Source organism: Schistocerca cancellata, chromosome 2 (genome assembly GCF_023864275.1).
Source record: "Schistocerca cancellata isolate TAMUIC-IGC-003103 chromosome 2, iqSchCanc2.1, whole genome shotgun sequence".
In the NCBI taxonomy this organism is placed as follows: domain Eukaryota; kingdom Metazoa; phylum Arthropoda; class Insecta; order Orthoptera; family Acrididae; genus Schistocerca; species Schistocerca cancellata.
In genome coordinates, this window is record NC_064627.1 from 289,987,358 (window position 1) to 290,131,536 (window position 144,179).

General features: G+C 42.4%; 1 protein-coding gene and 1 non-coding gene across 2 annotated transcripts; both read right to left on the reverse strand.

Annotated features, from left to right (window-relative positions):
• Nucleotides 1-10,937: 10,937 nt before the first annotated feature.
• Nucleotides 10,938-117,108, reverse strand: LOC126153472 (probable glutamate receptor). The gene is made up of 7 exons (XM_049916074.1): nucleotides 117,052-117,108; nucleotides 98,516-98,815; nucleotides 65,047-65,291; nucleotides 61,777-62,000; nucleotides 46,163-46,389; nucleotides 32,896-33,149; nucleotides 10,938-11,169 (listed from the first exon to the last, which is right to left on the reverse strand). The coding sequence occupies exons 1-7, from the start codon at nucleotides 117,106-117,108 to the stop codon at nucleotides 10,938-10,940; spliced, it is 1,539 nt and encodes a 512-aa protein (XP_049772031.1).
• On the reverse strand, nucleotides 97,743-97,819 carry Trnat-ugu (transfer RNA threonine (anticodon UGU)). The gene has a single exon. It is a non-coding gene; the product is annotated as a tRNA-Thr (tRNA).
• Nucleotides 117,109-144,179: the final 27,071 nt, after the last annotated feature.

The window sequence follows — 144,179 nt, forward strand, 5'->3', positions numbered from 1 at the left end:
ACACACACACACAGAAGTGTAAATTGTGTACGTGTTCATAGTAACTATTTACACGATATAATTCCAAAAGTCTCTGTGACAGTTACATTCATTGAATTGTAGGCTAAATATTGGGCAATTTAATATTTTGTAAAAACGACTATTTTTATTAATGTGACTTAGGATTCTGAACTGAAAAAAGATTGAACATGGATTATAAGTGTAACAGATACATAAAGAATTTGTTAATTCACACTTCATCACAATCTTTTGCATTGCAGAAATATTTCTCTGAAGCCATCCTTTACAGAATTCTTAAAAGAAATGCGGACTGTGTGTAACGTGTCCACACTAAACACACACAAACATAAAAGCTGATTGTATTTCTTTTGTCTTAAGTACACGGTGTACATAAAGTCCGGGAACACTTTCAATTATTTATTCTACAAGAACTAAACGTTGTACAGATGTCATACATATTGTATTTTGAAGAGAAACTCTGAAAGTTTTTTTTTTTTTTTTACAAACATTAGATATGCGAACCATGAGTGATCCGGCAGACGTCAATATGGTTATCGAATTCTTGCCATAACCGTCCCAGAATGGCATCGTCGACTGTGGCAGTCGCTTCCCGTATTCTCTCCCGGAGCTCTGCTACATCACATGGTAGAGGCGGTACGTACACCAGATCTTTAATGTGTCCCCACAGAAAAAAATCAATTCACAAGAAGTGAAATCTGGTGATTGGGGAGGCCATTTCATGGACTCCAACAAACAGAAAGCTCGGTCCGCACCTGAATTCACCATGTTTGCGAGTATCGGCAAATTACCAAACTACGCTGCGGCGGTTTACATGAAAAAAAACTTTCAGGGTTTCTCTTCAAAATTACATATGTATGATATATGTACAATGTTTGATTCTTGTGCAATAAATAATTGAAAATGTTCCCCGACTTTATGTACACCCTGTATTTTCACAAAAGATTTTGCTAAACCTGTTTCAGGTAATTTTCGCCTCCTATAAAAATTGTAATTTTTAGTGTGTTTTCTTTTACTTAAATTTCTTGAAGTAGAACTGTGAAGATATACCTCAAAGAACTTAGTATTGTAAAACTTTTGTATAATTTCATCCTGATTATGATCTATGAGAGGGAAATACTGATGACATGTAAGGGCCCAGCAATTTAGAGCCTGTGCCAGAGCAGAAGGTGAGTACCAGTCTGTCTGTCGTGATCTGAGAAGGCAATCTGTTGTCATCTTCGTATGGAGTTAGAAGTGAACAATTTTCAGTCTGCAGTTCCATTCGTACCGCATGAGTTATAAGCGTACAGTGGAAGGCTGAGCACTGCTATGAGATAATAATTTTTGCTAAAAATATAGTCTGTAATAGTCTTCACATGAGTGCAGTGTGTAGCGTGCCTCAGAAAAGACTTGGCTAAAGTGTGCTGTGTGGTAAGAATGGTATTAGAGCAGATGAAACGTAGATGACTCCGGCTCTACACACCAATAACCAGGCTCAACAGGTTAATATGCATCACATACACCTGGTTGCACATCAAGGGAAGAACGTGATAAAGGATATGAGTTGTGTAATATGGAGCCATATTTACTAGGAAGTGCCATAGGAGCACATGATATGTCGACTAGGACCGTTAAAGACAAGATCCACTCATTGTATAAATTCATCTTAAAATATATGTGGGAAGGGGGAACAGCTTCCTATCTTACATGCAAAACCGTTACAGATAGTGGTTACTGACACTTGTGGAGCACTGCCTAGAGGTGGAAGAGAAGTGATTTTTGTGGTATATTTGTACGATATTTTTCCGAAGTGTGTAGGCTATATACGACTCGTACTGCTACAAGCAGATCCATCAACTGAAAAATTCAAAATGATTGTATGCATATTTTTGGTCATTCTGAAGATGTTCTTTCAGAAAATAACAGTACTTTCGTTAGTAACAAATGCAAGAACTCCTGCAAGAACGTTGTATTAGGCAAATATTAATATCGAACTATCACGTTGGAGCCAACCTTGCAGCAAATGTATTTTGAGAGCTAAACGGGTTCATCAAGTACAGTCCCTGGTACCATCATTTCAGTCGGTTTGAACAAATGATGAATAACGTATCTCATACTTCCACAAACTGCTGGACCAACCTGACTATAATGAGTGATGTTCACTTATTCTTAAGCTTCCACATAATGAATCAGCAGTGGAGGAAAAATTTGGTAAGCTGTAATTATACTTACTGATGAAGTAAAGCAACATAAGCAGTATTTTGGCAGTAAGCTAGGAACTGCGCATACATGTCAGCTGGGTGAAAATTACCCGTATTCATTGTCCCAGGACTTCATTGCCAAATGAACACGATAAGAAATAACGAGTAATGTATAGATCGTAATCAGCAACAGTCTGAAAAGCTTGTAATGGTGTTGCAGTGTATGTTGTGCTGAGAAATGATTGTTAAGAAAATGCCATACGTTGCTCCATTTCCAAGCTAATTGGCATTGCAGTTGACCAAGCAGACCATTCAAGCGGACCATCAGTGACGGTATTGCCAAACCTGTTCTTCATTTGGTTTCCTAAAACCGTACAAGAGAGTGATACAAAAAAATGGACATGGGACGATAGTAAGGATCAAAAGAAAGCCGAGGGCTGAGCAGTCTCGTGCGCCGCCAAGCATAATTTCGATTTGGTAACTTTTATGTAGATGCAGAAATGGAGATTTAATTACAGTTAACGTCGTAAGTTCCAGATTCACTCACCTGAGCAAACACTTAGTTCTGCGCATCATGTGACAGTGCAAAAACAGTTAATCTGCCTCTCTTTGTCAAAATTTGAATTCAGCCCAATGTCAGCACCTTGTTGACAATAGGATACTGTGAAACTAGCAGTGTTAACTGCAAAAACCATTGGAGCTTTTGTGGAGGCGGCGACAGACCTCAGACAATTGATTGCTGTGAACTGGAAGAGATATGTGTAACTTTTCCTACTTCTTGAGTGACAAATGGGAACCAAAGATTAACTGAACAAAGTAACTTCCAGGGAATAGCATATGCCTTCCTCTGTGTATCGAGAATATTGAGTTTACTACATATATACACTCCTGGAAATGGAAAAAAGAACACATTGACACCGGTGTGTCAGACCCACCATACTTGCTCCGGACACTGCGAGAGGGCTGCACAAGCAATGATCACACGCACGGCACAGCGGACACACCAGGAACCGCGATGTTGGCCGTCGAATGGCGCTAGCTGCGCAGCATTTGTGCACCGCCGCCGTCAGTGTCAGCCAGTTTGCCGTGGCATACGGAGCTCCATCGCAGTCTTTAACACTGGTAGCATGCCGCGACAGCGTGGACGTGAACCGTATGTGCAGTTGACGGACTTTGAGCGAGGGCGTATAGTGGGCATGCGGGAGGCCGGGTGGACGTACCGCCGAATTGCTCAACACGTGGGGCGTGAGGTCTCCACAGTACATCGATGTTGTCGCCAGTGGTCGGCGGAAGGTGACCGTGCCCGTCGACCTGGGACCGGACCGCAGCGACGCACGGATGCACGCCAAGACCGTAGGATCCTACGCAGTGCCGTAGGGGACCGCACCGCCACTTCCCAGCAAATTAGGGACACTGTTGCTCCTGGGGTATCGGCGAGGACCATTCGCAACCGTCTCCATGAAGCTGGGCTACGGTCCCGCACACCGTTAGGCCGTCTTCCGCTCACGCCCCAACATCGTGCAGCCCGCCTCCAGTGGTGTCGCGACAGGCGTGAATGGAGGGACGAATGGAGACGTGTCGTCTTCAGCGATGAGAGTCGCTTCTGCCTTGGTGCCAATGATGGTCGTATGCGTGTTTGGCGCCGTGCAGGTGAGCGCCACAATCAGGACTGCATACCACCGAGGCACACAGGGCCAACACCCGGCATCATGGTGTGGGGAGCGATCTCCTACACTGGCCGTACACCACTGGTGATCGTCGAGGGGACACTGAATAGTGCACGGTACATCCAAACCGTCATCGAACCCATCGTTCTACCATTCCTAGACCGGCAAGGGAACTTGCTGTTCCAACAGGACAATGCACGTCCGCATGTATCCCGTGCCACCCAACGTGCTCTAGAAGGTGTAAGTCAACTACCCTGGCCAGCAAGATCTCCGGATCTGTCCCCTATTGAGCATGTTTGGGACTGGATGAAGCGTCGTCTCACGCGGTCTGCACGTCCAGCACGAACGCTGGTCCAACTGAGGCGCCAGGTGGAAATGGCATGGCAAGCCGTTCCACAGGACTACATCCAGCATCTCTACGATCGTCTCCATGGGAGAATAGCAGCCTGCATTGCTGCGAAAGGTGGATATACACTGTACTAGTGCCGACATTGTGCATGCTCTGTTGCCTGTGTCTATGTGCCTGTGGTTCTGTCAGTGTGATCATGCGATGTATCTGACCCCAGGAATTTGTCAATAAAGTTTCCCCTTCCTGGGACAATGAATTCACGGTGTTCTTATTTCAATTTCCAGGAGTGTATATAGCATCAGAAATGGTAGAGAATTTTCCCACAAAAGAAAAAAGTTTGTGTTAGAATCTCAGTCTGGTACATAGTTTTAATGTGGCAGGAAAACTGATACTCTCATTTGACGGACTGCTAGCTTGCCTCCCACTGTCTGCAAACATATATAAGAACAACGGTAAAATAAGTGAGATACCGGATTCAAGCGTCCGGCTTTGCTGGCTTCCTGTGGACCATGTCCAGGTGTCAGGACATGTGCGAACACAGTATGTATACAAGGCTAACAATCGGCATAAAAAAAACCTTGAATGTCAATATGAAGGTTGCCTATAGACGCAGAAACAGAATGGTATAGTGATTATGTGGATGAAAATGAATATCCTTTCAGTTATCAATTCTGCCTGGTACATTGTACCTATAAAGGCTTCGCACATAGTTTTTATTTGTGTAAATCCACAAAATTTCCTCTAGGATAACTGACACAATATGAAGACAGTTACGAAGAGTGAATTTTAGTTTATTGTATTTCCTCTATTTTTTTAATAATCAGGTAACTGCAAGACAGTAAAATCACAGAGACGTTCGTTTACAGTTGTTGTCGGTTCTGATGTAAACACATAGGAACTGGCGGACTTGTTTGGTGATTTAAACAGTGACAAACTATGTAATGACTCCATTTGTAGTCCTTCAGACGAGTCCTGTCATCATTACGAGCAGAGTAGTATCCATCAAGTATTGCGATATGTATTTGTATGATTTTGACTTAACTAATCGCTGATACAAGTGGGTGTTATTATCATTCTAAAGATAATATTAAATCGTTAATGCGAATGTGTCACCTAGTCTTTGCCTGAGGTGATGCGAATTTTTCCCTCTGTCTGTAGTCATTTTTCGGGTCTGGGGGTTCAAAGGAACAGGATTCGAAATTTGACTGTTCCCGTGATTGGGCTCAATAAAGCATTAATACATGTAAATTGTGCTGCACTACTGGCTTGAGGACCAAGTCTTTCATATATTGTGATGTTATATCAGATTGCAAATTATACAGGGTAACTGCATCTTTCTTGATTACTTATTTGTAGTAAGCCATAGATCACTCATCGTTAATCATTCAGTTTTTGTGTTTAAGTTCTTTTTGTGTGACAAATAGAATTAAGGAGCCATCCCTCTTTGTTATGGTCCAAGCCAATGCGAGAGAGCAGTTAAACGAGGCACAAGTATTCTCGACCTCGCAGAACATTGGGATTGTTGTAAAGAAAGTGCTGGCAACACAGTACAGATACAAAAAAAATTTTAATTTGAATGAATATATTGCATTTATCCATTTTTCTCCAATTTCATATTCTTTATTTTACTATTCTTTATTATTATAATATAAAGTATTTTATTTAAGTCAAATTCATGGGACGCTACAATGCTTCAGTTTTTGCAGGCAGTGATAACTTTATCGTAGAAAAGAATTAAAAACACACATTAATCACCAAGTGCATAGTTAAAAACTGCTTTATATATATTTGACAAAAATAAGGCCAAAATCTTCGATTGAGGCTAATAATACATTTTCAGTGCCAAAAATATTAAAGTTAACCTATTTTGAAAATCGAAGAGATAGAACACATGTGTCCCACGACCTTAATTAGGGGCATGTTTCCATGTCGTCTTATTATTTCTGAAGTTAAATTTCTATTTATAGAGTGATTCTAACAGATGACAAATATGTGTAAAAGTATAACAAATCAGTACCAAGATATATTTGTTCTCATGACAGTGAAAAACATGAGATGTCGCACAGAAATTGTTGACATGCAACTTCAAAATATCACATACGAAAAGTTCCTACATTCTATGAAGTTTTCTGGCGCATGTAAGTATAACTAAACACAAGTGACTTACAAGCCAGATTAATTACTGAGAAGTGCAGTCAATTATGTTTCAAAACTGTCTGTGATTTATAAGGAAAAACAGTCAGTTGCTTTAGATATTCCTGGAGAGAGGAAACGGTGATTTGATCCGATTTTTGTGAAACAGATGCACTGTCTCAACTATAAACACACATCGCCCCATCTGATCACTTAAGGCCTTCTACATCTACATCTACATCTACATCTATACTCCGCGAGCCACCTTACGGTGTGTGGCGGAGGGTACTTATTGTACCACTATCTGATCCCCCCTTCCCTGTTCCATTCACGAATTGTGCGTGGGAAGAACGACTGCTTGTAAGTCTCCGTATTTGCTCTAATTTCTCGGATCTTTTCGTTGTGATCATTACGCGAGATATATGTGGGCGGTAGTAATATGTTGCCCATCTCTTCCCGGAATGTGCTCTCTCGTAATTTCGATAATAAACCTCTCCGTATTGCGTAACGCCTTTCTTGAAGTGTCCGCCACTGGAGCTTGTTCAGCATCTCCGTAACGCTCTCGCGCTGACTAAATGTCCCCATGACGAATCGCGCTGCTTTTCGCTGGATCATGTCTATCTCTTCTATTAATCCAACCTGGTAAGGGTCCCATACTGATGAGCAATACTCAAGAATCGGACGAACAAGCGTTTTGTAAGCTACTTCTTTCGTCGATGAGTCACATTTTCTTAGAATTCTTCCTATGAATCTCAACCTGGCGCCTGCTTTTCCCACTATTTGTTTTATGTGATCATTCCACTTCAGATCGCTCCGGATAGTAACTCCTAAGTATTTTACGGTCGTTACCGCTTCCAATGATTTACCACCTATGGCATAATCGTACTGGAATGGATTTCTGCCCCTATGTATGCGCATTATATTACATTTATCTACGTTTAGGGAAAGCTGCCAGCTGTCGCACCATGCATTAATCCTCTGCAGGTCTTCCTGGAGTACGTACGAGTCTTCTGATGTTGCTACTTTCTTGTAGACAACCGTGTCATCTGCAAATAGCCTCACGGAGCTACCGATGTTGTCAACTAAGTCATTTATGTATATTGTAAACAATAAAGGTCCTATCACGCTTCCTTGCGGTACTCCCGAAATTACCTCTACATCTGCAGATTTTGAACCGTTAAGAATGACATGTTGTGTTCTTTCTTCTAGGAAATCCTGAATCCAATCACAAACCTGGTCCGATATTCCGTAAGCTCGTATTTTTTTCATTAAACGTAAGTGCGGAACCGTATCAAATGCCTTCCTGAAGTCCAGGAATACGGCATCAATCTGCTCGCCAGTGTCTACGGCACTGTGAATTTCTTGGGCAAATAGGGCGAGCTGAGTTTCACATGATCTCTGTTTGCGGAATCCATGTTGGTTATGATGAAGGAGATTTGTATTATCTAAGAACGTCATAATACGAGAACACAAAACATGTTCCATTATTCTACAACAGATTGACGTAAGCGAAATAGGCCTATAATTATTCGCATCTGATTTATGACCCTTCTTGAAAATGGGAACGACCTGCGCTTTCTTCCAGTCGCTAGGTACTTTACGTTCTTCCAGCGATCTACGATAAATTGCTGATAGAAAGGGGGCAAGTTCTTTAGCATAATCACTGTAGAATCTTAAGGGTATCTCGTCTGGTCCGGATGCTTTTCCGCTACTAAGTGATAGCAGTTGTTTTTCAATTCCGATATCGTTTATTTCAATATTTTCCATTTTGGCGTCCGTGCGACGGCTGAAGTCAGGGACCGTGTTACGATTTTCCGCAGTGAAACAGTTTCGGAACACTGAATTCAGTATTTCTGCCTTTCTTCGGTCGTCCTCTGTTTCGGTGCCATCGTGGTCAACGAGTGACTGAATAGTGGATTTAGATCCGCTTACCGATTTTACATATGACCAAAACTTTTTAGGGTTCTTGTTTAGATTGTTTGCCAATGTTTTATGTTCGAATTCGTTGAATGCTTCTCTCATTGCTCTCTTTACGCTCTTTTTCGCTTCGTTCAGCTTTTCCTTATCAGCTATGATTCGACTACTCTTAAACCTATGATGAAGCTTTCTTTGTTTCCGTAGTACCTTTCGTACATGATTGTTATACCACGGTGGATCTTTCCCCTCGCTTTGGACCTTAGTCGGTACGAACTTATCTAAGGCGTACTGGACGATGTTTCTGAATTTTTTCCATTTTTGTTCCACATCCTCTTCCTCAGAAATGAACGTTTGATGGTGGTCACTCAGATATTCTGCGATTTGTGCCCTATCACTCTTGTTAAGCAAATATATTTTCCTTCCTTTCTTGGCATTTCTTATTACACTTGTAGTCATTGATGCAACCACTGACTTATGATCACTGATACCCTCTTCTACATTCACGGAGTCGAAAAGTTCCGGTCTATTTGTTGCTATGAGGTCTAAAACGTTAGCTTCACGAGTTGGTTCTCTAACTATCTGCTCGAAGTAATTCTCGGACAAGGCAGTCAGGATAATGTCACAAGAGTCTCTGTCCCTGGCTCCAGTTCTGATTGTGTGACTATCCCATTCTATACCTGGTAGATTGAAGTCTCCCCCTATTACAATAGTATGATCACGAAACTTCTTCACGACGTTCTGCAGGTTCTCTCTGAGGCGCTCAACTACTACGGTTGCTGATGCAGGTGGTCTATAGAAGCATCCGACTATCATATCTGACCCACCTTTGATACTTAGCTTAACCCAGATTATTTCACATTCGCATTCGCTAATAACTTCACTGGATATTATTGAATTCTTTACTGCTATAAATACTCCTCCACCATTGGCGTTTATCCTATCCTTGCGGTATATATTCCATTCTGTGTCTAGGATTTCGTTACTGTTCACTTCCGGTTTTAACCAACTTTCCGTTCCTAATACTATATGCGCACTATTTCCTTCAATAAGAGATACTAATTCAGGAACCTTGCCCTGGATACTCCTGCAGTTTACCAATATTACGTTAACTTTTCCTGTTTTTGGTCTCTGAGGACGGACGTTCTTTATCAACGATGATAATGTCCTCTCTGGTAAGCCGTCAGGTATTTTATCGTTTCGCCCAAGGGGGGGTCCCTCTAACCTAAAAAACCCCCGTGTGCACGCCACACGTACTCTGCTACCCTAGTAGCTGCTTCCGGTGTGTAGTGCACGCCTGACCTGTCTAGGGGGGCCCTACAGTTCTCCACCCAATAACGGAGGTCGATGAATTTGCAACCATTATAGTCGCAGAGTCGTCTGAGCCTCTGGTTTAGACCCTCCACACGGCTCCAAACCAGAGGACCGCGATCGACTCTGGGCACTATGCTGCAGATATTAAGCTCAGCTTGCACTCCGCGTGCGATGCTGGTTGTCTTCACCAAATCAGCCAGCCGCCGGAAGGAACCAAGGATGGCCTCAGAACCCAAGCGGCAGGCGTCATTCGTTCCGACATGTGCTACTATCTGCAGCCGGTCACACCCAGTGCGTTCAATAGCTGCCGGAAGGGCCTCCTCCACATTACGGACGAGACCCCCCGGCAAGCACACCGAGTGCACACTGGCATTCTTCCCCGACCTACCCGCTATTTTCCTGAGGGGCTCCATAACCCGCCTAACGTTGGAGCTCCCTATAACTAATAGGCCCGCCCTCTGTGACTGTCGGGACCTTGCCGGAGAATCGGCCACTGGCCCAACAGGCGAGGCATCCTGTGGTGGCTCGGAAACGATGTCATCACCACTAGGAAGCACCCCGTACCTGTTGGAAAGGGGTAAGGCAGCTGCCACGCGGCCAGATCCCACCTTCGCCTTTCGGCCAGGCACGCGCGAGCCCACCACTGTCCGCCATTCACCCTGGAGTGATGGCTGACCGGTAAGATGCTCACTGCCGGAAGACGCAGCGACATCAGGGGTTCCATGTGATTCCAAGGCCACCGAAGTAGGCATAGGTCTCACCACAGTTGCCCCAACGCCACTACGAGCCGACGCCTGCGCCTCGAGCTCGATGAGCCTAACAGACAAAGCCTCCACCTGCCCCCGAAGAGTGGCCAATTCTCCTTGCGTCCGCTCACAACAACCACAGTCCCTACACATGACTATGTTTACCCTAACCTATACGGTGACAAATTCCCAAGATAATCTTCTGATGAGCTACTCTGATAATCAAGCAACACTCACTGAAATACGAGACGCGAAAACTACGCTAGGTTTTCCCAGAAAAACTATTTAAAAGCTAAGCGCAGCAAATAAGTACAAAAACGCTTTATGCATTCACCCCACGATCCATCTTACTTACCTCAAATTTCTAAAAGTACCTCGCTACATAATGGGATAAGACAGATATGGGATATAGACATCCCAAAGCTACAACCTGTGTATTACTTAGGTGGGACATATGTGTCCTCTCAGCTACGAAAGGTTTAAGAGACATCTGACTTTTTCGCTGTTTGAAGCACTAGTCTCTCAAATTGTCAGATAGTAAGAAATATGACAGCAATGAGCGTCATTAGACTGCAGCAACTGCTGCAATGGGCAGCACTTCACATGCGCAGTTCTAGTCAGTGCTCGTGGCGGCGTCGCTCAGAACGGGCCTGTTGCAGAATTTCCTCTCGAGCAGCAGAAAGCACAGTGACAGCAGCGCCATGGCTACCAAGACGGCGAGAGCAGGAACCACTCTCTGGATGGTCACCGGCTTGAGAGACTCCCGCATCTCCTGACCATCGCGCAGCATCCAGTATTTCCAATAGATGCGGTGAATCAGCCCTTCACTCCGCATCTCCAGCAGGCTGTAAACCATCACACTGCATTACTTCACATGAAAAACAGCACAACAACCGCCTCTGCAAGACACAAATGGAATGACACAATCTGTATACAAAAATTGACCATGTTTTCACATATTTCATGTACCTTACAAAATATTTATGGGACCTGACAGTTACTGCGTTTTCATGGAATTCCAAGTTCGGTTTTCCATAAACTGTTTTGCACTACCACGTCTGGTTGGTAATGTAAGCATTGCAGAGATCGACATTAGAAATGCGGATTTTGTCTTCAGGATTCAACTCACACAATTAATACTCGCCCCATCTGAGAGCCTTAACTCATCTTGATCGTGATTGGGTCATCAGATACAATACCTGCTTTCCAAAATTTCGTTTCATGAGCACAGAGTGATATTGTGTGAAGTAATGGAAAAAATAATACTTTAATGACTTTGAACTTATTCACAGCTTTATTAGATGGAAAAAGGTACGTGAATGATGATACATTTACTCAATTTCCAAAATGTAAGTCACTGACAATAACCTTATATTCTACACAGTTGTCAAATTTGGTTCAAATGGCTCTAAGCACTATGGGACGTAACACCTGAGGTCATCAGTCCCCTAGACTCAGAATTACTTAAACTTAGCTAACCTAAGGACATCACACACATCCATGCCCGAGCAGGATTCGAACCTGCGACCGTAGCAGCGGTGCGATTCCGGACTGAAGCACCTAGAACCGCTCGGTCACATCGGCCGACTTGTCAAATTTGTTAACTGCAGAAACTATCTGTAAAACCAAAGGCTTTCGTGCATACCCAATGGCTAGTGATAAGTTTTCGCTGAAACTGGTTGGGGGAATAATGATTTATGTCTCTCATTTGGAAGTTTTCTGCGCACTCTGAATCTCCGATAACAGTGGATTACAATAATCTGGAAGTTTTCTAGACATTTTTTGTCTCCAACTTTGATGGAGTACATTCCATCAGTGTTCACTTTCTATTTTTTCCACACAATACCTACATGGGTGCAATAAAAATTTGTCACACATCTTAAATTGCATGGATAAATTCAAAAAAAAATGAACGATCTCCTTCTGCTTACTGTAATGAAACTACGCTCTCTCTCTCTATTGAAAACTAGCGATCTGCCCCAGCTTTGAAGGATGAAACTAAGTATCAACAGCCGGACGACCTATCTAGGGTAGCGGTAATTTTATTTATAGGCCATTGAGTAGAGTTGTGATTAATGTTCCAGTATGAGCTATGGCCACATACCGACCACCCTACGCCAGCGCCATTATGGAGCCAGCTACATTTTCTGTGTGACCTTTTCCCGCATTTCCCAACGTAACGTCACTAAGAAACGACCTCTTCCACACAACATCGATAGAATACACTCTCTGCCAAGCAAAATTGGTAAGAAACATCCTCTAACATGTAGCATTAGTACAAAGTACGCTTTACCAAGTGACTTTTTTAGAAAGCACCTTCTGCCCCGCAACATTGGTACTAAACACCTTCTCCCACACAATACTTGTCTGGAGCACTCTCTGCAACGTAACCTCGCTATGAAGCACCCTGTACCATGCAACTTTCGTACAAAGCACCCACTGTCACTCAAAATCGATAGGGTGCAGCCTCTGTCACACAGCATTGATAAGAAACACGCTCTGCCAAGTAACATACGTTATAAAACGCCCTCTGTCATGTAACATACGTTATAAAACACTCTCTGCCACGTATCATTGGTACAAACAACCCTCTACCATGCAACGTCAGTAGGGTGCACCCTCTGTCATGCAGCATTGACACGAAGTACCCCCTACTACGCAATATCAGTGGAATACCCCCCCTGTGCGACGTTGGTCGGAAGGATCCTATCATAAAGCATCTGTACAAAACACGCTCTGCCACATAAGACTGGTATGAGGTACCCTCCGCCACGCAAAATGGATAGGAAACAATTTTTGCGACACTACATCGGTACTACTTCGTACATCGGTACGAAGCACCTTGTGCCAAGCAACATTGATGCAAAGTACACAACTGACCATTAAAATTGCTACACCAAGAAGAAATGCAGATGATAAACGGGTATTGATTGGGCAACTATATCCTACTAGAACTGGCATGTGATTACATTTTCACGCAATTTGGGTGCATAGATCCTGAGAAATCAGTACCCAGAACAACCACCTCTGGCCGTAATAACGGCCTTCATACGCCTGGACATTGAGTCAAACTGAGCCTGGATGGCGTGCACAGGTACAGCTGACCATGCAGCTTCAACACGATACCACAGTTCCTCACAGTAGTGACTGACGTATTGTGACAAGCCAGTTGCCCGGCCACCATTGACCAGACGTTTTCAATTGGTGAGAGATCTGGAGAATGTGCTGGCAAGGGCAGCAGTCGAACATTTTCTGCATCCAGAAAGGCCCATACAGGGCCTGCGACATGCGGTCGTGCATTATCCTGCTGAAATGTAGGGTTTCGCAGGGATCGAATGAAAGGTAGAGCCACGGGTCGTAACATATCTGAAATGTAACGTCCACTGTTCAAAGTGCCGTCAGTGCGAACAAGAGGTGACGGAGACGTGTAACCGATGGCACCCCATACTACCACGCCGGGTGATACGCCAGTATGGCGATGACGAATACACGCTTCCAGTGTGCGTTCGCCACGAGGGGTCGCCAAACACGGATGCGACCATCATGATGCTGTTAACATAACCTGGATTCATCCGAAAAAATGACGTTTTGCCATTCGTGCACCCAGGTTCGTCGTTGAGTACACCATCGCAGGCGCTCCTCTCTGTGATGCAGCGTCAAGGGTAACCGCAGCCATGGTCTCCGAGCTGATAGTCCATGCTGCTGCAAACGTCGTCGAACTGTTCGTGCAAATGGTTGTTGTCTTGCAAACGTCCCCATCTATTGACTCAGGGATCGAGACATGGCTGCACGATCCGTTACAGCCATGTGGATAAGATGCCTGTCATCTCGACTGCTAGTGATACGAGGCCGATGGGATCCAGCACGGCGTTCCGTATTACCCTTCTGAACCCACCGATTCCATAATCTGGTAACAGTCATTGGATCTCGACCAACGCAAGCAGCAATGTCGCGATACGGTAAACCGCAATTGCGATAGTTTACAATCCGACCTTTATCAAAGTCGGAAACGTGATGGTACGCATTTCTCCTCCTTAGACGAGGCATCACAACAACGTTCCACCAGGCAACACCGGTCAATTGCTGTTTGTGTATGAGAAATCGGTTGGAAACTGTCCTCATGTCAGCACGTTGTAGGTGTCGCCACCGGCATCAACCTTGTGTGAATTCTCTGAAAAGCTTATCATTTGAGTATTACAGCATCTTCTTCCTGTCGGTTAAATTTCGCGTCTGTAGCACGTCATCTTCGTGGAGTAGCAATTTTAATGGCCAGTAGTGTATCATTCGCAATGTAAGTTTGGTACAAAGCACCCTCTGCCAGATAAAGTTGATACCTGTCCTGCAGCATTGCCGGGCTGTTCGAGCTCCTGCAATTCCAAGGAATTTTGCCTCTCACTGATGACATCGTTTTTACAGTGGAGGGGACTTTACTTTTTCATAGTTCACCAAATTTGCACAGTATATTTACAAAACAAAAACATTTCTCGTAAATCAGTCTACGTATTAGTAGCTCCTGAGATTAGGCCATATGGGGATTTTAAATCTATATATATTTACAGAAAGAAGATACACGACAAGAATGTACCACTACTTTTAACCCACTTCATTGTGCTACTGGAATCGGAACCATTGAATTACAGATACCATTCATAGAAAGCAACTGCCATCGGAAATTGACATTTGATCAGGCCAGTGAAATGAAATCAACGCTAAAATGTAAAGACAACAGCAAAAATCGTTTCCGTTATTTGAGTTTTGTCTTTCACATGTTGTGTCATATGTCGAAATGGTATCTATATACTGTACATGCACATTGCAAAATAACCTGCCATCTACACTGAAGCGCCAAAGAATCTGATATAGGCACGCGAATTCAAATACAGAGATATGTAAACAGGCAGAATACGGCGCTGCGGTCTGCAAAGCCTATATAAGACAAAAAGTGGCTGGCGCAGTTATTAGATCGGTTACTGCTGCTACAATGGCAGTTTATCAAGATTCAAGTGAGTTTCAACTTGGTATTGTAATCAGCGCACGAACGATTGGACGCAGCATCTCCCAGGTAGCGATGAAGTGGGGATTTTCCTGCACGACCATTTCACGAGTGTACCGTGAATATCATGAATCCGGTAAAACATCAAATCTCCGTCATCGCTGCGGCCGGAAAAAGGTCCTGCAAGAACGGCGCCAACGGCAACTAAAGAGAATCGTTCAACTTGACAGAAGTGCAACACTTCCGCAAATCGCTGCAGATTTTAATGCTGGAGATCAACAAGTGTCAGCGTGAGCACCATTCAACGAAACATCATCGTATGCGCTTTCGGGGCTGAAGTTCCACTTGTGCACCTTTCATGACTGTACGACACAAAGATTTATGCCTCATCTAGATCAAAAAATGGTTCAAATGGCTCTGAGCACTATGGGACTTAACTTCTAAGGTCATCAGTCCCCTAGAACTTAGAACTACTTAAACCTAACTAACCTAAGGACATCACACACATCCATGCCCGAGGCAGGATTCGAACCTGCGACCGTAGCGGCCGCGCGGTTCCAGACTGTAGCGCCTTTAACCGCTTGGCCACCACGGCCGGCCCTCATCTAGATCCGTCAACACCAACATTGAGCTGTTGATGACTGGAAACATGTTGCCTGATCGGACCAGACTCGTTTCAGATTATATCGAGCGGATGGACGTGTACGGATATGAAGACAAGCTCATGCATCTTTGGACCCTGCATGTCAACAGGCGACTATTCAAGCTGGTGGAGGCTCTGTAATGGTGTGGGCTGTGTACAGTTGGAGTGGTATGGGACCCCTGATACGTCTAGATACGACTCTGACAGGTGACACGTACGTAAGCATTCTGCCTGGTCACCTGTATCCATTCATGTCCATTTTGCATTCCGACGAACTTGGGCAATTCCAACAGGACAATGCGAGACACCACAATCCAGAATTGTTACAGAGTGGCTGGCCACCAAACTGCCCAGGCCACCAAACTGCCCAGACATGAACATTATTGAGCATATCTGGGATGCCTGGCAGTGTGCTGAGATCTCCACCCCCTCGTATTCTTATGAGATTATGGACAGCCCTGCAGGAATCATGGTGTCATTTCCCTCCAGGACTACCTGAGACATTCGTCAAGTCCATGCCAAGTTGTGTTGCGGCACTTCTGCGTGCTCGCGGAGACCCTACTCGATATTAGGCAGGTGTACCAGTTTGTCTGGCTCTTCAGTGTATAACAAAAGCGAGTAATTTTGCCCGACTTGATATTTATTTAGTTCATGAGTACTTAACAGTTTGATTGCATTATAGTAATAACAAAACCAAATTTCATTTCTCACGTAAATAATTTGTGAGAAATGTTAAATAAGAGTGAGGATTCAAATATGATCAGTAGCCCACATCCAGTGCACTGTAGAGTCTTTACGGAACTGAACTACCACGTATCAAACGTCATATCTCCCAAACTATGTGTCGTAGAATGATATAATGTTGCAGATACATTCAATGATATATGTAGATATGGTCTCAAGAACGTGTTGCGGATATAGTTAGTGGTAAAGAAGTAATAAACCAAAACTTCATACCGAAATCTTACTTTATGAACATCGAAAATATAATAAAAAGTAAACTTTGTTCCTTTCATTATTTCATGGAAAAAGTTACGAAAAGGTATTAAGTTATGTCTAATGTTCGTGGGAATCAGTAAGTGCACTCATTTTCAAATACTGAACGAATAAAATCTGGATAATTTGCACTCCGTACGTTACGTTGCGTCAAGCCATATGCATAGATTGTGACTCATATTTGTCTTACTGGGTTAACCTTTAACATAAGGCTATCTCTTAATGAGCAGATTATGACAGCTTTTTATATTTTTAAATTCGGGCGATAATTGTATGAAACATCGAAAATAAAGATTTTGCTGCCTCTTAAAGGCGTTAGATATTGTAACGCCCGATTTATTTGACATAGCACTTTCTTGGGAGGAGATGCTCTACTGAAGCTATTACGCCAGGAGTAGTACATAACGAGGTATATGCACACAAAAGTATTAATATTTTTAATAGGGATAATGAATCTTCGTTACAGGCATTGTAATCTGTTTCACTGAGGTACTGACAGGCTTCTTGTGGCAGTGACAGGAACTACAACCCGGTCTGCTACAGAGGCCACGGTTTCTGGCAGGTAATAAAGAAACCTGTCGCTGTAAGAAGTGAGAGAACCAAAGCAGGACCTGCACCCGAATATCATACGAGGGTTATTCGGAAAGTAAGGTCCACCAGTCGCGAAATGGAAACTACAGTGACAATCTGATGAAGCTTTGCGCCGATGTGTTCGGAAGTGTCTCTAGTATGCCTGTCGATCGCATCACGTCACTCCTTTCAATTCTGAACGCACAGTCAGCACTTAAAAAGGACTAGAAAATAGTGTCTCTCGCCAAGTATGGGTGGCTGCTGAGAAATTTCACATGATTTCAAGCAACTGTCGTGCATTTCCTTCTTCATGACAATTCTCGGCCGCACATGGCAGGTGCAATGAGGACACTCTTGCAGCGTTTTCGGTGGCAAGTTTTTGATCACCTGCTATACAGCCCGAACTTGGCTCCTTCTGTCTTTCATCTTCGCTCACTCAACCCGCTGGCTGTGAAGACAACATTTTGGCACAGAAAAACGAGCTGTAGACCAGTGTGGTAAACTGACAGAAAGTACAGGCAGCTGTCTTGCGTTGTGCAGTTAGACCTACCTAGAAGTTAGTGGTTGTCTATCGTCTAACGTCTGGAGAAGACGTGCATCCAGAGAGAGTCGCACTTCTGCAGCATTTTTGCTATAACCTACAGCAAAAAACAACACTTCATCTATACAGAGCTGGAGTGAGTAGCAGTTGAGTAGAGTAATTTCACTAGTTTAATACTGGATGAGACAGAGTAGACATATCGCGACTGAAGTGGAAAAGCTAAACTTGTTTGGTAGCTTAAAATGGTACCTTTTATTAGAAATAATTTATTTAATATTATTTTGTAGGGCAGGTACGAGGTAAATGCAATAGACAGAAGCATAAACAGAATTTCTGTTTTTCTTAGAATGTAACACCACGAGTGTAAGTGAAACAAGTAATGAATGTGTTATTTGTTTATTGTAGAAAAGATGAATTTTCAATAAGTAGATAGCAACCCTGAACATTTTGTCAGTAAATTCCTAAGCAATGTGGGCTATTGTTATATTTTAGGCTTATTCTGATAGTTTGATTTAAAATAAAAGAAGGTAGTGTTTAACGTTATTAACATTATGAGGAAAAAATATTTAAGAATAGAATTAAATTTGCCTACTATAATCTGGTTCAGTTGAAAAGGAAACAGAGGAGTAGAAAGATAAACTTAAATACCTAAGTAGTCGTTTTTTGTATGCAGAATAATTGTTTGTTAATGAACTGCAAGATAGCAGTTCATAAAAATTTAAACTCTGGGAAATATTTCACGTTCTTTCAGCAGAATAGTTTCACTTAAATATCGGCAATAACTGCTACGAAAAGATTAGTCGGATGCAGTTTGCTATCAGACTGCGTGGATTTCCTTTTAAAAATTTGTTACGAACAGAAAAATAAAGTCAGATGAGTATCTATGGTGTGGTATTTTAATGACAAGAAAACAGCTATTTGAAATAATGTTACCAGTCAACACAATATTGTAACGACAGTTTAATACGCGTATAATTGCGTGCTATACATACACCATTGATGAAAGAAAATCTAGCCAGCAATCTTTAATAGGGGTGACCAGCAATTAGTTCTCCTGACTTGTTTCTGTAACTTATCCGTGAAATATTATAGTAGTAGTGATATGTTGCTTTGTCGAGCAGGCACTTGCCTACTAAATTCACAAAAGTTTAGCCCCAATGATGTTTGATTTAACGTTGCGCTCTAAAAATACAAACAGTAAAAAAAGAATCCAACAATTGGTACCCTGCAGCTGGATACTTGCACAGTGCACCGTACACCGTTTAAACCAGTATCTCAGTAAGTTAACGTCAGTATTGTTAACTTGAGAAGAAAACATAGCAAGGAGCCAACAGCCATCTGGTGAGCGGATAGTATTATTGTTGATTCTGGCGCCTTGGTGATGGGTTCTACATCTGCATCCAACCGTCAAGCGAGGGAAATAGAATTGCTCCACAAATTTTGAATCCGAGAGAAACCGAATCCATACCTAACACCTCCTCAATGGAGGAAGTGCCTGAACACACATTATAATTAAAGTGAAAACTTAACAGTTACATCTGTGCCAGGTAAAAGCCTGGACGCTTCATTTAGGGTGTTACATTGAAAGACATAACTCTTTTCCCAAAAAATATTGCCGGTTGGAGCATGTATTATTTTCCAAAGTCATAATTCTGAGGCAAGATTTTGTTGTAAAAATGTCTGTACTTATATTTTCATTTAGTAAACTCATTTGAATTTATTTTACTGTACCTGTTCAATGCACAGCATTAACGCCACTATTTTTTCAATGAAATTAAATGTGGGATGATACTGCTAATATGTATGCTGGTGTGTATATGACTCATTGTTCATGTTTATGTTCCTCGTCATGAAAGACAGTACTATAATCCACATTTTATGGTACTCTTTAATTTTCCGTTCCAAATTTTTTGCATTTATCGGTCTATCATATGAGTTAACCGTAATAGTTCTTACTTTATTTGAGACCATATGACTTATGTTGCTACGAGCTCACGTAATCTGGAGTTGTGGTTAGCGTTGCTGGCTGGTGAGCTGCAGGTCACTAGTTCAAGTCAGATCAAGAGCAAATTTCTTTTATTTAGTATTTTCTGTGACCCCAGGTTAACGCCTGAGCCGCAGCCACCAACCATTCATACGTATATCGTGGGTTACAAAAGCTCTGGCCTCCTAACGACACTGCCTCTGGAGATCGAACGAAAACAATCCCCAGTCAACACAAACACACCAAGAGTACACAGAGCAGGCGAAAGAACTTGCCCCGCTTCTAACAGCCGTGCACCGCAAGTCTCTAGAGGAACGGAAGGTTCCAAATGATTGGAAAAGAGCGCAGGTAGTTCCAGTTTTCAAGAAGGGTCGTCGAGCAGATGCGCAAAATTATAGGCCTATATCACTGACATCGATCTGTTGTAGAATTTTAGAACGTTTTTTGCTCGTGTATCATCTCGTTTCTGGAAACCCAGAATCTACTCTGTAGGAATCAACATGGATTCCGGAAACAGCGATCGTGTGAGACCCAACTCGCTTTTTCTAATAATTTCCGGGTATGCAGCCGGATCCCGTCGACATTCTGCCAGAATTCTGGCAGAATGTCGACGGGATCCGGCTGCATACCCGGAAATTATTAGAAGAAGAAATACGCCGGGAAAATTTCAGAAGTCCCAACTCGCTTTATTTATTCATGAGACCCAGAAAATATTAGATACAGGCTCCCAGGTAGATGCCATTTTCCTTGACTTCCGGAAGGCTTTCGATACAGTTCCGCACTGTCGCTTGATAAACAAAGTAAGAGCCTACGGAATATCAGACCAGCTATGTGGCTGGACTGAAGAGTTTTTAGCAAACAGAACACAGCATTTTGTTCTCAATGGAGAGACGTTTACAGACGTTAAAGTAACCTCTGGCGTTCCACAGGGGAGTGTTATGGGACCATTGTTTTCCACAATACATACACTCCTGGAAATGGAAAAAAGAACACATTGACACCGGTGTGTCAGACCCACCATACTTGCCCCGGACACTGCGAGAGGGCTGTACAAGCAATGATCACACGCACGGCACAGCGGACACACCAGGAACCGCGGTGTTGGCCGTCGAATGGCGCTAGCTGCGCAGCATTTGTGCACCGCCGCCGTCAGTGTCAGCCAGTTTGCCGTGGCATACGGAGCTCCATCGCAGTCTTTAACACTGGTAGCATGCCGCGACAGCGTGGACGTGAACCGTATGTGCAGTTGACGGACTTTGAGCGAGGGCGTATAGTGGGCATGCGGGAGGCCGGGTGGACGTACCGCCGAATTGCTCAACACGTGGGGCGTGAGGTCTCCACAGTACATCGATGTTGTCGCCAGTGGTCGGCGGAAGGTGCACGTGCCCGTCGACCTGGGACCGGACCACAGCGACGCACGGATGCACGCCAAGACCGTAGGATCCTACGCAGTGCCGTAGGGGACCGCACCGCCACTTCCCAGCAAATTAGGGACACTGTTGCTCCTGGGGTATCGGCGAGGACCATTCGCAACCGTCTCCATGAAGCTGGGCTACGGTCCCGCACACCGTTAGGCCGTCTTCCGCTCACGCCCCAACATCGTGCAGCCCGCCTCCAGTGGTGTCGCGACAGGCGTGAATGGAGGGACGAATGGAGACGTGTCGTCTTCAGCGATGAGAGTCGCTTCTGCCTTGGTGCCAATGATGGTCGTATGCGTGTTTGGCGCCGTGCAGGTGAGCGCCACAATCAGGACTGCATACCACCGAGGCACACAGGGCCAACACCCGGCATCATGGTGTGGGGAGCGATCTCCTACACTGGCCGTACACCACTGGTGATCGTCGAGGGGACACTGAATAGTGCACGGTACATCCAAACCGTCATCGAACCCGTCGTTCTACCATTCCTAGACCGGCAAGGGAACTTACTGTTCCAACAGAACAATGCACGTCCGCATGTATCCCGTGCCACCCAACGTGCTCTAGAAGGTGTAAGTCAACTACCCTGGCCAGCAAGATCTCCGGATCTGTCCCCCATTGAGCATGTTTGGGACTGGATGAAGCGTCGTCTCACGCGGTCTGCACGTCCAGCACGAACGCTGGTCCAACTGAGGCGCCAGGTGGAAATGGCATGGCAAGCCGTTCCACAGGACTACATCCAGCATCTCTACGATCGTCTCCATGGGAGAATAGCAGCCTGCATTGCTGCGAAAGGTGGATATACACTGTACTAGTGCCGACATTGTGCATGCTCTGTTGCCTGTGTCTATGTGCTTGTGGTTCTGTCAGTGTGATCATGTGATGTATCTGACCCCAGGAATGTGTCAATAAAGTTTCCCCTTCCTGGGACAATGAATTCACGGTGTTCTTATTTCAATTTCCAGGAGTGTATAAATGACCTAGTAGATAGTGTCGGAAGTTCCATGCGGCTTTTCGCGGATGATGGTGTAGTATACAGAGAAGTTGCAGCATTAGAAAACTGCAGGAAGATCTGCAGCGGATAGGCACTTGGTGCAGGGAGTGGCAGCTGACCCTTAACATAGACAAATGTAACGTATTGCGAATACATAGAAAGAAGAATCCTTTATTGTATGATTATATGATAGCGGAACAAACACTGGTAGCAGTTACTTCTGTAAAATATCTGAGAGTATGCGTACGGAAAGATTTGAAGTGGAATGATCATATAAAATTAATTGTTGGTAAGGCGGGTGTCAGGTTGAGATTCATTGGGAGAGTCCTTAGAAAATGTAGTCCATCAACAAAGAAGGTGGCTTACAAAACACTCGTTCGACCTATACTTGAGTATTTCTCATCAGTGTGGGATCCGTACCAGGTCGGGTTGACAGAGGAGATAGAAAAGATCCAAAGAAGAGCGGCGCGTTTCGTCACAGGGTTATTGGTTATTTGGTAACCGTGATAGCGTTACGGAGATGTTTAGCAAACTCAAGTGGCAGAGTCTGCAAGAGAGGCGCTCTGCATCGCGGTGTAGCTTGCTCGCCAGGTTTCGAGAGGGTGCGTTTCTGGATGAGGTATCGAATATATTGCTTCCTCCTACTTATACCCCCCGAGGAGATCACGAATATAAAATTAAAGAGATTCGAGCGCGCACGGAGGCTTTCCGGCAGTTGTTCTTCCCGCGTTCAATACGCGACAGGAACAGGAGAGGGAAGTAATGACAGTGACACGTAAAGTGCCCTCCTTCACACAATGTTGGGTGGCTTGCGGAGTATAAATGTAGATGTACATGTAGATGTTTTCAGCCTAACCTTCGGCAGCCGCCACAGTATCGTGTGGCATCAGCCTCGCCGACAGATGCGTAAGCGTCGCTGCAGACAACGGCACTACCTCGCTTCTGCGAGTCAGCTGGCTCTGGATTGCAAAACCTGTGTCCTTCCGCCAGGAGAGTATTTAGGTCGTCACCCAGCCACTCTGCAGTAGAAATATTGCGGGGCCATATTTCTGGAGGTCACCATGGCATTTGACAGTGTACGGCACAGGGGGCTCTTGTGCAAACAGACCTTGCCATCGAGAGAGATCGTATGTTCTGCTCCTGGCGAGCTATCTGCAGAACCGGAGTTTGGTCGATAAAATGGCACTTTTACTTGGCGGACACAGCCCCACAATGGTTCAAGTAAGACGAAGGGAAGCTCGACAGCTGATACAAATCCCGGGCCGAACTAAAGAAGACATTTGGTGACAATCAGCAGCAAGTCTGCTTAGTGGAATAATTGTTGAATAACAAGGCCCAGCGTCATTGTCAGAACACTCTCTTATACACCGAACAAGAAGGAAGTTGAAACTTCCTGGCAGATTAAAACTGGGTGCCGGACCGAGACTCGAACTCGGGACCTTTGCCTTTCGCGAGCAAGTGCTCTACCATCTGAGCTACCCAAGCACGACTCACGCCCCGTCCTCACAACTTCATTACTGTCAGTACCTCGCCTCCTACCTTCCAAGCTTTATAGAAACTCTCCTGTGAACCTTGCAGAACTAGCACTCCTGAAAGAAAGGATATTGCGGAGACATGACTTAGCCACAGCCTGAGGGATGTTTCCGGGATGAGATTTTCACTCTGCAGCGGAGTGTACGCTGATATGAAACTTCCTGGCAGATTAAAACTGCGTGCCGGACCGAGACTCGAACTCGGGACCTTTGCCTTTCGCGGGCAAGTGCTCTACCATCTGAGCTACCCAAGCACGACTCACGCACCCTCCTCACAATTTCACTCCTGGCAATATCTCGCCTCCTACGTTCCAATCTTTACAGAAGCTCTCCTGCCGTCCCGAGTTCGAGTCTCCGTCCGGCACACAGTTTTAATCTGCCAGAAAGTTTCATATGAGCGCACACTCCGCTGCAGAGTGAAAATCTCATTCAAGAAGAAAGTTTTTCGCGACGACATTCTTGTATAAAATATTCTCGGATTTGTTGCCAAGGCTAAAGCCTCGAGCTTTCGACGAGAACCACCATCCTCATTGTCAGGAAGACCTGACTGTCTCGGCCGCTGCTGTGGTGGCCTTGTATAGTCCACGGACAACTTCTGTCTGCTCGGCAGTTACGTCGCGCAACACCTTACACTGTTGTCATAACTGGCGACCGATGGTATCTGAAGCTGAGTGTTGCACCAAGGCTTCAATGTTGCATTTCTACATGAAATTCTTACAAAGGAGAAAATTCTTTATTTCGACGTCTAGTGACTGGACATTCGTCACGATGCAAACATCCCTAGAATTCATGGTGTATGAATGCCATAAAATTCAATTTTTTAAATCCGGTTCACGATCCTGCGAAAACTTAAGAGAGACGTCAATGACAGAAAGTATCTGTGACAAAGAGCATCCTACGATTTATCCATTAAGTAGGAAAATACTATCTTTACAAAATGAGCTACATTCATAGTAGAACTGAAATATATGTCATTTAAAACAGTTGAAATAAGAGAAAACTTACACTTTTCTTCGAAATTAAAGGAGCAAACGGAAATTTTGCAAGGTTGCGTTTATCGTGTCACAAAACATTATAAACAGGTGACAGAAAACTAGAAATACAGAACGTAAACAACTGCAACATGCATAACCGCAGACAAAAATGTTCGTTTTTTTTCCAACTTAACGGAATTGCACACACATTCTGACAACTGGTCAATGTGCTCAGTATAGGGCGTGATCAACTCTGGCACCAATACAGGCCTGACAACGACGGGACATGCTGTGAATGATGTCATCATCTCATGTTGAAGCAATAAAGCCCATTCTTCCTGCGGAGCTACCCATAAGTCTTGGAGAGTGGTGCTCTACGGATTTCAAATCGGGAGAGCGAGCAGCAGGCCACGCCATGCGAGGAATATCTTCTTTTTCCAAAAAAACATCAACTACCCGTGCTTTATGACGCCGACCATTATCGTCCATCAATATGATGCCGGGGCCCACAGCATTTCATGGGGTGTTCGAGTGGTCAACATAATCCCTGCCAACATTGGGGATCCTCCTCGATATCGGTCTCTTTCCACAATTTTAGGGTGCCGAAATCGTGTTCCTTGTGTCCTCCAGATGCTAATCCGTCTAGAATCACTCTCCAGACCAAATCGGGACTCATCTGTGAAAAAACATTGGCCCACCGTTCGGCCGTCCAGGTTGTATGTGAGGCTCAACTCTAGACGTTCCCGTCTATGAAGACACGCCAGTGGTAAACAGACAGCAGGTCTCCAGCATTAAAGGCCACTCTTCCGAAGCCTTCTGTACACAGTTTGCCTCGGTACAATACGTCCAAGGCAGTCTGCGAGGTCAGATGCCAGTTCCTATGCAGTCTTAAGGAGGTACCGTCCTACCCTTACAGCCAAATAACGGTACACTCTTTCTGACGTCACACCTGGGCGGCCCTGTCCTGGTCTCCGGGATAGAGTTTCGGTCTCTACAAACCGTTGCCTCATCCGAGAAGCAACAGAACCATTCACAGTAAGCCATCGTGACACATCAGTTTGCGACTCTCCCGCTTCCGTTCTTGCTACGGCCCACCACAGCAGAGAGTCTGTAGCCGTCTGCTCTGCGCCGTCTGTGACTGTGTACAGAGCGACTGTGGATTTGGGACTACCCTGCAAAGACTACCCCGCTTGATAAGTGCCCTGATGTCATTGCTGGCGTGATTGTCCGTTGATCGGAATGCAATCTCCCGTGCAGAACACGATCGTAACGACATCTGTTGACAGTTTGTATGATTACATCGTGAATTAGACACAGATCGGGGAAATAGCGGTTTGTTGCTGTAGTTGGCAGTCACCAGGTGGCTGAAATCTGCGATCTCCATCAAGAGATCTCTTTCTACGGAAAGCATTGCCAAGGTAGGCAGTCTTCCTGACTCAAAGTGTTGCATAAAAATGATTTTATTCTTTTCATAGTTGAAAAGCACTTCTCTTACCTTTCTGCTTCGATTGGCATTGTGGGAATGCTCTCTTAAACTGTCGTTTGTTTTGCACAGTAGCGAAAACTGTTATGCGTCATTCTAGTCTAAAACAAGCTAGAACTAATCGAAAAAATGAGAAAATTCTGCACCTTGTACATTATTAATGCTATTCATTTTCAGTCGCACTCCACAACTTATAAACTATGTGACGAGCCACTTCCCACCGACCAAAATGTATCAGATACAGCAATGCTTAGAAAACTGCGGTATCAAGAACCAAAACATTCAATTATCTTGAAACAGCACAGCATCTACACTCAAGGTTCTTCAAAATAAATTCGCACATGTAACATACATCAACAGTACAGCCGTAGTAACGCCAAAAACGCAGTATGCTAGTCAGTTTCCCAAATGCCACAATGTTAGCATTAAATCTAAACTCTATTTACGTTTGGCAAAAATATAAATGCAGTTATGCTGACGAGAAATCTTTTCCACCGATTTTCTACCCTTACAACAAATTTGTGAATGAAACTAAATTGTTAGAAGTCCTCTTGAAATATCAATGTTAGCAATATTGTGGATGGCGGAATGGCACATCTTTTAGGTTTGGATAGCAAATTAAAGTTTCACCAGCAGAGGAAGCTCAGGGAAGTGTGCTCCGTCGAGTGATACTAACTAACGGGGCATATGGAACTGTATCAGAGAGTTTGCAAGTCGACTGTATCACCTCCTGACGTCACTGGCGAACATGCTACTTGGTGCTAGGGGCAGGCCACGTTTCATCCCTCCTCGAAGAACAATGGGTCGCATTGTTCGCCAGCGAGTTGAGGTAGGTGTGCAAACTCCCTGAGTTTGCTTCGAGCCTGGCAGCGGTTTTCGATCCGTTGTAAGAATGTTGTACATCGAAAGGCAGTTGATTGTAACAACTCAGTATGCCTGCTGAGTGAGACACAAACATTACTTTTTGTCTGCTTGTGAGGCTGTGTTCTGCAGTTGCCGTTTTCTCAAGTTCTCGATTTTTAATGATGTGGTATTGTTCTGCACAGCAATCGGACACGATACGAAAGAACTGACTGAATCACAGGGAATATTAAAAATCCCAGGCATATGAGGCCGAGACTGTCACTAACCAGGTGCATCGTCTCGTTTATATTCTTAGGTGGTCAGAAAATAGGTCTTATTCCTAGTCTTCCCAGGACTATGCTCGTTATGCTAGATGTAACACCACAGAACGGAAGAACCACCATCGGTGCCTCATCACATGATTTTCCATCTTTTTCACGTTTGCGTTTCTTGGAGGGCGCTGACTTTTTGTACCACGTGAACTCTAGAAATCTTTCGGAATACATGCTACAGGTGATGAATTTCAGAATTAAGATGGTCCCCGTCGGAAACAGTTCAGCCCTGCACATCACTGCGTTTAAATCTACTTTCTTCTCCACTGGATGGCGGAAATGCTCCACGCTGAGATACCGAGTGGTTATACTTAAAGTGCAGCTGCTTAAGGAGGCTCAGTATAGGCTGAAGTATCGTATTGCAGTAACATGCTAAAGCGTTAACGTGGGGCCGATTTACGCTGGAAAAAAATTAGTTCAAATTTTGGCCCCTAGGTGCAAATCTGGCGTTTTACAGCATCTCGTCGACGTCTATGGTACTAATATTCAACATATTGTGTAAGCGGTGGTTAATAATAAAATCACTGTTATGCCTTTCTCCCTTGTTTGACCTTTACTACCCACATTCCATTCCTTATCCATTACCTGTTGGAAACTTCTGTACGTCTTTCTTGCACTCACAGTGGCCAGATTTACACCTGGTGGCCGAAATTGCAACTCATTTTTTCCCGCGTAAATTGGTTCCGCATCAACGCATTAGCATATTTACCAAGGTTCCCTGATATACGATAATTGCATCCCACATTGCACTTCTATTAGCAGCTGCACTTAAATTACAACCACCCGGTGTAAGTCAGTGTGAGTCGGCTTAAGGCACAGAGGGTGACCGAGACGCCTATCTGACTTTCATTGTACCAAAACATCTAAAAATAGTGGCATTATTTCTCTGTGAGTACAAATAGCACAGAAGCCAACAAATATCTCATACTTGATGAAAACAGTCGCAGAATACTGTTAAAGAATGTCAAAACAACAGAGGAATTCAACGAGTGGTGCGGCGCACCGAGGAACCACACTAGAAAAGAGTGGGATGAAAGAGGTGTGACTGCTCTGGAATGTGGTTCCTGTGGCAGTTACGGAAGTCCTCGCCTCTCTCATACACCAGGTTGTGAGAGAAGAGAAACAGTAGTTATTGCAACCAGAAGCGTAGGACCAACTCGGCAAATAATAGCAGTCATGACTGTCGACTCAGTACGTCAAGAGGTAATAGAGAATGTTGAGTAAGAGAGGCATTAGTCTTTGGCGCCAATCTCCGCCGCCAGTCCAACGTGCCATGAATGGTGGACGCCGCGGTTGGGGGTTGGGTTGTTTTGGGGAAGAGACCAAACTGCGAGGTCATCGGTCTCATCGGATTAGGGAAGGATGGGGAAGGAAGTCGGCCGTGCCCTTTCAAAGGAACCATTCCGGCATTTGCCTGGAGCGATGAAGGGAAATTACAAAAAACCTAGCCGCGCGGGATTAGCCGAGCGGTCTTAGGCGCTGCAGTCATGGACTGTGCGGCTGGTCCCGGCGGAGGTTCGAGTCCTCCCTCGGGCATGGGTGTGTGTGTTTGTCCTTAGGGTAAATTAGGTTAAGTAGTGTGTAAGCTTAGGGACTGATGACCTTAGCAGTTCAATCCCATAAGATTTCACAAACATCTGAACATTTTGAACGAAAAACCTAAATTAGGATGCTCGGACGCGGGATTGAACCGCCGTCGTCCCGAATACGAGTCCAGTATGCTATCCACTGTGCCACCTCGCTCAGTGACGAACGCCGCCAACTCAGACGTATACCAGAGCTGTCAAATGACAACCCAATTTCTTAGAAGCAACCAGTTCCTCTGCCAAGTATAAATCCATGCAGAATAACATTTGTGGGACAGAGAACAACCCATCGGTATGTTACCATTGTGGACGCCCTGAACATTTGCACTGCTGCAGAGAAAGAAAGTCACTTTTCGACGACTATTATGGCGCAAAAGTCACGCATCACTAGAGTCCTATTCCGCCGACCAACTTCAGATAACTGTAGTCGACCAGTTGTCGAAGCCCGTCGCCGTACCCATGACAAAGCTGCTCCTCAACACGCTGTAGTCGGATCCCGCTGCCGTACAGAGGTACCAGTGTCGTGCACGACTTCGTACTCAACGGTAAGCAGAGGGGGGCTATAGCGTGATGTGGCAACTGTCTTCATAGAAAAGTTGGACAGGAGCAGAACTGATTAGTCAACAACTTGTCACAGTAAACAGAAGATTTACTTAACTTGCATTTCTCCAAGTGTAGGAAGATTCGTTACAAATAACACAACAAGAAACAGAGTCCAGCTGATACATTAGCAAGAAAGATATGTTTCTCTGAACTAAAGCACGAACGATGGTTCAAAATGGTTCAGATGGCTCTGAGCACTATGGGACTTAACATCTGAGGTCATCAGTCCCCTAGACCTTAGAACTACTTAAACCTAACTAACCCAAGGACATCGCACACATCCATGGCCGAGGCAAGATTCGAACCTGCGACCGTAGTGGTCGCGCGGTTCCAGACTGAAGCGCCTAGAACCGCTCGGCCACCTCGGCCGGCGCACTAACGATGGTGTCAGACCCACAAACAGGCGGCGTCTGCGTAGCATCACGCAGCGAAGACGCTCTGATCGCAAGTGGGGCTGTGTGTCTGCCGACGGCCATTCTATGTGGCAGCTGCAGAGAGACCGTTTGTGGTCTGAGCTAGTGGAGGTGTGGTTCAGCGGGCATGTTCCACTGGGTCCCCCAGATCCCATACGACTTCTACCAGTGTCTGACAGAAACTTGCATTGCCAGCTTTGACACCCATAGTGTGGTATCAATATGTGGTACCACAGCCAGCCTTTCGCTTGGTTTCCTGTTTGAGGATAACTAGCCACTGTGACCATCTATAGATGTGAGGCCGCTTCAGCTGAAATAATCCATGCGTCATTTACCAAGGAGTCAAAAATTTCATCGATGTCATCATTGACAGCCAATCTGTCCAGATGCTAGCCAATTCAGGGGCTTCCTTTCCTGTATAAAGGAATGCTTCTCTCTCTCTCTCTCTCTCTCTCTCTCTCTCTCTCTCTCTCTCTCCTGACTTGCGGGGTCTGCTGGTTAAATAGATGTGGCATTTTAATGTTAAGGCGTGGCCGGATGTCCTTCCTGTCGCCACCCCATACCCCCTGGGAAGGAATTAGTGTACCCCAACTGTCTGCATCTAGTGTAATCCATGGAATAGTGTGAATGTGTTCAGATGTCTGCGAGCTGTATAACTGAGGCGGAACGTGGGGACCAGCCCAGTATTCACCTAGCAGGATGTGGAAAACCGCCTAAAAACCACATCCAGGCTGGCCGGCACACTGGCCCTCGTCGTTAATCCGCCGGCGGATTCGATCCGAGGCCAGCGCGTCTACCCGAGTCCAGTAAGCAGCGCGTCATCGTTCTAGGCTACCCTGGCTGGTCATATAAAGGAACGCTTATCATCACCAACTAAGGAAGACTATCTTCCGTTATATGAAAGCGATAGTGCTCAAGGTCCCAAATGGGAAATACTTTCAACAGACAGGTATGTGTATTGCAAGGATGACTATCAACGACAGAACACAGCCCTTCGGATTTGTCGTTTTAATAGAATTTACTCATAACGTTATTCTTGGATGGAACTTCTTGCGGGCATCACTAGCAGTCAATGATTTCAACAACAGTCTTTTCTGTATGCAAATGGATCCACAGCCGCTGTGAATTTCTTGAGGAAAGTGATTTTCATGCTCAGGCTGTTTTTATTTTTGAAATGATCACTTTGTCTCATGACTTAGGTATTAACTATCTTCGTCACTTGTGCGTTTATTACCCACATTGTGGTAAAAGAACTATAAGCGTATAGCACATTAAATTCAACACATCTGCGTGGAGGAAGCAACATTTGATGGCTTCCTTAATAACAGTATCTTGTAACCATGGTATTTATGGGCAAAACTATCTCAGAAGTGAGGTACGCATTCCGAAAAATTATGCTGTGGAATTTGCTTTATTCTGTTTAGTGTTTCTATGTGGTCATGCAAAGACAGAAGATAAAATAAACAGCAAAATACAGAAACAGACGACACACAACCAGGAAACATGCACACAGACAGATACAACACAACACACAATAATCCAGTAGACCGTAAGCAAAAAATGGCACATAGTGACACACAACACCAGTCACAACTAGGGTAGAAAACATAATGAAGAGACAACGACGCAACATACTGTACCATACCGAACTAATACTGTGATACAGATCATACTTGGTAGACAAACCACTTACAATAATAAACATAGCCAGTATGGTATCTGCAAATTAATTTGTAATTACAGGAAATCGGTTCACAGCTACGAATGCGGGAATCCTCCAACTGTAGAATGTAACGATGACACCGAAAACTTATTCTGGAGCCGGATTCGACACCAGATTTTCCCGCTTATCGCGAGCGATCGCCTCAACCATTCCGGCTATCCATGCACGCTTCACAGCCAGGCTCAAACTTCATTGTATATGTGTCATAAAACTGCTCTCGAACACTTACTGTAATTCTCATACAGGGGAAAGTCGTTAGCCTGGTATCGGCGGATAAATACTGTATTGCAGTGCCTGTGTTGGTAAAAAGTGTGATAGAAGGGCATGCATGCAGTATCGTAATTTTTCATGTCTATCAGTTTGCGTATGTGGGACAAACACGTAGGAATTTTAGAACCAGGTATACGGTGTACCTCAGAGCATTAAAAAGTAATAGCCCCCAACCAGCCGCTGATCATCTAATAGCACAAACGCAAAGAACATATAAAATGATTGAGAAATTCATAAGGCTAGTAACAGCTTGTACCATAAATTATCACATCCAAAAATGAGGAAAGAAAGTACTAAACGAATATACAACTGTTTACGTAACACCTTCTCCACACAGCCTATGGTTGCCCACTATATTAATTTGCGTGGACGATTTGTTATTGTCAATGACAATGAGTCCACTACTTGAGTTCAAAAAGGAAACTGATATCTGATCGGCCAGTATCCCTGAACAGGCCTACACTAAAAAATGTCATTATTCTTTGGAATAATACACTGGTTTGGAAAGGGGCTTTTGCAGCCGGGTGAGGGCTGGATTTGAAGTTATAATTTCTTCAAAATATTTAAAAGTAGAAGTTAAAGAATGTAATACGTAGAAAAATGAATTAACATTTGAATATGATGTGAAACTGAAGTGACTTATAGATTGTAACGTGTTAAAAAAAATACTTACTGGTAATTAATCAGTTCCCGATAAGGGCTTCTTTTCCTGAGCGCGATAGCCGCCTGAATATTTATGTGCTCCTGAGTGCTTAATGTAGGACATTTTGCACGCCTCTTGTATCCTCTGTAGACAACGTCTGTTATCATTGCTGCATTTTTATGCGGGCTGCATAGTCTATCAAACAATTCCTTGTTGCCTACTGGAATCTTTTCTTTCTCGACGTGCTTCTCGTATACCGACGAGAGAACTGCGTCACTAGCATTCTGTATTGAAATAAATTAAAGAATGTTATCAACGGAAATAGAACTCAAAAATTTAACTCAGTTTCAGAAAATATTAGTGTCACTATTGATCTCTCTTAAATGGTTCAGATGGCTCTAAGCACTATAGGACTTAATATCTGAGGTCATCAGTCCCCTAGACTTAGAACTACTTAAAACTAATTAACCTAAGGGCATCACACACATCCATGCCTCAGGCAGGATTCGAACCTGCGACCGTAGGAGCCGAGTGGTTCCGGACTGAAGCGCCTAGAACCGCTCGGCCACCGCGGCCGGCCACTGATCTCTATACCAAAAAATTGGTCTTTCATAGTCTGAAAAAGATAGCAATAATAAAAGGCATGCCCAGTCGAAAAGAAGACCTCCACAGTAGTGGCATTCTGCGTAATCCCAGTCAATGAATGTGTCGACACACTGCGTGTATGGTATTGGCGCACAAGCAGGGTTAACAATTTCAAAGAAATATGTTTCCGGAGAATTGTTTCGGCAGTTCCTTGCATGATGGATTCCCCCTGACCCTTGCCCCCTCCTCCCCCCCCCCTCCGCCATGACCACAAAGGACGATCATCTAATTTCTTTGCAGAATCGAACATGCTCCACCAATTTTGAAAAAAATGGAAGAGGTGTACTGAGAACAAGGCGGGACGTGTAAACATCAAGGGTATACCATGCCTTGTGCTGGCACAGGCTGTCACCACCAGTGCCATGATTTCGGTTGTGGAGGAGTTCATACGGACGAATCGCTGGATTACCACACGTGATATAGCTGTTAACTGTCCATAAGCAAAGGATCTCTGTATCACATAAACCACGAGAAGCTTCGTTATGGCAAAGGTAGTGCACAGTGGGTAGCCCAGAATCTTTCGGAGAATCAGAAGACGGCGAGAATGGGTGTTTGACTGACTCATGTGCTGAGATACGCGGAGCCAGGGATGGATTTCATTACTCAGATTGTGGCATGTCATAAAATACTATGTCGCCACTTCAGCTCTACCTCCAAATGGATCTACATGGGGTGTCACATCCCGCCTCCTTTTGTACAAGAAATGGCCACTCTGCCCCGAAGTCTGGGATAGTAAAGCTCAGTTTCTTTTTCGACCAATAAGGGCGTCTCTCATCGATTGGCTTCCATGGGGTGCAAAAGGTAATGCGGATCACTGAAACACATTTTCGAGGCTGAAATAGGCTGTCATGAAGATAGGCCATCACGAATAAGCGCAGGGAAAACTCTCGAATGCAGCACAACGCTAGACCACTTGTGACCAAGAATGACCTCGAGCACCTTCAGAAATTTCGATGGGTGGTCTTGGAACATCCTCCTTACAGCCCCCAAATATCCCTGTTTGACTCACAAATTTTCAGCACCATCAAACGATCTCTGTGACGTCAGCGGTCCACACGTGACCAGGAAGTGCATGACACCAAGGAAAACTGGATATGTCAGCAACCCAGGAGTTTCTACACTAAAGTCATCTACTCTCTTCCTACGCTGTGAGATCGGTGTATCAGTGTCAATGACAATTACTTATAGCTGAATTATTTCACATGAACTGTAGTTATAACACTCTTATTAATATTTTTTACATATAACTGTAATCTCCTTTTCGTTTGGGCACATCTTTTATTCTACAACAAATAACACACTTAGCTGTACGTATATCACTGACTATAACAATATACATATCATTGTAAAGGGTAACTTAATTCCAGTTTAAGTCTTTTGACTGGTTTAATGCCATATACCATGTCTTTAGAACTTCTTATCTGTATGTCATCTACAGAAAGTAACTTAGCTAGCACGTTCTGTATACTTTTAATCTGTGTTTTCCCCTCCGCTCCCCTAGCGAGAGTAAAAGAATACAGATTTTAGAAACTCAGTGGACATTAAAGCAAAAAATGAAGAGATGATATGCAATATTCAGTCTGCTGGAGAGGAGGTCGGGTATAAGGGCTGTCTGTTGTGGGGAGTAAGCGTTGGGAGTGATATTAACATATGGCACCTCATTCCCAGGAGAAGAAGCGGATTGCTCGAACAAGTGCCAATATATTTAACATCTGACAGGTGATCGAATAGCTCACACATTGTAATTGATTTTGTAAAAGAACTAATAATATTTTCTTTTCGCCTTATATTACCCAAATTTAAAGCCTTGTTCTAATTTGGTATTTGGTTTTAAGCAGTAATGCCCAACATGTTTGCTGTTAGCATTGAATGAGTGTATGAGACAGAAAACAATGTGGAGTACAAAGATATCGTGTGATGAAAGAGAAAATAATTTAGACCCTGCTGCAGAAGATAACCTCATTTTGGAGACGTGTTTTAGGGACCTGGACATTATCACCTGCAGTTTTTACTAGTATTTTGAAATGTAATAACTCAAAAACTATAATAGATACTGGAATGAAACCAAATAATTAGTATATTGTACCTCCATGTGAAGAAAATTTAAATACTGTAGAACACATATTGCACTGAATATTCATTTTTATCTTATGCGTTAAGTTACACGTAATTTTTATTTTATGTACACTGTACTTCCAGGCTATTTCTAACAAAAGGTCAAAATAAATTTTGTTCTTTTAATTATTAACTTGCTGAAACAGTAAACCATGAATATTTAGCAATTTGTTGTTCTGTGTATTTTTCAAAAAATGTTTTTCACTTAATAATTGAAAAACATGTGACATGCACAAGCTTAAAATAATTAATACATTGTTTAATAACATGATTCGCTGTGCAAGCAAGCGCTATAATATTATTCATGTATCATTTTGTTTTTGTAGCTTTAATAATGAATAAGATAATGATACCAAAGTATGCAAAAATATTGATTACAGGAAACTGAAACTAAAGATTCGCAAGTCATTTTCTTCTCAATGATAACATGTCAAAACATTCTAGCTTAATGATCTTGTTCATTCTGAATGCCGTTTTCATCTTCCTTAGTTTTCTTTCGTTTATTTGTTATTCTGGTCTCCTTTGTTATGCTGTCAGCAGCTTTTTCAGTTTCAGCGACACATTTCCTGTTCACTCGTAGCAGCCCACTTTTCTTATTGTCCCCATGTTTGATGCCTAGTCTGGTCATTGTCTTTATCTGCTTTTTAAAATTTGGAAATTTGTGGTAAGTTCCTATAGGACCAAACTGCTGAGGTCATTGGTCCCTAGGCCTACACACTACTTAATCTAACTTCAACTAACGTACGCTAAGGACAACACACGCGCCCATGCCCGAAGGAGGACTCGAACCTCCGACTGGGGGAGCCGCGTGAACCGTGGCAAGGCGCCCAAAACCACGCTGCGATCATGCAGAACTAACACTCCTGAGAGAAAGGATATTGTGGATACATGGCTTAGCCACAGCCTGGGGGATGTTTCCAGAATTAGATTTTCACTCTGCAGCGGAGTGTGCGCTGATATGAAACTTCCTGGCAGTTTAAAACTGTGTGTAGGAGAGCTTCTGTAAAGTTTGGAAGGTAGGAGACGAGATACTGGCAGAAGTAAAGCTGTGAGGACGGGGCGTGAGTCCTGCTTGGGTAGCTCAGTCGGTAGAGCACTTGCCCGCGAAAGGCAAAGGTCCCGGGTTCGAGTCTCAGTCCGGCACACAGTTTTAATCTGCCAGGAAGTTTCGTAATCTTCAGGCTACTGGAGAAGGCGATGTTCATCTTCGAGTTACTTGTGACGACAACAATAAACAGATCACTGCTAATGATGTTGCGTATGTTCCAAGCCTTGCTTACAACCTACTGTCGGTTAGTCAGATGACAAGACGTGGATTGTGTGTATTGTTTGACAATGTGCCGTGCGGTGTATACAATAAAAGTGATGTAATTGTTTCTGGAACACCAGTAGCAACTGCAACTCGGATAAATGGTATGTATCGATTAGATGAAGTGCATCATTACGCGAATGTTGTAGAAATTGACAGTTATGAATTGTGGCGTCGAAGACTGGGACATTTTAATCGTGTAAGCATGCATTTATTAAAAGAAAAAATGGCTGATGGACTGAACTGGACGAACGTCACTTTAGATCCGTGTATTCCCTGCATAAAATGTAAACAGTCTCGACAACCTTTTCCTAAAACATCAAATAGAAGAGCAAAAGATCTACTTGACATTGTGTATTCTGATGTTTGTGGACCAATGAGCTTGGCTTCGTGAGGAGGCTCACGATATCTTCTCACTTTTACGGATGATCTGTCAAGAAAATATTTTGGTTATATGCTAAAATCAACAACAGACGTCTGTGACACATTCATCGAATTCAAAGCACGAGTAGAAAATGAAACTGGTCGAAAAATCAAAATACTTCGAACAGACAACGGAAAAGAGTTTGACAATCGGTGCATGAAGTTATTTTTAAAGACAATGGAATTCAACATGAAACAACTCGTTAGTCGCCAGAACGGAATGGTGTTGCAGAACGCTTAAATCGGACACTCATTGAAAAAGCAAGATCAGTGTTAACAGATGCAGGTCTAAGTAGAAAATTTTAGGCTGAAGCTGTAAACACAGCAATTTATTTGAAGAATCGATCTTCAACAAAAGCTGTTAAGTATTTCACTCCTGAGGAATTGCGGAGTGGTCGAGCATTTGTACATATACCAAAAGAAAAAAGGACGACATTAGAAGACAAATCTAAGGAACTTATCTTTGTTGGATATTGCGAAGATTCTAAAGCATATCGTGTGATTGATCCAAATTCACCAAATACGATTGTGAAAGCCCGTGATGTGCAATTCATCGAAAACTCAAAGTGCACTTGTGGAAACAGTATTCCAAACAGTAACCCAATTGACGATAATCGTATGGACAGTCGTCAACTAGCGCCAGCACCTAACATCATTGAAGAGGCAACTGAACTGACACAACCTGCTGAAGTTGACAGAAATGTAGTTTATCTTGAATTAGCACAAAGTGACACTGAGAAAACAGTAAATAGCAACGTACATAGTCATATGGAAGTTGCGCAGCCAGAAATGCAACCAGAATTTAGAAAATCATCACGTGAAAGAAAACCAAATACTAAATATTTTAATGATGATTTTGCTTGTCTTGCTTGTATCTCTGAACCAAATTCGTATGAAGGAGATGACTGTGAAAAATGGAAGGAAGCCTTAGATAATGAATATAAATCTTTACTTGAAAATGAAACATGGATTTTGGCTGATTTACCACCAGGCAGGAAGGTAATTAATTCGAAATGGATGTTCAAGGTGAAAGAATCGTCAAATGGTGAATTTGAATGTTATAAGGCTCGTTTGTAGCGAAAGGTTATTCCCAAATATCAGAAATAGACTTTGATGAAACGTTCTCGCCTGTTGTTCGTCATTCTTCATCTCGCATCCTGTTAGCTTTATCAGCTGAATTTGATCTTGACATTGAACACGTGGATGTTCAAACTGCATTCCTATATGGTGATCTCGATGAAGAAGTTTACATTCGTCAACGTGAAGGCTACGTGAAGACGGGGGAGGAGATGAAGGTATGCAAGCTGAAGAAGGCAATTTATGGTCTAAAACAGACGTCACGCGTTTGGAATATGAAATTAGATGTGACATTACATAAAATGAACCTAAAGAAGTCAGAATATGATTCTTGCATTTACTTCAGAATTGAGAAACAAAATCTACTCATTATAGCTGTTTATGTAGACGACTTGATCATTTTCTCTAACAGAAATAACAGGTGGAAGAAAGAATTGAAGAAAGGATTAATGAATCACTTTAAGATGAGAGAGCTTGGTGAATTTAGTTGGTGTCTTGGCACGAGAATATAACGAAACAGAAAACAAGGGACGATTAGTATTGATCAAAGCAAATATGCAGCAAACATATTCAAGAAATTTGGTATGGAAGATGTAATCCGGTTGCATATCCATTTGAACCTGGTTCAAAGCTGCAAAAATGTGAAAATAATTTGACAGATGAGGGAAACCTTGTGTTACATCGCATTCCTTATCAGCAAGCCGTACCATCACTACTGTATTTAGCTCAAAGCACAAGACCAGACATTGCATACGCTGTGGAGTTCTAAGCAGATTCAATTCTAATTATCGGTAAAATCCACTGGGAAGCGGTCAAACGAATTATGCGATACATTAAAGGCACAGCCAAAGTAGGACTAACTTTCCGGAAAAGTGGAACAACTGAAATTGAAGGATTCTGTGGTGCAGATTATGCATTAGACCTTCATCAGCGGCTATCAACGACCGGCTATATCTTCAAGTTAGCTGGGACAGCAGTTTCCTGGACTTCAAACCGACAACAAACCATCGCTCTATCAACTACAGAAGCTGAGTATATGGCTCAATTGGCAGCAGCGCTAGAAGCGATGTACCTTCAAGGATTGCTTCTTGAATTGTGTGTTACGCATAGTGAAAAACCAGTAAGTGTAAGCTGTGACAATAGAGGTGTCATTGCACTGAGTCACAGTGGTTTGCATCACGCTCGAACAAAACACATTGACGTGAGGCACAACTATACTCGTGATTTAATTAAAACAGGAAGATTCAGTGTGAAACCTGTAAATACCGATAAGCAGCAAGCTGATTTTTTGATAAAGGCACTGCCTAAATGTAAACATCAGTGGTGCTGTCAAGCTGTGGGACTTTCAGAGTTCACGAATTGACATTTCGATAAATTGTGGGGGTGTTGGGAGCATTCATATTTTACTCTTTGATGTGTTATATGTATGATAGTTTGTTTTCTCCTAGATCTTCGTTATGTACATCGCTGAATAAATGGTCTCTAAAAATGTGTGTTCGTGGCAATATGGTGTATTGCGTATTTGATTAAAAGGTCAACTTTATAATCTCACAGAGGACTAATTAGAGTCAATATCTCATAACATCACTGTTCATAGTACAATCGACATGTTCTTTAAGGATATTAAACAAACGAGTTGCTATGGAAACAGCGGCGCCAAAAGTGAATAACTAAACATTGTAGGTAATGTTTCGTGTCTGACATTAGTGGGACAACTTGGCATTCACGTGCCGAATCTGATTTAGAAAGGCACTTAAACACGAAAATGATTGGGTATTATACATAAACTATACATTTTTAGAACCAGAAAGAATCACAAAATTTTATTAAATAAAAAAATCCATATCTTGCGCCCACATGACGTCCAGATCCCTTTAATGAAAACTGACACGTAATTATTGACAAAAATAATGGTATAATTTTGAGATTGTTCAGAAGAAAAATCAAGTATTCAGACTGGCTTAAGTAACTACAAATATGAGTGAAAGCTGTGTAAAGTTCTGAATTAGAATTACATGAAGGAAATTGTGTCCATGGTTGCTAAAACCGCAAAATTTTACAATTTGTGCAGTTGAATAATTCCTTCTGAAAAGAATCCACTGACGTAGTTTCTTATCTGAGATTACTAAATTCTAGGGTCTAGTTTAGCAGGGGATACAAACCGTCGGCTTTAACCAATGACGTCAGAATTCGCCAGAGAGCATATATTACAAAGATGAAAGAGCTGAGAAGAATATTCAGAAACAAAGGAATGCGAGGGAGAAAAGCTGTGCTTCACATACATAAGGGCCAGTAGTATTTTCACATTAACAATATCGGGTATTTATATCTTAGTATTTCTCCGCAAAATACAATGGAAAGAAATGAATGAAATACATTACTAGCAAGGAATACATCACGTTACATGTATGTCAGTTGTATCTCGAAACTCTTTCGAACTATATTGCTTAAGTGCAGTACGAGATACAAGTTTAGAGTACGTAGATTTCTTAGTTTTAAGTAGCATTTCTGTCCTGTTGTTCATTTGAACTATGTATCGCCTGTTTCACTAAAGCGTAAATAAAACACCCGATACAAATTAAAAGCTCATTCGAAGTGTGTTGCCAAAGTACAGTACGGAATACGAGTGGGTCGTAAGTCGATTTCTTCGTTTTCACTAACATTACTGTTGTGTTCTTCCTTGAACGATGTATCCTCCGCTTCAGTAAACCCTAAATGAAACACGGCATACAAATTTTAGTTGTGTCGGGGGTTTCACAAGTACACATTCGAAAATGTCGTACTGATACTAGTGCTGGAAAACGAAACAAGATCGACAGCTGTCAAATTTCTGTTACGTACTTCACAACACGAAAGTACACATATTGGTGGAATAAAACAGCGAAATGTGGCAAAATAGTGAAATACAGGGAAAGAAGCAAATGGAAAAGTGAACTTACCACATGAAAATATCGAGGAATAACGGAAGCTCGCCTAGACAGAGTAACGAAAATCACATACCCACACTCACAACAAACACATTACGAAACCTCTCTCTCTCTCTCTCTCTCTCACACACACACACACACTCATTCACCAACCCCACTTCCCTGCCCCCCCCCCTCCACCCTCTCCGAAATTAACTGAGATGTTAGGGACGGCACATTTTGCCAACGTGTTTAATAAAACATTTAAACAGGCAATATGTCCGGAGAATACTTTGTCTCCACGAATACTCATCTAGGTGGCTTTGAAGAGTCGAAATCTGACGTTTCCCTTTCCCTATAAGAGATTTTACCGCTGACCAGTACCCCTCTATGCCGTTAGTGCAGGCGCCTGGCGATAGAGATCTAAATTCAATGTTGTGGTTTACTACTAGATGTTGATAACCCCTATCCCCTAAATCCCTATATGAAGAAAACCCGTCTGAAATAACAATAGAACCCTCTGGAACCTGATCTTCAATTAACCTAACGAAAACTTCCTTACTTCTATTTGGTACTACTCTGAACACTACATCGTCACAATGCTGATCTGAAACTACTGCCCCCCCCCCCCCACACCCATAATCACACCGGAAGTTCCCCCTATTGTACTTCCTTTTCCCAAAATGCGATACGTCAATTTCAACCATAACACCTGCCGCCCCCTCCCCCCCCCCCCAACGGCCCCCTATATTTCATATATTCTCCATAAACTTCCCTACAAAACGAGTACCAGTCTACTACCGTACGCTTACTCACACGACATTCATGCACACAGAGCCACACAGGATATCTTAAACACCAACAGTATGTGATTTTCATTGTGTCTCTCAGGGCGAGCTTAGATTTCTCGAACCACGTTCCCCTTCCTAATAGATCGCCATAACCGGTCTCTGCTGCACCTCCATACAAATAAGTCGTGAGTACGGCGACTTTATACACTGGCGAGGCGCATATGTTCGCCGCACTCACGACATCGGACGTATTCAGCAATGAGACCACACATTTGCTAGAAGCAAATTGTGGTCAACATGTCTTCGCCCATGGATTCTCTTAAATCGTCAAGATTCATTGGGATAGACAAATCCATTCCTATAAACGAAAATAAGACACTAAAAATTGTACTACAATAAAAAACTAATACTCCAAATTACTTCAATATCATTACGAAAAATATTAAGTACCGTCTGAATAAGAAACAAACAATTAACTTAATTAAATCACACGATTAATAATGTAACGAATACCAAGCGATCGCTTTTAGATTCACATTCAATTATTTTAATGATAGCGGTTATTGGAACACAGAACTATTTTATTATCTATGCGTCGAAGTGAAGACATTACTATCTATGACTAAGGTCAAAGCCGACGGGTTGTATCCTCTGCTTCACTAGACACAAATTCTACAACGCCATGAGGTAGCTCGAATGAAAGAGTAAATTTTGAAGATTATTCAAGCAATGGTGCTCTCAGAGAGTCGTCCTTAGATCATAAAAACTTTTCTGCTCTAAGCTTGCTGTACTGGTCATCGTTTCAAAGATCGTAGAACAGCACTTTCAATATTCCAGAAAGAGACAGCTTCTGCTATGCTGCATTCTGTGAAATAAACATAGAGCAGGAATATCTATGGAGTGATCATTCGCATGCGTAGAACGGGTTTTTTGCCGGCAACATACGAGTCCAACTATCATGTGAATAATGAGTGTTTCAAGGTTTGTCCGCTAGAGCACTGCTGATTTTGAATTTTCTCTAGTATAGACAGATAGCGCCCAAAAATGTCTCATAGTTTGTTCATCCGATTTATTAGTATCTTAACAACTTGCATTCGATACCTGGGATGAACTTGGCTTATAGTTTTTAATAGATAAATGTAAGAGAATTTCGCTTGTTTGAGACAACTCTCGCAGCTCAGACGTTGCGTAAGGAAACTGCTTTGTAATAGAAGAACAGATAGACACAGCAATTTTTTTTAGGTTTTGTGTTGCATTTGAATATCGGAAGAACGACATATTACATAAATTGTTAAAATTTTGTGCTGTTTCTTTAATTGACACTTTATTACTTCGTTATATGTCTACCATGGCGAGTTCGTTTCGGCATTTTCAAGTAAACCTGCAACGATGATACAATTTCTTTTGTAAAAATGTCCGATAAAAGTATGTTGCTTACATCTGTAGTATAATATAGAATTTATGGCTTTCATATATATTTATGCTTACTTGTTTTGCGTCTCAGATGTTTTGAAGTACCAAATATTACATATTGCATCCTTGAGTATCTTTTTGATTACCTTCCCGTGCTATCAGCCGCGTTTATAATAGCATTTATATAGCACTTATATCTGTTTGACTGTTTTCTCCAGCAATGCTTATACGGTTACAGTGAATTTTATTAAAGTAATGTCAGTAATATAAGTATACTAGAAAGATAATATAACTATAATTTTTCGTTTCTCATACAAAGATATTTCTGTTGAGTATTTTATTGGCTTTTACATACCGTGAATAATTTAAAATTTATCCTTTTTCTTTTAGGATGTCAATAAAGTTTTCTAGATTTTTTTCTTTAGTACTGTTTGTTCATTTAGAATTTCGTTTCGGTATGCATCTGTGTAGATGTGAATTTCCAGTTCTTCAAGAATATTCAGTTACGTCCTTTGTGTACCCCATTTAGAATTTTTGTTGCAATTTTTTTGCTTTGTCTTTTTGGTTTCGTAGGTGCATGTAAAATGTAGAGAGACTGCACTCAATTCTTGATATTTGGCCAATGTATGGTGTAATGACGTAGGTTGGTTTATTTTTGACTCCTTCCTCTCTTTTTAGTGTTATTTCTGTATCAATGTTGCGTGTTTTTAGCTGTGTACTGTTCATATAGCCTGAGCGCCATTGTGGGGCTGAAAGCATTCTGCTGTGCTATGCATTGCAATGTTTTTATTCCCTTTTGTATAGCATGAGTGTTAAGTGGTGAATTTGTGATTCTGTTAATCATTGATCTGAATGATGCATATTCATGAGAATTTGGATGACAGGAGTGTTCATTTATGACAATGTCTGTTGTGTTGAGTTTCCTATATCTTTCACAGCTGTGGTAGTTGTTATTGCAACTTATCGTTATATCAGGAAACTTCATTGACCTTTTTTGTTCTAACTCCATTGTAAATTTTATTTGAGGATGCCGGCTGTTTAATTGTTGATGACTGTCTTGTATGTCATTGTCATCACCTTCTACCATCTACATATCTATGACAGTAAGTAACTGTGTTTAAAAGGTGCAAATTCGAACTGAATAGTTTCTTTTCTAGTGTATTAATAAATATATCTACAGTTGCGCTGGCAGTTCAGTTGTCTTCTGCTACTACATCAGTTTACTTGTAAATTTTATTTTCGCTTTTAAAATAATTTTGTAGTGGAATCAGTTCTAATAATTTTAATATTTTGTGTGACTCAATGGTAGGTACCATCCCATAGTGTATCAGGTTCCTCTTTATAATTTCTGTTGTTTCTGTTACTGGTATATTTGTGTATAGGTTGGTTATATCAAACAAACTTTTCTTCCTGGGGAATTTTTATGTCTTTCATACTGTGAACTAATATCCTACAGTTTTCTATAATGTAAAAATAGTTTGATCAGCAGCATATTCAGTTTTTTGCTGAGAAAACAAGTAGGGCTGTCAGTGTAATAGATAATTGAATAGATTGGAATTCTCTGTGAATTTGTGTGTAGGGGTGGGATTTGGGAATACATAATAATTATTTTCTCAATCTATTAATATTGCATTACATTTTTTTATTGTTTGTCTAGCTTTTGCCTTAAATCCGTTAGAGGGAGTGTGTTATACAGTTGTGATTCTATTACCTTTAACATGAAATTCATGTTTCATATTTCATTCTGTAATATATCGGTAACTCACCACAACACAATTTACCATAAACGAACACTCATGTCCTCCAAATTCACATTCTACACAAATAATTTCTAAAAAGACTTCCAAATATCTAATATTTATGTTCTGTGATAGTAAATTTCTCTTATTCTGAAACACTTTTCTTCATATTAACAGTCTGTACTTTGTGATCCCTGTGTATTCGCTATCATCAGTTTTTTTTCTTTTTTTTTTAGTTGCATAAATAACCAAATTCATCTACTACTACTAGACCTTCATTTACTAATCAAATTCGTTATCTTCACCAGATTTCATTCGACTACGTTCAATTACCCTATTATTACTTTTGTTAATGTTCATCTTATAACCCCTTTGTATGATACCAATCTCTCTTCTCAACTTATCTTCCAAGTACTTTACAATATCATCGATAAACAACAAAGATTTATTTCTTATCCCTAAACGCTAACGCCCTTTCCATCTCCTTCCTTGGTTTCCTTTAGCGCATGTTCAGCGTTCAGGTTGACTAACATGGCAGATTAGAAACAACCTTGTCTTACTCCCTTCTCCGCTACACCTTCTCCTTTTCCCCTTTCATGTCATTAGACTCTCATAACTGCATTCTAATTGCTGCATAAATTTTAGGAATCTCATTGCTAACTGTATTTATTCCTGTTACCTTCAGAATTTCTAAGAGAGTATTCCAGTCATTTACATTTATGTAATCATAATTATATGTTTATTGCCATGTATGTGATTCGTGCTACAAAGTTCTCTTCAGCCAAATTTTTCCCTATTGGTGTTCTAGTTTTGACAAATTAGTGTATCATAGGCCATACAAAAATGAATGACAAGCATATATATTGGGACCATACTGACAGCGAAAAGGGCCATCTCTCCAGAGGCGTACAACAGCAGCAGTTTGTAGGATCCATCCCTCAGTAGGCCCTGCAGGTCTGTGAAGGGCATCTTCAGCCGGTGGGTGGCCAGGGAGGCGGTGAGGGTGCCGCAATAGGCAGTGTAAATCACCATCGCAGACATCGACGCCACCAGCAGAGAAGTCCGCACGCTGTCACGCCACTTCGTGTCACTATCCCCGCCACAACCTGTCACCCCATTGACAACCATAAGCAGTGTGAAGGCAAGCATAAAATGTTTTAAGGAGATATGCTAGGACGTGAGGCTTCCTGTTCAGTGTTATAGTTTACTGAGTAATCATATTACTGTGTTAATTTAGTACAAAACTATGATAGCTAAGATCAAATGGCTATGATAGGTTCATGCATGGGAAGCAATTGGTGTTTCATGTGAGACTCCCACAAATATAGCTCCTTCTTGGTCCATTCTGTATACTAAAGATGAGCTGAGAGATCGAAGCAGTCATTGCGCAATTCTCTCGTAAATTAGACTGTGGCAGGCATTTCTGTACCCTACTGGTGTGGGATTCATTGTGGGGAAACTTTTTGTCGGAATTCACGTAATTAACTGGTTGTTGTTGTTGTCTTCAGTCCTGAGACTGGTTTGATGCAGGTCTCCATGCTACTCTATCCTGTGCAAGCTTCTTCATCTCCCAGTACCTACTGCAACCTCCATCCTTCTGAATCTGTTTAGTGCATCCATCTCGTGGTCTCCCTCTACGATTCTTACCCTCCACGCTGCCCTCCAGTACTAAATTGGTGATCCCTTGATGCCTCAGAATATGCCCTACCAAACGATCCCTTCTTCTAGTTAAGTTGTGCCACAAATTTCTCTTCTCTCCAATTCTATTCAATACCTCCTCATTAGTTATGTGATCTACCCAACTAATCTTCAGCATTCTTCTGTAGCACCACATTTCGAAACTTCTATCCCCTTCTTGTCTAAACTATTTATCGTCCATATTTCACTTCCATACATGGTTACAGTCCATACAATTACATTAAGAAACGACTTCTTGACACTTAAATCTATACTCGATGTTAACAAATTTCTCTTCCTCAGAAACGCTTTCCTTCCCATTTCCAGTCTACATTTTATATCCTCTCTACTTCGACCATCATAAGTTATTTTGCTCCCCAAATAGAAAACTCCTTTACTACTTTAAGCGTCTCATTTCCTAATCTAATTCCCGCAGCATCACCCAATTTAATTAATTCCATTATTCTCGTTTTGCTTTTGTTTATGTTCGTCTTATATCCTACTTTCAAGACACTGTCCATTCCGTTCAGCTGCTCTTCCAGGTCCTTTGCTGTCTCTGACACAATTATAATGTCATCGGCGAAACTCAAAGTTTTTATTTCTTCTCCATGTATTTTAATTCCTATTCCGAATTCTTTTTCTGTTTCCTTTACTGCTTGCTCAATATACAGATTGAATAGCATTGTGGAGAGGCTACTACCCTGTCTCGCTCCCTTCCCAACCACTACTTCCCTCACATGCCCCTCGACTATTACAACTGCCATCAGGTTTCTGTACAAACTGTAAATAGCCTTTCGCTCCCTGTATTTTACCCCTCCCACCTTTAGAATTTGAAAGAAAATATTCCAGTCAATACTGTCAAAAGCTTTCTCTAAATCTACAAATGCTAGAAACGTAGGTTTGCCTTTCCTTAATCTATTTTCTAAGATAAGTAATAGGGTCAGTATTGCCTCACGTGTTCCAACATTCCTACGGAATCCAAACTAATCTTCCCCGAGGTCGGCTTCTACCATTTTTTCCAATCGTCTGTAAAGAATCGGTGCTAGTATTTTGCAGCCATGGCTTATTAAACTGATAGTTCGGTAGTCTTCACATCTGTCAACACCTGTTTTCTTTAGGATTGGAATTATTATATTCTTCTTGAAGTCTGAGGTTATTTCGCCTGTCTCATACATCTTGCTCATCATATCGTAGAGTTTTGTTAGGCATGGCTCTCCCAAGGCTGTCAGTAGTTCTAATGGAATGTTGTCTACTCCTGGGGCCTTGTTTCCGCTTAGGTCTTTCAGTTCTCTGACAAACTCTTCACGCAGTATCATATCTCCTATTTCATCTTCATGTACATTCTCTTCCATTTCTATAATATTGTCTTCAAGAACATTGTATAGACCCTCTATATACTCCTTCCACCTTTCTGCTTTCCCTTCTTTGCTTAGAACTGGGTTTCCATCTGAGCTCTTGATATTCATACCAGTGGTTCTCTTTTCTCCAAAGGTCCCTTTAATTTTCCTGTAGGCAGTATCTATCTTACCCCTAGTGATATGTGCCTCTACATCCTTACATTTGTCCTCTAGCCATCCCTGCTTTGCCATTTTGCACTTCCTGTCGATCTCATTTTTGAGACGTTTGTATTCCTTTTTACCTGCTTCATTTACTGCATTTTTATATTTTCTCCTTTCATCAATTAAATTCAGTATCTCTTCTGTTACCCAAGGATTTCTATTCGCCCTCTTCTACCTTCACTATTTCGTCTCTCAAAGCTACCCATTCTTCTTCTACCGTATTTCTTTCCCCCATTCTTTTCAATCGTTCCCTAATGCTCTCCATGAAGCTCTCTACAACCTCTGGTTCTTTCAGTTTATCCAGGTCCCATCTCTTTAAATTCTCACCTTTTTGCAATTTCTTCAGTTTTAATCTACAGCTCATGAGCAATTGATTGTGGTCAGAGTCCACATCCGCCCCTGGGAATGTCTTACAATTTAAAACCTGGTTCCTGAATCTCTGCCTTACAATTATATAATCTATCTGATACCTTCTAGTGTCTCTAGGCTTCTTCCATTTATACAACCTTCTATCATGATTCTTGAACCAAGTGTTAGCTGTGATTACGTTATGCTCTGTGCAAAATTCTTCCAGGCAGCTTCATCTATCATTTCTTCCCTCCAATCCATATTCACCTACTACGTTTCCTTCTCTCCCTTTTCCTACTATCGAATTCCAGTCACCCATGACTATCAAATTTTCGCCTACCTTCACTAACTGAATAATTTCTTTTATCTCATCATACATTTCATCAATCTCTTCGTCATCTGTGGAGCTAGTTGGCATATAAATTTGTATTACTATGGTAGGCGTGGGCTTCGTATCTATCTTGGCCACAATAATGCTTTCACTATGCTGTTTGTGGTTGCTTACCCACATTCCTATTTTCCTATTCGTTATTAAACCTACTCCTGCATTACCGATATTTGATTTTATATTTATAACCTTGTACTCACCTGACAAGAGGTCTTGTTCCTCCTGCCACCGAACTTCACTAATTGCCACTATATCTAACTGTAACCTATCCATTTCCCTTTTTAAGTTTTCTAACCTACCTGCCCAATTAAGGGATCCCACATTCCACGCTCCGATCTGTAGAACGCCAGTTTTATCTCTCCTGATAACCACGTCCTCCTGAGTATTCCCCGTCCGGAGATCCGAATGGGGGACTGTTTTACCTCCGGAATATTTTACCGAAGAGGACGCCATCATCCTTCAACCATACATTAAAGCTTCATGCTCTCGGGAAAAATTACGGCTGTAGTTTCCCCTTGCTTACAGCCGTTCGCAGTACCAGCACAGCAAGGCCGTTTTGGCTAGTGTTACAAGGCCAAATCAGTCAATCATCCAGACTGTTGCCCCTGCAACTACTGAAAAGGCTGCTGCCCCTCTTCAGGAACCAAACGTTTGTCTGGCTTCTCAACAGATACCCCTCCGTTGTGGTTGCACCTACTACAGCTATCTGCATTGCTGAGGTACGCAATCCTCCCCACCAATGGCAAGGTCCATGGTTCATGGGGGGAATTAATTGGTAGACTTTCTTAAACTAAGCTGATCTGCATTCTTGAAAAGCAGGCAACACCCGCAAAGTCTTCATTATAGAATTTCTGTGCTGGGATAATAATCGTTAGGTTTCCCTTAAGTTAGTGGAATCTTGGCTGAATTCTAGAACATAAATAATGTGAATAAGTTATTCAGCCTGTGGCAGTACCGGACGAGGACATCCAATTACGAGGTGCATTCAAGTTATAATAACTCCTGGTATTTTTTTCCCAAGACTGGAAAACAAATAAAAATATGGGGTTTATTATTATGCGTGGCAGAGTTGGCAGCACTGTACAGCACATGGAACTCTAGTGGCAGCGGTGAGAGTGAGAATTGTTTTGAAACTTAAAATGGGAACGTTTTATTACAAGTACAGCGTGAAATCTTTCGGTTTTTCCATTTGCATGGAAATTCATCGTCAGTTGAGTGACACATGGATTGGTGTTATCCTGACTGTCTTTAATGTGATGATGATGATGATGATGATGATTAGTTTGGGAGGCGCTCAACTGTGTGTTCTTCTGGGCCCATACAAAGACCCAATTTTTACACAGTCCAATTTTTAACTCAATCCAATCTAGCAACAACAATGATGATGATGATGATGATGAAATGATGAGGAAATCACAAACATCCAGTCCCCAGGCAGAGAAAATCCCCAATCCAGCCAGGAATCGAACCCAGGGCTTCTTTATCCAGTAACAGCAACACTAGCCACTAGAGTCTTTAGTGTGCGTTGGTGGATGGGACAGTTTGGAGAATGCAGAACTTCATGTGATAACCAACTAGTCTGATAATGTGATTAAGAGAGTGAAGGAAATTTCTTTGAAGGACCATCGAGTGAGTATGGAACATATCACTTCACAAGTTAGTATTTATGTGGATCTGTGCAAACAACCACGAAGAACTTGCGATGTGTCCTCCTGGTGGCTGCTATGAATGGTGATGGATGACCACAAGACTGCATGCATGGCCTGTTTCCAGACAATATTGACGTGTGATAATGGAGTGAATGGGACTTTCTTTTCATTGATTGAGATATGGATACCGTTTTGCAATCGCGAAACGAAACGCCAGTCAGCTCAATGGAAGTGTTCACATTCTCTGGCAACAAAAAAATTCGGGTAAGCAACAGTACTAAAAACATTATCGTGGTCGTGTTCTCGGCCAACGATGGCGTAATCCTTACTCAGCGCATTCCAAAGAGCACTGGGTGACATGTGCATCTTACAAAGACGTTTTGAAGAATAGGAACCTTCCAGCTTTGCAAGAAAATGGCCAGAAAAGACGACACGTGTGCTCTTTCTGCAATGGAAGGCACCAGTGCATCTGGCGAACGCGACGGTGCAGTTTCTTCGTAGCAACAACTTTGGAATTATTTCTCACGCTCTCTATTTCGTCTGACCTGGCTCCTAGCGACTTTTGGATATTTCCAACGACGAAAGATACTCTGTGTGATCGTACAAACACTAGTAGTGCCACGGAAGTTACTTCGAGAACTGACGCAAGTTTCACAGTTTTCGTGTTTTAGTTTGAGAGAAAGAGAATCGGAGGGTTATAACTTGAATGTATCTCATAAATTAAAAAAGGGGAATTACCATTGAGAGTATCTGTTAATGAGGCAAATACCAATCAACTGACAACTGCTGCCTGCATTGATTGTCGTAACAGTCTAATGCTGGCAACTGGCTAGCGTACCACAGGCCAATTTCTCCCTACCATAATACACGGTAGGTTTTGATGTGATGTGATGATTATAACTTTAAGATTTTTCTCTTATTTTTCTGTGTCACCTAGCAAGCTTTTTAAGTGTTGTCTGTCCTTGAAGCCTATATGCCCTGCGACTTTGCTATGTAATTTTTTTCTGTACAGCTCTTGGCTTTTCCAGTAGTTGAATATAATTATTAATTTCTTCGTAGTTTTTATATATTTTCCACTTTTTCAAGTTTTTATTTGGTATTCTGGTTTTACAGTCCGGCATGTAGAGATAAATGTACACCCTGTTGTCCGCTATATGTGGCCAGAGTTTATCATCTCATAGCATAGTTTTACTATATTACATTCTTTTCGGCTTTAGTTAGATTCATATTCTTGATATAGTCTTTGAAATTTTATTGTGACAAGATAAGTGAAGTTAGTGTATACAAGCATCAACAACCGATTCCTGTTCGTTTGTACACTTTATGTAATGTGTTTTAGATGTTGTCCAGAAATGTCTATGCTTGGTACTGGAGCACTAAATTTTAAATAGACATCACTGTATTAACACAACACGAGAACAGTTTATCTCTTCGTGTATCAAACGGGAATGATAATATTCTTATACAAGTATAAGGTCTGTCTTGCTAAAAAGTAGTCAAGATAACCTCTGACACACCATAAACGAAAAATTTTGCACTTCAATATTATTTTTTAAGAAAAAATATTTTCATAGAGAAACATGATGATAGCTGATTAGTAATAGCTGACTTTTTGTAAAATTCTTATTACTAGATTATGTTTAAAGAAAATTAACCAACAAGAACAAAATTCCATTTCATGTATAGGATTTTCATTTTCCATTTCCTTAAATCCTTATGTGTACAGGCATTTGTAAAAATTATTCACGCAATTTGCTTCAGTTAATTTTCTCAATTCTAAAGGTGGCAGGGATAAAATACAGGGAGCGAAAGGCTATTTACAATTTTTACAGAAACCATATGGCAGTTATAAGAGTCGAGGGACATGAAAGGGAAGCAGTGGTTGGGAAGGGAGTAAGACAGGATTGTAGCCTCTCCCCAATGTTATTCAATCTGTATATTGAGCAAGCAATAAAGGAAACAAAAGAAAAATTCGGAGTAGGTATTAAAATCCATGGAGAAGAAATAAAAACTTTGAGGTTCGCCGATGACATTGTAATTCTGTCAGAGACAGCAAAGGACTTGGAAGAGCAGTTGAATGGAATGGACAGTGTCTTGAAAGGAGGATATAAGATGAACATCAACAAAAGCAAAACGAGGATAATGGAATGTAGTCGAATTAAATCGGGTGATGCTGAGGGAATTAGATTAGGAAATGAGACACTTAAAGTAGTAAAGTAGTTTTGCTATTTGGGGAGCAAAATAACTGATGATGGTCGAAGTAGAGAGGATATAAAATGTAGACTGGCAATGGCAAGGAAAGCGTTTCTGAAGAAGAGAAATTTGTTAACATCGAGTATAGATTTAAGTGTCAGGAAGTTGTTTCTGAAAGTATTTGTATGGAGTGTAGCCATGTATGGAAGTGAAACATGGACGATAAATAGTTTGGACAAGACGAGAATAGAAGCTTTCGAAATGTGGTGCTACAGAAGAATGCTGAAGATTAGATGGGTAGACCACATAACTAATGAGGAAGTATTGAATAGGATTGGGGAGAAGAGAAGTTTGTGGCACAACTTGACCAGAAGAAGGGATCGGTTGGTAGGACATGTTCTGAGGCATCAAGGGATCACCAATTTAGAATTGGAGGGCAGCATGGAGGGTAAAATTCGTAGAGGGAGACCAAGAGATGAATACACTAAGCAGATTCAGAAGGATGTAGGTTGCAGTAGGTACTGGGAGATGAAGCAGCTTGCACAGGATAGAGTAGCATGGAGTGCTGCATCAAACCAGTCTCAGGACTGAAGACCACAACAACAACAATTTTCTCAAGAGCATTTAATATGATACATATCAGTATGTCTCACTTCCTCCATATATGATTATTATGTAAATTTTTAGTTTTTCATAACTTTAAGTTTCATAAAGAAATATTTTCCACTTACTTTTTTTAGAGTATCTTTATCGAATATCTAAATATCTAATATTATGATATCCAACTGATAGATAATTTAAATTCCTTTCACATTTTGTATCAATAACCTGCAAATAAAATGTTTAGTATTCATTATTACTTACGAGTTTAACGACAGAGACTGTAAAATGGTCCATTTATTTGTGAAGGTATTGTTCCAAATGTTCCTATTCAAAAGCTCAGCCACCAAATATAAATATAAATGTTGTACAAAAATAGGAAATTAGTCAATTACATTATTTATATCTGGAGAGAAGATATGCCTCTGTAGTGTAACCTTTTAAAGTTTTATCAAACAATTTATGTTTCTTACTATTTTTAACTTTATTTATTAAAAAGTTCAGAACATAATTCCATAAGTCTGGTAATTCTGTAAGGAATAATGATTGATTACAAGTAATTCTTAATTCTTATAACATCTCAATGTTACACACACACACACACACACACACACACACACAAATATATATATATATATATATATATATATATATATATATATATATATATATATATATAGGTGTTCTAAATGTAGCATATCGATTTTGGTCCAAAGTATGCCAGAGTGGAAGTCAGTTGCAAAAGAGCCAGCTGCAAACAGGCAAGAGTGTTATGTGTTGCGAAGCAAAATGTGGCTGGCAACATTGTGACGTTGAGCCAACTTGGTGCATTATAGCAACAGCTGCCGCTGCAATATGCTAGCAGAAGGATGGAAGTGTTTAGAGTATATGCCTTAAATATGGAGTATATGCCTTAAATCCTAAACGAACATAGACTGGATCATATAAGTACTCAGTCATTCACGTACAAAAATATTCTCGTCTCTGTATCATAGTCTACACTATGAGTTCTTAAACTCTGGAGCGGCATCCTGAAATGGAGTATTGGGTCCGCTGTTCGACCATGGTATAAGGCAGCCTGCCTTGAGTTACGAAAGCAGCATAAAGCTGCCTGCTAACTGGAGGGAGGTCACAGCCACAGAATTGTCAGCTGCGCAGTTGTGCTATCATCATGGTCACAGTCGGAGATATTGCTGACAGAGGCATTCGAGTCATGCCAAGCTCACTCCTGCTCTTTGTACTATCAGCAATGCCGGACATCTATTGTTTCGCATGAGAGTCAACTGGACACCTCCATCAAACTGTTCCTGATGAACTATGGCCAAGGGCTGGAATAAATAGTTGATTAAGAAAATCTACTGTTGTCCTGAGATCTCATTTCACTCTTCATGTGTGGGAGTCCATGGTTCATCTAACACTGGTGTCAGATCATTGATGTCACCACCTTAGTGTGACATCTGAACCTTCAACCTAAGGTAGACTGAGGCCAAAAATTTTACGTTGTGTTTTGGCCACGTAGAAAAGATTTGATGGTGGTGCATTTTGCAAACTAGATTTTGTTTCAAATAGAGAACCAGTGGATTTGTCTATTTTTAGAGGTAATGGAAGTCACGATTGGTTAGTGCCTGTTAGATATGCACAGTGTAACCTTGATGGCCACACAGCGCAATGTACAGAACCAGCTCGAGTAAAATGTTGTACATGAAATAACTGAGGGCATAAGGCTAGTCAGTGCCAGGACTCGAGATGGCTCAGATTTAGACGTTAGAATTAAATTAATATATTTTGTTTCCTTGTCTTGTGAATGTTAGTTCTCAAAATGAATGTTGTCAGGGGCAAAGCTTCGACAGAAACAGAGATGCAGGTATGTCAGAGCCGGTAGCACTAAGAATGTTGTTAGAAAAGGTAGCACAACAAACATTGGATAATACAGAACTGTGTGGGTTGGTAGAATCACAGTTATCACTTTGGGGTGTAGATTTGTCAGTCGCTAGTTTAATTGCTCCTTTACTGGTAAGGCAATGAGGATGGGCAGGCCTTTGTGAGAGTCCTTGGAAATCTGGCTGAAATGGGAGGTTGGTCTGATAAAGACTTATTGAGTGCTGAAAAACAGAGACTAAGTGTTGAAAGTAAAACGTAACTACTTTATATAGAAGGTCTTAAGGGAGCCACAATATTTGAAGAATTTAAAGAATGGTTAATGCGCAGATACACTATATACTGCCAGACACTATAGGGAACAGTTAGGGGTAGTAGCTGTTGCGGCCACATGTAGTAAGCGTTGCTTCACGCAGTGAAGAATCGCAAAACGGAAGCAGCCGTCGACCGAGGCATTGCAAAGTAAGCGTGGCACAGATAGCCTTGCTGACAGAAGCAGTCTGCCAACCGGCTGACGCAAGGACGCACACAGACCGAGCGCCGAGCGAAGCCTGGAGAGTGCTGAGCAAGGGAAGTGAGGCCACCACGCTAAGTTATGCTGCAATATACCGTGCAAGTAATAACGAGAAGCTACCATCGAGGGTAAAAAACGTCCTCCTGCCAGATATAAATAGTGGAGCGCAGGCAGCAATGGACAGAAGCCATTAGGAAGCAGTTCGGATCTGAGGACGGACGTGGTCCATGTCCAAATGTTCAATCTTCGTAGGTGACGATTCTGGAAGTCTGTTCCAGCTCGCAGGAGTCATCCGTTCGCCGCCAGATGTCAGCTTCAGCTCTGGAGGTCGGCCCGGGTTCGGTCGGCACCATGACTAACTAACTACAGCGAAAACTTCCAGCAGGGCCGGCCGCTGCACGGTGTTGGTCACAGGCGCCGCTGGGGACTGACGCCGGACTTCACGGCAACCCGGCCACGCCGCGTGGTCCGTCCATTACGGGAGCTTGTGGACATCGTGACTGATGGCTTCCCATCCGCTGGTGCAGCAGGCGTCGGCAGCTGACCTCACGGCGACGCGGCTGCCGAGCGGTGACGAGTTCACCTCAACCACAGGGCATCCTGACTTCAGCGGAGCACCGGTGGCCTGAGGCTCCGAGTGCGATCGGCGGCGCGCATTGCGCGCATTGTCGGAGAATCTACTCAGCAGCAGCCAGGCGGAGGGATCCGCAGGGCTGGGCAGCGACGACGAGGGAGAAATTGTAAAGAAAGTTCAATAAATAATTGTTAAACACCACGCCGTCTCAGTCTTTGGCGCAGCCACTGTGTCTGCTGCTAACAAGTACTGCAGAAGTCGTAACAAGTGGCCATCTGACGTAACATAGCTAAGAGGAATACGGAAACTGTGGAACAATTTGCCGATAGGATAAGGAAAATTAATGGAAGTGCTTATGACTTAGGACAGAATGCTACAGTCAATGCTGCGTACAGGGCACTCCGGTTGATGTTTTTTAAGAGGGTTGCATGTGGAAACGTCAAGGCGTGTACAGACAGGGGGTCCGAAGGACCTGCGCACAACAGTGTAGTTAATTATAGAGTGCGAGGAGATATATTTGTTGACTGGAATGCAAGTCCAGCAGTTTCTGTAGGTAATATAAAATTTTTCAGGTGTGGATGAATGGTACATGTAAGGAGGTAGTGTCTCGAGCCTCAGGGTGATGTGAATAAAGTAAGAGGAAGTAACAGTTTTAGAAGTAGAGGACTGGGAAGAATAAGGTATTAAACGCCAATGGGACCCCAGATCCTCTTCTAGTCATTCCCAGTAAGATTGGATGCTACAAAAACTTATGTAAAGGTGGACTGTGCTATAAGAGGAATAGTAGGAAAAAAGAGATGCCGGATGTTATTGCACACAGGGGTGCATGTGTTTGTCGCCAGTAGTGAACTGGTGAAATGCAAGCAATGGTACTGAGTGTATGGAGCAGGTGGTCAAGACGTCACACCTTTAGGATCAGTGGACATAGACTTTTGCCTGGATACGGTTCAGTTTAAACCATTTGAAGAGATTGTGTCACACGTGAGTGGGGGTCACGACATGATTCTAGGATCAGATTTCTTATGTCAGCATTGTGTCGTAATCGATTTTCGGCAACATAGGGTGAAACTTGATAAAAAATATGTTAGGTGAAGCCACTGCATGTGTAGCGATGTAGGGAGTCTGTTGCGAAAGACGAGCCAATTAAACTACAAACGGTCACATGAAGAATTTATTCGCACGACTGTGTACCTAAGGGTACTGGGAAATCACTTTGGATCAATGTTGAGTCTAGCTTTCCGGGAGGAGACATCTAAATGCAAAGACAATAATAGACACCATTTGTCAAACATCACAGGAACCTTGGATCATTTAGGGAATCCAAATATTTTCAGCAATAGATTTGAAGACTGGTTATCACCAGATAGAGGTTGCATCACACTATCGACACAAAAGAGCGTTTTTCGGACCATTCGGATTTAAAAATGCAACTGCAACGTTTCAGGGATTGTTGGATGGAGTACTCAAAGGTTTAAAACCACGGCAATGCTCAGTGCATTTGGATGGCACAGTCATGTATGGGAGTGATATGGAACAGCATAAGCAACGATTGAGGGAAGTACTCCTATGGTTACAAGCAGCGAAGTTAACACTGAGTGTAGAAAATTCTAATTTTGTCATGGAAGAGGTGGCTCACCTGGGCCATATCATAAGTTAGGATGAGGTTAAGACAGACCGAAGATTAATTAGAGCTGTATGTGAAATTCATGTCCCAGAATCTGTAAAGGAGTTGCAGTCTTTCTTAGGAATCGCGAACTATTACCGCCGGTTAGTAAAAGGATTTGCGAATATTGCCAGACATTTGGCATAGTTGTTAAAAAAAAAGGTACTAAATTTGGCGCGGTGGGCTGTAAGACTAAGTGAATTTGATTTCGAAGTCACACAAAAACCTTGGAAGAAGCACGGTAATGCGTATAGCATAAGGAATAGGAAATGGCATAGAGAGAGGATGACTAATGTAAACAGTATTTTAAGTAGTCACAGTTGTGTATGTAGGACGAGCTGCTATTCAGAGAAACCAAGTTGGGACTGTTGGTAGTGGCACCATTGAAGCCAAGGAATAGAGGATCACAATTAGCGGGTCATGGAGGTTGCAGATCTACCAGCAGAAGAATAGCAGAAAGGTATTGGTGGAGGAATGGGCAGACGGACGTAGGGCAGTACGTTCAGAATTGCATAGAGTGCGCATAGAGAGCGGATTTGTGCCGAACAAGAGTTTCACTGCACAGGTTACCTGAAGCATTTGCATCATTCGAATTTCTGGGGACTGACGTTTTAGGTACATTCAGTAAAACACTTAAACGATATAAGTACGTACTCATAAACAAAGAACATTTTTAAAGAAACAGGCAGCAGCAGTGGCACAATCACTTGTGAATAACTGGGTACTGAACTTTGCACTGCCTGAAACAATAGGAACAGACCAGGGAACGAACTTCATGTCAGCTCTGTTCAAGGAATTTTGTAAGTTATTGAATGTGAAGAAGTTAAGGGCGAGTCCTTTCCATCTACAGCAAATGGAAGAATTGAAAGGGTGTATAGGACAATCGGGAATACGTTTGGATACTACGGTGACCTACATCACACAAATTGGGATACCTATATAAAGTACATCTTCTCCACCTACAACTCAAGGCAGCATGTGAATACAGGATATCGCCATTTGGAGTAGTATATGGTCGTAAAATGCAGTCGCTGTTCGACATATTGAAAACGAAGAAAGGGAAAACTGAAGAGTTTGTTAAGGAATTTTCAGAGTGATTATGGAAACTTGGAATAGTGTACAGAGGGCAAATACACGAGCTCTGAAGAAACAGGAAGAAGCAGAGCGCCATACGGCACGAATGACACAGGGTAAGTTTGGTCAGTGTGTGATGCTGTCAACTTTGATTACGCCGAAGGGAAAGACAAAGAAGTTTTTTGCAAAGTATCAGGGGTCATACCAAATGGGAGACACTATGTCACCAGTAAGTGTCAAGGTGCCGTTGCCGATGAGAACGACAGTTGTACATGTAGGGCGGTTGAAATCTTTTCAAGGGAGTCCGAAAGGTTTCCAGGGAAAGGAGATGCGGATCATAAAAGGAGAATGAGAAGAAAGGTATCGGAAGATAAGTTGTGAATGAATGGGAAGATAAACAAGAGGTTGTGAATCAATCTGAAGATAAACAAGAGGTTGTGAATGAAACGATAAAGGGCAACCCGTATGGATTATGGCCTAGGAGCTAGTCATTTAATATTTTTTAAGGTTAGGTGTAGATTTAGGTGTAGATTTAGTTAATTAGTAAAAGCAGCTGCGGAGCAGCAATGATTTTAAGGGGGAGGAAAGTAATAGACATTCCTGCCTGTAGGTGAGCGGAGCAGGCGAGATCATGCGGTTCACAGCGGGACTACTGATCTTCGTTGTGGTGGAAACGTTACAGAACCAACACCTGGAAGCCAAAGTGTTGTAGGAAGGCGTAGTGATCACCAGTGTAATCGCTGGGTGATGCAGGTAGTATTCAACGCACAGGAGATGCATAGCGAAGTGAGAAGATTGGAGGAAGCGTTCGACAAATTCAATCAGAGAACGGAAGGGCACTGGATGCTCAAAAGAAGTGCCAGGGTATGTGAGAGAGTACATAGTGCGTACGAGAAATTAAGGAGTTAGACGACCCAGATACTGGTGGTCATTGCACACATGCAAAGAAACAGGACTTGGATCGACGCTGGAGATCGCCTTATGGAAACAATGCTTGCCACTGTTGATGAAGAAAACATTCAAACGGTAAACTACACCGTAGGAGGGGTTAATCAGTAGAGAAAAGGGGAAAGAGCCGTGAGTGATTGGCAAACTATGCAAGTACGCATATTAAAAGTTTAGAGAAGGCCATATTGACTAACACACGACTACTACAACTGGATGGAGAAGTAATGTGGTACGCTAGAGCTGCAGAAGAGGCAGTTAATCAGAATGTCAGGGAACAAGAAACCGAAGTAGAACTCTTAGGTAGGGAAGTAGTAATGACAAAATGGTTGCAGTGTGTAGAAGTTAGTGTTTGGGAAGCATTAGGGAAAGTAACAAAATTACTGGAGGCTATGCAGCAGGGTGCAAGAGGTCAACTGGGGATAAACCTATTGTCGCCTGAGCGAGGAAAGAACAGAGGGAACTACCGCCGGAGCGGCGGTTGGTTTTAGAACCTGAGCACAAATACTTATCTTTTTATTTCAAGGTAGCCAAAGTAAATGTCAGAACTAATGGAGCGAAAGTTTACATTTCGTTTTCTATACCAGTAGCAGGAAAACAAGGACGTTAAGAGTGCCACACAGTTCACACGCATCCTGTCAAGTGGGGGATATTGAATAAACTTGTAAGAGTGAAAACGCGACGACTATTATTAATTAAAAAAGACGAGGAAAAATGTGTAGAAATGGAAGAAACAAAGTTACAAAATTCCACAACGGGGGAATCACTGTCTGTCCAAATATGGTAATAAGAGAGCGGCAGGATTCCTGCATAGTGAAATTGCTAATAGGTCGAAGGGAGATAAGAGAACGCAACAAAGCAGTGATCGAACTGGAATTGTGCTTTCAGCAGGTAGATGCGCAATGGTTGTACTCTACCTTTGACAAGACAGCAGTAGTGGCTAGTTGTTTCGAGCAGGAGAAGCTAGCGTCAGCAAACAGGCATGAATTAATCGGGAGTGGTTTGTTATCAAATGGAACAGCGTGTGAGATAATGGAACCTACATCGCTAACAGCAGTATTTGAGTGACATCACGCTTGGCCCCGCTTCTTGCGCTGTCAGCAATGCCGGGCGTGCATGGTTTCACAAGAGAGGCAACTGGACGCCGTCACCAAGCTGTTCCTGATGTGCTGTAGCCAAGGGCCGGAATATACAAGTTAACTGAACAAATCTACAGTCGCCCTGACGTCTCATTTTATTCTACATGGGTGCCAATCCATGGGTCATCTAACATAAATGTGAATTCATGTGTTTGCTTATCTACTATTTTGTTTATTCGACTCAAATATTAATTTAAACCTATTTATACATAATCCAATTGAACTGATTCCTTTCATGAAACGTAACTCTAGCCACAATTTTCGAATAAAATACGTAATAGACGACTTGTACCTTTCATGAGGAATATTCCTGCGACGTGTAAGATATCACTGTATGTCTGGTTGTAGCCGTCATGACATCCCAAACCTCTGTTGTATCTCCTTTGAATTCTGAGGACAGCCCAGATGATGGGTACGACGGTGATGGTGCACAGCCAGAGACGTCTGTCAAAGGGCCGTAAAAAGTTATCCCATGTTAACTCCTCCTCCTTCGGCTCCTCAAGGAATAGGATCAGCCTACAACCACAATATAAGAATCATAATATCAGTTCTTGTAAACTACAGAATGAAAATTTATTTCTGAGATAAAAAGATAAATTCATTTGCTTTCAGCTTATGCATCTTATTGTTGTTGTTCTGATAGTCTCCAGGCTGAAGACTGGTTAGATGGAGCTCTCCATGTTGTATCCTGTGCTAGCTTCTACATCTTTGAAAAACTACTGCATACTACATCCTTCCGAAACTGCTTACTGTATTCATCTCTTGGTCTCCCTTTACGATTTTTACCGCGCACGCTTCCCTCCAGTACTAAATTGTTGATCTCTAGGTATCTCATAATTTGTGTTTATCAACCGATCCCTTCTTTTGCCAGGTTGTGTCACAGTTTTCTTTTCTCCCCGGTTTTGGTCAATACCTCCTCATTAGTTACGTGATCTACCCCTTTAATCTTCAGTATTAGTTTGCAGCACCACATTTCAAAAGCTTCTATTCTCTTCTTATCTAAATGTTCATCGTCTATGTTTCACTTCCATGTATGGTTATATTCCAGACAAATACCTTCAGAAAAGACTTCTCAACACTTATGCCCATATAAGATGTTAACAAATTTCTTTCCTTCACGAACACTTTTCTTGCAATTGCAAGTCTAAACTTAATACCCTCTCTGCTTCCGCTATCATCCGTTATTTTGCTCCCCAAATAGCAAAACTCATCTACTACTTTAAGTGTCTCATTTCCTAATCTAATTCACTCAACATCACCTGATAAAATTCTGCTACACTCCGTTATCATTGTTTTGCTTTTGTTGATGTTCATCTTACGTCCTCCTTTCAAGACGCTGTCCACTCCGTTCAACTGCTCTTCCAAGTTTTTTGCTGTCTCCGACAGAATTATAATGTCATCTCCAGACTTCAAAGTTTTTATTTCTTCTCCCTGGACTTTAATCCCTACTTCTAATTGTTCTCTGTTTCCTTTACTGCTTGCTCAATGTACAGATTGAATAACGTCGGAGATAGGCTACAATCCTGTCTCACAGCCATCTCAACCACTGCTTCCCTTTCATGACCCTTGACTTTTATTACTGCCGTCTGGTTTCTATACAAGTTCTTAAGAGTCTTTCGCTCCCTGCATTTTACCCCTGATACCTTCACAATTTGAAAGAGAGCATTCCAGTCAACATTATCAAAACCTTTCTCTAAGCCTAAAAATGCTATAAGTACTGCTTCGCGTGTTCCTTCATTTGCAACCGTAACTTATTAAACTCATACTTAGGTAACATTCACACCGGTCAGCACCTGCTTTCTGTGGAACTGGAATTATTATATTCTTCTTGAAGTCTTAGGGTATTTCGTCCATCTCATACGTCTTTCTCACCAGATGGAAGAGTTTAGTCAGGGCTGGCGCTCTCAAGGCTGTCAGTACTGTCAGTACTTCAGACGGAATGTCACCAACTCCTGCGGCCTTTTTCCGACTTAGCTCTTTCAGTGCTATGTCAAATCCTTGTCGCAGATCATATTTACCACCTTATCTCAATCTATGTCCTCTTGCATTTCTATTACATTGCCTTCAAATTCATCTCCCTTACATAGTCCCTGCATATACTCCTTCCATGTTTGCTTAGGACTGGTTTTCCATCTAAGCTCCTGATATTCACACAGCTCCTTCTCTTTTCTCCAAAAGTCCCTTTAATTTTCCTGTGGGCGGTATTTGTCTTTCTCCTAGTGAAGTATCCTTCTAAATCCTTACATTTTTTGTTTATCTATTCCTGCTTAGCCATTTTGCACTTCTTCTCAATCTCATTTTTTGGTTGAATTTTTATATTTTCTCATTTCATCGATTAAATTCAATATCTCCAGCGTTATCCAAGGATTTCAACTAGGGCTTGTCTTTTTACCTATTTGATCCTGTGCTTCCTTCACTGTTTGATGTCTTAAAGCTTCCCATTCGTCTTCTACTGTATTTCTTTCCCCTGTTCTAGTCAGCCGTTGCCTAATGATACATCTGAACCTGTCAAGAACCTTAGGTTCTTACAACTTTCCAGGTCCCATCTCCTTAATTTCCTATCTTTTTGAAATTTCTTCATTTTTAATCTACAGTTCATAACCAATAAACTGTGGTCAGAGTCCACATCTGTCCCCGGAAATGTCTTACAATTTAAAATATGGTTCCATAGTCTTTGTCTTACTATTATGTAATCAATCTGAAATCTTCCAATGTCTTCTTTCATGGGTCTTAAACCATGTGTTAGCGATGATTAAATTATTTTGTGTTCAAAATTCCGCCAGGCGGCTTCCTCATTCATTCCTTTCCCCTAGTTCACATTCACCTACCATTTTCCCTCTCTTTCTTTTGATACTATGGAATTCCAGTCCCCCTTCACAATTAAATTTTCATATCCCTTAACTATGTAAATATTTTTTTTTATCTCATCATACATTTTTTTCAATCTGTTAATCGCCGCGGAGCTAGTTGGCATATAAACTTGTACTACTGTGGTTGGTGTGGACTTCGAGTATGTCTTATACACTTGTGAAAATTGTATTATCAAAAACCACGTCCGAAATGAATCGAAACTTGCAAAACACTGACGATAACTCTGTAGCATCCATTATTCTGTGCTGTGGTCACATCCTGTGGCCCTGAGTACGGAAATTTGCTATCTAGTGGTTCCACACATGAATCAGACTGTCTGAGGAGCATACTCTGTACGATCTAAAAGTCACACATACGCTTTTCCTAGAGACTGATCACCATGACCTGTCCAAACATCTCATATTGTAGCTGTACACATAAACGAAACATAATAGTACTTGGCTTTACAATTCCTTTTAGTTTTAGTTTCATTCATTGAGATCGTTATTAATGCTGATCCTCCTAGTGAACAAAGGCAGCATGTCATTACTATGTACTATTAATCGTTTATTGTTAGAAGGCTATATTGGACATCCCCAGTGTTTGCATTCAGTTGGGTCTTTTTGTTTTAAGTGTTGGAGTTTTCATGAACGTTTGTGTATGACTTCCGTATGAGAAGGGAAGCTTCTCAGTTTAACCAGGGATGACTTACCTCGAGAAGGTGAGTGGCAGCGAGAAGTCTACAGCACTCTGACGCTCCGGCGTTACCATTATGAGCGCTAACCCGACGTCTAGATGGCCTTTTACCAGTTGCCCCAGGAGGCCTTCCCAAGTGCCGTTCACAAGCCGGTTGCCGAAGAGCTCGTTGCCTTCGAAACTGTACCTGTCCGCAACAGACAAACTCGATGAACCGTAGACGCTCGATGCTGTTGCTCTCAGTACCTCTTTACAAGTTCTCTAGTGCACAACATGAATACATCGATACACCGAGTTGCGCAGACTGCCTAAACTATATACTCCCCCACCTTGCTGATGCATGTTGCACGGAACCAAAGGCAGTTCTATATCTATGGGCGAAAGCGCATACAATGTTGCACTGATCCTTTCGACAGAAGCTGCTGCTTTTGCTCAGACATGTGCCTTCAAGCGATGACGTTTGCAGATATGCATTTCGTAGTTCCCACGGCACCCTAACAAAGTAGGTAAGTCGAGAAAGAAGGTATAATATAACAACTTATCACAAAAAACACGTGTGTGTTTTAACTGACAATATAAATTGAAGCAATGTCTTTTTTATATGAGAAGTAAAGAGCATCGCAACAGCAAAAACGTGATACAGCATGAAACGATATAGGTTCTACATAAAAAAGAATGTGGGCCGCAGGTAACAGAGGAGGAAATTCAAAAGAAAATTAGAACTCTGAGTTCACAGTACTGCACTGATGCCGCGAAGAGAAATGGTGCACACAATGATGATGTTTACGTACGAAAAGTGTAGGAAAATTTTCGCTACTCGACAGGGCCTCCATGTAAAACGAGTGATGGTAGGACAATGAAATTTTGTCGAAATATTTGTAAGAACATGCGGAAGAGGAACAAGCATTAAAATTTGTTTCTTTAAAACACATTTTAATTTCCACACGAGAGGGCTGCACTTGTTAATTATGTACCACGTTTACCTTCCAAGTTTAAATGTTGCTCAATGTGCATCCATGACAGCTCTGAATGTGCTAGAGATACTTTTTCACAACTGTTTGCAGCACTTTTCGAATGGTGTTCCATGGAACGTTCAGCAGTCGTGGCAGAAGTCGATTACTGCTTGAAGACCGCACATTACGTCAAGCATTCTCAGCCATGGCAACAGTGATTTCTGCAACTAATGGCTGTCGTCTTCTACCAGGAGCAGTTCCCAGATCCCAGTTAATTCGAACTTCCGAATCATGTTCTTCGGCCCTGGTGCAGAAAGAGAACCTCTCAGTATTCCTTTCATGAGTCGATAGCAGCAGCACCATTGCTGTTGTTTTGATAAATCAGCTTTAAGAGTAAAGGCGTGTTCACCTTTTACAGACTTATATTGACTGTCTACAAATGTAATGCACAATGACACTTGTGTTTCAACTCAACGTCATGGTAGCAGTACCAGCACCTAACAGCAATTAATGACATTAGCATTGCTAACAGCACAAATCCTGCAGCGCAAAATCTGGGTATCATTCCCATAAAGTTGGGTAACCGTATAATAAATAGTTTTCCTTCTCCACTGGCTAAAAAAGCGAAAGAATAATTATAATCACCCTGTAAAGTTTTTTTGACAGACTTTATTCACACTTGGCGTGGATTCTTAGATTAACCGATAGCTTTGCTTGAAGAATAATTGCTTTCCTCATCAGTGTCCTGTCTCATTAATATCTGTCGCACAAGCTCCAGTAATAATCGATAGTTGTCTTTGCTGTTTCTCAATTGATTTCGAGACGAAATGATGTATCATTGTCGTAAAAACGACAATGATACATCATTCCATATTAATGTAATACTGCCGCCTTCTGAAGAAGACAGATTTAAATCTGTCGAAACCTAGGTAAAGATTACTTTATCAAAAGGAGTGATTAAAAATCGACACAAAAAAATTTTCTAGCATAGTTCTTCATTTTACTTAATGCACAAATCTCAGTAATCGATGTGATTGTATTGAATACTAGAGAAATACAGGGAGAAATCTGGACTATACTGACAAAGTTTTGTCTGTTGTTCACAAATATTTTATGAGTATACTAGTATAAGGGACCCGCTGTCTCCGTGGCTCGTCACATAACAGTTGTCGTTAGTCTCAACTTTTACCCTCGTTTACCTATCTGTATTACTTTTAAAATATCTGCACAACAGTGCAAATGTCGACGTTATGTTCCATGTATCTTGTTTGGAAATAAACTTTTTCTGTTCAGTCATAACAAAATGAGCTGTTTCCACAGGCATAGTAACCACATCACCGTATCTTTTAGGATTGCTGTGCTCTGTGTTGTACCTTCTGAGGACTGTATGTTACAAGGTAACTGGGTTAGCAACTCTAAAAATCTGTAATAAATCGTAATTACATCACTACTCTGTAATGAGCCCTTGGGGACCACTTATCTGTTATGCCAAGATACTCAGAAAATACCCCCAAACAACGTCCGACATTTTGTCGCTGGAATTCGGGTTCAACTTGTATATTACACACCAACAGTAATCACGGATGTTCTCATTTTATTGCATTACACTGCGCATTTCAAAGTTGTGTGCCTGTTTTCTTTCTTTGAATAAGTTCTCTTAGTTGAATTGGACTCCTGGAACCACAATTATCTTCTACCAAAAATTTTGGAAGAGGTGAATGGGGAAGAAAAAAGAACAAACATCATAAATAGTTACACCAGAATACGAAAGAAACATTCCTAGAATCATACTTCCTTTACAATTTGGACCCCTGCCCTTATCGTGACATATTCTTCCTACAAAAACCAAAACACTAAATAGGCATCCTACAATTAGTATTAGCAAAATCTACAGTTTCTTAATCTATGCCAAAGGTGAGTTCATTCCTCACATATTTATCGCATTTAAGTGGCATTATTTGTTGTTATTGAGGGGCTTCAGACTGATTTTAAAACGCTACTTTAAATAACGTAAAATTTATCCGTATAAAAAGTACGTTTTCTCAGAAACCACAGGGAATAAAAATTTGAATAACTATGATTTATAGATCACACATTTCTAACAACTTTACCTGAGGGATTTCTAAGAATTTTTATTAATTTTAAGATAATAATTATTTTTGTAGAAGGTAGAAATGAAAATTAAAAAGTGTTTACACTTTTCTATGTATCTAAGACTCTAATTTCTTTTGGATGTACGAAATAAGAAAATTCCTTTATTAAGATTCCTTAAATGAGTATAACCTGCAATTTTGAGCAAATTCTGGCTAGTAGAAGCTGAGAAAAAGTTCACTTTATTCTTAAAAATTACAGCTTACAGGAAAGAACCATTTAAGTTTTCAAGACATCCCAGCTCCATATGATGGGTTGCCTGCATGCTCTTGCATCTTATCTTGCAGTTTCCCTTTTTCTGCTTTTCTACGATGTCTTATTCTTGTTTCAAAGTCTCTAATAGTCCCCTCTGCTGTCCTAGTCCTTTCTTTATCTAAATTTAGCACTTGTTTTGACGTGAAACGACCAGCAGTTTGTAGCAGTCTTTTCAGAACCTCACACGTTGCAACATTTCCTTCACTGAACGTTTCATCTGCATCAAAGATAGCAAAATGCAGTGTGCTAATTGACACAAACACTGTGTTTAGAATTATAGCCCAATTGTGCTGTTGATGGACTAGTTAGGATTCTGGGTCTGGCTAGGCTGAAGTTCTTCAGTAGGCTTACATCCGACACATCTCTGAAAGTTTCTTTCAAGAATATCACTATGGCCAAGGGTATAGCTTGTTTGTGAACAAATTTCTCACCACTTTGCCGGTGTTTGTTGTATTTGCACTTTGAGTCATTTCCTGGAGGGCATAGCCGGCCGAGGTGGCCGAGCGGTTTAGGCGCCTCAGTCTGGAACTGCGCGATCGCTACGGTCGCAGGTTCGAATCCTGCCTCGTGCATGGATGTGTCTGATGTCCTTAGGTTAGTTAAATTTAAGTAGTTCTAAGTTCTAGGGCACTGATGACCTCAGATGTTAAATCCCATAGTGCTCAGAGCCATTTGAACCATTTGAACCTGCAGGGCATAGGGCATGGATTAAACTTTATGAGGTTTGCACAACTGTAACCAGTTGTGTGTACCTGTCTGTTTAAACACAGCTTGAAGTAAGACTGCCGGCCGGGGTGGCCGAGCGGTTCTAGGCGCTACAGTCTGGAACCGCGCGACCCCTATGGTCGCAGGTTCGAATCCTCCCTCGGGCATGGATGTGTGTGATGTCCTTAGGTTAGCTAGGTTTAAGTAGTCTAGGGGACTGATGACCTTAGAAGTTAAGTCCCATAGTGCTCAGAGCCATTTGAACCATTTGAAGTAAGACTGACCTCTGCAGTCACACACGGTGGAATGGATAAGAGGAGAGGGGGAGGGTGGGGCTATGGTCGCTGCCATCAGCCATAGCGGCATGTTGAACTTAGTTTGCGCGAACAGGCCGTTATACAGTCGTTCTCAAAGTGAGGGGCGCAGAGAGTAATAGAGGGGACTTTAATTGAAATAATTGCATCTCGTATTACGCAAGAAAAATACTTGGCTCTACTGTTCGCTCTAGAGAAAGTTAAATTCAATCCAAAGCATTAGTAGTAACAGCTAGAAACAAATTACCTTGTTTTGAACCAGGGTACTGGCCAGCCCTATAAAACGGACCCGCTTGGTTGTTAGGATTTCTGCTTTCCGTTTTCGAACTACACGTAAAAGGACTACTGACAACCAAATCGCTGCTGTTCTTTGTCGTATGTTTCAGCATGAGATGGAAATAACCCAATAATTGCAAGTCAGCCAGAAACCGTTGTGTGTTTCTACAGTCTCGAGAGAAACACCGTGAAGGATAAAAAGATCCAAGACGCATAGTTAAATAAGATCAAACAGCAACTTAATGACGCCCAGCAGATTTTAGGGTTCTCCATTAACGAATGTCTTTTGTCTTACCGAACCGGCACTGAAGGTAAATTAAAGATTTATCTCAACCAGGATCTGACCCTGTCACTATCTTCACAAACCATGATTTGGAGTCCATTTGGAAACGTACAAAACAATCATGAAAAGAGGGAGCATCTAAATTGGAGGAATTTTAGCTCCAACATAAGTAAATTAGTCGGTCAGTGTCGTGACTGTAGGATGGCTAATCCTAATTCAAATACCCGTCAAGATTCATTACATTACACGCTAGAAGAGAATTTCCCCATTATCTGGGACGTCTTCCCCGTACAAAAAATGGTAATAGGTATATATTTCTTGTGGTTAATGCATTTACTCGTTTAATTTTGCTTGCCCCGAGGAAGGTAATGACAACCGGCAATACCATCCGTCATCTGGCAGAAATATTTTCCATGTTTGGGCTGCTGTAGCGACCTGGTAAGCGACAAAGCTGCCACCTTTTTGCCCTTTTCGCCTTAATACTACAGCTTCTCATTTAACAGCTATATAATATTATCAGCAGACAACCTTTGTACAACAAGTCATCAGTACTTTGAATACGGTTCTTATTATTTTTCACGCTGAATATCAGTTAAAGTAGGGCCATTCTATCAAATGGCTTAATTTTGCCTTTAATACTGCAGTTCATGAAAGGAAAACGTTGATGTTTGCGTATCCTATTAATTCTCCTATAATTAGACTGTGATCGATAAATGGCCTTCTGCTTGAAGATATTCATCATAAGTCGTTAAAGAAATTAAGCAAGCTAAAAAGAATAATGTGTTCGCTTCACGCTCCAGAAGGAAGGAAGGTTAGAGTTTAACGACCCATCGACATCGTGGTCACTAGTGACGCAGCGCAAGCTCGGAATGTCACAAGTATGGGGAAGGAAATCGACCGTGTCCTTTCAAAGGAATCACCACGGTATTTGCCTGGAGCGAATTACGGAAATCACGGAAAACCGAAATCTGTATGGCTGGACGCGGATTTGAACTGCCATCCTCCCAAATGCGAACCTAATGTGCTAACCACTACGCCATCTCGCTCGCTTCCCCCCCCCCCCCCCCCCAGAAGGAGGCTGCAAGGCATAACACGAGGCGGCACTCTATGTCGTCAAAAGCCACCAGTGACATAGCCTTTTTGAAAAATTTTTGGACACATGGTAATGGTAGAAGATTTCAGCTAAGAGGCTCCCCCGCTTTGTCGGTTCGTATCATGTCTTAAGGGTTATACCCTCAGTCAACTTTCTTGCCCGGGATAGAGCAGCCAAGAAAAAAGTCAGCTTAAGGTTCGGCTTGTTGACCGGATTACTGAAGGACGTACTACACTTTAATTAAATGTGTCCCCCTTCCCTCTCCGACCCGTCCCCCAAGTTACCTCTACAGGGTGGGGGGTGGGGGGGGGAGGTGCGTTAATATTAATCCACTCGTTAAACTCCTCTGTGCTTCACATCGTAGTGGTGCATTCATCGGTATCCCGCAGCAGGCAGTGTAGCCCTTCACCGAATGGATTTAACTGCACGCGTGCTCAATCGAGAGGGAATGTTTACTAACTGTTCTATATGGTAACTATGATTTCTCAACGAAAACTGAGGTCCGGTTCGCCAAGTTATGGGTGGCGATCGTTAGTTGTGAAAAGCGTGCCTATGACACCTTGTAACAATAATGTACCTATAATAATTTTTTCTTTATGAATTTAGATGAATTTTTCTTTCTGAATTTATGTAAAATAATGTAAATAATGTTGTGGATTTTTTTTTCTTTTCGTGTCATGTTAAAGAAACTGTAAACAACTTTTTAAATGAATGGTATTATTTATGTTAGGTTTCAAGCAATTTGATAACCAAAAGGAAATGTATTTAATGTTAAAACTATTGTATAATGTGAAAATTGTAATTTAAACACTTGGTCCATACGTAGGTAATGCATTAGGATATGTGTATTAGAAAACCTGTGGTGAATACCCTACCTGTAGGGGCGCGGGAAAAGGTGGATGCAGGCGAGCGCGGGAAAACGCACACTGGCGCGGTTCGGCACAACGGGCTCAGTCGTACAGTCGGAGTTGGGCATCGGTCAGAGGAACATGTACTGTACCGAGGAGGCTATCCAGGAAAAGTGGATTCCATTGAGCCTCGGATGGGCCGATTCCGACGACTACTTGGCATGGCTATATCCTTAGGCACAAAAGAGGAAAGATTACGACGCTAAAAAGAATGAAAGTGCCGATACTGGGAGAGCCTTAGCCGTGCTTGTATGTGTGCTGTGCTGCCCGCTATCTCGCTGCCCGCCATCCGCCGTACCGACGTGCACAGGTCAAACATTTATTTCATCTTTAGAAGTGTATCTGTGTGGACCAGTGTCGAAACTGTTTTGACTGTTCAATAATAACGTGACTTTTACCAGAATTGCCTTAGCCATCACTTATCCTTATCATTGACCTAGACAGGGTCCTTACCACATATTGTGCAACCCGAGCATCCCGAATTGAAAGTTTACAGTTAGTAATAAATTATCTGCAGACTAATCTATGCGATAAAGACGTTTAAATTCATGTTTGTTAACGTAAATGTCAGTAAAGAACAATAGTGTTATTAAAGTGAAAGATAAAATTTGAACTGAGCTAGCAATGTTATTTAATTAGTTTGAGACTGAAAGAATGATAACTAGTCGATTCAGGAATAAAAGGAAAAGATTAGTTCTTCACTGATTGATAACTTTGAGTGTTAATTTACCTTCAGGACTTACTAGTTTCAGTATAACAACCATAACAGTTTCAGGCCCCCCCCCCATTCTCTTGCCTATTCTTGCACATTTTGAAGTGTACTGATCAGAATTGAACAGTAAAATTAATTTCTATATTAAACCTAAGTGTATTAGTGTTTTTCCAATTTTAATAGTGACATTGTATGTGTGTTTTCAAAATTGCTGATCCTAGGGTAATCTATGCCCGATTTCAGTCTGATCAATATACTAAGTGCAGCTCGTAGTAATCATTGCTGTGTGGTGTTGTGTAATTTTAGCTCGTACAAATTAGTACAAAAGAAGAAAACCTTAGTTCAGTAGATTCTTTCTGGTTCTAAATTTAGCCATAAAACGCAACATTACTACGTGTCATTATGCTTGTACATGCTACCACTTGTACAGGGAAAAACTCACTCAATGCCTAATTAGGCTGGCGACCGTATTATTAATCATTGGTAGTATCTACTGTGTGTACTTCTTGTCCATGCGAACGCGTAATTGTACTTTACATTTGCTTGACGCATAACTGTAGTTACTGACTGAATATAAGTCCGAATTGCTTCCATTAGGTACACGCGGTCAACTTATGTACTAAATCCTTGTTTACAAGGTGAAGCCCGTGAACTTATTACAGTACAGGCTTTATTGAGCTAACGCACGTCCGACAGGGCGGTAGTGTTACAAGTGGCTTCCCGGTGACAGGACATCCAGTTGTTGTCGGTTATAAACTAACGTAAAGACCGAACAGTGGATGTTCAGTGGCACGAATAGCAATAAAGTTTAGCAAATTAAACTGCAGTGTGAGTCAAGTACAATAGTGTAGTGTAAATGGCATTCAATATGGACAGGAACGGGGACAGGATAGATGTGCCAAGCGAAATGGAGAATGCGGCTAGTAGTAGCAGGAGTTTACGCGGCCAGATAACAGATGGCGTTAGCGGAAGACAATTGGCGTACATACAATACCATGAACACGTCAATGAACAGATTGAAATGTCGAGATTGCCTCGAACACAGCAAGGGACAAAACAGGAAGTAGAGGGTGACTTTGTAGATGATAGTGGGTACGTGAACGAATCCACTGACACGTTTGATTCACCACAGATAAAGAAAGAACCGAAAGAAATTTCTGAAGTAGAATCGGAACACACCGATTTTGCAGAACAAAACAGTGTAAAAATTTTAAGCATGAACGACTTATTTGAACAATTAACCAAGCAAATTGCAGGAAAGACTGAGCAACTTAAAACACAGAGCCATCAGCTCAAAACACACGTTGCAGAGCAACTCAAAACACAGAATGAGCAGCTTAAAACGCACGTTGATGCGCAGCTTAAAACACAGAGTAATCAGCTTCAAAAACAAGTCGGTAATCAGGTTGAGCAGCTTAAAACACACGTTGACGAGCAACTTAAAACACAGGGCCATCAGATCAAAACACAAAACGAGCAGCTTAAAACACACGTTGATCAAATTAAAGCACAGGTCAAAGATCAAGGAATTAGAATTAGTAAACAAATAGAGCAGGTAGAACAAAAAGTGGGAAATTTAAGTTCTGTGGTAAATAATATGAAATTTGAAATTGACACCATTAACAAAAATATGGATACTATGCAGGAGGAAATTGGTAACATTAACAGTAGATTCGATGTTGAAATTCTCAACATCCAAGAGAAAGTAGAACCTCTGGTTGAAACTAAGGTAGACGAAAAAGTTTTCGGTCTTAAAACTGAGATCGTAAACGAATGTCAACACGGGATATCTCAGTTGAAAAAGGTAGTTTTAGACACTGAAAGGGATTTAGATAAAAAAGTAACCGGATGTGTTCAAAATTGTGAACAAAATACTACGAAAATTCAAGGCAAAATTTTCGATCTGGAGAGCAAAATTAAAGATAGGCCTGGTGTGGTCTGTAATGGCACACCAATTACGAAGCTGTTAGAAGGCGAGGAACGCTTCGATCCAGCTAAGAAACATAACGGGTGGCATCCGTTAGATTTTATCAAAAATTGCGAGAGAATATTTCCTGAGCACTTGTCTGATCAGGAAAAGATAAATGTAGTAATTAGCGCCTTAGCAGGTGACGCTAAGCGCTGGGGAATAAATTTAGATACCGAACGAATGACGTTCGAAGAATTCAGGCAAAGTTTTACGGAAGAATATTGGTCTGAACAAAAACAGGACCATTTATGGCGCGAATTTATCATGGCCAAACAGCATGATAACAGGGGCAGGAATTCTTTGAAAGATTTCTGCGAGTATTGGTACCGAAAATTGACGCATTTAAGAGGTAGAAGATCGGATTCAGAAATTATCTGGGAGCTATATAAAAAGCTTCCAGAAGATTCTAAGAGGTATGTAGGAAGCAACCATCGTAGCTTCCAAGCATTTCTAGAAAGGGTCGAAGACGAAGACCATTGGCGCGAAAGTCGTGCCAATTATCAAAATTTTGGCAACCGTAATACCCGACATAATGACGAAAGAAATGACGGCGATGGATTTCGCGTCAATGTAATACAGAGCGGAAGAGGCAGAGGAAGAGGCAGAGGAAATTATCCAGGTCGCGGTAGAGGGTATGCAGCGCAAAATAATAACGACGCGGGAAACTAATTTCCGCGAACGTTGCGGGCCAAACGGAAGCGGACAATACATACCGGCCCCGATTTAAGAAAAGATACCGGACCGACCGCAAAGTAATGAGACAGGTTAGAGACAGGCGTGAAACGACGCAACGTGTTGTGGCGAGACAAGCGTCAGGTGCGAGCCAGCATGAGTCATCTATGCCGCACAGCATACTCCAGGTTAACGGGCGAGTGGAGCATCAGAGGGCAACGGCCCAGCCTAGCGGAACATCTGTTCAGAGAGAAGCCGCTAGCAATACGGCAGCAGTAGGTGCGAACGAGCCGTAAGAGATAATGAAAATTTTACGAGTGATAATTCCGTGGCAAAGGAAACAATAAATGAGACTGTGTGTACTGCGGTTAGCAGTGTTTGCAATGAGGAAAAGGGCGATAATGAATTAGCAGAAGTAATTGATTGGCGTGTGCAGATCGACGATCTGTACAAGGGCCTAAAGCAATGTGAGTGGGAGGATTTTAAGAAGAAGTATGAGGCGAAGAAATTAGTTAATAGAAAGGGAAATGATAGGGGCGTCAATAAAGTGACGTGGCTCAAATCTGAAGAAGGAAAAATAAATAGCGCCGCGCAAAGTACGCGTGCTGCCGATAAGGGGAAGGTTAATGATAGGAAGGATTTGGAGGATGAAATCCTCAGCATTGACGAAGAAATAACTTCTGCTAACAATCCGCCAATAGTACAAGCTGCTACCGAGAGGCATCGTGGAGAAGGGACAGATGATTACATGAAAGTAATTAAAGTCCACGAGGATTACACCGAATATGAAGTCACAGTAGATGTAAATAAAGCTAATGATGAGGCCGTTTTGCCAAAAGAGGAGATTGAATTAAAGTCTAAGCCTGACGACAATACCGAGGAGGAACTTAGTGCCTGTCTCAGAAAAGCCTTTATGTTAGAACCTGATAGCGATCCGGAATGGTCGGATTCCGACGATAGTTCAGATGATGAAACATACGTAAATACAGACAAAATTGAATATACTAGCTTTCCCTGTTGTGCAAAAGTAGCGTACTTAAATGAATCTGGTGTTGAAGAAGAGAGTAGTGATGACTCTAGTGAAGATGAATTTTTCGGTGTAAAAGAAAGTGAATATACTTTTACTGAAAGAGGGTATGAGAAAACCAGTGAAATCAAAGGGGATGCAATTAAGTACGATATTGTACCTAACGATGACGAAGTGTCAAAACAAAATCCAGACGTAGAGACCGAAAAAAGAAAGAAAGAACCACCGGACGACTCAGGGTTTAACTCGCAAAGAGTTCAGGTAATTAATGACTTTGAACTCCCGGAACCAAAGAAACCACCAGATATATGTGAAGTGAATGTTAAAAGCATATCTTGGGACGATGTTATCGTCGACCCGGATTTGCTCAAGGAAGACCACAATAATGAAAAACATTCGACGGTGAAACAAACAATAATACCAGTTCAAATTTATAACATGGAATTGCAGGTACTTCTTGATACTGGGTCTCAGATAAGTGCAATTTCCCAATCATTTTTCGAACACATTTGTGATAAGCCTGGGCTAGTAATTATGTCAGTAACAGTTGTAAAAATTGTTGGGGCTACTGGCAAGGCTAGCAAACCGGTAAATAACCAGATTTTGGTTGAATTTAGTATAAAAGGACAAAACTTTGAACACGATTTTTTGGTTGTGCCAGACCTGAGTACTGAAATGATTTTGGGGATAGATTGGTTGGATAAAGAGAAGGTTATTATTGATTGTAGCCAAGGAGTGATCAAAATTAATAGTACAATTAGGAATTTGGAATTAAATTTTGAGGGAACTGGGAAAGTGTTTGATTCAGAAATTGATTCTTTGTTGTTGGAGATTGACCAAGGGAATGATGGGTTGACAAACAAGTACGAGGTGTACCATGTCCAGAAATTATTAAATGAGAGTGACAAGCAGGGGCATGAATTTAAGGGAATGGTGGAAAATTTAGAAGGAATATCTCCCGAACAGAAAGCAGAATTGCTTGGAATTTTAGATAGTAACAGCCCCGTATTTTCGGACAAACCTGGCCTAGTTAAGAATTTTGAATACCAGATTGAGACAATAGAGCATAAACCTTTCTTCGTAAGACCGTTTTCGATACCCATATCAAAGAGGCAGGCTGTTCAATTGGAAATAGATAAGATGATAGAGTGGGGGGTAATCGAACGAAGTAGCAGCGAGTATAATAGTCCCCTTATCATAGTGAACAAAAGGGATGGGGGAGTGAGAGTAGTTATCGACGCTAGGACTTTAAACAAAATTGTAAAAAAGGAAATAGATAGACCTGAGAATCTGGACGAAATGCTCCAAAAATTTTATAACGTAAAATATTTAACCAGTCTGTATATGACCGCCGGATACTGGCAAATCCCGTTGAATAAAGAATCCCGTAAATATACCGCTTTTCTATTCGCCGGGAAATGCTATCAGTATAAAGTAGTGCCATTTGGGCTTAGCACATCTGTGGCAGTATTTATTAGGGCACTGGACTTTGTGTTAGGTAGAGAACTGAGTTCCCGGTTAACCATTTATGTAGACGATTTACTGATTGCTACAGAAACATGGCAGGAGCATTGCGAGTTATTACAGAAAGTTTTTGTTGCTCTACAAGCAGGGGGCATGACACTTAAATGGAAGAAGTGTGAATTTGTGAAATTGGAAATAAAGTTTCTGGGGCACATTATTACTACCAACGGTATTGGCAAGGATCCGGAAAAGTTAAGTGCAATATTGGGATGTCCAGCTCCTAGAAATAGAAAACAGTTGAAAGCCTTTCTAGGTTTATGTGGGTTCTATAGAAAATTCGTCAAGGGCCAAGTTTTTAATAGTCCTCATTTGAATAATTTACTTAAGAAAAATAGTGCTTTTGTGTGGACTGAAGCATGCATGAGAGATTTTGAAAACTTAAAAAGGGAACTTTTGAACGACAATATTTTGCATCACCCCATACTGTCAAAACCTTTCCATGTGAGTACTGACAGCAGTGCTTATGGAATTGGCATAGAAGTGTTCCAAGAAATCTGTGAGGGCAAAGAAATCGAACACCGGACTATCGCATTTGCCAGTAGAACCCTAACAAGATACGAGAGAAACTACACTATTTCGGAAAAGGAAGCTTTAGCCATTATATGGGGGCTAAAGAAATTTAGAAATTATCTGTGGGGCCATAAGCTCATTATACATACCGACCACAAAGCTTTGACTTTTCTTAAAGATTGCCGTTTACTTAATGGTAGACTGACTTGTTGGGCTTTGTACCTGCAACAATTTGATTACGATATTTGCTATGTTAAAGGTACTGAGAATTATGTGGCAGATGCCTTATCTCGATTGCCAAATGGTATGAGAGAAGTGCCCGATGAAAATGGGGAAGAGGGTACTTTTCAGATAAGGTATATGAAGGAGATTTCAGGAAATAGAAAAATTGAGCAGATATGTAAAAATATGAGGTACCATCAGAATGAGGATTCAACCTGGAAATCAGTGAAGGTAAATTTTGACAGTGTGCAGTATCCTCAAATTAAGAAATATTACAAAATTTATAAATGCATTTTATATAGGAGGAAAGATTTAGTTACTGAGGAATGGAGAGTATGTTGGCCAAACCAGTTTGATACTGATGTCATAGATTATTTTCATTTGGCATTGGGGCATAGTGGACCGAAAAAATGTTTGGATAAACTGAATAATGTCATAGTGATTACCGGTAGTGTAAGTAAGAAGGTAAAGGAACGGATTAAGTCATGTGATGTCTGTCAAAAGACCAAAGTACCGAACAAAACTAGTAGGGGACCAATGCAAAGTACATTGCCTGAAGACACCCTAGACTTATTATCGGTAGATTTATATGGTCCCCTCCCAAAGACTTCAGGAAATTGTGCATATGTTTTGGTGATTCTGGAAGTATTTTCTAAATTTGTGAAACTATACCCCTTGAAAAAAGCCACAGCAAAAGCTGTATTTAGTAGGATGGTCGAATACTTCAAGACCATCGGAAAACCCAAGGCAGTACTATCGGACAATGGACCCCAGTTCATATCCAAAATTTGGAAAGAGGGAATGGAGAAAAATGGTGTGGAGGTTAAATATATTGCAGCCTACCATCCTGCAAGCAATCCGGTTGAAAGGTACATGCGCGAAGTCGGGAGATTGTGTAGAACATACTGCAGTCACAATCATAGAGCCTGGGGCAGATTCATATCGGATTTTGAGAATGTCATGAACACATTACATCATGAGACTACAGGATTCCCACCGGAAGAAATTTTGTTAGGCAGAAGTAGTAAAAGTTTAATTGAAGAAAAATTAGAGTTTCCACCTTGTACAAGTTTGGGATTGAATCAAAAGAAAGAATTGGTAATAAAAAGGGCAAAGCAAAAAGCCGAATCTAGATCTAGAAGACACGATAAAAATCTAAAGGTTTCAAAATTTAAAATTGGAGATTATGTTCTTTTAAAAACCCACGAAAAATCTAGTGAACTAAACCATGAAATTTCAAAATTTAAATATATCTATAATGGACCATATATAATACAGAACATTCCACACGAAAATGCTTACTACCTAATCTACCCTAAATCCAAAAGACCTTTAGGTGTAAGAAATATTGTGGATCTGAAACTGTATGTTCCCAGGAACGAGTAATTGTGCTGTATCTTATGCTGAAACCAAGTTATTTCAAATGTAACTATTCTTTGTAAATGTCTGTATAATCTTGAAAGTGTACTAATGTAGTTATATGAGTTTCAGATTACCAATTGTACTGTAACTGTAAAAATGTATGGAGGAAAGGACTGAAAAGAAAGGATAAATGCTATCAGCCAGATAAAAGATGGAACTGTCAAAAATGAAAATGGGCAGTGTATGAACCATAATATGAAGGACTGCCAAATACCAATGAGGGCAGATAAATAGTCGATGGAAAATAGTAAATGTAATCCAGAGGATGTGACAATATGAAGTGAAATGGACTGCCCAAATCCACATAATAGGCAGTAAATATGTGTAGTTAATTTTCTGAAAATTTTGTGTGTGTTTTGTTTAATAAGTTAAGAAATGGACTGCTATTCAAAGCAAGCAGCGACAAATTATCTTATAGTGTATACGAAATATGCATTTGTTTTTGTAGTTAAATGTGTGTATTCCAGAATTTTAAAATTATTTCTTTAAGAAATTTGGGAAAAAATGATTAAATTGCTAATTTAGTGATGTCAGAATGGGAAGTTGGACTGTGCAAAAGGCACTTAAGTAAATAACGAGATATTGGTCTTGGTGTGTCGAGAAAGTATAAACCTATATACAGTGAGTGAAAGGAAATATGTAGTGTAAATCTTCTTGGACATTTACGTAAAGATTCAGAACCAGTGTATCATTGTTAAATTTAGTGTTCCCATAAAATTTAGACTTAAGAAAATTTTCTGGAAACAGGGGCATGTGTTACAATAATGTACCTATAATAATTTTTTCTTTATGAATTTAGATGAATTTTTCTTTCTGAATTTATGTAAAATAATGTAAATAATGTTGTGGATTTTTTTTCTTTTCGTGTCATGTTAAAGAAACTGTAAACAACTTTTTAAATGAATGGTATTATTTATGTTAGGTTTCAAGCAATTTGATAACCAAAAGGAAATGTATTTAATGTTAAAACTATTGTATAATGTGAAAATTGTAATTTAAACACTTGGTCCATACGTAGGTAATGCATTAGGATATGTGTATTAGAAAACCTGTGGTGAATACCCTACCTGTAGGGGCGCGGGAAAAGGTGGATGCAGGCGAGCGCGGGAAAACGCACACTGGCGCGGTTCGGCACAACGGGCTCAGTCGTACAGTCGGAGTTGGGCATCGGTCAGAGGAACATGTACTGTACCGAGGAGGCTATCCAGGAAAAGTGGATTCCATTGAGCCTCGGATGGGCCGATTCCGACGACTACTTGGCATGGCTATATCCTTAGGCACAAAAGAGGAAAGATTACGACGCTAAGAAGAATGAAAGTGCCAATACTGGGAGAGCCTTAGCCGTGCTTGTATGTGTGCTGTGCTGCCCGCTATCTCGCTGCCCGCCATCCGCCGTACCGACGTGCACAGGTCAAACATTTATTTCATCTTTAGAAGTGTATCTGTGTGGACCAGTGTCGAAACTGTTTTGACTGTTCAATAATAACGTGACTTTTACCAGAATTGCCTTAGCCATCACTTATCCTTATCATTGACCTAGACAGGGTCCTTACCACATATTGTGCAACCCGAGCATCCCGAATTGAAAGTTTACAGTTAGTAATAAATTATCTGCAGACTAATCTATGCGATAAAGACGTTTAAATTCATGTTTGTTAACGTAAATGTCAGTAAAGAACAATAGTGTTATTAAAGTGAAAGATAAAATTTGAACTGAGCTAGCAATGTTATTTAATTAGTTTGAGACTGAAAGAATGATAACTAGTCGATTCAGGAATAAAAGGAAAAGATTAGTTCTTCACAGATTGATAACTTTGAGTGTTAATTTACCTTCAGGACTTACTAGTTTCAGTATAACAACCATAACAGTTTCAGGCCCCCCCCCCCATTCTCTTGCCTATTCTTGCACATTTTGAAGTGTACTGATCAGAATTGAACAGTAAAATTAATTTCTATATTAAACCTAAGTGTATTAGTGTTTTTCCAATTTTAATAGTGACATTGTATGTGTGTTTTCAAAATTGCTGATCCTAGGGTAATCTATGCCCGATTTCAGTCTGATCAATATACTAAGTGCAGCTCGTAGTAATCATTGCTGTGTGGTGTTGTGTAATTTTAGCTCGTACAAATTAGTACAAAAGAAGAAAACCTTAGTTCAGTAGATTCTTTCTGGTTCTAAATTTAGCCATAAAACGCAACATTACTACGTGTCATTATGCTTGTACATGCTACCACTTGTACAGGGAAAAACTCACTCAATGCCTAATTAGGCTGGCGACCGTATTATTAATCATTGGTAGTATCTACTGTGTGTACTTCTTGTCCATGCGAACGCGTAATTGTACTTTACATTTGCTTGACACATAACTGTAGTTACTGACTGAATATAAGTCCGAATTGCTTCCATTAGGTACACGCGGTCAACTTATGTACTAAATCCTTGTTTACAAGGTGAAGCCCGTGAACTTATTACAGTACAGGCTTTATTGAGCTAACGCACGTCCGACAGGGCGGTAGTGTTACAACCTGACGAATTTGTGCTTCTCAGAGCCTTTGTGGTTGTAGGTCCGCGTGCTCAGAGTCAGTGCATTCTCATTTCTGCTGCTTTGGTTCGTGAATACCGAGCTGTTACTGTTTAGCATTCAACTAAGGACGGGTGCAGAAAGAAACTGATGGGCACCTGCATTACCACTGACCAAAGTGCTATTTGTGATTCGCGAACACTCCTGTTCTTTGAGGGAGGACTTGTTATAAAATTTAATTTCGGTTCTCCCGTGTAATGCTGTCTAGCTTTGATTGCTCACTGTCATATTTGTCTTTGTCCCCAATGTGGATCAGTGTTCCGATTTAGTAGAACAGTCACGAGCTATTATTCCACTTGTAAAAAGGAATACTTTCCAAACGGAAACGCTTTCACTATTTGGTGCAATCACAGCTATGTACACTCCTGGAAATGGAAAAAAGAACACATTGACACCGGTGTGTCAGACCCACCATACTTGCTCCGGACACTGCGAGAGGGCTGTACAAGCAATGATCACACGCACGGCACAGCGGACACACCAGGAACCGCGGTGTTGGCCGTCGAATGGCGCTGGCTGCGCAGCATTTGTGCACCGCCGCCGTCAGTGTCAGCCAGTTTGCCGTGGCATACGGAGCTCCATCGCAGTCTTTAACACTGGTAGCATGCCGCGACAGCGTGGACGTGAACCGTATGTGCAGTTGACGGACTTTGAGCGAGGGCGTATAGTGGGCATGCGGGAGGCCGGGTGGACGTACCGCCGAATTGCTCAACACGTGGGGCGTGAGGTCTCCACAGTACATCGATGTTGTCGCCAGTGGTCGGCGGAAGGTGCACGTGCCCATCGACCTGGGACCGGACCGCAGCGACGCACGGATGCACGCCAAGACCGTAGGATCCTACGCAGTGCCGTAGGGGACCGCACCGCAACTTCCCAGCAAATTAGGGACACTGTTGCTCCTGGGGTATCGGCGAGGACCATTCGCAACCGTCTCCATGAAGCTGGGCTACGGTCCCGCACACCGTTAGGCCGTCTTCCGCTCACGCCCCAACATTGTGCAGCCCGCCTCCAGTGGTGTCGCGACAGGCGTGAATGGAGGGACGAATGGAGACGTGTCGTCTTCAGCGATGAGAGTCGCTTCTGCCTTGGTGCCAATGATGGTCGTATGCGTGTTTGGCGCCGTGCAGGTGAGCGCCACAATCAGGACTGCATACGACCGAGGCACACAGGGCCAACACCCGGCATCATGGTGTGGGGAGCGATCTCCTACACTGGCCGTACACCACTGGTGATCGTCGAGGGGACACTGAATAGTGCACGGTACATCCAAACCGTCATCGAACCCATCGTTCTACCATTCCTAGACCGGCAAGGGAACTTGCTGTTCCAACAGGACAATGCACGTCCGCATGTATCCCGTGCCACCCAACGTGCTCTAGAAGGTGTAAGTCAACTACCCTGGCCAGCAAGATCTCCGGATCTGTCCCCCATTGAGCATGTTTGGGACTGGATGAAGCGTCGTCTCACGCGGTCTGCACGTCCAGCACGAACGCTGGTCCAACTGAGGCGCCAGGTGGAAATGGCATGGCAAGCCGTTCCACAGGACTACATCCAGCATCTCTACGATCATCTCTATGGGAGAATAGCAGCCTGCATTGCTGCGAAAGGTGGATATACACTGTACTAGTGCCGACATTGTGCATGCTCTGTTGCCTGTGTCTATGTGCCTGTGGTTCTGTCAGTGTGATCATGTGATGTATCTGACCCCAGGAATGTGTCAATAAAGTTTCCCCTTCCTGGGACAATGAATTCACGGTGTTCTTATTTCAATTTCCAGGAGTGTATAATAAAAGGTTTCATCTTTTACAACGGTGTGTTTCCTTTATAAAAGCCCATGTATTAAAATTGTCATGAGAAATAAATCTTTTTGAACTGCTTGTACTCTTTTAAACACTCAAGCGTTAAATTGCCACAATTATTTTTTTTTAATTCAAGAATACAGCCGCGCGGGATTAGCCGAGGGGTCTTAGGCGCTGCAGTCATGGACTGTGCGACTGATCCCGGCGGAGGTTCGAGTACTCCCTCGGGCATGGGTGTGTGTGTTTGTCCTTAGGATAATTTAGGTTAACTAGTGTGTAAGCTTAGGGTCTGATGACCTTAGCAGTTAAGTCCCATAAGATTTCACACACCTTTTTGAACCAAGAATACAGAACCGAAATGTTAAACATTAAAATCATTCACAGCTAAGACCAGAAAGGGCCATACGATACCTTTCAGTGTGCGATCTGTAATTCATTTTTGTTGATGTCACCTTGTGAGTACGTAGTTTCAAGTTTTACTGTGTGTGTGTGTGTTTTGATCTACCTAATCTGAATTGAATGAAATAACCCAGCGATGTCTGGGCTAATCTTAAACTGCTCACTTTCTGTCAACGACTGTTTATTAACGATATGTATGTTTTCGGCTCCTTCAGTAATGATTTAATACTGTTAATCCTTCCATTGTTTATGTATGAACTGGGCATTTTATTAACTCATCTATTTAATAATGGAAAATTGTTGTGAAACTTGTAAAGTCTATAAATATTTATTCTTTCACTGTTATGGGATGTAAAATTCATGTGTGCAAAATTGTAAAATCGCCTTGAAATGTTTGAAACAACTTGAAGAATCAGTCTGATTGAACCTTTCATTAATAGCTCTTTAGCGGCTCTTATAACTCTTGATTTCGAAGAAGGCAAAATAATTCTGTATTCATAGGAATATCATCTTTCTTCGGAATTCAGTTGTTCTTTTTCGTCGGTATTCTTCGAATATTGCTGAGGCGAATAAATGTAAACAATCTTCTTTTCCGTCTGCGTGTGTTGTGTTTAGCACCACTCCTCTCACACATCCATGCTACCTGCCACTTCAGATTCATCTTAGGATGTCTTTAATAAAGGGATATGGCATCGCATATTCTTTTGCTTCGTAAGGCCCTTTCTGTTACTTTTCTCACTTTGTGAAATATTGTCCTCTCTTCCTTGGACACACTGTATGCTACCTGAGGAAAAATCTACTCACGTGACGTTAAGTCTATGCGACATAACTTGCCAGACTTCACAAATAAGTCCTCCACAGTGTGTCTTGTTGAAGAAAGTCACTTCTGGCCAGTCCTGAAACCACCGAGAATTGTATTAGACGCCAAGAAATAATACAATTATTGTAAATAACTATATATCGGATTCTTGTCATGCGTATCAAAGGGTCTATTACAAATTATGATACCCGCCACATTCACTGTATAAGTCTTCCTTATACAGGGTAGTAAGAAACAGCCTGAAAAGCTTATAAGGGTGTTGCAGGGTAGGTTGTGCTGAGAAATAATTATTCAGAAAGAAATTCAATACGTTCCGCCGATTCCGAGTTAACTGACACTGAAGTTAGCCAATCATGTCTTGCATGTGCCAAGCCAAGCGGCCCGCCAGGTACATTTAGTGTTGGCTGTTCTGGCAGCGTAGATGATAGCGCACGAGACTGATCAGCTGTTGGCTCGGATTCGATCCTTACTAATGCCCCACGTCCAATTTTTATATCGCTGTCTTGTCCGGTATTAGGAAACCAATCGAAGAGCCGGCCGCTGTGGACGAGCGGTTTCTAGGCGCTTCAGTCCGTAATCGCGCTGCTGCTACGGTCGCAGGTTCGAATCCTGCCTCGGGCATGGATGTGTGTGATGTCCTTAGGTTAGTTAGGTTTAAGTAGTTCTAAGTCTAGGGGACTGATGACCTCAGATGTTAAGTCCCACAGTGCTTAGAGCGATTTTTGAACCAATCGAAGAACATATCTCGAGACACTGTCTCTGATGGGTCGCCAGAATTTGCATACACAGCGCCTGATTGTCTAACTTCAATACTTCAATACTAATTAACTCCGAAATTGCGCAACATATTGAAATTCTATCTTAACAATTATTTCTCAGCACAACCTACCCTGAAACACGCTTACAATTTTTTCAGATTATTTCTGACCACCCTTTTAAATGTCTGTATGGTATATGGTTCCCAAGAATAACAGCTGGATAGCATCTTAAACTGCTTATTTTCAAATACCCACATGTAAAATAAGAAAGCACGAAAAATACATTTAAAATACCCCCATGTACAACAAGAAACCACACAAATACCCACACGTAAAGTAAGAAATCACACATCAGCCACAAAAACGTTTAACTACTTAGCAAAGTTCATGTACGTGCACATTTGCAGGACAGCTAGACAGCCTGACTATAAGCCAGTGAATATAATGTTATATACTGCTTGTTTCATGTATTAGGAATAACTAGAGTAGTCTTCCTACCTTATGTACGCCAACGGTCTGGTGTATTATAATTGGCAGACGCCACTAGAGTTAAAACAATCGAGACGGAATGTGATTCCTGCACTGAATGTCTTCACACAGTGAACAAGACGATCGAGTGCACTGCACTGACCTGCACAGAATTTGAAAATTGAGTAAGAACTCTAAACCTTCAATCGTGTTCTTCCAGTTAAAAGGTGTCCTGCCCTTATTTTTCAGTTGTTAAGAATAGAAAATCTCGATTTATCCTGTTTCCACTCCGTACAATTTCATGTGAAATCCTTAAAATAATATGGCCCAATAAATTACATCAAGCGTGCGATGGAAATTTATATAATGATTTCTACACGACGGCCCAGGTAATGGATTATATTAAAAAGTCAGCAATCATTTTTTTATGCTGGCGGTCAGTAATCATGGAGAAGTACACAAAGGGAGAAAATGAAAATCGAATTATGTCCATGAAATAAACATTATTAGCTTGTAAACCTTGCTTTCTTAAATTGCTCATAAAGTAGCTAAATAAGAAAAAAATCATACTGATGTGATTCCTTAAGATGAGATGGAATCCCAATAAATATCATCGTCAGCAAGAGGCCTGTACCCCAGAGGAGATAATTCGTTGATACATTTTAGAATGAAATAAGCTCTTACATTCGGAACATCCAATCATTGATACCGATTAACAAGAAGCTACAGGGGGAAGGTACATATAAATTCGCACACCAACAAGCAATTTCATTACAGTTGAATCAAAGGGGAGCCAGACACTAAGTTCACCGTGCTGGTAAAGGTTCTGATAATCCAGACAAGTGTCAACTACCAACATCTCCTCTGACTTGCAGGTATTCATAATGATGAAGTTACGTAGCAACTAAGGGGATGGTACTACTATGGGTAGTGTGTCACTTTAAGTTCGATCTGCGAAAATCATAGAAAAAATGTTAAAAATTAGTAAACGAAAATTTGGGTATCTAACCAGCTGTTTGTTCTGCTCAGCTACGAAAGCCCTGATTAATTATTAATATGAGAATTTTATAAGTGAGAGTACACTCATACTTCGAAAAAAAGCAAAAGATCTTAGAAAAATTATTACTTCACACTTCAACAAAGATCATTTATTTTCTTCATGTTTTAATTTAAATAACGCAATGATCACCTACACTGAACTACAAATTAATTGACGGATCTAATCGAAAAGAAACTTATAACAGATGAGCTCGTAAGAGCACGTCTTAATCTTCACGCCGACACAGTGATAACGCTGCCTTCCAACTTGTTCAGCGGGAGCGCAAAAATGTTCTTAAGGAACAGAGAATATTGCACAAAGGACCATATATTGGCATATTAGCGAAAGCCTGAGCTGTGCATGGCAGCAGTACTGACAGCAGGTGGACGTGGAATGTTGTCACTGTGATAATTCAACAAGGCCAGTGCAATACTGCAAGGCAGGTTATTTTTCTGAAACAGTGAAGTCAACAGTAATTCATGGACTAGTGTGGCAAGGAAGAAGGCATATCTCCACACTCACAGTGGCGGTAGCGTTTTAGGACACGTGACTGGTAATGGTGAATGTGCACAAAGAGCGCACTGTTGCCGACAGTAAGTACTGGTCATTTCTGTGATGGAATTGGTGCGAATCTCGCTGCCCCACCAGGACGACGGGGCGGTGACGGATGAGGACGCCACATGGACCTGCCAGTGGAAGTCACCGCCTCTATGTCCTATGTTAGATTAGCTACACAGGGCCTTGTTCATGTGTGGACAATATTAGGAAAAAATTGAATAAATTAAAATGGAAACGTACTCGCACACTCCACCACACAGTGTCACTGTAGGGAAGCAGCCTACTCACGCTGTAGTAAATTCACATCAGTTTCCAGTGTGTGCCAGCCAGTCTGCTGTAACTAGCTCTGACGTCATAAGTGTTGCGCAATACCTTAAAAATCAAGCAAATGACCTAAAACTTTTCTAGCATGTAAGGAATAATACTAAATTAATGTGTGTTAAATATCAGTTCGATAACTTCAGCAATTTTGAAATTTGGACGTTTTTCTGAAAAAATCATTGGCGCAACAGAAAAGAGCTAGAGACTTCAAAATTTATATTTAGATTCATCTTTCATAATGATTTAATAAAAACAGTACTTTGGATTTCACAGATTAAGACTTTAGTGGAAACTCATGATTTTCTGGTTTTCGTCTCAAAACTGAAGGAAGCAAGATAGATTAAGTAGGCTAATAAATAAGGCTAGGATGTTTAGATTTAAATAGGTTGGAGGTCCGCTATGACTGTGAAGATGTGAAAAGTTTCTTTTGAATACCTATAAAATTATAGCGATAGCGGATCTCAAAAGGGCCGTTCAGAGCTCATCTGCTGCGTGCAGTGTAATTTAATTAATTCTCTCGCCCAAAATATTTAACATAGCCACGTCAAAATTTTATTATCAATACTTATCTGCGTGCTGAATGCACGTTTAAATTAAGAGCTTCATCGGCCATCAGCAAAAGAAGCTATAAATTATTATGTAACTTGAAGTGGTGCGTTACTAGCCCAGCGGCTAGTCGGGAGAGCCGATATGATCAGGCGTTCCCTTAGCCGTCCGCACCGCGGCTATATATATAAGAGCGCTGCGCGAGGGAGGAAGGCCCCAGTTCTCTCCAGACGCTGAATAGCACGTCAGCTGTGTCGGGAGTCGCGTCGCTTCGGTAGCACTGCTACAAACAGCCTCGGGTGCCGTATTAAGTTACTAGATATACGCGGAACCATGAAATCATTTCAAGTGAAGGGTTAATTCTGGGATGATTTTCATTATCTAGCTTCAGTTTGCGTATTGTCGTATTTTCACGTGCCGTCGCAGGACAGACATTCTACCAATTATTTAGCATGGCGTTTGATGAAATATTCTCATCAAATTTTGGCGAGCATTCTTGTTAACATTTAATTCGGACATTTATAGTTGCATCAGCGCATTAGACTCTGAACTGCTCTGTTAGTTAGGTTGTAGGGATACTTGTGTTGTTATCAGTGAATTTCAGAATATACTCAACTATTTTGGAAAATCGTTTTTGATTAGAAATCCCGGACAATCTCCTAATTCCTCAGAGCTATAAGCTGCAGCTATAATGGTATTCTCAGATGAAGTGGGCACTAGGATCTCTAATTACCGGCTTCATGTTTGGTTAAATCACTTTCTGGGAGCTAAAAAAGTAAATAGAGAGCCAGTGTTGAGAACGGCGAAAGACAGCATTAACAACATTCTAAAAGCCTGAAACTGATTCAAACATTTGTATTGCAAGCAATTGAACAGCAAAATTTAATTTTCACGAGTTACTCACCGCCCCACATATGGTGCATCGGCCGGGAATCTCAACTAAGTGAAAGTGATTTTTAACTATTCAGATTCGCGAGTGGAATGCGACACGCAGCTGAGTAATAGAACAGTGAAAGTGTTACGTGGGCATGTGGACAACGCAGTTGGATTAACAACGCATCTGGATTGACGGAGCTGGCACTGAGTCTAGCGGTGCTGCCGGCATCGCGAGAAGCCAGTTTCGCCGTACCGCAATCGTCCGCCGCAGCAGCCGGAGCCGCGCCTGCAGTTACGGGCCACGCCGCATCAGTAATCCTGGTACGCCGCACCGACAACGTCTTGCAGAAGGAACTAAGTTAAGTGAAAAACTGTTAAAAATTTTACTAACCTGCACTAAAAGACTGTCTGCGATGGAACCGCCAAAAGAAACTGAGGTTAAACTTAAATCAGAACCTATGTCTGTTGAAGGAACTGTAAATCCAGACAGCGGTTCAAGTGTAAATATGCATGAAAGTAGTAATGTTAAAGTAAAATATGAAGTATTGTCTCCTGACAGTAGTGTAAAATGGGGCAATGATTCAATAATAGAGACCCCTGTAGTAAAGCAGAAAGCAGAAATTGTTGATTTATGGGATGATAGTTTATCTGATGAGTTAAAAACGAAACAGCCATCAGAGATGGTAGAGTTTAAACAGGAGAAATTAGATATGACTGAGCAATCAGAAGTTTCATTTAGTTTTGATGATTCTGGTGTTGGAGCTAGTTTTTCGTCACCTGAGTGTGATAAAAAGCCAGCTAGTGAGCAACCCAAAGATACTGGGGCTATTGATTTAAATGTTATAATACAAGCAATAGCTGCCGGTAATGCAAAAATAGCTGCCAGTAATGCTGAATTAAAATCTGATATAATTGAGGTAAATAACAGGATTGTGGCCAGTCAAACTAATTTTAATAAACGATTGGAGGTAATGGACGATACCTTCAAGGCTGGTTGCAATAAGTTGAAAGAGGATCTAGACAGTTTGAATTATAAAATTGACTACAACCATGAGGATATTAAGAAAAAGGTTGCTCAACAGTTTTCTGAAAAGTATAAAACAGTTAAATCCGAAGTTGCTGAGGTTCGCAAAGACTTCCAAATGGAAGATGCGAAGCTGGAGCACAAGTTAACAGAAAAGATCGAGGCGGAATCTGAACTGTGCTCAGATAGATTTAAAGATGTTAATATTAAAGTAAACATATGTCAAGCAGACGTAGATGCAATTAAAACTGATACTACTCATATTGTACAAAGAGTAGATAATGTTGAATTGAGAGTAGAAAATATCAGTACTAACATTGCTAACATTGAGAGTAAAGTAGCTTCAGTAACTTCTGGTAATGGTAGTATACAACAAGTTGTAGCTGCAAACGCCGCTTTTATCGGGTGTCGGCAGTTCTTGCGGTTTGATCCAGATAAAAATATCCACCCGCTAGATTTCTGGAACGATTTTGAAGATGTGATTCCACCAATTTGGTCTGAACGAGAGAAAATCTCATTTATTAGAAGCCATTTAGCAGGTGACGCCATGCGTTGGTCAGCTGATGTTATGTTGAAGTGTAAAACATTGGCGGAGTTTAAAACAGCTTTCATTAATGAGTATTGGTCTAGCAATAAGCAAAATGAAGTGTTGAGAGAATTTTGGAGTGGAAAACGCTTCAATGCAGGCAAGGAATCTATTAAAGAATTTGCTAGGTCATGGATTTCACGTTTGTCACATTTGGACGAAAAGCTGAAACCTGAAATGATAATACTAGGTCTTGCAGCCAAACTGCCATGGTATTGGCAAACTAGAACTATATCTGCCCCTAGAGACAATCTGGATCGTTTCATTGAGTATCTGGAACGTGTAGAACGTGTTGCTGCCAATGAGGAGCAAGCACGTAATAACAAAAATGCTAATAATAATAGTAGTAATTTTAGGAACGAGCAAAATGGCAATGTAAACATCGGAACAGTAGGTATTCGCCATCCTAAGAGAAGTAGGAATTGGGGAAATAATTATCAGAACCAACAATGGCGTCCAAGGGATAATAATGTTGTTCCAAACAGAATTATGCAGGTAAACAACAGCGCGGAAAGCAATGCGATGCCAGCTAACTATAATGAAACTAGAGGAAACAGTAGTAGGCCGAGGCAGGAAAACTAGTTCCCGTCTATGAGGACACTGGCGCTCACCAGGCGGTTACTTTTCCTAAGTCAGTAGTTACGGGGATTGGTAAGACAGATCAGAATACTCAAACTGAACATGTGGATAAAGAGTCGGTAGCATCTAAGGATACAACAGAAATATTAGATCACTCACAGTATTTGATAGATACCGTGTTAGAAACGCTTTCTAAGTGGGAAGAGAAAGAGAAGGCGCAGCAGTGTGACAATAGGGAGGAGCTACAAATACTGAATTGACAGGTGAAGAAGCAGAAGAAATTCATGCTTATATTTACGATGAGGATGATGTGCTCTTATCTAAAGTGCCTGTGCAGGATGTTGATAATGTACTAATAGATTTAGGACAGGAGATAAATGAGAATGTAGAGGGTAGGCTGTTGAGGGTCGATGAACCCAGTAGCTGTGACCAGTTGTCTCTTGAGAAGGAAACCGACGATAATGGTAAAAGTGGTTTAGCTGTAACTAGTGTTATGCCCGGTCTGGAGACGCAGAATCGCTCAGACTACAGTAATTTGGGTTATGTTCAGCAAACTAAATGTAATGAAGTCGTGCGGTGTTTCGATTTAGAATTAATAGACCGACTGGAAAAGGCAGCTGAAAATGTAATTCAGGAAACCCCTACACACTGTGACCTAAATGTAATGAAGACAGATGTCAATCACTTTAATTGGAGACAAATCCAAAAGGAACTACTAGATGAATTTGAGGAACCACCTGTACAACCTAGAATAAGCCACCCTATAATAATAGTGAATATGTTGGGTATCAATGTACGTTGTCTCTTAGGCAGTGGAAGTGAGGTGAGTGCAATACCTCAGTCCTTCTTTGATGCTTTACCTGGTAAAGACAAGCTTACAGTAATGAGGGTATCAGGACTAAGAATAATTGGTGCTACTGGCAAGGTTTCAAAAACGATAAAGCAAGAAGCTTTACTACCCTTTAACATTAATGGTAATTTAATTGATCATCCATGTTTAATTGTAAACAATCTCAGTATTGAGGTTTTAATTGGCATAGATTTCTTGTCAAATATCAGAGTGTTGTTGACTTTGAAAGAAGCCAGTTAAAAATGGTCTTGCCAATAACCGGAGTAATTAGAGTACCTTTTAGTGATAAACATGTAGTAACTGATCATGAAACTTGGGAGCTGCCTATACGAGTTCTGAAAAATAGGAGGTATTGGGACGAAGGTGTTAATCTTAGTAACAGTAAGCTGAACACAGAGAAAGAAGAAGAAGCAATTATTGTGGACAAAATAGAAGCTAAATTGCAGGAAATCGATAAGATTTCAGACAATCGAAAGGAAGAACTGAGAAAGGTTCTAAAAAGGCATCATAAGGTATTTTCAGATCGACGTGGCGTGGTCAAAGGTTATGAATGAATGCTGTAGGGAGGAGGTTGTTCTGTAACCTCTACACAGTGTGGCAGCTGTGCAGTCCCAGCTGCGTGAGATCTTCTTTCCATTTCAGGTCTCACTCATTCTCCATCTTTCCTATCCACAAAAATTTCGACCTTTTCTTTCCAAATACTAAAATTTTCCATCATGACTATCAAGTCAGCATTCAGCCAATGAATGCTGTAGGGAGGAGGTTGTTCTGTAACCTCTACACAGTGTGGCAGCTGTGCAGTCCCAGCTGTGTGAGATCTTCTTTCCATTTCAGGTCTCACTCAATCTTCATCTTTTCTATCCACCAAAGTTTCGACTCCTTCTTTGCAATACTAAAATTTTCCGTTATGACTATCAAGTCAGCATTCAGCCAATGAATGCTGTAGGGAGGAGGTTGTTCTGTAACCTCTACACAGTGTGGCAGCTGTGCAGTCCCAGCTGTGTGAGATCTTCTTTCCATTTCAGGTCTCACTCATTCTTCATCTTTCCTATCCACAAAAAAAAAATTTCGACCTCTTCTTTCCAGACATGAAATTTTTCTGTCATGGCTATCAAGCCATGAGTTCTGTAACCATTCTATCCACCGATTAGTGAAGAAAAATACCTAATGTGATAAACCTAATAGTGACAAACAATAGAGAAGTATGATGTAATTAAGATACAAATGTATTTGAGTAACAATTATGTATAGTACCCTGGTAATATAGTAAGTACAAAGTGTTGTTTTATTGGAAATGGTCCACCAACAGTAATTTAAAAAAAATATGTACAAATTCGTGTTCAAGCAGGATCTGAAGTGGTAGTGAAACCTAGTGTATGCATTAGAGCTAACTAATAAATAGTGAGAAAGAGATTGCTTAGTGTTATGAAAAATATGCAGATAAGTTGTAAGATTAAACTCACCTGGTGTAGCAAGGAAAGGCAGTGTAATAGAATTGAGCAGTGTTTGTGGTTGAGACGTGAAGGACACGTCCCTGAAGTATTTATAAGGTTGGAGCTGGCCATTATTTTAGTGTAGTGTGTGACAGGATACACCTACACGTATTGAGGTTATGAGTTGGAGGCGTGAATGCGACCATAGGTACCCTTATGTTAGATGAGACAGAGCAGCTCATGGTGTCCTATAGGTTTAAGGAATTTAGCATTACGCTCGTCCATAATTACTTGATGCATTTTAGTGGTAGGTCTGAGAGAGACTACCTGAGGTTTCAGCGTCCGATCGAGTGGAAATGGATTGCCACGTGAGCAAACTGATCAGCTGCAATACACTATGAATATGAAATAAACGTGCTATACTATGCTTTAAATATTAATAGAGTGAGTGTTAAATAAGTACATACACTAGCAATATAATTGAGTAACATAATGGCAGATGTGAAACATTAATTTTAGCTCAGCATAAATACACTTCAAAGTAAGTAAGTACCTAATTGCAGATGTGGAACCAACACAACAGCAGAGGACCAATAAGTGGATTTTGTAGTCAACTAAACGTAGTGTGTTTTCAACACTCAGAACTGTACTATTACCAAAAGTTACTCACATGTACAAAGAAGCTGAGAAAACAGCCACTAATAATACTCATACTATCTCTAAGAATAAGGTAATCAAAGATGAGTCAGTTAAGTGCTTAAAATACAAATGTATCAGGAATGTACCGAGCATTGGTTCAGTGTTCCGGCCCAGAAATAATAAATTGATGTTAAATAGGATTCGTGATTGTATGCCTTGAGCATAGATTTTCTCTAGTACGTGACTAACGGCGTTTTGAGCCATTTGTTTACCGATTTTATGACATTTAAGTAACCGTGAGAGTAATGTTGAAAAAGTTCTGTTAATTTGTTCCAGCAAAATACTGAAGGATAAAATGTATATATCCCCATTTCATTGTGACCCACCCTTAGATATTAAGTGAACAGAGTCTGAGGCACTCTTTTTGTTTGTTCTACAGGACAAACCAGATAATGGCAGCCTGGTAGCTGCGTGAAAGCGTGGAGTGACTTGGACACAACTCACAGTGACCCCTCCCCTTTCCCCCATGTAATTTAGAGAGAACGTGAAGGACGCACACCATATCAACTTCCCCTCCTCTACCCTTGTGAATGGAAGTGTAGGACGCCAGCCAAAGCGGCTACAACCACGTGTGTAAAAATTATTTGTGAACTTTTCTTTCAGGTTTAGAAAAGACTGCTAAGAGATAATCATCTGTTTATGTATCATGTTATTTTCTTTGAATTTGTGTATGTAAAAATGTATTAAATGGATCTAAGATTTTCATAATTTTTCAATTCGTATGTGTTTGTTTGTCTAAGGCAATATGTATGCCAAAATATTTCATTGACTTTGCTTAAAATTTTGAGTAATGACATTGTTTAAAAGGCAGTGAACATGCCCAAAATTTAAATAATTAATGTAGGTAATCAATTTTCTTTAATGTTTCTACATGTTTATATTTCAATTTTGATTTTTATAGGGAGTTAAACTGTACTCTTGCTTCCCTTTTTGTAATTAAATTTCTTTTTTCATTCATTAACATTCATAAACAAAAAATTTAAGTAGAGGGTGATGTACGGAAGCAGCCTACTCACGCTGTAGTAAATTCACATCAGTTTCCAGTGTGTGCCAGCCAGTCTGCTGTAACTAGCTCTGACGTCATAAGTGTTGCGCAATACCTTAAAAATCAAGCAAATGACCTAAAACTTTTCTAGCATGTAAGGAATAATACTAAATTAATGTGTGTTAAATATCAGTTCGATAACTTCAGCAATTTTGAAATTTGGACGTTTTTCTGAAAAAATCATTGGCGCAACAGAAAAGAGCTAGAGACTTCAAAATTTATATTTAGATTCATCTTTCATAATGATTTAATAAAAACAGTACTACTGAATGCACGTTTAAATTAAGAGCTTCATCGGCCATCAGCAAAAGAAGCTATAAATTATTATGTAACTTGAAGTGGTGCGTTACTAGCCCAGCGGCTAGTCGGGAGAGCCGATATGATCAGGCGTTCCCTTAGCCGTCCGCACCGCGGCTATATATATAAGAGCGCTGCGCGAGGGAGGAAGGCCCCAGTTCTCTCCAGACGCTGAATAGCACGTCAGCTGTGTCGGGAGTCGCGTCGCTTCGGTAGCACTGCTACAAACAGCCTCGAGTGCCGTATTAAGTTACTAGATATACGCGGAACCATGAAATCATTTCAAGTGAAGGGTTAATTCTGGGATGATTTTCATTATCTAGCTTCAGTTTGCGTATTGTCGTATTTTCACGTGCCGTCGCGGGACAGACATTCTACCAATTATTTAGCGTGGCGTTTGATGAAATATTCTCATCAAATTTTGGCGAGCATTCTTGTTAACATTTAATTCGGACATTTATAGTTGCATCAGCGCATTAGACTCTGAACTGCTCTGTTAGTTAGGTTGTAGGGATACTTGTGTTGTTATCAGTGAATTTCAGAATATACTCAACTATTTTGGAAAATCGTTTTTGATTAGAAATCCCGGACAATCTCCTAATTCCTCAGAGCTATAAGCTGCAGCTATAATGGTATTCTCAGATGAAGTGGGCACTAGGATCTCTAATTACCGGCTTCATGTTTGGTTAAATCACTTTCTGGGAGCTAAAAAAGTAAATAGAGAGCCAGTGTTGAGAACGGCGAAAGACAGCATTAACAACATTCTAAAAGCCTGAAACTGATTCAAACATTTGTATTGCAAGCAATTGAACAGCAAAATTTAATTTTCACGAGTTACTCGCCGCCCCACATCACGATGTGAAAACCTTAATTTTCGCAACACTATGTGTAGTTATATGAAGACAGTAACTGTTCTCGAAAGAACAGATACTGTTGATGACCGTGCAGCTTTTCCCTGGAATAAGTGATGGCTAACTGAAACCCTTAGCTGCCGAATGTGTTGTTGATATACCGCGATGTGGACAGCTGAAAATTTATGCGCCGACCGGGACTCGAACCCGGGATCTCCTGCTTACAGAGCAGACGCTCTACCGATCTGAGCCACCGAGGACACAGATGAATAGTGCGACTGAGGGACTTATCCCTTGCACGCTTCCCGTGAGACTCACATTCCCAACTGTCCACAATTCACATATGTAATGTACCTTATAGATATTTGCCCGTCCATTATATCTATAAGGTACAGTACATATGTGAATTGTGGACAGTTGGGAATGTGTGTCTCACCGGAAGCGTGCAAGGGATAAGTCCGTGCAGTCGCGCTGTTCATCTGTGTCCTCGGTGGCTCAGATGGATAGAGCGTCTGCCATGTAAGCAGGCGATCTTGGATTCGAATCCCGGACGGGGCACACATTTTCAGCTGTCCACATCGGGGTATACCAACAACACCTGTCGGCAGCTGAGGGTTTCAGTTAGCCATCACTATGTGTAGTCGTTGTTAGATCCTACATTTCGTTTCACACATACGTAATTGCTATCAGTAGGTATCATTGCGGTACATGTCCCCGTAAATGGAAATTTAATTTCGATTATATAAAACAATTAAGTGTCACTTAACTCCATTGATCACTTTTGATTTCGGAGACGGCTGTTCATTCTGCACTGCTGGTTCCTTTAGCTTTGAACAGCCCCTATTACAACTGCCTACTTCTAGTTGATACACTATCCCAATAAAATGCGTCATAATTCAACGTTTTTCCATTCTTGAAGGTCAGACATATATTTTTGAGTAAAGTGAATGATGACGTACCGTAATTATTCCCACCGTCATGTTGTATCCCATCAGGTCTTTTCGGCGCATGATGATGGTTTCGTTTCCGCAGATAAACTGTTTGCTGGCACGCCATGTGCAGTACTTCTTCATAATGAGCGGATATCCCTTGCCTACCCTGTAAGCTTCCAGTAAGTTGAGTCGGCCCCGAATTGATGGCACCGCGATGTAGAAATTCGAGTTGAACTCAATGTGCAGATCGTGCAACACCAGATCTGGCTTCCTGTCATTCAGCAGTAACAGCCACACGAACTCTGACTGCCGCTTCTCAAACAGATCCTGAGGGGACAAAAATATAAAATTACTAATCAAAGGAAATTACGTTCTTAATTAGATATATTTTTGAAATTAGTTACATTGTCGCAGAAGACTCTAAGCAGCACAGCTGCCATAGTGTAGTGAGTATACTACAAGACTGTTGCGTGCAAGGTCGTCAGTTCAAAACTTAACAGAACTGGAAAATTTCAATTTATATATTCGGCTCGAGTACATTCTAGAAATATCCACATATGGCAAGAATCATTGTACTGAAATGTTCTGTAGCTGTATATATACCGTATGTGTTCTGGCCGGAGGCACTTCAGTCCGCGCTCTTGTATGTGCAAGTGCAGAATAAACCTTCGTTAAGTAGAGTTTGTGTTCGTCATTCATCTACCAACACCTTCTTCTACGTGACATTATTCTGGTGGAGACGCTGGGTACTGGAACTTGTAATAGCACACATTATCGACGACACAGTGGCTCTCATCATGCCACGACAGAGCCACCGTTTACGTGGCGAGAAACCCGATTCGAGCCATATTGAACAGATGGCAATCTATCGGAGACAGAAGAAGAAGAGCACGTTACGATGACAGCAATTGTGTGCCACCACATGAGACATCCTTCCGGGTTCTCTGGTGAAGATGGTCAAGATACAAACAAGTGGCTGAAGGTATATGAGCGTAAGGCCAAATTTAACAAAAGGGATGACACCGTGTGTTTGGCTAACGTATTTTTGTACTTGGAGGGCACTGCCAAGCAACGGTATGAGAACAAGGAGGAGAAGTTCACAAGCTGGGAAGTATTCCAGGCGAAACTGCGCAAGTATTTCGGCGACACACAACGACAGAACTGCAAGGATGAAGATAATGTGCAGGGCACAGCGTCCACGAGAAACGACAGCATCCTACATTCAAGACGTCTTGGAGCTGTGTAAAATAGTGGACCCTAGAATGAAGGAGAAAGATAGGGTTGCACATCTCATGAAGAGTGTTGCTGAAGTCATGTATCAAGCCCCACTCCTGAATGAGGTTTCGACAGCAGACGACTTCATAAAATGGTGCCAGTATATCTAGACAATGCATCAAAAAATAATTACACGCAAGAAGTCTGAAGGGCTTCCAAACGTCGTATCAATGTCTCTGATGGAGGAAGGAACTGATTTCAAAAGCGTTCTTCGTCAGATAGTGACAGAGGAAGTTCAGAAGGTATTTTGATTGCACGGCGAGCAAAACACCGAGACGCTTCAAGCGTCATAAGAGGGGAAGTGGAACAGACATTGAACCCAATCTCTCATCCTTCATTTCCCTTTCAAACAGTGAAAAAGTCGAGACCTAGGCGAAGTTACGGCCCTACAATGTGGCATGAGGAGCCTGTTTAGGCACCAAGGAAGACTGACGTCTGGAGGACCCAGGATAACCAACCAGTATGTTTCCACTGAAGACGACGGGGACATGTGGTGCGCTATTATCGAGAAAGGCGGAGGATATTTGATGACGCCCGCGCCAGAAGACAGCAGACCGATCTTAGCCGACGCCAACTCCGGGACGACGAATGTGAACTAAAAGTTGTGGTTGCAGGATGACGTAAGTCACCATCGCCGCAAGCTGTCCGCTGTAGAGGACGCTCCCCAACACGTCGATCGAGGTCTCCCTAGCCGTTTAGAAGCTCCAGCCGATCACCTAGACGCCGCCACCTGGAAAACTAAAGGGTGCGCCCTTCCTTGGAGGTGAGGCGGCCGAAGAGAAAAATCCTCCGCCGTCGATCACGACAAAAATAATAGGAAACTACATCGATATCCTCATGGATGGCCGACCAGCCCAAGCTCTTGTGGACTCTGGAGCATATTCAGTCATTTCGGATAAGTACTGTCACCAGTTGCAGAAAACCGTATTCGTCGACAGCAAAACATCTCTGCTGAAGATGGCTATTGGCAAATATGTAAAACCTAGGAAGATGTTCCATTCGTGTGGGTATAAGTGGCCATACACAGCCCTTAGAATTCATCGTCTTACAAGAGTGTAGTCATGACGTCATTCTCGGATGGGACTTTTTGAAAACTTCTCAGGAAATTATAGATTGTGGTCGCTCGAAGATTATGCTAGACGGGATGAGATACTGTGGACAGGAAGATGCGCATCCGAGTGTGTGGAGACTATGTGTGCTGGATGAAGTGATCATTCCTGCAGTCATCGCTAGAAAGCTAACTGTCATGTGTCAAGCCATGCATCAACCCATGGATCTTGTAGTGGAATGTAAGAGAAGCATACCACTGAAGAATAACTTGGTCATCCCAGCCTCTGTCGTCTCGTTTAAGAAAGCATTCGGTGAATTGTGCATAGTGAACTGTCGCCGAGAACCGCAGATCATTCCAAGACGCATGTGTGTAGCAAACGCCGAGCCGTTAATTGCAGAGCAGCTGAGCGTCATAGAAACCTCCCATGCCGAGCCTGTGGGCGAAATTGGCGCTACCACTACGAGATAAGATCTCCTAGCTTGACTATTACCAGATCTCATTAAGGAACAACAGAAAAAGCTACTTTCCTTTCTTCAAGATTTCTCTGAATGCTTCAATCCACAGGTGAAGAGAAAATTAGACAAATCGACGGTGAAGCACCAAATTAGCACTGGAGACCATCAACCAATAAGCCAGAGAGCATATCGGGTGTCAGCAACGGAAAGTCGAATAATTCGCGACGAGGTAGAGAAAATGATTAAAAATCATTCAGCCTTCGCAGAACCCATTGTCGTCACCCGTGGTTCTCGTCAGGAAGAAGGATGGCAGTTGGCGCTTTTGTGTTGACTACAGGAAGCTTAGTAACATAACTAAAAAGAACGTTTATCCTCTTACACGAGTTGACGACACACTAGATTATCTGAAGGGGGATAAGCTTTTCTCAACCATGGACATGTACTCGAAAGTAGATGGGGCTGATCGTGAGAAAACTGCATTCATCACCCCTGAGGGCCTGTATGAGTTTAGGGTAACGCCGATTGGTTCGTGTAATGCACCAGCAACTTTTAAATGGATGATCTTTTAAGGCACCTGAAGTGGACGATGTGTCTTTGTTATTTAGATGATGAATACATAAAAAGACTGAGGGCCGTTCTTAAGTGTCTCCAACAAGCTGGACTGAAACTTAATCCAAGAAAGTGCCTCTTTGGAGCAAAAGAAATCAAAATACTTGAACACCTTGTGTCAAATGAAGGTGTGCGACCAGACCCAGAAAAGGTGAGATCTATAACGGAATTTCCCATTCCTAAAAGTATTAGAGATGTAAGAAGCTTCCAAGGATTATGTTGTTATTACCGTGGTTTTATCAAAGATTTTTGTATCAAAGCCAGGCCACTCCAAGAGTTGTTAAAACCCGATGCTAAATTTATCTGGGGTGGTGCTCAACAAGATTCTTTCGATGTGCTGCGAAAAGCTCTGACGACTGACCCTGTACTTGGTCTGTATGATGAGAGTGCACCTACAGAACTACACACAGATGCCAGTGGGGATGTGATCGGTGCTGTTCTGGTGCAGATTTCGGATAGAAAAGAGAAACTTATAGCCTATGCTTCTAGAACACTTGCAAAAGCCGAGAGAAACTACTCAACTACAGAAAGAGAATGTCTTGCTGTGATCTGGGCCATGTGCAAATTTCGACAGTATCTCTATGGAAGGCCATTCATAGTTGTAACGGACCATCATTCACTTTGTTGGTTGACAGGTCTTAAGGATCTAACAGGACAACTCGCCAGATGGGCACTACGTCTTCAAGAGTATGACATTACCATAGTGTACAAAAGTGGAAGAAAACACCAAGATGCCGACTGTCTCTCAAGAAACCCTGTGCAAGACCATCAAGACTTTGATGAATCCCGCATCTCGTGGTCGTGCGGTAGCGTTCTCGCTTCCCACGCCCGAGTTCCCGGGTTCGATTCCCGGCGGGGTCAGGGATTTTCTCTGCCTCGTGATGGCTGGGTGTTGTGTGCTGTCCTTAGGATAGTTAGGTTTAAGTAGTTCTAAGTTCTAGGGGACTGATGACCATAGATGATAAGTCCCATAGTGCTCAGAGCCATTTGAACCATTTGAACTTTGATGAAGATAGTGACTGCCTGCACTCCAGGATCTCTCTGCTGAGCAGAAGCAGGACGCCAAGATATCTCAAATTATGCTTGCCTTAAATCGGTCAGAGGATGTGAAAGGACAATTTAAGGTTGTTAATGGATTACTTTCCAAGGAAAACTTTGGTCCGTTTGGAAAGAGGTGGCTACCAGTGATTCCTAAACACATGCGCTTAGGTGTTCTACAGAAATTCCATGGCACACCTGAGTCCGGGCATTTAGGATTTATTAAGACAAACGATAGGGTCGCAAGAGATTTTTCTGGGCACTTTCGAGAGTGCTAGAGGAGAAAGGCAGTTCCTCAGAAACCACCTGGCTGACTCATACCAATTCCACCAGCCGAAACGCCTTTCCAGCGTGTTGGGATTGACCTCCTCGGACAATTTCCAACTTCTGCCAGAGGCAATAGAAGGATTATTGTTTGCACTGTTTATCTGACACGCTATGCCATTACATAAGCCGTGAAAACAGTCGAAGCATTCGAGGTAGTCAAATTCATGGTAGAAGACATTGTATTAAAACACGGTGCCCCAAGGTCGTTAATTACGGTTCGAGGGAAAGTTTTTCAATCGAATCTTGTGACAGAGATAAGCCGTCGGTGCAACATTACTCATCACATGACCACTGCCTACCATCCGCAAACTAACGGGCTTACTGAACGCCTTAATAAGACCTTGGCCGGCATGCTGTCAATGTTCGTCCGAGCAACTGGGATGAGGTGCTACCTTTCGTGACCTTTGCCTACAACACCGCCAAACAAGACACCACAGGATTTACGCCATTTTTCCTCGTGCATGGACGTGAGACGACGACGACGACGACGACGATGGACACTGTGTTTCCGTTACATCCTGATGACATGGACGACGACTACATCGGCCAGGTGTTAACCAGAGCTGAGGAAGCTCGGCAGTTAGCTCGACTCCGCACGCTGCAGACTCAAGAAAACGATCGCCGAAGGTGTGACGCGAGCCACTGCCCTGTTGTCTACCAGCCCGGTGACCTCGTCTGAATCTTCACTCCTGTTCGGAATGTTGGTCTCCCTGAGAAGCTCCTCAGGTGTTAGTTTGGACCTTATATGGTTGTAAGACAGTTGTCTGATGTTACTTATGATGTTGAAGATTTCGACCCCGACGCAAGACGACAAACGATCAGATATACGGTCCACATCCTTCGAATGAAGTCCTATAAGGATCCTGCAACCCAGGGTAAATTCGAAGCACCAGCGACAGGCAACAAGCGGAAAGGTGACGAAGAACGTAGTGGCAAGGGAAGTTCTAAGAAGATCACCGCCGGGGCGAACATCAGCTATCGGAAGTCGGAGTATGCAGGACCGATGACTCGTTCTCGGATCAGGAGGACGTAACACCGAGACGCTGTTCGCTTAAGGAAGAAGCAATGTCGCAGAAGAAGCCGACTAGCACAGCCGCCGTAGTGTAGTGGTTGTGATGCTAGTTTGTTGCGTGGAGAGTCGTGAGTTCAAAACTCACCTGAACTGGAAAATTTAAAATTCTATATTAGGTTCGAGTACATTCTAGAAGTATCCACAAATGGCAAGAATCATTTTACTAGAATGTTCTGTAGCTGTATGTATACCGTACGTGTTCTGGCCGGATGCAGTTCGCTCGGCGCTCTTGTATGTGCAAGTGCTGAATAAACCTTCGTTAAGTGAAGTTAGTGTTCCTCATTCATCTACCTACACCTTCTTGTACGTAACAATATTTCTAGCAGAACAACACTCTATGAAAAATGATATTAATTTCAGTGCTTTCGCAAATAGATATATTCGGTGAAACATTGCACCAGAACTTTTTTTCTTGCTGTGTAGACAGTAATATGATGTTTAGGATGTTGGCATCATATGTACGGTGATGACGAGTTGACGGACTGCATGACACAATGAGCGGCACATTCAGTATTGTTCTGACATGGACGTGACACCACTTATTGCAGCCATTTGTATCAACTGATGTGACTGAATGTGTCGAAGCTGTAGTTCGTTCAGTAGAGGATGATGACCAGATAATTCAAAAAATTGAGTAATCTATGGAAAAGTTTGTGGTCTTAGGGGACCGAAATAGTAAAAGTAATTTTTTTCATTAAGAACAGTTAATTTTAGTGTCATCCTGTAACAGGTTTTATTTGTAAATAGACGCGGTTAACCCTCGCAGGTTTGACAGATAGGGGGTCTGGTGTGTGCCCGTAGAGAGGCTGGCATGGTTCCCTAGGAGGTGGCGTGTTGGAGCTGACAGATTGGTGCAGACGAGAACTGAGCCACTATCAATAGTGGGTTGTACCAACCACGAAGTATACTGCAACTGTCAAAGGGGCGATTGTTAAAATGAACGGCCACTGCATAAGGGATTTCCTGGCGAATGACGGTTTTAAGATGGTGTGTGGCTTGAGAGGAGCGGGTCATAATTTATTTGACTACCGACGCTAGAATAAAACCAGCGTTTGTAAAGCTATGTAATAGGCAGGAGAAACACGAGGTGACGACGCAAGATTTAACACTGCACGTGAAATCCCAGTTGGCTTTTACAAAGAGTCATTGGTCCCTGAGTTTGCATTTATCGCAAATCTCTCTACCAACGCAAAGTGCCAAGCGACTGGAAAAAAGCGCAGGTGACTCCTGTATATAAGAAGGGTAACAGAATGGACCCGCAAAATTACAGACCAATATCCTTAACATCAGTTTGCTGCAGAATTCTAGAGAATATTCTGAGTTCGAATATAATAAATTTCCTTGAGACCGAAAAGCTCATGTCCACGAATCAGCACAGCTTTAGAAAGCATCGCTCTTGCGGAACCCAGTTTGCTCTCTTCTCACATGATATACTGCGAACTATGGATGAAGGGCAACATGTAGATTCCGTATTTCTAGATTTGCGAAAAGCATTCGGCACTGTACCCCTCTGCAGACTATTAACGAAGGTACGTGCATACGGAATAGGCACCCAGATATGAGGCTGGCTCGAAGACTCCTTAAGTAATACAACCCGATTGTTGTCCTCGACAGCGAATATTCATCGGAGACGGGGGTGACATTATAGTGCCCCAGTGAAGTGTGGTAGGACCGTTGCTATTTTCTGTATACATAAATGATATGGCACAAAGGGTGGGCAGCAGCCTGCGGTTGTTTGCTGATGGTGCTGTACTGTACAGGAAGATGTCGAAGATAAGTGACTGGAGGTTGATACAAGATGACCTAGACAAAATTTCTAGTTGGTGGGATGAACGCAGCTCGCTCTTAATGCAGAAAAATATACAGCATTAGTAGTATTCTGTTTGACACATTCACGTCCTTTAAATATCTGGGCGTAACGTTACAAAGCGATATGAAATGGAATGAGCATGTGAGGATTGTGGTCGGGAAGGTGAACGGTCGACTTCGGTTTATTGGGAGAAATTTGGGACAGTGGGGTTCATCTGTACAGGAGACCGCATATAGGACGCTGATGCGACCTGTTCTTGAGTACTGCTCTAGTGTTTGGGATCCGCACCAGCTCGGATTGAAAGAAGACACTGAAGCAATTCAGAGGCGAGCTGATCCATTTGCTACCGGTAGGTTGGATAAGCATGCAAGTGTTACGGATATGCTTCAAGAGCTCAAGTGGGAAACCCTGGAGGGAAGAAGACATTCATTTAGAAGAACACTACTGAGGAAGTTTAGAGAACCGGCATTTGAAACTGACTGCAGAACGATCCTACTGCCGCCAACATACATATCGCGTAGGGACCACGAAGATACGATACGAGAAATTAGGGCTCATAAGGAGGCGTATAGATAGTCGTTTTTCTCTCGCTCTATCTGCGAGTTGGACAGAAAAGAACACAAGTTGTGGTAAGGGGTACCATACGCCACGCGCCGTACGGCGGCTTGCGGAGTACGTATGTAGATGTAAATGTAGGTATAGATAGAAACAGGGTGATTAAAAAGTAACTATTCACACTTTGCGTGTGTAATGAGTACATCAAAATAAGAGTAAAATGTTAAATAAAGCTTTGTCTGAATTGGCTTTATTTCCAAGTTATGATACATAGTGTTGTTTTTTGGTAGGCATTACATCACGGGTCAGCTCTGGCTTTTAGGTGTACTGAACTGTGAAAGAAGAAGCAAAAACAGCGCGACCGCTACGGTTGCAGGTTTGAATCCTGCCTCGGGCATGGATGTGTGTGATGCCCTTAGGTTAGTTAGGTTTAAGTAGTTCTAAGTTCTAGGGGACTGATGACCTCAGATGTTAAGTCCCATAGTGCTCAGAGCTATTCGAACCATTCGAAGAAGCAAAACAGATACAGTGACCGGTCCAAGCTGAAGATGATCAACGTCGAGCGAATTTGAATAGCAACGGCGTCGTGGTTGTGAGGTCACGGTGTTGGACTACGAAGGAGGACACCCGTGTTCAAATCTCCCCATTTCTTTTTCATAAAATTATGAGCTGTCCGTCCGGTCATTTACGTGCCTGTTTCCTGTATTCAGATTTGTGTCCGAGTCGACGTGTAACGTCTGTCTACAACAGCGAAGTAAGAGACCTCTGTACGTACGCACCTCCTATTTGTTCTACACAGGTACCACATGTTATTAATCTTGCATTTCGTTTTGCAAGTTTTGACTCTTGAATTCCTTTCTTGTAACATACTTCACACTAGGATCGCCGTCCTCTGGGGCTGCGATCGTCATATGAGGTGTTTCAAATCCGACCTGTAATGTATGGTGCTCTGTCTCATGGCTGTCTTCTCGATCTACACTTCTGTTTCATGCGAAATCTTAAAGTGTCCTACGCTGAGTTTTGAGAAGCTCAAAAGCCGGATCTCAGGCAGCGCTGAGCTGGTACCCAGTGTCGCGATTGATGAGATTATCCGTGACCTTTATCTCGATGGAGTCTTTTATGACACTGTCCCAGTATCTAGGAGTCATTGTAGTTCATCGAGTGACCAAGTTAGAGACAGTGTTCCTCTGTGGCTGATTTTGCTACCTGTCTGAGTCTGGTGTGCCTCTGGTGCTCTATACACCTGATGTCCAAGGTTCTGGTGGTCTGTCCGATGTATGACACCCCACACTGGCACGGGATGTTGTAAATACGTAGCTTGCGTAACCCCAGGGCACCCTTTACATTCTCCAGCATTGTCCCAATTTTATTGGGTGGGCAAAATATGCTCTTGATGTCATGTTTCATGAGAATTCTGCTGATCTTGGCAGAGATCGGTCCAGCATATGGTAGGTGTACTATCTTCTGCGCCTCTTCTGGTTCTTCTTTTGGATCCTGTGGCTGACTGGCAGATCGAAGTGCCTACTGGATGTCTCTAGATGAAAACCCATTTTTGCTGAACACCGATTATAAGTGTTCTATTTCCGTCGCCAAACTGTCGCGTTCTGACGGAGTATGCGCCCTGTGGACTAGAGTTTTGGGCATTCCGTTCTTCTGTGATCCAGTACCATCGCGAATTTTATATTCGGGTGGCGTGAATTCAGATGGTCCAGAAAATCATCTAGCTTCTCCCTACCACGGGGCCAGATGACAAAGGTACTATCCACATGCCTGAAAAGGCACTTGGCTTGATACGTGGCCGACGTAAGTGCTTCCTCTTCAAATCTTTCCATAAATAGGTTGGCCACCACTAGTGATAGAGGGCTGCCCATCGTCACCCCTTCCGTTTGCTCGTAAATTAACCTCCAGATAGGGTGTGTATTGAGGTTAGTATATGCCTGAATAAGTCGAGGAGAGCCCCATCAAACTTCTCTCCGGTAAGATCGAGTGAGTCGTTCAGTGGCACTCATATGAACAGAGACACCACGTCGAAACTGACGATGATGTCAGAGTCCACTATGTGTAGTTTCTCAGCTGTTGTAGGAAGTCCTCCGAGTTCTGAATGTGGTGTGAACATCTGTCCACATGTGGTGTCAGCAACTTTTTCAGGTATTTTGCAATAGGGTATAAGGCTGTGCCAATATTGCTAACAATAGGTCGAGGAGGAACCTCATTCTTATGAACTTTGGGGACTCCATGCAGTCTGAGTGATACTGGCACTTTGGGATGCAGCTTCTTGATGACTTGTTCAGGCAGACCCATCTCCTTCAGCAAAGCCCTGGTCTTTTAGTCCATTTTGTCTGTTGGGTCGCTTCCTATTGCTTTGTATGCAGGATCCTCCAGTAGCTGTTGTATCTTTCTGTCATTCTCCGTTTTCTTCTTGTCTGCTGACATCACCACAATGGTGTCATCCTCCTGGAGCTGCCTGAGCCCCACCCTTTCGTAGCCTGAGATGTTGGATTTGGGTGGCTTGGTCTTGGTTAGTGCCCTGCAGGTGTCTCTATGGATCTCTTCAGCCACACTGGAAGGTGGGGTATTGGCTGCATGTTGAACCGCGCTGATGATGGGTGCGACAGACACCTTTCTGGGAGACACTGCGAAGTTTTAAGGTGGTCTCGTCGAGCTGCTTACCACTCAGGTTGACCACACTCTGTTGTGGAGGCGCTCAAACTTGGCTAGTTGGCATGCCGTTGACTAGCCTAAGAGTCCTTGGTCCTCTTGTACAATTCTTGTGAAGAAGAAGGATGGCACATGGCCTCGTCCAGCGATGACAGAAAAAAATCACGAAGAAAGATGTCTTCTCATTGTCGCACATTCATGATTCCCTAGAGTGCTCGAAAGAAGAAAAGAGTTTCTCAGCTGTGGACATGCATAAAGTCTACTCGCAAATCGAGGTTGACGTGGCTTACAGGAAAAAGTCTGCCTTCATAACTCCTGTTAACGTCTATGAGTTTAAAATTATTCTTTGTGGAATATGTACTGTTCCAGTGACCTCTGGACGTAGGAAGGACAATCTGCTTCGATACTTTAAATAGACGACGTGTCTTTGCTATCTAAATGAAACTGTCGTTTTTCGAAGACATTTGAAGAACATTTAGGCCTGAATCCTAAAAGCTGCATTTGTTGCCCAAGAAATTAAAAGCTTGGAGCAGGTACTGAATGGTTATGTAGTCCGCCCCAATATAGAGAAATTAAATATCGCCACAGATTTTCGAACTTCTCGGCACATTCGTGATGGACAACATTTTCTAAGAATATGCTCTTAATACTGGCGATTCATAAAGGAATTCCCTACCAAGCACGAATTTTGCTAACATCTTCGCCAGCCCTAGCATTGTATGACGAGAATGTTGAGAGAGAACAAAACACAGAGCCTGGTGGTTATGAGATAGGTGCAGTTCTGCTGCAAAATTAGGAAGGTATTGGAAAGGTGTAGGTTACACTTCTAGAATAGTATCCAAATCCGAGATGACCTATTGTGCAACAGGTTGCAGCCATACTTATTTGGGAAACCTGTCACCGTTGTGGCAAAACACCATCCTGTATGCTGGCTGACTAATTTGAAGGATCCATTGAATCGACTGGCGAGACGAACACTGAGGCCTCGGGAGTATGACTTCACAGAGGTACACAAAAGCAGACACAAACTCAAGGATGGCAATTGTCTTTCAAGGAGTCCTTTAGTGGAACACAGCAGCGTAAGTGAAACTTCAGCTACATTAAATGCTGGGCAGTGAGAAGATCCAGCACTGCTGAAAACCATAGAAGTCTTGAAGAAGGACAAATGGAGAATTCCAACTAATTAACAGAGCTCTGTACAAGAGGAATTATGGTCCATTAGGGCTCAAACGGTATTCATTCTTCCACTAATTCAGAACTGCAAGCTTGTCGCAAGGATATTCTCTAGCATATAAGGTATCATAGCCTTTCGCTAGTCGAGTGAAGACATCCCTTCACAAACTGTAACTATCCTGCCAACCTTGCACAAAAACAAATCTCCCGTGCCTTGTCTTTTCAGTCTCCCACCACATCACAAAGTCCCTCCATCTGGCCACAGAGGAGCATTCCCCTCATAACTCAGTACCACCCAGGACTGGAGCAACTGAATTACCTTCTCTACCAGGGTTTCGACTACCTCTCGTCATGTCATGAATTGAGAAATGTCATTCCCACTATCCTTCCCATCCCCTCCGCAGTGGTATTCCACTGTCCACCGAACCTATGCAATATATTCGTCGATCCCTACACAAACCCTGCTCCCAACACCTTACCTTATGGCTCATATGCCTGTAATAGACCTAAATGCAAGACCTGTCCTATACATTCTCCAACCACCATCTACTCCAGTCCAGTCACAAACATCACCTATCCCATCAAAGGCAGGGCTACCTGTGCAACCAGCCATGTTATCTACAAGTTAAGCTGCAACCACTGTGCTGCATTCTACTTGGGCATGGCAACTAACAGGCTCTCTGTCCACATGAATGGGCACCCACAAACTGTGATCAAGAAAGAAGTGGACCACCCTGTTGCTGAGCACGCTGCCAAACATGATATTCTTCATTTCAGTGACTGCTTCACAGCCTGTGCCATATGGATCCTTCCCACCAACACTAGCATTTCTGAATTGCGCAGGTGGTAACATTCCCTGCAATATATCTCACATTCCCATAAACCTCCTGGCCTCAACCTTCATTAGTCATTGTCCTCACTCATCCATCCGCTTCTTTCCTGTTCCTTCCAGTGCTACACAGCCCTCATTCCTCCATCACGCCCAGTCTTCTTACTTCTCTCCTTTTCCGCTATCCCCTTCTCCCCATCTCTCTCCTGCCCTCCGTGTAACAGCCTGACTGCACATAGCTGCCCTACCCTCTTTCCACCTCGATCTGCATGCTCCCCAGCAGCATGTCACACTGTCTGCCACCCCTATCCCACTATTCCTCCCGCTCCCTCCTCTTTACCCCCGCCCAGTCACCATTCCCATCATGCACTGGTGATGCTGCTCGCAGTGTGGCCACACTTGCCTGAGACTGGAGTCGTGTGTGTGAGTTGCGTTTGTGTAATTGTGCTTTTGTGTGTATGTCGTCTAATTTTGAAGAAGGCGTTACTGGCCGAAAGCTACATTTGCAACAGTCTTTTTTCTATGCCTATCTGCGACTCAGCATCTCCACTATGTGGTAAGTAGTAACTTCCCTTTTCACAATATTGTTACATTCCATCCTGGATTTTCCATTGTAGTATATTTTAATGTGTTCAGAATTTTCCAATGTACATACTCAATTTTTCTTTGTTCTTTGTTTCCTCATGTAACGGCTTGTGTGCCATGTGTTCCATGTACAGACAATTTTACTCTATCACATATCAATAGAAATGGGCTCCTTCGCAATAATCATAAATTTAATTGGAGTTTGTCGAGTTTATTTCTATTCCTGTGTCACTTACGAAATCAAATGCCCAAAGGCAAGTGCTATATGTGTTGATACTCGACGCAATGGGAGTGGTTGTAAAGGCATTTCCCATTTACAGTTGCTCCCATCAGTCAATGTTCCGAGAGTAAACTTAGATTGCGCTTATAGTACGTGCCTTGTATTCTTTTACAATCTGAAGTCAGTCTTCAGCAGGAACGTTTGTCAGTGTAATGCAAAACTGCAATCAATATAAGCCTCTTATAAGCTGTAGTCAGCAGGCACCTTTTCCTGTTCTTTGTATGCCTTACACTTAGAATGAAAGTAGTGGTGTGGAGACTCTGAAGCAGCTTGCTGGTTATCAGACTATGTTCGACGTGGTTGGTACATCTTAATATTTCAGGTTTTGTGTGGAAATGTGCTAGATTATCAGACGGAGCCACGAATGCTTATTGGACATGATCTTCCAACAATGAAGATCAATTATACATTTCCAAGTCAAATCAAGAAAATGCTAGAAGTAACAGTAATCTTGAATTGTGTTCAGGTATTCATTTATGCTCTAATTTTTTCCGTTTCGCAAAGTAATCATATCCTACTCTTGAATATGTTTATGAATTGTAGCCAGATTGCTACTTGTATATAAACTGCTTCCTGGGTCAAAAGTTTATGTAGAGAGGAGTACATATTAAGAGCATTATTTTGAAGACATATTTTCAGATACTCAGATCATTACCCAAAAAGTGTGGGTGGCGTACAATGTGTAAATCATTTTCGGTATTTGTGGCCTGGTGGTTTTCATTTATTAAGTGTCCTGTAAAAGGGGAGGGCGTGTTACTACTCTTTAGAGCTCTCGTGAGTACTGTGTACCTTGTTCGGATATTCTTGTATATTTATCGTATTATTGGAACAGACAGAAGGTGGATGGGAGTTGGTACGCACTTGATCTAATAGGTTTGTCTGGAGTTCTGTTGTCTGTCATTATTCTTTTTCATGTTCTTCTTTGTACTGTATGCTGTTCTTACCCATTGCTTCATTGTGTTTCCAGTTCTATGTATTACTTTCATAGTATGTGTTTGTATGTACCACCCGCTTCTTTTTCCAGATGTGATGTAGTCTGTTGTATTATCAGTGTACTCAACTTCTGTGTCTTCTGCCTGTTCAGGTGTGTCCTTCTGTGAGTGGCAAATAATTACATTTAATATCCCATATTATTTTACGCAGACACGGACCAACAAAACAAGGTTTAATCTGTACAATGATTATGTTTACACAACACAGAGATTAAGTTTCTCTTCATAACCAATATCAATCAAGCTAATTAGCTAGTTAAGTTATACGAACTTACGCAGTTAGCGTAACAGACGTAAAGGGAAGGAAAACCATTATCAAAATGTAAATATTTATAGAATCAGATATTGTTACCATATTTCACACCAATACTTTGAGAATATACACTCCTGGAAATGGAAAAAAGAACACATTGACACCGGTGTGTCAGACCCACCATACTTGCTCCGGACACTGCGAGAGGGCTGTACAAGCAATGATCACACGCACGGCACAGCGGACACACCAGGAACCGCGGTGTTGGCCGTCGAATGGCGCTAGCTGCGCAGCATTTGTGCACCGCCGCCGTCAGTGTCAGCCAGTTTGCCGTGGCATACGGAGCTCCATCGCAGTCTTTAACACTGGTAGCATGCCGCGACAGCGTGGACGTGAACCGTATGTGCAGTTGACGGACTTTGAGCGAGGGCGTATAGTGGGCATGCGGGAGGCCGGGTGGACGTACCGTCGAATTGCTCAACACGTGGGGCGTGAGGTCTCCACAGTACATCGATGTTGTCACCAGTGGTCGGCGGAAGGTGCACGTGCCCGTCGACCTGGGACCGGACCGCAGCGACGCACGGATGCACGCCAAGACCGTAGGATCCTACGCAGTGCCGTAGGGGACCACACCGCCACTTCCCAGCAAATTAGGGACACTGTTGCTCCTGGGGTATCGGCGAGGACCATTCGCAACCGTCTCCATGAAGCTGGGCTACGGTCCCGCACACCGTTAGGCCGTCTTCCGCTCACGCCCCAACATCGTGCAGCCCGCCTCCAGTGGTGTCGCGACAGGCGTGAATGGAGGGACGAATGGAGACGTGTCGTCTTCAGCGATGAGAGTCGCTTCTGCCTTGGTGCCAATGATGGTCGTATGCGTGTTTGGCGCCGTGCAGGTGAGCGCCACAATCAGGACTGCATACGACCGAGGCACACAGGGCCAACACCCGGCATCATGGTGTGGGGAGCGATCTCCTACACTGGCCGTACACCACTGGTGATCGTCGAGGGGACACTGAATAGTGTACGGTACATCCAAACCGTCATCGAACCCATCGTTCTACCATTCCTAGACCGGCAAGGGAACTTGCTGTTCCAACAGGACAATGCACGTCCGCATGTATCCCGTGCCAACCAACGTCCTCTAGAAGGTGTAAGTCAACTACCCTGGCCAGCAAGATCTCCGGATCTGTCCCCCATTGAGCATGTTTGGGACTGGATGAAGCGTCGTCTCACGCGGTCTGCACGTCCAGCACGAACGCTGGTCCAACTGAGGCGCCAGGTGGAAATGGCATGGCAAGCCGTTCCACAGGACTACATCCAGCATCTCTACGATCGTCTCCATGGGAGAATAGCAGCCTGCATTGCTGCGAAAGGTGGATATACACTGTACTAGTGCCGACATTGTGCATGCTCTGTTGCCTGTGTCTATGTGCCTGTGGTTCTGTCAGTGTGATCATGTGATGTATCTGACCCCAGGAATGTGTCAATAAAGTTTCCCCTTCCTGGGACAATGAATTCACGGTGTTCTTATTTCAATTTCCAGGAGTGTATTATTCTGCTCGTCATTCTGCCATCAAAACTTTGCAAGAACATATAAAAACATTAGCAAACCCAGTAATCATTCACAGTTGCTAATTATATATGAGAATTGGATATACATGCTAATCTCGTTCTTCCTCTAGTCTCTTACACTTTCTCTTCCTCCCCTCTCTTTACCCACCTCCTCCTCCTCCCTCCTCCCCCCATTCTATCCACTTCCTCGTCCCTACCTCCCTACCTCTCGTCCTAACACACCTCTCTCCATCTCCTTCTCTACCTTCTCCCCGTCCATCTCGTCTCCCTCCCCCCTTTCTCTGTCCCTGTTGTCATTTAAAATGAATGGTTAAATCGGTACACAGGGTATGAGAGAGATCTCTCAAGCTGCTGGATCTGTTAAGATAGTAACTTCATACAAGTTAATCTACAAACAAATAGGATTACGAAGTTTCAGACAATTCACATACCGCAGTAGCATTGTAGTCATAAACCGGTAAACCATAAATACAACTTTCTTACTTTCTGAAGAAACCGAAAGCGAGGAAGGAAAAAAATGACACATTGTTGTGTATACAATTTTTATTTAAAATTGTAAATGAGAAAGAACGCATGTGGGAGAAACAATTTGTCCAGTGGTATCAGTGCCCAGATATTCTAGAGAAAGAAATCGAAATCACACATTTTCACAGTACAACACAGCACAACATTTGCTTCCTCGCAGTCGATTTCAACACAAAATATGTTCAAGGAAATACCGGGTGGTTATAATTAAATTTTCTCTATTTAACACGGTATAACACGGTAACTAATTACCGTACGAGTACCAAACTTGGTAGCATTAATATCCAGTGTATGGGGTGCATGATTTCCATGTGTCACACCGCCACCGTCCAGTTCCAACTGTGGCCACAATGTGCCGTGATCAGTCATCGTGATTCATAGCCAGGTTGCACCACTGGTGGTTGATGAAATCGATGTTGCTATGGCAGACAACGCTGCCACAATTCCCGATCGTCAGGCAGTGCGCATGCTGCGTCACGACTGTTGACCATCCCGTGGTCCACTGAACGGAAGGAAGGTGCTTCGAATCATTCTCAGATGGCATCCTTACAGGATCCCTATCGTACAGCAGCTTGCACTGGCAAGGCCTTGGACCATCCTATGAGCAGACATAGCTCATTTTTCTCTGACAGGTTAGGTGAACACAAGAATTTCCGAGTGTGGGGATCTTCACCTCCAGTCACTGTATATGAAGTTCCTCTGTATGGTGAATGTGTCACAATGATGTGGCATCACGGCTGCTTTCATGACTAGCCCATTCTTTTTTGAACAGGTTGGCGCTCAAGGACGAAAGACGTGCAATGTGACGGGCCAGCGTTATTGCGATATGCTTCGCCAGCACGTCATACCCGCGCTACAGGAGAGACACGCATTTAACTCAACAACTTTCATGCTATATGGGGCCTCACCGCACATCGCTCGTGAAGTTCACTTGCTTCTCCGAAACACATTTGGAAACGATCGAAATATCAGCCGATCGTTTCCAAATGCTTGGCAGGCACGATCATCTGACTCACTCCCTGTGATTTCTGGTTGTGGGGCTACCTGAAGGACAGAGTTTACTAGGAGCGCATTCACACATGTGCTGATCTGAAGTGCAGCGTATCAAGAGAGGCAGCCAGTATATCTACGGACATGCTTCGTTCTGCTGTGCAGAATGCAGTCCTTCGCTTTCAAGCTCTACTGGACAGTGATGGACGCCATATTGAGCCCCTATTGTAGCAGTACCGGTATGTAGTGGTATGGTGTACCGTAGCAGCGAATTAAAAGCATTTCACTTGAATTGATTCTACATTATTTCTCTTCCCCGTGTTCTTGACATTAATGCTGCCAAGTTTGGTCCTCGTACGGTAATTTGTTTCCATGTTATAAAGTGTTAAATAGGAAAAGTTCAATTACAACAATCTGGTACATCGTCTGTACCCTTCGGAATGTTAATTACAGTTATGGCTAAAAATTTGAAGTAAGTCGGTCAAGAATTTTTTTGAGATTTTTCACTTACCGTCAGGTTAGAGGCCTTGGAGAGCAAATCTTTGTTTGGCACAATGAGTAGCGGCATTCCTGGACAGTTGTGAATAAATTCTTTTTGGAATGTATTCTGCATAATTCCCGTCTGATGATATGTTGCCATTTGTCCCAGGAATTTTGATAGAATTCTTGATTTCCGTAGCGTTTCTGGAGAGCATTAAAAATCTTAAATGTCTATTCAAGTAATTTCACACAAAGTGATTGTCAGAAAACAAATAGGATAACTACACTATGCTAGTAATCTGAATATCATAAATTATTTTGAAACGTGGAAAAACTTAATTTAGTGATACGAAGGGCTTTCTGACTTAGAATTAACATTGCCATGTTGACTACATGTATTTTGATTAGTAGCTTCTTTTGCTGAGGCTGAGTGCAGCAGCCTGTCAGCTGCCATGTGGTGCCTGTGAACAAGTAGGGCTCAATGCTGGGCGAGCAATCGACTGTGGCTTTGCTTTAACTTCCGAATAGCGTCCAATATTGTAATGGTCATCGTTTTGCTTCTGTTACGATCGACAAGCATAATACGAATTACTCCTCTCTTGCAACACTTGCGAGTCGAAGCATGAGGCACACATTTCGTGTGTCATGATAAGCGCGTTTGACAGATTTTCAGTTTATTTGGTCCCCAAAAATTTACTTCTTTACGAAAAGCAATATCGGATAGATACCTTCTTCGACTTCCTACTTACGAGGGAACCTCCCCATCGCACCCCCCTCAGATTTAGTTATACGTTGCACAGTGGATAGGCCTTGAAAAACTGAACACAGATCGATCAAGAAAACAGGAAGAAGTTGTGTGGAACTATGAAAAAACAAGCAAAATATACAAACTGAGTAGTCTATGGGTAGGATATGTGACATTAAGGAGCGTCCGAACTCAGGAGAGCCGTGGCCCCGTGGTTAGCGTGAGCAGCTGTGGAACCAGAGGTCCTTGGTTCAAGTCTACCCTCTACACAAAAATTTTAATTCTTTATTTTCAGACAATTATTATCTGTCCGTCCGTTATGTTTTCATCACTTTTTTAGGAGTGATTATCACATCCACAAGAAATCCTAAATCGGACAAGTTAGAAGAATCTTTTTACCCATTCGCCATTCGACAACATATTCCTGTCATGTGACGCACATGCCGTCACCAATGTCGTATAGAATATATCAGACGTGTTTTCCTGTGGAGGAATCGGTTGACCTATGACCTTGCGATCTAATGTTTTCGGTTCCCATTGGAGAGGCACGTCCTTTCATCTACTAATCGCACGGTCTTGCGGTGCGGTCGCAAAACACAGACACTAAACTTATTACAGTGAACAGAGACGTCAATGAACGAACGGACAGATCATAACTTTGCGAAAATAAATAAAGTTGTCGCTCGAGGAAAGACTTGAACCAAGGACCTCTTGTTCCGCAGCTGCTCATGCTAACCACGGGACCACGGCGCTCCTGGGCTCAGATTATCCTTAATGTTACCTATCTTGCGCATGGGCTACTCAGTTTGTATATTTTGCTTATTTTTTTCATAGTTCCACACAACTTCTTCCAGTTTTCTCGATTGATCTGTGTTCCGTTTTTCAAGGCCTATCCACTGTGCCAACTTATAACTAAATCTGAGGGGGGTGCGATGGGGAGGTTCCCTTGTTAGTACTTTTTACATGATGCTGAGAGTCGTTTGCAGCCATATTCTGATAATTGGCGATGGGTAGAGGGGGTCGAGGGTTTCATTATCGCAAAGAGGCAGGAAGGCTACAGAATCTGCCGGACAACCACACAGTAGCATGGAATGTTTTAATATGTTTAATAGTGCTAGTCGTTCGTGAAAGTGTGAATTTTAGAATGGAATTGTGTCACTCAATCAACTAAATATTCTTTGATGCGGTCTAGCACACTGTGTAAGAAGTAATTAGAATGAAATGATAATGGCTGAATAAGAATGCCATCCAGTATTCACGAGTACTTTCTTGTATTCTATTCGGGAACTTAGATACTCCGTTCTATTTCCAAGCTTCATTACAAAACTAAAATACACTTCCTTCCTAGGGCTCTCTAATTCTCTCCAATGTTGCCATCACACGTCTTCAGGTACATTTTACCATTCTTAAGAAACTTCCCTGTGATACTTGTTTTTACACGAAATTGTACACAATTTAGTACCTCGACATCATCTACATCTACACCTACATTCTGTAAACCACTGTAAAGTGAATATAAGAGATTCCACTCTTATACGGCGCGTAGAGCTTAGGAATAATTACTGCTGAATTAACTCTGTACACGCCGCAATTAATCTTCTATATGCGTATACGCCGATGAGCCAAAACATTATGACCACCTGTTTAGTAGTGTGTTGTTCCACGTTTCAAACACAGCACAACTGAGATTCTGCTTGAAATGGCTTCTGAAAGTACTTGGCAGGATTCCAGAAGTATGTGACACCGGATGTCTACACACAGGCGTCAAGCAACTCCCGAAAATTACGGGATGACGGTTTACGGGCATGCAGCTAGCACCGGCTACCTGTACCAGTGCGTACAGATCAGGCACACTTCTTGGCCAAAACATCAATATTTCACTATAATGTCCCTCAAACCACTGTAGCACAACTCTGGCCTTCCAACACAGACAGTTACCCTGCTGGAAGATGTCCTCGCCGCAGGGGAGGTTTGAAGCATGAAGAGATGACGGTAGTCCGTAATAATGTTCACATAGTCCATTGCTGTCATGATGCCTTCGACTACCACCTCGGAACCCACGGAAGCGAACTGAGTGTACCCAGTCGTCTGCCCATCATTCCATTGGCGTCGAAAAACAATGTCAACCGCCGATGAGCGTCGTAATAATTTATTATAAACATATGTTAAAATCCATAACCACAAATTATTGATATATTCTGCAGTATTCACTGCGAGAGACACGAATGAAAAAGTTTTTGTGCTGTATGTATCTCCTAAAACCAGGTTTTGTGCTATATATATCTCCAAAAAATTATGTTACATATGTAAAGTGGACGTACATTGAAAGTTGAAGCACTAGAAAATTGAACGAATTTAGTCAAATTAACAATGATTTGCATATTTTCATATTGTATGCCCGATAAAAAGATTTAAAATTATAAGTGTTTATTGTAAAATGATCGTCTGTAGATCAAGGTAATCAAATGATAACATATTTCCAAATCAATAATTGTGCGTAGCGGGAGTGTGAGCAGTTTGAAGACTCTGGGTGGTTTTTTTTAACCCGGTTTTTTCCCGTCACCTGTAACCTAAATAAAGGAAAAAGCTAATGTTTTCAGGGATTATTCAGTCTCACCAAGCTGTTCTCACTCGTCAAGTGGTGTAAGGGCGGAAGATGGATCAATGCCCACAGTAGAAATACTTGAAACCTTGTAAAAAACGAAAATGTTATTTCTAACAAAATTAATGTAAATTATCAACCATTGTGAAGTGATATATACGAGTAAAAACTAAGAACATTCATTTCAGTACAGACATTGACCGCTTCTCGGCAAAACAAAGATTATTCAGTTTGTTGTTGCTGTTGTGATCTTCAGTCCAGAGACTGGTTTGATGCAGCTCTCGATGCTACTCTACCCTCTGCAAGCTTCTTCATCTCCCAGTACCTGCTGCAACCTACATCCTTCTGAATCTGTTTAGTGTAGTCATCTCTTGGTCTCCCTCTACGATTTTTAACCTCCAAGCCGCCCTCTAATACTAAATTGGTGATCCCTTGATGCCTCAGAACATGTCCTACCAAACGATTCCTTCTTCTAGTCAAGTTGTGCCACAAATTCCTCTTCTCCCCAATTCTGATCAATACCTCCTCATTAGTTATGTGATCTACCCATCTAATCTTCAGCATTCTTCTGTAGCACCACATTTCGAAAGCTTCTATTCTCTTCTTGTCCAAACTATTTATCGTCCACGTTTCACTTCCATACATGGCTACACTCCATACAAATACTTTCAGAAACGACTTCCTGACACTTAAAGCTACACTCGATGTTTACGAATTTCTCTTCTTCAGAAGCGCTTTCCTTGCCATTGCCAGTCTACATTTTATATCCTCTCTACTTCGACCATCATCAGTTATTTTGCTCCCCAAATAGCAAAACTCCTTTGCTACTCTAAGTGTCTCATTTCCTAGTCTAATTCCCTCAGCATCACCCAACTTAATTAGACTACATTCCATTATCCTCGTTTTGCTTTTGTTGATGTTCATCTTAAATCCTCCTTTCAAGACACTGTCCATTCCGTTCAACTGCTCTTCCAAGTCCTTTGCTGTCCCTGACAGAATTACAATGTCATCGGCGAACCTCAAAGTTTTTACTTCTTCTCTATAGATTTTAATTCCTATTCCGAATTTTTTTTTTGTTTCCTTTACTGCTTGTCAATATACAGATTGAATAACATCGGGGAGAGACTAAAATCCTGTCTCACTCCCTTCCCAACCACTGCTTCCCTTTCATGTCCCTCGAATCTTATAACTGCCATCTGGTTTCTGTACAAATTGTAAATAGCCTTTCGCTCCCTGTGTTTTACCCCTGCCACCTTCAGAATTTGAAAGAGAGTACTCCAGTCAGCATTGTCAAAAGCTTTCTCTAACTCTACAAATGATAGAAACTTAGGTTTGCCTTTCCTTGATCTTTTTTCTAAGATATGTCGTAGGGTCAGTATTGCCTCACGTGTTCCAACATTCCCACGGAATCCAAACTGATCTTCCCCTAGGTCGGCTTCTACCAGTTTTTCCATTCGTCTATAACGAATGTTTGAAAAAGGAAAAAAATTCTTTAATTCAAAGATTTCTTTTAATTAAATTTTCCTATGGTAAAGATATCCTGCAGCAATATTTTAATGTGATAACACGAAATATAATCCCTGAGATTACGTTTACGTTTTTGTCTCTATGAACGCTCCACGTAGACGTCAGTTTTAACAGATTACAAACGCACCTCACCCAATCCTATATTAACAAGGCGGTGAGTCGCGTGCTGTTAGATAATCAGAACTCTGAGAACTATTTTACGGAAGTATAGATTCCGTTCCCCATATTATCATCATTCTTTCTTGTGTCCGCTCTGCCACATATGTGCTCTATTCACGCTCTTGCCGGGTGTAAATGTTAATAAAGTTAGGCGTTAAGTTTTTCTTACACTCTTTTCGTCACATTCGTTGAGGACACCGTAAGTATACTTCGAATGGTGTCCGGACCTGGGCGGTAGCGATACATTCCGTCTCTCTCCCGCTTACATTCTTTCCTTACTGCGTCACGTGCCCATGACACCACCAGCCTCGTGGTGGGAAGTGGTAATAATGTTTTGCCTGACCAGTGTATGTGGTGTCAGTTCTTTCGGACATGTCCGTAAGAACAGACACCTTGTTTGATCCAGCAGCAATATGAAACACTGTTCAAAGTTTCATTGACGTTAGTCGCATTTGGACATTGAACCAAAGACTGCGATTCATTGGCAGAACACTTCAAAGGTGCAACAGGGCTACCAAAGACACTGCTTACACTACACTTGTCCGCCCTATTCTGGAGTATTGCTGTGCGGTGTAGGATCCACATCAGATTGGACTGACAGATGATATATGGCTCTGAGCACTATGGGACTTAACTTCTGAGGTCATCAGTCCCCTGGAACTTAGAACTACTTAAACGTAACTAACCTAAGGATATCATACAAATCCATGCCCGAGGCAGGATTCGAGCCTGCGACCGCAGCGGTCGCGCGGTTCCAGACTGTAGCGCCTACAACCGCTCGGCCACGCCAGCCGGCGACAGATGACATCGAAAAAGTACAAAGAAGGGCAGCTCGTTTTGTATTATCGCGAAATAGGGGAGATATTGTCACCGACATAATACGTGAATTGGAGTGGCAATCATTAAAACAAAGGCGATTTTCGTTGCGAGAGGATCTTCTCATGAAATTTCAATCATCAGTTTTCTCCTCCGATTGCGAAATCATTCGTTGGCACCCACCTACATAGGAAGAAATGATCATCACGATAAAATAAGAGAAATCAGGGCTCGTACAGAAAAATTTAAGTGCTCGTTTTTCCCGCGTGCCGTTCGAGAGTGGAACGGTAGAGAGACAGCATGAAGGTGGTTCATTGAACCCTCTACCAGGCACTTTATTGTGAACAGCAGAGTAATTACGTAGACGTATATGTAGATGAAGTGTATCAATGGTAACACGTGGAGATTTGTACTAGACCAAGACTGCCGCTTATCCGAGCTCGCTTATATGTGATGTGTGTTCTTTCGGAATTGTATCGTACGTCAATAGTGTGTGACAGGCTGGGAATTTGGAATTTGTGGATCGGAGAGGGGGGAGGGAGTGTGCTCGCATAGCCGATGCCATTAAGGTAACCGGTTGCATTAAGCGGGAAATCTGGGTTCCAGTCCAGGTCTGTGACAAATTTCCACCTATTTCACGTACATATTTCAATGTCCAAATGCGGTTAACGTCAATGATTCGCAGTCCTTACACAAGCGATACACAGGGAGCTGTAGTATATTCTATGTCCCTCAGTTACTACTGGTTGAGTCTTTGTAGTCATCCCACGCCTTATCCCTACAAATTGTTACACCCAAGTGTTTGTGTAAGTTGACTCATTTCAGTTCTGACTTACCGATATAGTAGTTATGAGATAATATGTTTCTGCGTTTTGTGACGTTCGAAATATTACAGTTCGGGACATTTAAAGATAATTATCAATAACTTCTCTACTTTCAAATGTTATCCAGATCTGAATGAATATTTGCGCTGCCTGTTTCAGATAGTATATTGTTACAGACAGCCACATTCAGTTGCAAAAAATTGTATGTTACTATTAACATTACTTCCAGGTCATTAACGAATAACATGAATAACAAGGATCCTTACACACACCTGAAAATACTTCATCCATCGATTACTATCCATCCAACACGTTATTCTGCGTCTCCCCACCAAGAAATCGTCAATTCACTCATAAATTTCACTTGATACCACACAACATCTCACTTTTTTTTTAACATGACCAACGCAAAAATTTATGTATGTAATATATAATTGCTCATAAGGGAATTAAGGTTTTGGCGACGACAATATCGTATAACATGCCACTTCAAACTCGTCATCACTTCGAGCCAAAAGCTAAAACAGGAGAGGAAGTAGGTAACGCTCGCCCCACACCAAATAAAGGGTAAAGAGTGATTTCATTGCTGGAAATGGTTTTGGTCACTGTCTGTTGATACGCGAGAGGAGATCTTCTAACAGAAAACATTTGCAAAGCGCAAAGCAAAAACCAGAGAATAACGCGCAAGTAATGTGAACCATCAGCATTAAAAATGAGAGCGTGAGAAGAAACATGGACCTCAAAATAAAAAATATTCTTCCTTCTTAGCAATTTGTTCCCAAATGAAAGGTATTTTCGGGTTGGAATACTTATCTGATGTACTTTTGTAAAATGATCTGTAGCAGAATGAATTATTATAGTACACTTGATTATTTTAATTATTGTATAACCACCCCTTCTCGCCACATTTATCGCCGTATGACATGTCCGAAAGAACAGATACCATCTCCATATATAGTTCAGGCTAACCGGCCATGACCTTCTTCTTCCGTGCAGATGCACACGCACTGCCCGAACTCTTACGGGACTCGGTCAGATTGTCTGACGCAAGTAATGAGTGTACTGGGCAGGGGCACTACGAATGTAGTGTGTGGACATTAAGTTGGGAATGTGGGACTCACGGGGAGCGTGCAAGGCATGCAGTCACACTATCCTCTGTGCCCTCAGTGGCTCAGATGGATAGAGCGTCTGCCATGTAAGCAGGAGATCCCGGGTTAGAGTCCCAGTCGGGGCACACATTTTCAACTGTCCCCGTTGATGTATATCAACGCCTGTCGACAGCTTAGGGTCTTGATTTAATTATCATTTCTTTCTAAAGCGCTGCATGGTCACCGATGGTATCTGTTCTTTCGGACATCTCCATATGTGGTTCAGGCTAACCGGCCATGAGCTTCTTGGTTCAAATGGCTCTGAGCACTATGGGACTCAACTGCTGTGGTCATAAGTCCCCTAGAACTTAGAACTACTTAAACCTAACTAACCTAAGGACAGCACACAACACCCAGCCATCACGAGGCAGAGAAAATCCCTGACCCCGCCGGGAATCGAACCCGGGAACCCGGGCGTGGGAAGCGAGGACGCTACCGCACGACCACGAGATGCGGGCATGAGCTTCTTCTGTGCGGATGCACATGCATTGCCCGATCTTTTACGGGACTCGGTCAGATTGTCTGCCGCGAGTAATGGGTGTAGTCAGCAGGGGGACTAAGACTATCGATAGCGTAAGGTCTCGATTTAATTATCATGTTTTATTATATCTGCTCTTATAAAAAAAAATTTACTAAAACAGAAGAAGAGAGATGACTGCCACGAGGATACAAAATACACTCCTGGAAATGGAAAAAAGAACACATTGACACCGGTGTGTCAGACCCACCATACTTGCTCCGGACACTGCGAGAGGGCTGTACAAGCAATGATCACACGCACGGCGCAGCGGACACACCAGGAACCGCGGTGTTGGCCGTCGAATGGCGCTAGCTGCGCAGCATTTGTGCACCGCCGCCGTCAGTGTCAGCCAGTTTGCCGTGGCATACGGAGCTCCATCGCAGTCTTTAACACTGGTAGCATGCCGCGACAGCGTGGACGTGAACCGTATGTGCAGTTGACGGACTTTGAGCGAGGGCGTATAGTGGGCATGCGGGAGGCCGGGTGGACGTACCGCCGAATTGCTCAACACGTGGGGCGTGAGGTCTCCACAGTACATCGATGTTGTCGCCAGTGGTCGGCGGAAGGTACACGTGCCCGTCGACCTGGGACCGGACCGCAGCGACGCACGGATGCACGCCAAGACCGTAGGATCCTACGCAGTGCCGTAGGGGACCGCACCGCCACTTCCCAGCAAATTAGGGACACTGTTGCTCCTGGGGTATCGGCGAGGACCATTCGCAACCGTCTCCATGAAGCTGGGCTACGGTCCCGCACACCGTTAGGCCGTCTTCCGCTCACGCCCCAACATCGTGCAGCCCGCCTCCAGTGGTGTCGCGACAGGCGTGAATGGAGGGACGAATGGAGACGTGTCGTCTTCAGCGATGAGAGTCGCTTCTGCCTTGGTGCCAATGATGGTCGTATGCGTGTTTGGCGCCGTGCAGGTGAGCGCCACAATCAGGACTGCATACGACCGAGGCACACAGGGCCAACACCCGGCATCATGGTGTGGGGAGCGATGTCCTACACTGGCCGTACACCACTGGTGATCGTCGAGGGGACACTGAATAGTGCACGGTACATCCAAACCGTCATCGAACCCATCGTTCTACCATTCCTAGACCGGCAAGGGAACTTGCTGTTCCAACAGGAAAATGCACGTCCGCATGTATCCCGTGCCACCCAAAGTGCTCTAGAAGGTGTAAGTCAACTACCCTGGCCAGCAAGATCTCCGGATCTGTCCCCCATTGAGCATGTTTGGGACTGGATGAAGCGTCGTCTCACGCGGTCTGCACGTCCAGCACGAACGCTGGTCCAACTGAGGCGCCAGGTGGAAATGGCATGGCAAGCCGTTCCACAGGACTACATCCAGCATCTCTACGATCGTCTCCATGGGAGAATAGCAGCCTGCATTGCTGCGAAAGGTGGATATACACTGTACTAGTGCCGACATTGTGCATGCTCTGTTGCCTGTGTCTATGTGCCTGTGGTTCTGTCAGTGTGATCATGTGATGTATCTGACCCCAGGAATGTGTCAATAAAGTTTCCCCTTTCTGGGACAATGAATTCACGGTGTTCTTATTTTAATTTCCAGGAGTGTAGCTCAGTTTAGGAGTTCATACTCAATGCCAAGCAGGATTTCAATGCCATGACACTAGTAACACACTAGAGGACAGACGCATTGCTCACTCAGCTGTACAGGGTCGTACAGCCAACTTCTCGTAGAAGTTGTGCAAATAAAGGTGATCCATGTGCAGAAACGCGTTCTCGACGTGAAAGTTGGGCGAGTCCATCCTGCTGTTCCAAAGCGGCGGCCGCCTCAGCTGACTGCCGCCTACAGACCTGTACACTTGGACTGTTCTCTCTGCTATATGTTTACTACGTAGCACGGTACTGCAGTCTCTGTGCACCGTAGGTGCAGGGAAGTTCATAATCAGGAAAGTGGAATTGTATGCAATGTCACTAAATTTTGATTAGAAACTACAAACGAGGAAACAAAAGTCTCATTAACAGCTGTGTTTGAAAGGGTTGCACGAATAGCTAGCTGCTCCAACAGCGCAATAAACACAATAAAGTAGGAGGAGGAAAATATGGCTGCAAGGTTTCATTGCTTCCAAAAGATGCAGAGGAAGAAGAGGACACTTTTATCACTAAAAGTAAACAATGCTACAGGACCTGGTGGGATACCTTTCAGATTCTACACAGGATTTGTAACCGAGTTAGCTCCTGTTTTAACCGCAATATGTCGTAGATACCCTGAACAAAAAATCGTACCCAGGTGACTCGAAAAAAAAGCATCTACAAGATGGATATCACAGTTGGTCCACAAAACTAGCATCTAATCTCATTTACTTCTGTCTGTTGTAGAGTCTTAAAACATATTCTAAGCCCAAAAATAATGAGGTGTCTTAAACAAAATTACCTCTTCCATATCAGCCAACATGGATTCCGAAGACATCAGTAACGTGAAACGCAACTAGCGCTTTTCTTACTTGGCATGCTGAAAGCCATAAATCGAGGGAGTCGGGTATATGCAGCATTTCTTGACGTGCGAAAGGTGTTTTACTCAGTAGCAGGCGCGCGCTTTCTATAGCGTACGATAGTACGGGGTATCAAGCGAATTTTGAGACTTGACTGAGAATTTCTTGATAGGGACGACGCAGCATGTTGTCTTGTGTCGGGAGTCATCGATGGATATAGAAATAACTTCTGGTTTGCCTCAGAACAGTGTGTTGGGACCCATGTTTCTTTTCGAGAAACACTATGGAGAAAATTTAGAGACCGGCATTTGAAGCTGACTGCCGAGCGATTCTACTACCGCCGACATACATCGCTCGCAAGGAACACGAAGATGAGATAAGAGAAACTAGGGCACATACCGGGGCAAATAGACAGTCGTTTTCCCCTCGCTCTGTTTGCGAGTGGGGCACTTCCATGCGAGACAGAAATTCTAGAGTGAATGTTTGTATTGCTGGCAAGTCAGCAGGAAACAACTCCTGAATATGGGTGATTTTGTGTTGGCAGCAATGCACGACGTTTCGTAGGATTTTATTCAGGGTGCTCGCACGCATGTCCAACATTAGGAAATTCCCCGTGCGGTGCACCATTACACACTACCGCTCGACCCTCCTGCAATGCCGTGGCCACATCTTCGACAGACGTCGGCTCAACTGGTTTCCTCATTCTGCCACACTGCAATTCAAAAGAACCTGTCTTTTCAAATTTTGTATTCATTCTCTCCAGTCCTTTAGCAGACATCGGACCAATGACTTTTTTTCATACCCCTGACTGTCCGGAACTTCTGCAGGGCTACTGGCGCGCAGTCACCGTTCTTGTGAAACAACTTTACCAGCAGCGCGCGACCCTTCATGTTGGACGTCTCGGACGCAACTTGAGCAACAGACGTGCGCCGCTCGTCTGTTTGTGTGCATATTCTGACGCTTATAGCGCCATCTCTTCGTCAAACTTTCGTTAAATTTTCTTGTTCGGTGACGTATCCGCCAGAGTCAGTAATATGCTGTTAAAATTTGAAGTCATTCTGAGCAGTGGTTCTCTTTGTACAGCGTTTTGAAACTCGAACTGTACATTAAGAAATAGTAATGGGCAATAATATATTAATTAAAGGATAGAAGGTTCTATATACATGAAACGATATTACTCTATTTTAAGGAAATATCGGCTGTTTTCCTATTATGACACAGTTTTACCTGTTTCCTGCTGAGAGCGTACAATATAGACACAGCTGAAGTGGAGCCGCTCGTGGAGCGAAAGCACAGTTTCAGCCACTGTGTCACTGCGAAGCGAAAGGCAGTCTCTGCTCTCCAAAACCGCCAATGTCGCCAGCAGCCGCACCACGGCGACAGATGCAGCCATTCCCGCTGCTGATTTGTAAATTAAGGTTCTCGCTATCCAAGTTCACGAGTTGGAAGAAGAACTGACTGAGGTGATATTTTCCCATTGAACCTCACTGCAAAACCATTACTAAAATTACGTAAATTATCAGTAATTATCTAAATGGGCGTAGTAGGAAATGAAGGCTCTCCGCAAACCCTGCGCATCACCAACGGTTTAAGCGTAAAAACTAATAAGCAATCACGCAAACGAGAAACATCTTGTGTGTGCTTATTTATGGAAAAACTGAATACCATTTCTTTTGCAGATGCCGGCCGTAATGGAGAAAAGAATAATAACAACAGAATTATCTAGTCAAAATCCAGTATACAGAAAAGGACAGTAAAACATCATACAGTCATAAGCTAATATCAGACATGTAAGACACGCAATCAGTTACTGAATCATACTAAAAAAAAGAAAGAAAAAAAACCCTGACTGCAGTGCTCGAAAATGCGTTTGAAAACACACAAGATAGCTGAAGACAAACAAACTGACCAAACACAAGAATCATAGCCAAAGAAAATGATAGGAGAAGGCATGGATAATAGGTCGATATCTCAAAAACACAATCTCTGCACCATAACTAAATTATTTATCGAAATAAGCAACAAATTCGAGTACAAAGACAGAAACACACACACTCAAGTTGTTTATCATAATATGCAAGTACAGGGCTATTACAAATAATTGAAGCGATTTCATAAATTCACTGTAGCTCCATTCATTGACATATGGTCACGACACACTACAGATACGTAGAAAAACTCAGAAAGTTTTGTTCGGCTGAAGCTGCACTTCAGGTTTCTGCCGTCAGAGCGCTCGAGAGCGCAGTGAGACAAAATGGCGTCAGGAGCCGAGAAAGCGTATGTCGTGCTTGAAATGCACTCACATCAGTCAGTCATAACAGTGCAACGACACTTCAGGACGAAGTTCAACAAAGATCCACCAACTGCTAACTCCATTCGGCGATGGTATGCGCAGTTTAAAGCTTCTGGATGCCTCTGTAAGGGGAAATCAACGGGTCGGCCTGCAGTGAGCGAAGAAACGGTTGAACGCGTGCGGGCAAGTTTCACGCGTAGCCCGCGGAAAATTGGCTCATGCCACAACTGGAGACCGACAGCGCCGACTTCATCTTTCAACAGGATGGTGCTCCACCGCACTTCCGTCATGATGTTCGGCATTTCTTAAACAGGAGATTGGAAAACCGATGGATCGGTCGTGGTGGAGATCATGATCAGCAATTCATGTCATCGCCTCCACGCTCTCCCGACTTAACCCCATGCGATTTCTTTCTGTGGGGTTATGTGAAAGATTCAGTGTTTAAACCTCCTCTACCAAGAAACGTGCCAGAACTGCGAGCTCGCATCAACGATGCTTTCGAACTCATTGATGGGGTCATGCTGCGCCGAGTGTGGGAGGAACTTGATTATCGGCTTGATGCCTGCCGAATCACTAAAGGGGCACATATAGAACATTTGTGAATGCCTAAAAAAACTTTTTGAGTTTTTATATGTGTGTGCAAAGCATTGTGAAAATATCTCAAATAATAAAGTTATTGTAGAGCTGTGAAATCGCTTCAATCATTTGTAATAACCCTGTATAATCACAGACCTCTCATTGTAAATGAAAAGTAGAAATTTTTCACGAAAGTAAAACTGTTTCTCAAAATGGGTAAGTCTCCAAGCATAAAACACACATGCCTCTACTGCCATTATTTAATTATTCCATAAGAGTTTTTAAAAAGTAAACATGTTTTATGTACTGGCATTGCTGATAAAACTTATGGGCTAAGCAGCACTTGCTGACGGCCGAAGTTAATTTCATACGATATTTTTCACGCACAATCGATCCTATAATTAAATATTTCCATGTACGAATTGACTGTATTATCAAAACATATGTGGCTCACTGATTGTGACCATGAGCATAAATTATAGTTTGCTATTTGAATGATTCATTGATCGAAACACATAAAAATTGGTTCTGTAAAATTGAAAAACATACTACGCCATTACTGCTAATCCAACTTCTAGCTTAAAGTACTCTTGTTGATAAGAATCACCAACATAAAAAATGTAGTTCCCACGATGCTACTACTGACAAGACCTTATGCTAACATAAAGCAGTTCAACTACACCAACACAAACACCATTTGGACAAACGTCTTCCCTTGCTTGGAATGCATTTAGCAGCATAGCAGTATGATCTTAATGCCTACCATCAGCAAGCGCTTTTGTTGACACGTCAAACTAGTAACAAGAGCGTTTGAAACATTTTTCCTGAATATCAAACTGAACAGTAGTAATACACATTCATAGAGGTAAGAAACGATGTTTGCTAAGCTGTTCATTACCCAATTACACAAACATTATAGCTGGGGCATTGACTTTACCTTGCAGTACAAAATGTTTGTCAGCTTCTGCCGATAATGCTTAACATTACGATAAACCTCATGCTGTCGTATTCTGCTGATAATGCTAATTTATGGTGTCACATAGTGTAAAATATAATGCTAAGCAGGCAGCGATAGTTGAGTCAATCAAATAGGCATTCAGAAGTGAAATAGTATTGTAAAATCAGGAGCTGACAATGTATGTGACGTAACTGGATAGTGTATGTGCCATAACCTGACAATTTTTGTGCCATAACGTGACAGTGGATGACTATTATTGGAACAAAAAACAGTATTTTAAGACTAGAAGCTGACAGTGTATATGTGCAGTAGGTGCAATCCTCTAGGGTGACACCGAGCGGGGTGGCGCAGTGGTTAGACACTGGACTCGCATTCGGGAGGACGACGGTTCAATCCTGCGTCCGGCCATCCTGATTTAGGTTTTCCGTGATTTCCCTAAATCACTCCAGGCAAATGCCGGGATGGTTCCTCTGAAAGGGCACGGCCGACTTCCTTCCCAATCCTTCCCTAATCCGATGAGACCGATGACCACGCTGTCTGGTCTCCTTCCCCAAACCAACCAACCAACCAACCTCTAGGGTGACAACTACTGGAGGTGAAAAGTATGGGTGTGTCGGCCACCAGGAGTCTCACCCACTCAGGGTATCCCATTCTGGGGGTTTCAGTAGCTGCTTCTTAAAACTGTATTGTACCACCACTGGCTGACCATTTATATGTGTATTGGGTGACTACCATTACACCAAATGCGTGGTTGATTCTATCGAGTGAGGCAATGAAGTGGGGAAATGACGGAGATGAACAGAATAGATTGGAATTTCATTCACACAGATTCTTTAAAGAATAACTGAACACCATTCCCTGAATACAGTGGGGGGTGGGGCGATGGTCAGTTAATATGGTGATTGCCATTACTTCACATGTGCTTTCATCTTGACTCGGGAAATATGATATGTTCGGAAATTCCATCAATATATATGCAAACACATTAGAAGGCCTAATCATAACTTCGAGCAAGCAAGTTGAGACTTGTTTGAGCAAGTTTTGTCCTACAAGCGAAAATGTATAGGTTGCCCTGGGGAGAACAATATTTATTCATATGGAATCACGAAAGGTAAAATGAATTAAGACTTTTATGATTCTTGAAAGGCTCACGTAAAAATGTGCAGAAAAACGTTTATCATTCAATGTAACTGCATTTAAAAACGATGTCGATTTATTATGTACATTATTCTTTGTTCTATGTAAAATATATTAATAACTGTGAAACAGTCAAATGATTTTATGTAATAACTTACTCTCGTCTTCTTGGATGAGGATAGACGTGAGAGACATTGGAAGTGTACTTACGCTGCATTTTGGTTAAAGATATGTGTTTGTTTCCTTGCTCATTTGCTCTTAAAAACCTTTATTTATGTATCTCTAGCGTCCCTACATGTTAGGAAAGTAATAACTCAGTTTTTCAGAGTATCATAACACCCAAGTCAGCGCGAGCTATGATCGTTGTCGGCCACTTTCACGGCCACGATGTTTTATTTGAATATTGCCAATATTAAACGGCACAGGGACGCGGAAATAACTTGAAGTTTGCATTTCAATTACATTACATAACTTCAATGTCATTTTAATTTACCTGCAAAGATTAATAGCAGTTTTCATGAAATTCTTGTGGTTGCCGCATTACGGTTATCTTTTATCTTAGCTACGTAAATTCACAGAAATTAACTCGATGCGCGAGATAAGCGAATCGTTGACCATATTAAAAATGAATAAATAAAAGGTGCGCCCAGGTCGAAGAAGTTGTTACGCAAAACTAATATTTGCCTAGCAAAGTGAAAGCGCATCAAGCCCTTGAAGAACAGATTAAAAAGATTACAACGGCTGTAGGCGATTTGTCTGTCAACTTAGATAAAAAAAACTGAAACCGAAGTATCCGCGACTCTGCAGCGTATGAATATTGCAGCGAGTTGAGAGGAAAATGAATATACACTACTGTCCATTAAAATTGCTACACCACGAAGATGACGTGCTGCAGACGCGAAATTTAACCGACAGGAAGAAGATGCTGTGATATGTAAATGATTAGCTTTTCGGAGCATTCACACAAGGTTGGCGCCGGTGGCGACACCTACAACGTGCTGACATGAGGAAAGGAATTTAACCTTGTAGTACAGGAAAGAAATTGTCTATGACAGTTCAAAGTGTGTATACATTTTTTTGATGCACCCTGTATTTCGATCGAAATACAAACGACATTCCAACCTCGCTGTGGAGATGTGGAAACTGTACCCAAGAAAACCACAGTAGACAATATGAACAGTTTTAACGAAAAAGCATTGTCTTTAAAAAGTAAGTTACTCGTATATTGTAAATCAATCAGCTACAAGCCCATATGCTTAGATTGACTGTCAACTGAAATGACAAACGGACTCGAAAACAGCTCAAAAACGGATGTAAAATTGATAGTGTCCTCAAAATGTTCAGATAACTTTTGTAGTTCTTTCGAAGTCACAACGAATTTCTCAAACCTCGCGGTTTTTTTTCGGTTTTTCAGAGCAGGAAGCTTAGGAAAACAGACAGTATTTTTTGTCACAACTTATCCCTTGCACAGTGCGATTGTCAAATCTGAGCGTAATTGTTTTTTTTCTGTAAAGTCCACTTAAAACACAAGATCCGGAATTCATTCGAGATGTTCTAACTTTCGTTCCTGCACTATGTTTTCCATCATAAATTCAACAATAGCGAATTTCACATTGAAAAATCATTCTAGGTGTACACCTTGACTTAACCAACGTAGTTTAGAGTAATACACAAAGTCTACATACTCTTCGTTAATTTTCATCAGAAACTCTTGCAAATGTCAGAATAATATGTGTACACTTCAGAAATTTTAGCGTTCATATCACTAATTTCTTCATATGCTGCACGCCTGTAAAGTTAGCTCAAATAACCTCTTAATGTACAGAACAATGAATCTTTGCTTTATGCACTCCATAACATTTATTGAGGATTCTCACCCCTCTCTTTTGTCATTCCCACTCATTTTAAAGGCTTGCGACGATAGGTCATATACTACCTCTTCTAGTGCAAACAGCCACTGGAACTGCCACAACACAACGAACAAATAGCAAAGCATAAACAGCGCTGACACCACAATTCTGCCGAAATGAAGTGGTGCCGACCGAAAAATATCACATCGCAGTATTAAATGAAATGTCGAGCTGTAATGAGGACTTCCGAACAAAACCTAGGCAGGCAGAGTGTTGGCCCACACGCAGTCCAAACACTCGGCCAGTGTGGAGTTTGGCACTTCATGGCCGGCTCTGGTATAGAGCGGCCATCTTCATCTGTGGAGCATCTGAGGAAGAACGAACGTTGCCAGATTTCATTCTTGGTTGTCATATGGGCGCCGGCCGGAGTGGCCGAGCGGTTCTAGGCGCTTCAGTCTGGAACCGCGCGACCGCTCCGGCCGCAGGTACGAATCCTGCCTCGGGCATGGATGTGTGTGATGTCCTTAGGTTAGGTAGATTTAAGTAGTTCTAAGTTCTACGGGACTGATGACCTCAGCTGTTAAGTGCCATAGTGCTCAGAGCCATTTGAACCATTTGTCATATGGGACTAGGACATGACGTGGTGCTATGGAGTGCCATTGGGTGCACAACAACATCATCTCAGGCTCCCACAGTTGATAATTCAGACAGCGGATATACCTGTGCGTATCTGTCATGAAGATAACATGTTGCCAGTACTATCTTAATTTACCTCGATTCAAAGGGCTTCCGCATGCTGGCCTGAGAAATGTGTTCTCCACATCTAGCACTCATTTATAATATCAGTAATAGGGCAACCTTCATATGCTCCACTCTCATTGTTCCCAAATTTATTCAAGATTTCGGATCCAAAATGGCGGTGGTAGATACATCTACATTTATACTCCGCAAGCCACCCAACGGTGTGTGGCGGAGGGCACTTTACGTGCCACTGTCACTACCTCCCTTTCCTGTTCCAGTCGCGGGAAGAACGACTACCGGAAAGCCTCCGTGCGCTCTCGAATCTCTCCAATTCGTGATCTCCTCGGGAGGTATAAGTAGGGGGAAGCAATTTATTCGATACCTCATCCAGAAACGCACCCTCTCGAAACCTGGACAGCAAGCTACACCGCGATGCAGAACGCTCCTCTTGCAGAGTCTGTCACTTGAGTTTGCTAAACACCTCCGTAACGCTATCACGCTTACCAAATAACCCTCTGTCGAAACGCTCCGCCCTTCTTTGGATCTTCTCTATCTCCTCTGTCAACCCGACCTGGTACGGATCCCACACTGATGAGCAATACTCAAGCATAGGTCGAACGTGTGTTTTGTAAGCCACCTCCTTTGTTGGTGGACTATATTTTCTAAGGACTCTTCCAATGAATCTCAACCTGGCACCCGCCTTACCAACAATTAATTTTATATGATCATTTCACTTCAAATCGTTCCGTACACATACTACCAGATATTTTACAGAAGTAACTGCTACCAGAGTTTGTTCCGCTATCATATAATCATACAATAAAGGATCCTTCTTTCTATGTATTTGCAATGCATTACATTTGTCTATGTTAAGGGTCAGTTGCCACTCCCTGCGCCAAGTGCCTATCCGCTGCAGATCTTCCTGCATTTCGCTGCAATTTTCTAATGCTGCAACTTCTGTGTATACTACAGCATCATCCGCGAAAAGCCGCATGGAACTTCCGACACTATCTACTAGGTCATTTATATGTATTGTGAAAAGCAATGGTCCCATAACACTCCCCTGTGGCACGCCAGAGGTTACTTTAACATCTGTAGACGTCTCTCCATTGAGAACAACATGCTGGGTTCTGTTTGCTAAAAACTCTTCAATCCAGCCACACAGCTGGTCTGATATTCCGTAGGCTCTTACTTTATCAGGCGACAGGCGACAGGCAACGTTGCAATGACGTCATGGCGGGAAGTTCAAGTTTTGGTGGGAAAACAGTTCAATTGTGCTACCTCCACTAACCTAACCCCCTCCCCCCTTCCTCCCCCTCCCCTTCCCCATAAAATGGCGGTAAGTTAAAATTCTGGTGGGGGAAAAAAGATCAATTGGGCTATCTCCACTAACCTAAGTCATCCTATTCCTTGGAATTCGTGGGAAAAGGACTCAGCCTGTACTGGGCAGCGGCGGTGAGGAAGGAGTGAACTTTATTCATTTTGGAACAATTTATTTAACGATGGATTTCACATAGTTTATTTATTACACTGATACAAAATACTCGCTCTGATATGCTTGGGGTCAGAATACACAGCCTACAGACCTGCAGACTACTCGTAAATTATCTAATAATGCAGTACATCGATGTACAGACACGCAGACAACTCGTAAATTACCGAAATAATGCAGTACACTGCATATACACACTCAAACTACTCGTAAATCACCGAAATACTGCAGTACACTGATGTGCAGACACGAAAACAACTAGTAAATTATCAAAATAACGCATGTGAAACGCTCTGCAGACACCCTCACTAATTGTAAACTGTCCAAATAATGCAGTACATAACCTACAGACCTGCAAACTACTCGTAAATCACCGAAATAATGCATATATAATGCTCTGCCAACACGCTCACAACACTTAAACAGCCGAAAATAATGTAGTGCACAAACACTCAGTACACATAAAAAACGCTTTCGAACAATTTTCAACTGCAACATATCAGAGGCTCCAGCATGTGCAGATGCCAACACTGCCGATAACACACAGGCACTTTGTAGCCCGGAGCCAGCAGGTGAAAGTCACTTCTGTTTTCGGGTATACAGTTATAGTTCTTCGAGTGTGAAACTGACGTCACATGTCTATGTAAATAAGAGCCAGGTCTATCTCTCAGAAATAGTAAAGTGCTGCAGAAATAGTTAACGATCGCTTTTGTAGGAGCTTTCGTGATGTCTCAGCTTGTCTGAATGGAAATTCTGGTCCTAACAGGAGCTGTTAACGAAAATAGCCCAGAATAACACTGACTGCTTTCTCCATCGCGACGCTAATGGGACAGCCTGTCCATTACTCTTCAGTTCCTTCTCGGAATTGGTAAAGTGCTGCAGAAATAGTAAACCGTCACTTTTGTAGGAGCTTTCGTGACGTCTCAGGTTGTCTGAATGGAAATTCTGTCCTAACAGGACCTGTTAACGAAAATAGCCGAGTATAGCACTTACTGCATTCTTCCAGACGGTCCTAACGAGTTACCCTTCCCAGAAATCGTAATATCCTGCTGTCAACATAGTCTCAGAAACAGTAAACTTCTCACTACTAAAAGCCTTCATCATGTACGTGTACGCTTATGAAAACACTGTTAATCATAAAAGCAAAGTGGTTCAAATGGCTCTGAGCAATATGGGACTTAACATCTGAGGTCATCAGTCCCCTGGAACTTAGAACTACTTAAACCTAACTAACCTAAGGACATCACACACATCCATGCCCGAGGCAGGATTCGAACCTGCGACCGTAGCGGTCGCCCGGTTCCAGACTGAAGCGCCTAGAGCCGCTCGGCCACACTGGTCAGCTCATAAAAACATTCTTGTTATCTGGAGAGAGAGGGACGATGGTGGCATCAAGCCCTTCCAGAAATAGTGACATTCCGTAAAGGCTTCTCATTGGCTGTACATTCAAATGCAGTTCTCTCATTGGTCGCCTCGGTCTATAAATAAACCCACATCCAACTTCCACTGTCCTCAGTCCGCTGCTGTCAGCCTTATTGTGTGTTCCATCATCTCTGTGTGTACCTGTTGTTTTCTCTCTGCAAGATGAAGAGAGATAGCTGCAGCAATGCTTCAGAGTGTAGCGCCAAGAGGCGTAGAGTTCTGGAGACAGGATTACCAAGTGAGCAAATAATTTCTATTTTGAGTGCAAATTTTCGTATGTTAAATTCGCCTCATTAATTCTGTCTTCTTGTTATAGTACAACTCCACGATTTTATCTTGGGGTGTGAGGAGAGACAGGAGGGGGCTGGACTGTGGCACAGTCTCCTGTGGTAGGTTCACAGCCAGAATTGCTATGTGAGTATAATTTTCATTGTGATTTGTTCTTGTGTAGTGTCGATTCAAAATTTCCTTATTTCATACTTGTTTTTTTTTTCCTCTAGCTCACTTGATGGAAATGCAAACTGAGCTTGAGGCAGAGCTGGGGGCTGAAAAGAACTGTCCACTGATGCAGCAGCAACGCTACTTGGAACAGCCTCCAGCTATGGATAACCAACAACACTCATGTAAGTATAGGAAAAAATATCCACATGTGATCTTTCTGTGTAACTCGACATTGAAAATAAATAAAATTATGTCTCGTCTTGTTACAAGAACAACTCTAGAGGAGGAGTTAGATTTGTTGGACAGGCACCTGGAAGCTTTTCATCAGCAGGTGCTGGAACAGCCTCCAGCAAATAATGAGAATCCCAAGCAGCATACTTGTAAGTTGAAAAAAAGATTACGTTTGTACGTGCTTCTAGCAGTAGTGGTAGTAGTAGCAGTAGTATAGGAAGTTTTTTCTGTAACAAATCGGTTTATATATCTTGTTTGTTATTGTTGTAGGCGAGACAGACCAACTGCCAGATGCTGATTCTGATGAGGACGATGACATGCCTGAATGGGTCAGACAAAGGCGCTCAGATCTTTCCCTGTTAGATTATGATAATGATGACTTTTTGAGGGTTTGTGGAGTCGCCCATTGAGGTGTTAATGCCTTGGAGCCAGAGGGGAAAAGGTAATTACTCACTCTGCTTATAACCTTGTGATCGTCAGAATTCTTTCTTTCACTGCACCAGCAGCGGTAAGCAATGCAGTTAACTATTATTTATTTTATGTCTTCTTCTACAGCGGTCATGTCTCCTCAGCCTCAACACAGTGTGGCGCGCATACTGGTGGCGGCTAAACCTTCTTCCTCACCAAAGTGGCGCCCGGTAAGGCAAGCATCGCCTATAAAGGCGCCGCTACTCGCTGCGCGGGAGCCGCCGCCGACGCCGCCGACCCGGCACCACCGCTCTGGCGTCCGTGGGCCGAGCAACGAACCACCAACCCTCAACAGCAGCAACAACAGCATCGGGAACCATCACCACAGCCCGGCTGTCCCCATCGCTCTGATCCGGTACCACCGCAACATCCTTCTCAGTCATCATCATCACCGCATCAGCCTCGCCAGAATCGGCGTAAATGAAAGGTATGTATGCCTTGGCGCATACCGGTTCTCCCCTCCCTAACACCAACATCAATGGAGTGGACGCAGAATAGTATAAATAGGAATGTAGAAGATCCTGTGGCTAGTGGCAGTTCTCTCTCCCATCCTTTTAGTGAAGGATATCAGGTCAGTGGCATCATACTGCAGTTAGAATACTCGGAGATTCGTTCACGAGGATCAAGAACCCGGCAGGAGTGTACTGCGGCCCTGTTGGTTTTCTAAAGGCGTGCCTTCCTGTCGTGGAAACGGAGCTCCTCAAGGTAATCAATGATCCGCGGTATCCCGCCATTAAATGCAGTGCGGTGCTCTGTATCGAATTATCGCCCCCCCCCTCCCTCCCCTCAGAGTTGATTCTGGTGTTGAAGATACAACTCTTCATTATCTTTGGGGGGTGGGGGTGGGAATGGCGTGATAACGCGGAGCACGTCAGCCGACGAATGGTTTCGTAAATCCACCTTGAGTGCTATACTGGCCCAGTTCTCCGAGATGGAGGTCAGAGGGTCAGCTAAAGCACTCAGCCGAATACTACACCTGGACATCAGTAAACATGTCTACGATCTGGTATATGGAACGTCAAGCTATATCAAGCTCCCTAAGGATATAGGTAACAAGAGGGCGTGCTTTAATGTCGAAAATAGAAACGATCAGGCTGGTTTTGCGTGGTCAATGCTGGTTTGCGAGAGAAATTACGATCATAGGGATCATCCTGAGCGTCCCAGTACATACCAGGTAGGTGATTATATTCGTGGGTCTTATAACTTCGATGGTATCGATTTCCCTGTCAAGATCCATGAAATACCTAAATTTGAAGCACAGAATATACCGCAATATCGGTTCCCGTTTATGGCCTGGAGAAGAAAAGCAAGTCAGATGAGCAAGACAAGCATATCGTCATCGGCCCCCTCCATTTCTCAAAATTTGCCGGTGAGCGTGAATTGCATATAAACATGCTGCTCTTCTCTCAAGGTGATAATTATCACCATGTCTGGATCAAAGACATGTCCCGACTCCTATTCTCTCAACTGAATAACTACAGGTCTAAAAAGCATATTTGCTTAAGGTGGCTGAATTATTTCTCCTCAGACAAGTTATTAGCGATGCCTCTAGTAGACTGTGCTTCCAAGTATCCGGTACTGAGGACAACAAATTCATAAAATTCAAGAATGCTCACCACCAGGAGCGATGCCCATTTGTAGTGTTCGCCGACTTTGAATGCCTCCTCCCTCCTGTGACCCGCTGTGAAAGTGACCCGACAGCCTCACACACCACCTTAACAGAAAAACACCTACCATATGCGACAGCGTACCAGATTGTATCGTCATATGATTTCAGTCTTAACCGCTACAAATCTTATGTCGGAGATAATCCTGTGGTTTGGCTGCTCACTGAGCTCGAAAAACTTTCATGGGAGGTTGATAAGCTTTACAGCGACAACGTTCCCAGGACCAAATCAAAGGAGAATGAAGATTTGTACAATAACGTGGTTGATTGTCATATTTGCGGGCTGCCGTTAGACAGAAAAGCGGAAACACCTCGTAGGGACCACTGTCATCTTTCAGGGACGTTCCTTGGCGCAGCTTACAACATGTGCAATTTGAAGTACCAGCTACCAAGACACATACCCGTTTTCTTCCACAATTTATGTGGGTATGATACTTTCTAGTTGAGCACTTGGCTGATTTCGGTTGGGAGAAAAATCAGGTCAGTGTCCTACCTAGGTGCGTCGAGAAATACAATCCATTCTCCAAATGAATGACGCCAAGAATTCCTTGATACACTACGTTTTATGCAGGCGCCACTCCAGAAACTTGTTGAAACTCTACCTCAGGAGGGTATGCATATCACTCGATATGCATTTACCAACGAGGAAAAGTTTCAACTTGTGACTAGGAAGGGGGTTTTCCCATATGAGTATGTGGATAGTAAGGTGAAACTCAACGAAACCATGCTGCCCGACATAACTGCATTCTCCAGAAAACTTACAGGCGATGCCATAACAGATGCAGAGTATGAAATGCCGTTAGGAAAGTACACACGGCTTTATATGGACACAGACGTGTGTTTGCCTGCAGACGTTTTCGAGAAATTCCGCGGATGCATGGCCACATATTCTCTGGATCCTGTCTTTTATTATATGGCGCCTGGGTTGTCTTGGGATGCAATGCTCAATAAATCGAAGTGCAGCATTGAATTATTGACCAATTTTGACATGCTTCTTTTCTTTGAGCGAGGGATCCATGGGGTACTTTGCCAATGTGTCCATAGGCACACAAAGGCAAATAACCAGCAGATGGGTGACAGGTTCAACGCATCTCTTGATTCGAGTTACATAATGTACCTGGACATAAATAACTTATACGGGCATGCCATGCAGCAATCATTGCTGATTGGTGAGTTTCAATGGGTGCCCAAGACGAATGCAAGGGATTAGGTAGAAAAATCATGGGGGTATGGCAGCTGATTCTGATGTAGGGTATGTGGTGGAGGCAGACCTCACATAGCCTATTAGTTTGCATGATGCACACGCCGATTTTCCGCTGTGTCCAGAATAACTAGTTCTGTGAGGAGGCTCCACACCAAAACTGATGACAACTCTGAGGAATAAGCAGAGATACATTATTCATTATCGTAATCTCCAGCTGTGTCTCATCTTGGGTTTGGAGCTGGTTAGAATCACCCAGGCTATCTCATTAAAGCAGTCCCCCTGGTTGAAGGAGTGTATTGATCTGAATACGAGACAGAGAGCTTCTGTGACGTGTGACTTTGAGAAAGATTTTTACAAATTAATGAATAATTCAATTTTCGGTGAAACAATGGAGAATTTGAGGAATGACGTGAAATTTTGATTAGAACCGAGTGGGATGGGCTTTATGGCGTACGAAAATGCACTGCCAGACCAAATTTTAAGTGGGTCAACATATTCAATAAGAACTTTGTTGCTGTGGAAATGGCTAAGACTGCAGTAGAGTTTACGAAACCTATTTATGTGGGGATGTGCATACTAGCTCCACATGTACAGCTTTCATTATGAGTTTGCGAAAACTCATTTCACAGATCCTAAATTCCTTTATATGGGTACAGATAGCTTCATCTATTGGGTGAAGAACTGCGATCCATGTGAAGTAATGAGGTACCACGGTAATTAATTCGACACTTCCTCATACATCGGCGATAATTCTTATTCCACAGAACAAGAAGGTTGTCAGTCTTATGAAGGATGAGGCGAATGGATTGCTTATTGTGGAGTTTGTAGGTCTACGCTCAAAAATGCATGTGTATCGCACATTTGAAGGTACCATCCACAGGCGGGCTAAGGGTGTGCGTCATATGGCATCGAGAGCCCTCTCTATCGAAGACTAATTGCGGTGCCTGCGCAGAGGTGTTCACGGTGCTGCACCACAGCCGCGGCATATGGTACGGCAGACCACTATGCGATCGAGAGGACATGACGTGTACACTGTGCTGCAGTCTACAATCGGTCTGTCTCCTCAAGACGATAAAAGGGTCATTTGTGTTGACGGGATTGAAACTCTCCCATATTCACACTATTCACTCGTAGCGAAAGAAGGGGTGGGGGACTCTGATTGAGTGTGAGAGTGAGAGAGAGAGAGAGAGAGAGTCTGCAGAGTGATAGTACAACCTTATTATCATAAAGTAAGTAGGTTTTATGTGTATGTGTGTGTGTGTGTGTGTCGTGTAAATATTTTTGTGTAGTATGAACACATGTATATACATAGAGATCATGTGTAGAAAAAAGGATATAAAGAAAAAAGAAAAAAATGTATATACATGCACACCATATGTTTGAAAGAAAGAAAAGAAATAAAAAATGTTAGAAAGCATAAACAGAAAAAAATATTCATATATTTATTCACTCATATGCAATGTATGTGTAGCATGTATATATACAGGGTTTTACAAAAAGGTACGGCCAAACTTTCAGGAAACATTCCTCGCCCGCAAAGAAAGAAAATATGTTACGTGGACATGTGTCCGGAAACGCTTACTTTCCATGTTAGAGCTCATTTTATTACTTCTCTTCAAATCACATTAATCATGGAATGGAAACACACAGCAACAGAACGTACCAGCGTGACTTCAAACACTTTGTTACAGGAAATGTTCTAAATGTCCTCCGTTAGCGAGGATACTTGCACCACCCTCCGTCGCATGGAATCCCTGATGCGCTGATGCAGCCCTGGAGAATGGCGTATTGTATCACAGCCGCCCACAATACGAGCACGAAGAGTCTCTACATTTGGTACCGGGGTTGCGTAGACAAGAGCTTTCAAATGCCCCCATAAA

Coding starts and splice junctions, on each gene's coding strand:
- LOC126153472 (XM_049916074.1), bottom strand. CDS start 117,108: ATGCCGCTACTCATTGTGCCAAACAAAGATTTGCTCTCCAAGGCCTCT. Junction 65,292..98,515: donor TGACGGTGGGAATAATTACG/GTACGTCATCAT, acceptor GTTGTGCACTAG/AGAACTTGTAAAGAGGTACT. Junction 33,150..46,162: donor GAGAGATGGCCCTTTTCGCT/GTCAGTATGGTC, acceptor ATTTCAATACAG/AATGCTAGTGACGCAGTTCT.